This window comes from Coloeus monedula (genome assembly GCF_965178545.1).
Source record: "Coloeus monedula genome assembly, chromosome: 11".
NCBI lineage: Eukaryota > Metazoa > Chordata > Aves > Passeriformes > Corvidae > Coloeus > Coloeus monedula.
This window is the reverse complement of record NC_138791.1, coordinates 4,324,215-4,437,521: the sequence shown is the minus strand read 5'-3', so window position 1 is coordinate 4,437,521 and position 113,307 is coordinate 4,324,215. Positions and strand designations below refer to the sequence as shown.

The 113,307-nt window shown below is 45.1% G+C and overlaps 2 protein-coding genes across 3 annotated transcripts; one reads left to right on the top strand and one right to left on the bottom strand.

Moving 5' to 3' along the window:
* Positions 1–37,589: 37,589 nt before the first annotated feature.
* On the bottom strand, positions 37,590–46,309 carry CISH (cytokine inducible SH2 containing protein). The gene is made up of 3 exons (XM_082288534.1): positions 45,827–46,309; positions 41,024–41,247; positions 37,590–40,539 (listed from the first exon to the last, which is right to left on the bottom strand). Exons 1-3 carry the CDS (start codon positions 45,871–45,873, stop codon positions 40,037–40,039), a joined length of 774 nt encoding a protein of 257 aa, XP_082144660.1. The 5' UTR covers positions 45,874–46,309; the 3' UTR covers positions 37,590–40,036.
* Positions 46,310–53,899: 7,590 nt separating this feature from the next.
* On the top strand, positions 53,900–107,744 carry MAPKAPK3 (MAPK activated protein kinase 3). 2 transcript variants are annotated; one of them, XM_082289052.1, is made up of 11 exons: positions 53,900–53,949; positions 54,716–55,065; positions 93,404–93,543; positions 94,375–94,439; positions 96,546–96,625; positions 98,048–98,171; positions 99,624–99,699; positions 99,879–100,003; positions 101,843–101,928; positions 104,556–104,636; positions 106,042–107,744. In XM_082289052.1, exons 2-11 carry the CDS (start codon positions 54,841–54,843, stop codon positions 106,198–106,200), a joined length of 1,161 nt encoding a protein of 386 aa, XP_082145178.1. In that variant the 5' UTR covers positions 53,900–53,949; positions 54,716–54,840; the 3' UTR covers positions 106,201–107,744. The 2 variants fall into 2 exon arrangements, with proteins under 2 accessions (XP_082145178.1, XP_082145179.1); XM_082289053.1 differs by lacking the exon at positions 53,900–53,949 and adding an exon at positions 53,962–54,309.
* Positions 107,745–113,307: the final 5,563 nt, after the last annotated feature.

The window sequence follows — 113,307 nt, the reverse complement described above, 5'->3', positions numbered from 1 at the left end:
GTCTGTGAAGTGTTTAATGACTGATGTGGTAAATGGGGACACCTGTGGCCAATGGCCTTTTCCTGGCTGGTGAGGGCTGTTGAGTGCTTGCCCGTGGTGCAGGTGTTACTCAGGGGTAATGCCTGGGTGTAAATCAGGAGTTCCTCTCCTGCAGAGGGTGTGTGGAGCAGTTTGGGTACAGGTCTGGTTTGCAGAAGTGGTCCTTCATATCTCTCTGGCAGAGTAAAGATGTCTCAAAGCAAGTATTGATTAATTTCTCATCTGTTTGACCTTTTCTCCCTGACAGAGTGGTAGAGAGACACTGTGGGCAGGATTAGTGCTGCTCAGCACAGAGTGAGGATGAGGCTGCAGCAGTTTGCAGCAAAATGGTGCTGTATTGACTTTGTGTTGATTCATTCCAAATATTTATTCCTCGATAGCACTGTTTGTTCCTGTGCGAGCAGGGAAAGAAGAAGTGGAGAATTGTGCTTAATATTAATTTTCAGTGTTGTAGTTAATTGTAGAGTTCTCTGAAAAGTAAGTATGTTTATTCCTTTCTCTAGTGTTCCTTCCCCCATTAACCTAAGCATAGGTGAAAACTTTGGCTTCCCAAAATAACTGTATCAGTATAGGTTTGTTGTTCCTATTTTGTCTCTCAGTTCCATGTGTATTGAAAGGAAACAAATCCAGCCTTACCTGTGTATCTGAAACATGAGGGTTGGTCAGAAGAGAACAGAGCACTGAATTTCAGTGCGTTTCTCCTGGATGGAGGGTCAGGGTGCTGACCTGGAAAAACTTATCCACAAAGACACCTTTTTACTCTGGGCATCAGCACAGCACTCCCTGATCAGTGTCAATAGTGAGTCATTCCTGGAGACCTCTGTGACCTACAGCACCAGGCATGGCCAGTGAGGGGAAGGGAAGGTGTCTTGTGGGATTGTGGTGAAAGTGGCCCTTCACCCCTTACAGAGTGACAGCACTGTGAGTAAGGACACAGCATGGGTGAGGTGCCAGGCAGCTAAACTGACCTCAGTGGTGGCTGCTTGCTAAAGCCAGGCTGCCACCAGGGCCTCAGAGATGAGTGGGACTGCTTTTTGAGGCTTTGGGACAGATTTTTCTCAGATAAGAGGGGCTTAGTGAGACCCAAAGGACAGAAACCTGCCTGGTACCACAGCCCTGAGTACCACTGTTCCTGTCATTTGTAGCTAGAAGAATGTTTAGATGTCTTCATAGATGTGAGTATTGCCACGATTACCCAGCTCTGGCCTCTCCTCTGCAAGGCATTGATTGTGGGACCCTGCACTGCAATCACTGTGAAAGTGAAGCCAGCACACAGTAAGAGCTGCTTGTTAGGCACTGTGTCATGGAGGGAACATGTAGCAGCAGTTTCTCAGAACTCCTCCTGGCTTAAGTGGTATCAAAGAGGAATTCTGCCTGTGCTTGTAACTGTGCCAGGAGTTCCTAGATTTGTGCTGCTCTAGTGCACAGGCAGCAGGAACAGCCACCACAGGTATTGGTGACAGCTGTCATCAGTCCTGGAGTCAAGGACAGAGCTGCAAAGGGGCTGTTGCATACCTCGAGGAAGCTGTGCCTTCAGTGTCATTTGCTTCCTCCCATTGTTTGCTTTTCTGATCCTTGATGGGCCTAACAGCAGCCTGCTGGAGGTGTCTTGTGCAGTTGGGACTGGCCACCCTGAGGAGGTTTGTCTTTGTCTTTGCACAGGATGGTTCAGTGAAGGTGCCAGGAGGGAACAGTTTGACCAAACACTTCATCAGAGACTGAGAGCAATAATTTCTTGTTGGGTGGCATGAGATACCCATGGTCCTAGGACTTAAAAGCTTATCAGGAAGTGCTGTTGTTCATGTGGTCCTTTTCCATTCTTATTCTCTCCTCTTGCCTCCACCTAGAAGGGTTCTGTGCCAAAAGACACCCAAGAAGATATTTGTACTCCTTTCACTGATGATCCCTTTCCTTGCCTTTCCTTTTGTTCTTGCTGGAGTCCCCTGAGGCAGTGGGGTCTCAATCCCCAGCTGCCAGCCTGCATCAGGGTCAGCACTGTACAGAATTCAGGCTCTTACTTCGTTCCTCTGCAATTTCCCAGCCATAATATTTTAATTCCCTTCCTTCAGCCCCATTTTGGGAGCACCAGTGAGAGCAGTGGGAGGATGCTCTGCATGCAAAGGAGAGCAGAAATGTCCTCACCCAGTGCTGGGGGTGAAGGTACATGTTAGTCCCTGGTGCCACATTGACTCAGTGACAACTGGAGTCCAGGAATGTGCATCCTGAGAAGATAAATATGTGGTGGTTGGTTACACAAATCAGCAGGTGCAGCTTCTCGGAGTGGAAGGATTGATGTGCTGTGTGAACTTCCAAGAAATCAGTAAATAGTGTTTTAACAGACCCAGCACATCTGGGAGCAAAGGATTGCAGAGCTGGATTGGAAGCTGGTAGTGAGTGCATGACTGTGACCTTGTTAAAGGTAAACCTAAATAAAAAGACTCTCCCAGCTAATACCATAACATATAACTTAAGCAAAGTTAAAAGACTTCTTGAGTTAAACTTGGCAAGTGTTTTGTAAGAAAACAATATTAGAATTAGGTAGTTTTTAAAAACAGTGAAAAAAAGTGTGATTTGCCCTCAGGAAAGAGTTATCTTCACAAAAGCTAATCATTGTTCAGTGGTGAAGACAGCATTAGGAACAAAAAAGTGAAAGCAAAGTGGAAGGGGAGGGCAAGCTGGGCACAGCTAATATAAATTAGAAATGAAGTGCAGAAAACTAGAAATGAAAAGGAAAATGTAAAATTATCCTTGGCTGCTATCTTCAAGGGCACTAAAGAATTGAAACATTCTGCTTGAAACAGAAAAAGGAATTGTGTAAGGTCTCTTTGAAATGGAAATGATGCAATTGTTAATGATGATGAAAATAAGTAGAAGTATTTAGTAAGTACTTCTGATCCATGTTTGGATGACAGCAGAATAATACACTAGACTCACAGGAGGACAATGAATTAATTTCTCAATTATTAGGCACCAGGAAAAAAAAGTATTATAAAAGACTAACTAGCAATAAGCATTTTAGAAAGTACATGTTCAGATAACGTGCAGGCAAGAGCCCCAGCAGAGGTGTTGAGAGGACAGGTGATCTGCATGTGGCAGTTCTTAATACTGGGGAAATCCAGGACACTGAGGTTTTAATGTGCCAGAAGGAAAACTGGATTAGTCAAGCAAAACAATCATGCAGAGAGTTCAGAGTAAAGGGCTCCTTCCCTGTCTCCCTCTTTCTCTGTGGGTTTAGGGAGAAGCCCTGAGGGAGATGATCCCTTTGTGTAGTTGCTGGATTTAAGGCCTCTCATGACTCTTACAGGACAGAATGACAAGTCAGCTTCTTTAGGAACAGGTTGTTTGGAGGCATCGAATCAAATAAATTTTAAAAAGGCTCTGGATCAAAAAAAGCCCCAAAGTGCTGCTGACTTGAGAAAGAAGTGGGCTGGCTGAGGTTCCAGGCCACCATTCCCCAAAGCAATATGGATTTTGGATTCACTGGTAGTGGGGGTGGTCCCTTGCTGCTTATTCTTGGATATTCTGTCCACCAGTGAGTTAAGTTCCTGCTTACATAGGAGCTCATTTCCTGGGGAAATGTTCTGAATGATGATGAAGATGCTGAAAACAATAATTCCTTCTCTGATGGGCGAGGAAGGGGGCATGGAGTCTGTACAGCTTGGAGCCTCCCTCTGAAGAAAAGGTCTGCTTGCAGGTCAGCTTTTGGGATTGCCATGAGGCTGTCCAGCTGCAGGGCTTGGCTGCTCTGTAGAGCAGCCTGTGAACTGAGGGAGTTTTCCCACTTTTGCACCTGCTCCAGGACAGGATTTCCAAGATCACCTCCAGGAAGGTTGTTCTGTGTGCTGGCTGTGTCTCCACTGGGACACTACCAGGGGCTTACCTGCTGTGGGCTCGAGGCCTGGGTGAGATCTGGCAGCCCAGACTGCTCCTGCATAACTGGAGCATAAAAGGGGTGAGATGCTGCCCAAGGAAGCTTCAAAGATACTACACTGACATGCCTGGGTGCTGCTTCAAGCCAAGGCCTTTGAGCTCCTCACTGCAAAAGGGTGGAGCAGGAGAAGGGAACCTCATCAAAGGAGCAGCCTTTGCCTGCTTGTCTCCCTTGCCAAGAGGGCAAGGCTAAGGGTGAAGCATTACACTATTCACGTGCTCATTCTGCTTTGAATTGTATGATAAAAGGTATTTATTGTCTTTTTATTTTATATATATATATATATATATATATATATATATACACATCTATCTATCTATCTATACACACACATATACACAGTCCCCCACCTCCCCATCAGCTTTGTCTTGCAGCTTCTCCTACGCCTCTGCTTGGATGAGTTCACCACAGAGGCAGAGGTGGTAATTCCACTTTGTCCTTAATGCTGCCTTGCTAGGAAGGTAATTTGGCTTTTCTTAAAATTCTGGAGTGCTTTTCCCCGAATTGTTATTTAACATGTATTTTTCAGATGTACTGACATCTCCAGTGAGTGTTTCATAATTTAAGGGTAAATTATTTCTTCTCAGTTTTCTAGGAAATGCCAGTACCTGTGAATATCAGATAGAGAGGCCTTTGTGTGTTCAGTTAGCTCCGAGATAGAGGCATTCAGTTTCTGCACTCTTGCACTTTGCACCTGATATTATTCATCTCCATTCATTACAAATGAGCTTCTCAGCCTAATCTTTTGTTCCTATTATCAGGCTAGTATCTGTAATGATGATGGAAAAGCAATATTAATTATTGGATGAATGGTAGGAACTAGAAATTGAATTACAAATGGAATTATTAATATTTATGGAAGCTTAATTATACTGTAATGTTTTGTAGACTTGCATTGGAAAAAATCTGCACCACACAAGGAATGCTTTCCCTGGTGCAGCTTTACATAATCAATTCTCAGTATCTGGAGCTTTCAGTGGGTGATTTTTAGATACAGCTTTAGAGCCCAGTGCTGCTTTTCCTGTGCAGGATGAGGGAGGGAAGTGAGCTTGGGGCCCTGCTTGTCCTTCAGGGGGTGGGAGGGCAGTAAATGAAGCCAGTTCAGGGAAACTCTTAATCTTTCTACATTATCTGTCTGATCTAGTAGAGATCCCATGTTATGCAGGAAAAATTTTCCAGGAATCATTAGCTTCTACATCTGGGAAGTAACTTCAATGCTAAAACTTCTTTGGCAAAAGCTGCTTGGAGGATGTTTTTAGGGGCATACAATGAGCATGACAGGCTGTTCCATCTGTTTGCAGAACAGTTGCAGGCTGTGAGCAGAAGAGATGGGGAGGTACAACTGACCTCTTCAAGGGCATTGCCAAAGCTGGAAAACACAGCTCAGAAATACATTTTTAAATTTTAAAATACCTTCTTAGGTTTTAGCTCTGCATCAGCCTTTGCTTGTCCTAACTGGCACTGTGAGGCTTGGGGTGCTGCTACTGCAGAAATCCATAAAAATGAAGCTCCAGATGTCAGCCACAAGCTTTGTAGTTTCTGAAGCATTTCAGCACTTCTTAAATGTCTGACTGTGTTTCTGCTTACAGAATATTTTCTTTGTCTTCTTCTTGTAGCAGTTGTTAGGTTAGAATGTGAAGAGGCTGTTTTTCCTAATAATCACATGAAAACTGGTAACAGAAAATAATTCTTTTAAAATGTAATTCTCCTATTTAGCACCCCCCTGCACCAAAAAAAATATTATGCTCTTAAGAAGAAAAGGCCAGAAAATGAAGTATTCTAGTTTGTCTTCTAAGACCTGTTATTAGTGAATCTGAACGAGGGCCATGCTGCAGGCATTTTTTTCTGCTGCAGTGTGATTGCTGCCTGGTTTATGCATTTTGCAGTTTGCACACTGGGTTTGTCTTTCAGTCATTCCTCTCTTTACCTGTTGCTGTTCTCAAACTGGCAGGACTGACAGATTAGCACTGCTGTAGAGGTACCTGTTATTGCAGAGGTACCTCGAGCTGTTGTTTCCTTCATCCATTACAGCTGGGGGCTCCAAGGACATTCTTATTGTTCAGTGACTCACAGACCATGGTTTGTATCTGCTCACCAATTCCCTGTATGTGGGCTGTGCATTCTCAAGTGGTTCATGCAGTGTGACCCTGGCCTGGGTCACTGTAAAGCCACATTTAATTTAAACAAGGGTACATTCAGCTGGCCAGAGTGTGTGTTTGGCGTTTAAACTCATGGTGGTTTCCTCCTCCCTCCATGGGGCTGATTACCACACATTCCTTTCTTTTAATTTCAGCCCTCTGCAGTTCTAGGAAAAGGTCCTTGATTAAGTACTGAGAAACCAGTCTATTTGTGGGTCTCATTTTATTGCTTCAATTACATTACTGTATGCTAAATATAGGAAGGCACCAAGCAAATCCCAGATCCAGGGCAGAACAGGGTGTTCAAGAGCACTGTTCAAGTTTAAATGGCGTGGTTTGGGCCTCTGTTTAATTCTAGCTAATGAACCAATTTGTCTCAGAGCATAAATGAGCACATCTACATTGATTTATAGGCAAGGAGCTGGGTCATCAGTTTGGCACAGCTAAAAATGAGCCCAGTGCCCAATTCTCTGCTTCCTGCCCCTAATTGAAGGGAGCAGAGATAAATGGCGTGTCATGCTGTGGAGTTCAGAAGTCCTGGAAGGACAGCAGGGTGCTTCAATCTCTAAGCTGGTGCTTGAGAACCTGAAAATTAGAGAGGGGAAAATGTTCAACAGCCTCTAAACTGGTCTTGTGATTTGCTGCTCACTCTGCATTGCTTTCTGTGCTATTCCCTGGGTGGGTTTTTCAGTATCCCTAAAATCCATGTAAGATAGCAATGAAGCCTGCTTGTCTCCCAAACCTTGGCAATGGCAGGGACCCTCAGCACTGCGTGTAACCAGGCAGAGTGGAACTTTCTGTCTCTCCAGCAGCTTAAAGAAACACCCAGCAGACAAAAAACCAGAGCATGGAGCACTTGCAGTAGGTGAGAGACTGATTGCAGTGAAGACAGAGCCTTATCTGTGAGCTGGGCAGCTCCTGTATCTCGCAGAGCAGCTCCTGGGGCAGCCCCTGATGGCAGCGGGCCAGGGATGGGCAGCGTCGCTGGAGCCACTGCCGGGCACGTTCACTGCCACCCCCGGGAGGCTGGCTCAGGGAACCGGGCTGCTGGGTGCCCAGCTGAGGCCCACAGACAGGCACACGGGTGTCACACCTCCCAGCACAGCTGACACGGGATTTCTTGTATTTTCCACCAAGGCCAGGCATGAATTTTATAAAAGCTGTGTGAATTCTCACCCAGCTGCGCCACTGACTGCAAACTTCGCAGCAGGATTTCTCCCTCTCTTCATAGCTCTGTGCTGCTGCCTTGTATTTCTAGGGCAGTTTGTGGGGAACCCTGAAACAAACTCATTCTGGTTCCTCTTTTCCTTTTTTATGTTCCTCAAGGCTATTGTCACATTCCTCACAGTTGGTCAGTGCTCCATTTCCCTGAGTCTCATTCAGAGTGCTGTACCTACCAGCCATATACTTGTCATCTCTAAAAGATGTTTGTTTCCACAGAAGAATAGCAATGAGGTTACTGTCTGCTCCCTTCACAGTCAGCCAGGCTGGGAGAAGTCCAAATATCCAATCATCCCTTGGAATTCATAATGCTTGAAGATAAAGCAGCCAACAATAATTTCTATGAGCTGGATGGCTCTATAACTTTCTGTGTTTATCTAACAGGAAAATGTTAAGAAGTACAGTAGGTCGTGCACTAAACTGAGCAAGATCATGGAGCATGTGGGAGCTCATGGAGATGAGCTTATTTGTTATTTGTATGATTAACTTCACCCCTCTCTGCTTGAGAACTGCCTTCTTGCATTGCTCTTGTGTTTGTTTGATGATAAAAGGAAAACCAACCCAGCTGTATGGTGAGGCATTAAGAGATGCTGAAAAGAATCCTTTGGGGAGAGGAGTGGGGAGAGAGGACAGTTTGCACAGCTCTGCCAGAGCCTTATTTTTTCCTGCCTTCCAAGAACAGACTGTGTTCCATCCCCTGCCGCCCCCTCAGCTGGTGCTGGGAAGAGCAGCTGAGTTTAGCTCACTGTTCCTGGAAGTCACTGAGACAACGAGCATCGAGAAACCAGCATTTTCTGTAGCACTCTCTGTTTCACTGGAAAAGATGAGCAGATCTTGATCCTGCTTGTTCACTAGCCAGGATTAACCCTCACTGCACCAAGACAGACTACAAAATGTGCCCTTTCAGAAAGGGGCCATGTGTCTGGAAGCCACTCTGAAATGCAATGTCACGTCATCAGCACACCTATCCCTGATGTAACTCAGGCTGTCCACGTTTATGCTGGGACCCCTTTTATTGTTTTCTTTGCCCATTAGAGTTGAAGCAGAGCAACTGTTCAGCCAGGCTGTGCCAGTGGCCATGCCCTCCTTTGTGTTCAGTGCCTTTTGCAGAGCAGAGAACTCAGCCAGAGACTTCCCCAGAACTGCCCTAGTTAAGAAAAACCTTGAGAGGGCAATTCCAGCTTGGTGCTGTGCACTGATGCACAGAATGTTTGATTATTTGCTTTTAGAGCCATATAACAACCATGCCATCGGGTAAATTCCAGTCCATTAAATGGAATTACTTTTATGAGGGTTACAGATTGGGAGGAGGAATTTATAGTTAATGATCCTGTAATTTGGATTCTGTTTCTTGCTGCATGGTGGGTTCTCCAGTGCCTCCGTTTCCCTGTGTAGTGTAGGCTATATTGTTACTGTGGTTCAGCTGGGCATCCTGAGTATTTATCAATGCCTCTGGGGTCCCCAGGCAGAGAGATGTCCAGAAACACAATCTATTACCAGGCCACTGGAAATGCACTGGTTCATTTGCTTCTTTACTTAGACTGATTCAAAGCTTGTTATTGCCCAGCTGTGAATGTCACAGACATAGCCCCAGTGCCAAATTTAGCTGAGTCTGATGAGATCAAGGAACAGCTTAAAGTGACCAGAACAGGCAGATGTAGGCATGTCTAGTGTTATTTCCATGGATGCAATTAATCGAAGTAGTCCAAAGGCTTTTTTCTTTCAGTGTTTTTGGTTTTCTTTATTCAAGGGATAAAGAAAATCCATTTCTTTCCCTCTGTGCTTAAAATCGGTTTAGACTTCTTAACTGACACAGGTTATCATTGACACTACTTTCTCAGTGGAGCTCTGATGAGAGCTGGTCCCTGATTTCAGCTCTTCTTTGCAGTAACCTGGGAAAGAAAACAAACTCACCAGGACTGCCAGCATGGGCATCTGTCACAGGGCACACAGAGGAGAGAAAGTATTGGGGTAACCTGGGGTGCCAAAACCACCCTTTGTGGTGGGTGGCATTGGTAGCTGCATGTAATGAGACAACTTCTCGAGATGATTTTTGTGCCTGTGCAGAGTTCATGGAAGTGACTGATAATTTTTTTTTTTTTCTGTCATGGAGGGTGAAGGGCTGAAGCACTGTATCCTACAAGACTCTGTCCCATCCTGTCCCCTAAAGGGATGGTACTGCTATTCAGTTGAGTTTCAGGCTTCAGAGTCAGCATCCCATAGCACCGCGAGGCAGGGAAGGGGCTGTGCTGTGTGATCCCTGTGCGAGGGTCTGGCCTCTTGGGAAGGAGCTGAGTGATCAAGCCCATCTGCAGCCTGCCTCCATCACTGCTGTGGTTTGGGCAGCTGCCTGGATCAGCAGTGCTGGGGAGAGCTTTCTCCTGGAGCGTGTGTTCCAGGGAAGGAGGGGCGCGGTGCTGGAGCTGTGTGTGCAGAGGCGCTGGAGGTGCTGGCAGGTCCCTGGGTGCAGTGCTCAGCCCTTCTGTTGCGTGTGGTCTTCTTTTGGTTTGTGCTCATTCTTGTTACAGCATGGGAAGTTGCCAGAGCAGCGATGCTCATGCTGCTGATCAGCCTGTGAGGGTTTCTTTGTTTGACTGTCTCAGTTCTTGGAATTGATCTAGGCCAGGCAGCATCTTGAAAAACACTAACTAGAAAAATAGCTTCCACCTGATATTTTTCTTTTAGCACAGTTTCAAAGGGAAAAACAGAACTGCTGCAAAAGACTGCAGGCATCCTGTGCGGTGAGGAGGTGTCAGCAGCTGAGTCAGGCTCACAAAACATCATTTAAGCAGAAATCTGTGTGGATCTGCTTGTCTGGACACAGCTCTGTCCCTGTGCTGTGCTCACAAGAATAAAATACAATCATCCCATTTCTGAGTAACAGGCTGATTGCAATGAAATAAGGAATGAACCCATGATAACACTCACAAATTTCCAACAAATTTGTTTTCCAGCAGCCTTGAATTTTCATGGGTGAATAATGAGAATTTTCTTTGATTTGTATTTTATGATAAAAATGTTCCTCTTTTGTTACCAGAAGTTTCAGGGTCAGTTGCTCCCCTGAACACAGGTCCTATCCATAGTTCTCCCCAGGCTTGCTAGTCCTGGGATGTTTGGTCATACAAGCTGTGACAATTGTCCTAGAAATATGAGGCTTGAAACCTGAAGTGCTCGTTATCATTTCCATTACAGACCCATTCAGCAGTTTGCAGTCTGGGATGCATCTAATGTTACAGGAAGCTTGTATTTGATACCAGTGAGGCAAAGAAAGGGGAGAAAGGGGGCTGGAAGCCCAGGATGCACAAGTGGTTTGTCTCAGGATAGCTGGCAGGTCTGGGCAGAAAGGGAAATAGGCTTTAGGTCTTCTGAGTCTCAGCCAGGAGCTTTGCTGCCCCTCACCTGGGGGTAAAAGCCACTGAAATGGATGGTTTGATCACTGTTGGCCCCTGCTTCCTTCTCTCTTCATTCATATTCAGTAGCTTGTTTGCCAAACAACTTTGTAGGGTCTCCAGAAAGCAGAGGGTTGGAGTTTGAGAGTTCAGCTGACATCAGGCTCCCAAAGGTGCCTGGGAGCTTTACTTGTGCAGCAGAAATTTCCAGAAGCCTACTGGTGTCGTAGACCCTTTGCACCAGGTGCTGTACTGGCACAGCTTGGGAGTGCTGGCACTGCTTGTCCCAGGAGGAAAGAGGGAGGATCCTGTATGGCTGGAAAAGGTTTGTATCATGTTCCATCCCCCAGCTTTAGGGCTTTAGTTGTTTTTCAGCAACTTAGAGGTGAGCAGAGACCCAGAAATGCAAACTCTGGCTCTGGTGTGTGCTGAGAACTCAGAAGGGATGGAGGCCTCCTTCCCTCAGTGTAGGGTTTCTTTGCTCTCTCCATCCCAGGGGTATTTCGTTATCACTGCACTTTCCTCATCACTCCTAAGTGACTCTCCCTGTGATCTTATCTCCATCCTCCCTGCCCTCCTCTCTTCCTTTGCTTGGCCTGCACTTTTGGCCTCTTTCCTCCATTATCTTGTGCTCCTGACTGTCCCCTCCCCAGTCCTGAGCAGCACAGACTGCCTCCTCCCCTCCTGTGTCGACCGCATTTGTCCTCTTCTTTCTTAAGTTCTCTATTTCTTATCCTTCCCTCCACTTCATAGTTGGTTCCTCTGTGGCTGTCAGGTACTCCTGCCCCTACACCACATGTTGGAGAAGAACAGACAGACCAAACAAGGTTTGCCAGGCCTTTGCTGTGCTCTCGATAAATTCGGTGTTTCTGTTGCTCCTGGTTCTTCTGAGAGCGCAGGCAGGGAGCCCAGCGCCCCCTCCCACACGATGAGCTCACAGGGAGCTGTCACAGTTTATTCTAAGAAATCAGCTAATGTACAGTACTCGGCAGAAGCACCCCTCCCCTGGGAGGATCAGCAGAATTAGGATGTGCAGCAAGTTATCTTGGGGATTACACAATCTTATCACCTCCTCCAGGGCACCAGGGAGAGGCGAGCTCCTCTCCGAGCGCTCTGAGTCACACTTCCCCTGAAACGTGGTACAGGTTTCCTGACTCACTTCCTCCCAGGACTTTTGTTTCCTTAGGTCTTTTCAGCAACATCACAAGCAAAAAAAGAAAAGTGACAGAGAAAGGGAAGTCAAGGCAGCCATGGCCTCTGAGCCATGGGAGTGCCTGCCCCGTGCTCCTTGTCTGTTCTGAGTTGGGGTGGGAAGGCAGTTCTGCTCAGCAGGCAGTGCATGGAGAGCCACTCGCTGCTCAGGAGGTGGTAAGGATTTTGTTTGGCTCCCTGAGACAGCTGGGATGTAGCTGAGCACTTTCAGTTACATGGCTGGTTTCTGTTACTTAATTTGGAAACACCCCATCATATATCTGCAAATTAAATGCACCAGTGATCATCCTCCTGTGACTGGCAGCTTATTCTTGCATCATCTGAGTCTGGAGTGGAGAGAAGGGGTAGGAGCTGGGAGTGGGCAGAGCTGCTGTGGCACACATCCTGCCCAGAAGCCTGTTGGTTACTAAAACCAGATATTCTAAGCAATGATGGTGGGCTTGCCTTGCTGCTGGCTCTTAGTTTGGGCTGGTGCCAGCTCTCAGTCTCCAGCATCAGGGGATTCTCTCTGCGTAGTTGCCATTTTTCTTCAAGCCTCTGGGTTTATAAGTCTCTCTCATCATGAGATAGTCTAGCATATGATTTCTTTTTACTTTTATTTTTTTAAGCAGATTCTCAGCCCTTGTAGTGACAGAGAGAGCTTGGAAAATATGACTCTCTGAGAGATCAGCAGCCTGAAGGCCAATAACCATCCCATGCAGCTGTTCCACCCTGACACTCCAGCTATGAGCATTCGTTCCATTGTGTTCTTGAGAGCCGACTCCTGCATGGAGAGCACTTGGAATAAGCCTTGCGCGCTTGCTCACCTCCTTCAGTGGAGTGCAAGGGGATTGCTGAGTTACTGAAATAGCTGCCTCTTCAGCACCTGGAAATATTCTCTCTCTGCATCCCAGCCTAGTTCTAGAGTGCACTTTGTGACATGAATAAGTTCAGGTTGCCAGTCATCCCCAGGGCTCAATTTTGTCAAGCCTTTATGATAGAGAAAGGAACCATATGAGCTCTGAAAGTGCTTCTTATCTCCACTGTGACCTGCCTGCCCACGTTAACAGAAAGTCAGAGCCTGGTTTGGTGTAGCATTGCCCTGCAGTGCTCTGGGTCACGCTGTAGCTGCTGCTGAACTTCTGACATCTGCCCCCAATACCACCTGTGTGTGTGTCAGTAGTAGGAAGTCACCCTCCTGACCTCCAGCTTGTGTCTCCCCGCTAGTAGAGGGCAAGTGGAAATGAGCAGGCCTTTCCATTCTGTGTAGGATGACTTCTCTGAAAGCACTGGAAGGAGCTGAAAAGAGAATAAATGTGACACCCGGTTCCTGTGTTTATTTGTGTGCTTGTAGCTTGTCAGGGGACAGGAGAGACAGGGGAGGGAAGTGTGACTGTGTGAAGCTCCACTCAGGACTCCCTCCTCCTACCCAGGATGTGTCTTGTTGAATGAAGACTTACTCACACTAGTCAGTGAGGAGTTTGTCCCAGGGAACTGGATGTGGGTTAGTTCTTTGGGAAGTTTGGCTTTCTGTGCAGGTCAGAAGGACAATATGGACAACCAGACTCTGTTGAGATGCCAGGGACTTGCATTCTGCCTCCCCAAACAACCCCTTACAAGGGGTGAAACATTTTGGTCTGGGTTGAGCATAGAATTTTCTGTTGTTCTGACAGCAGAGATCATTGTTTTGGGGTTTTTTTGATGGTTTGGTTTTGTTTCATTTTTTTGTTCATTAGCAGGAGCATATGCTACTCATCTTCTTAGCTACTAATAGCCCAGGAATGCTGCATCCCAGCAGTGCTGGCCCAGTGCCTGAGCCAGGGATAATAGTCGTTTTCCCCTCAATTACAGGTGTACAAAGCCAGCAACAGTACTCCTGCAGGAATCACAAAGTACTAGCTGGAGTGTCTTACAAGATCCAGACATACCAAAGGTTTCCCAGCTTTCAGAAGGGGGAACAAGGAGAGCCTATGAGCACATCTGTGTTTGGAAAACAGGAGTAAGAGCTTTGGCCTCTGCTTTTGGTGGAGGGGGATGGTCTGGAGAAGCTCAGTGGCAGGGGAATAGGAGAGCTGTGTTGTGGAATATCTCAGTCAATGTCAGGTTCATTGCTGTCGAAAGGAGGGATTAGAGATGTGGTCAGATCTTAACTGTGAGCATGTGAGGTGACTGGCATCTCCTCTTGGAAATCCATAGCAGGTGATTACTGTGCCCATTTCTGTGTGCATTATATGACTGCTCCTTTTCTTTCTGTCCCCTGTTTATTGACCTTTAAAAAAAAAAGCTATAGGTTGTAATAGAGTGTCAAATTTATATTAGGAATGGTATCATCTTACAGTGAGTGCTATAGTGTATCTTAAAGGGCCTCTTTAGCAGGGAAAGCCTGACCTAACACAGCAAGTTCTCCTGCAGGTCCCTTTTCCCCTATGCTCCCACTGGGTAGCTTGGTTTTGGGGGTAGGGAGTCAGGTGGATGAAAAGGACAAGGAATAGTTTGTGTGTGTCCTGGTCACTATGATTAGTGGAGGAGAGGCTCCTCTGCTAACTTTGGAAAACTAGTTTGGCTCTAGCTGTTCCAAGTTTGGAGGGATGGAAGGATTTTGTAACAGAACCTGGTCTCATTCTTTCTTCCCCCTCTGACGTCCCTGAACACTCTCCTGGAACACTGGGAGTTTATCCCCCATGTCTATAAGGTTTTCTCCTAATACATCTGATAGCTAAGGAAGTAGTTCTACAGCCTTGTCTTACACTTATGGTAAAAGTCCTTGCTTGGCAGCACTTGCAATCTAAATAATGCAAGATAAAACCACAGCTGATAAAACCCAGGGCACAAATCGAACGAAAGGTTAGCGAAAGGGCGGCTCAGACGTAAAACAAATTAGACATACTGAACTATTTCAGGGTTTTTTTCACTGGAATGGTTGACATTAGTAATGTGGGGAGGGGACTTTCCTTGAAGGCTTGTGTTGAGTTTGCAGATCTGGTCAGAATGGAGCTCTCTGCCCATCTGCTCCTGTGTCTCGGTCTGCTAAACCTGCACAAGGGGAAAGTCTGTGCAGCAAACAAAAGGCAGCTTTGACGTCAATACCTGGGACTGTTGCCCTGACACTGGGAGGTGGAGCCCAGAAAAGAATCTGCAGCTAATAGGCTCTGGACTGGAGTGCACTTTGGCAGAGGGACAGCTACTATCCCTTCTTTCCAGGAATAATATTGTTTATTTCTATCTCACTCTCTGGCTAGAGTTACCCTACTCAGGTTTCACTTCACCTGTCTCTACCACAAAGTCATCAGAGCCCAGGAAAAATTGAATCTGCAGACTCCCTGTTCTCCAGATCCTCTCCCTGAGGAGGGATTCACTAATACTGCATATTTGCTTTATTTCTTTGCTTTGCTGAGTTCGTGACTGCAACTTTCTCTTCCTGAAGCTTTTGCTGGTACAATTCAACGAACACCTGCACATGTGGTTGCTCTGTTTGTGTGTGGCCGCACCCATGTAGAGATAGATACTCGAGCAAGTACCATTCCTGCCTACTGAGGAGCGCTGGCTCTGTGTGTGTGTGCAGGATTCACTGTGGGACAGCAGTGTGTGTGTGTGTGTGCAGGATTCACTGTGGGACAGCAGTGTGTGTGTGTGTGTGCAGGATTCACTGTGGGACAGCAGTGTGTGTGTGTGTGTGTGCAGGATTCACTGTGGGACAGCAGTGTGTGTGTGTGTGTGCAGGATTCACTGTGGGACAGCAGTGTGTGTGTGTGTGCAGGATTCACTGTGGGACAGCAGTGTGTGTGTGTGTGTGCAGGATTCACTGTGGGACAGCAGTGGCTCTGTGTGTGTGCAGGATTCACTGTGGGACAGCAGTGTGTGTATGTGTGTGCAGGATTCACTGTGGGACAGCAGTGGCTCTGTGTGTGTGCAGGATTCACTGTGGGACAGCAGTGTGTGTGTGTGTGTGCAGGATTCACTGTGGGACAGCAGTGTGTGTGTGCAGGATTCACTGTGGGACAGCAGTGTGTGTGTGTGTGTGCAGGATTCACTGTGGGACAGCAGTGGCTCTGTGTGTGCAGGATTCACTGTGGGACAGCAGTGGCTCTGTGTGTGCAGGATTCACTGTGGGACAGCAGTGGCTCTGTGTGTGTGCAGGATTCACTGTGGGACAGCAGTGTGTGTGTGTGTGTGCAGGATTCACTGTGGGACAGCAGTGTGTGTGTGTGTGTGCAGGATTCACTGTGGGACAGCAGTGGCTCTGTGTGTGTATGTGTGTGCAGGATTCACTGTGGGACAGCAGTGTGTGTATGTGTGTGTGCAGGATTCACTGTGGGACAGCAGTGTGTGTATGTGTGTGCAGGATTCACTGTGGGACAGCAGTGTGTGTGTGTGTGTGCAGGATTCACTGTGGGACAGCAGTGTGTGTGTGTGTGCAGGATTCACTGTGGGACAGCAGTGTGTGTGTGTGTGTGCAGGATTCACTGTGGGACAGCAGTGGCTCTGTGTGTGCAGGATTCACTGTGGGACAGCAGTGGCTCTGTGTGTGTGCAGGATTCACTGTGGGACAGCAGTGGCTCTGTGTGTGCAGGATTCACTGTGGGACAGCAGTGGGTGTTTCTGCTTTGTGCAAGTGGCTCTGTCCTGGAGATAAAAGCTTTGTTCTGGGAAGTTCCAAAATGTTGCAACACAGCGCAGTGACAACCCGAAGTTCAGTGGATTTGTTACAGAAGTTTGATTGGCTCTGGAATTACTAAAAACCACTCTATTTTTACATTAGTTTCAGGTTGCCAACCTTTCCTGGGCAGACTGTACAAACTGTTGAGTCATAGATCAAACCTACAGTAAACTGTTCCATATTTTCTGTTTTATTCATCTTTCTCTGCAGCTCCGGTCAGTGTGTGTTTGCCCCCTGTGCCCTTGGGGACACTGTGCGGCCTCTGAAAGTTTAGGAGCTGAATCCCAGCCTCTGGACAGGATGGCAAAGGCACTCTCAGGTGTAGCTGTATTTGGCTGCATATGATCCAGGGGGAGGTGAAGGGGAATTTTATGACCAGTTTTGGAAAGCTTCACTCAATAAATCGAATCAAGTTTGCCAGAGTCCTGTGAGCTGTATTCCCTAACCACTTGTTCTTTAGGTTGGCTGCAGGGAGCAACCTGTAAATAAGCATTCCCTCTGCTGCACAAGGCAGAACTGCTACCCAGACTATAGAATTAGAGACTTTTTCTCCAGCTCTTGTTTAATCCTTCCAAGATTTAAGCTCACAAAAGTGCATTGCCCCTCTTTTTATGTACACATACCATATGGATGAGAAGTACTGAGAATAAGCCTATGAGATATTAATGGCATAAGAGTCTGTCTGGTTTTGACATATTTTTAATTAAAGTCACCCCTTTAGAATACATTAGTTAATTTTTTCCTTTCAGGATCAGTTACTCAGGACTGTCCCTGGTGAGACGTGACTTGCTTTGCTATGTTGGCGGCCATTTGCTTCCTCCTCCCACCTCAAATTCAGGCATGGGGATCGTCTGTGTCAAAAAAACCCCAACAGTTTAAACTAAGTTTTCAGCAGCTCCTCAAGTAGGAACATTTAACAGAGGTTGTTTTTTCCTTCTAGTTCCTAGCACAAGCCTGTTGAGGATCTGCAAGTTGTCAAGCTTGGGGCAGAGCTGTCTCCGCTTCTCTCTGTACTTCCCTAATCTGAATTCCTCACTGTGTATGTTGTAAGAGTTTCTTTGTGTGTCATTCTACACAGAAGCCAGATCCCAAGAAACAGTGAAAAGTTTCTTTCTTAAACAGTGAGTTTCATGTTACAATCTCTTGCCCCACAGTCTGATTGGGTAGTTGGCATGAGGGATTCGACTCTTCCCTGATTTCCTGGAAGAGCCTGGCTGCTGGCTGAAGTGACTGCAGCAAGGAGGATGGGAGGGACTGCCTTGCAGAAAAGGTGGTGATGGATGAGTGTTAATGGAGAAGAAAGAGTTCTTGGACCTGGTTTAATTTCCTCAGCCTTCCTATGAAAGGGAAGAGAATGAATGCATCTCTCCAACGCTGCACTGTTCCAGCTGCCTCCTACCCTTCCAGATAGGCACTAGCTCCATGTTTCTATGTTGAGCAACAGATGATGCTCCAGTCTGGACCTAAAGCATCTTAATGCTTATACCATGGTTTCTCATTCTGTTTTCCACTGCATTTTAATTACAGCCTGTTCCTTAGAGCCCTCATTGTCTCTATAAAGTGCACTGTGAGAAGAGAAGGTGCTGCCCAGATGTTTCAGCAGGGGAGGAAGGAAAGGTGGGGTACTTGGAGACACAGGAGAGGGCTGGTAAGATGAGCACACTGGCTGGGTGCTGCTGATAAACTGATTGGCAGTGAAGTAATTAGCACTGGCACACTGCCTTCACTGAGCATTGATACAATTTGCTTGGATGAGGCTTTCAAGGTTTTTTGCCCAACTCTTGGTTCCAGAAACCCCAGCAGGGAACTGCAGTTCATCACAGGAGAGGGGTGATAAACTGGTGTGATAAATCTCATGGCTGCCCAGCTATGATAGGTGTAGCTGGGGGATGAAAGGTGGAGAATTTCTGAGTATCGATAAAGTCAGATCCTGGCAATCCAAACCCTGTTTGGAAACCAGCTCTGTGGGGAATAAATCTACATTTTATGCTATGTGGGCAGAAAGACCTGCTGGGGATGTGTATAGAATTAAAGTCCTGTGAGGTGAGCCTGGGACACAAGTGGTTTGCTGGAAAAATTCAGTAGTTACCTGAGTGCTGGCTGAAGGAGTTCTCTCAGAAATGGGCTTTCACTGTTTGGACAGACTTAGAGTTGGTGTTGTGCTTAAACTCTGAGAACCCAAAAGGACGAGAGAGGGCTGCTGTGGAGAACAGCTCTTCTCTCCTAGATGCTTCCTTTCTTATACTCCCATCCCATGGGGTACAAGGCAGGTGTCTGATGCTGTAGGATTGATGAGCAACTTAAATCACCACCTTGAAGAGTAAATATTATTTATAGTTGTGTCTTGATGGCTTCAGAAAGAGTACATCCAAAATGAAGAAGTAAAGAAGGAACATCTTGTTCAGCTGATTTGAGTTGTTCTCTGAGAAAAGGTGGAAGCTCTGAGGTCCTGTCAAAGGCAAGACAAAGCAGCAGCACAAAGTTGTGGAGAAAGAACTAAGGACAATGATTTATCTGGCTTGAGTATGCTGTGTGTACAAATTGGCAGCAGTGATGTTACACACTGTATTAAGAAGTTAATATGTAAAGGCAGGGTTATGTACTCAATTTGTGCAGTTTTACATTGCTTGAAGGGTGGAATTGGATATGGGATTGTTTTTCTGGAATTCAAAGTTTCACTGTCTTAGCTAGCAGAATTGGAGTCAAGAGTATGGCAAAACAATGGCTGGTTTTGTAAATAGAAAGAAAAAGGATGGTGCTTTTATTTTTTGGAGTCCTTCCTGCATCTTTTTTTCTCCCACATCAGTAAAATCACCTCACGTGCTCTGCCTGAGTGAGAGTTAAAGTTGCTGTGTTGTCTGTAACTTCATAGCAGTTTGAGTTACAGCGGCTGTAACTTTAATAGATCTAAGACATTTTCTATGTAACTGTCTATTACATGTACATATACACCATACATTAATACCTAACAGGTGGGTTTCTCCTAGGTTCCTCATAGAGCAGATGAGGCCCAACTCCCACCTCCAAAGAATTTTCCTTAAAGCTGTTTCCCAGCTCATCTGATGCTGCCATTCTGCCACTCGCAAAGGGGGTTCTGCTTTACATGATGTTGGTGCAGAGGGGGTTACAAGCATGGTTAACCTTTTCACATATCTGGGATGAATCTGTAACCTATTTCACATTTCTGGAACTCCTGTACTGTAGTCTCAGTTTTAGAGACGACTACCCAAGGAAGCTGCCTAGAATTTAAGAGGAGGAGCTAAATTAGGAAGGAGTGAATATAACTCAGTGTATGAGTGGAGGAAGGGGAGCATCACCTGTCAGCTCTCACCCAAAACATTCAAAGACTCAGGGAAACTGTTTGCCACTCATCACCAGGGGACTGGTTGTCAGCACGTTCAACATAAGTAACTCAAGACTTGCCACCAGAAAGTTCTCCTGACAGTAGGCATCCTCTAGTTAGTCATCTTTTATGAATAGCAACAATAATCCGTGGAAACCCCCTTGTCCTAAGGGCTGCAGCTTGAAAACCACTGGCTAAGACAGCTTAATGGTGCCTCTGGTGATGTTGGTGTGTATTTTATCACGTGTTTTTTTCTTCTCTTTCTGTGTCAGAAAGGCTTGGATCTGAGGGAAGTCAGGCTCTGCATTCCCATGGGGTCACTGTACACATCGTGCTGCTGGGTCAAAGCCAGCACAGGTTTGTCCAGAGTCAGTGTGGGTGGGTTTTCAGCAAGAGCTCCTGGCCTTCTGTATTTGGCACGTTCTGACCTCTTGAGGTGTCTCAGGAATGTGAATTTTTGTTGTTTGTTCTCCACTTGTGCAGCAAGGGATGGTTTCCTTTGCAGTTGTTCCTTCTGGAAAAGTGAGACCAAGTTGTGGACCGGTGTCAGGCTCATGATCCTCTTGATTTCTGGCTGTTTCCTTGGCTACTGCAAGGAGGAAAAGGACTGTCACCAGATAGACCGTGGAGACCACGGGGCTGTGAAGAGTTGGCCAGGGTGCCTTTTGAGCACTGTGTGTGCTTAATGGTCTGATTTTACAGACCACATCTCAAGGTACACAAGTACATGAAGTTCCAGCCTGTTGAGGTTTCCAAGGAAAGTAAGCTGATGAGCCAAGCTAGTGTGTCTTTGGATCCTATGGAGAAGGCAGTATTGCACATCACTTGCTTACTGCAGCTCCTGCCTGCCCATTTAAACTGGTGTGTGAGCACAGAGGACCCAGGTACCTGCTCTCTAACAACAGTGCTTATTGCTGGAATTCTTCCACACAGACCAGTGCCTCACTTGACTGTGATTCATGGCTTGAAAAGATCAGCAGTGTTTTCTGGGATCATTGTACAGTCTAAATCTTGACATTTTTTTCTTTTTCCTCTTGTGTGTAATAAATAATATTTAAGGAAGCTGTTGAGAAGGATGTGGGATTGAAAGCCCTCTTTCTTCCAAAAGTCCCCCCACCCAATATGTGTAGACAGCTGTAAATATTTTTCATTGCAGTTGTCACGCTTGGTTTAAGATCACAAAGGTAAAAGTCCAGAGTAAACTTTCTGTTTTACCCAAATATGCTTCCTTGACTTTATGAAAAACCAAATAAACACACAGTATTGTAGCCTTAGGGACAGGCCAGGAAAAGCTCTGTAAATGGAGCAATATCATCACCTTTCATGGCAGTGCAGATGATTGAAGGAAAAGTATGTGCTGTCAGCAGCAGGGAAATCCATTTAGTTTATTTACTTTCCTTCAGCTCCTGATTTTCATCCACCACATTCTGGGTTTTTCTGGCTGTTACTTGTCAGCCAGGTGCTCAGAGAGCTTCCTTCTGTAAACCCTAAAGCTGTCTGCAGCTAAATGCTGTGCTGGGGGAACCCAGACTGTGGCCAGGCTCTTTCTCCATTGGCTTGGCGCAGTTTTCTTGAGCCAGAGAAATTGCATGGGATTAGCTAAGAACTTGGTCCCAGCTATGTCTGGCTCATGCTGTAGACATCTATTTATCTAGAAATAAATTTTATAGCTAGGTGTGTGCTGGGCTGTGCACACAGCTGCTTGGAGCAGAGTTAGGAGCTGAGATAGCTCCTGAAAAAGCCTGAGGTAGAAAAGGTGCTCTATAAAATGAGGGCACAGGACCACCCTGGTGTGTGGTCCTTGTGCACAACTGCCATAATGGTACTGGAGATCGTGCCCAGCCTGGATTGCCTGTGTTAGGCTCAGCCTAGTTTAAATCTTGCTGTTGTATGGCAGATTTCCATCTTGGTGATCTTTATTATTGCTGATGTTTCCTGGTATAGTGTGTGCAGACGCTGGAAAGGATTTTCAGTGTGATATCCAGGTGTGGCTGCTGCCTTCGACAGAGTCGTTTTCAGTTGCAGGGGCTGGAATTACTGAAACCAAAGCTGGGATATGGCAGGAGCAGGGAAGGCAGCGCCGGGCAGAGGAGCTGGGAGAGAGGTGGGAGCTGCTGCTGCCAGTGCAGACAGGCTGCAGCTGGGCTCATCCCACACCGCCAGCACTGAGAAGGTCAAAACAATCCTTCTGGGACTGACATGAAGAAGGAGAGGGGAATGTCTGGAGAGCTGAAGGGTCCGTGCAGTGTGGCCTCTTTGCTGCCATCCTTCCCCCGCTGCCGTGCCCTGGCCCCCCCGGTCCCCCATTCCCGGGGGGAGCGCAGCCCCAGCGGTTCTAGGAATAGCTCGGTCCGAGTCAGCAGCCGCCAGTTCCGGGAACCGCGGCCCCGGGCCCTGCGGGACGCTTCAGGGAATTCTCGCTGCCATTCCAAGCATGGCAAAAGAGCTCGTCCAGTGACCTGGGGCTCCCCCGTGGCCGGGGGCAAAAGTCTGGAGTCAGGCCACGGGACTGGGAAGATTACCAGAGACTGGAGGGGCTGGAGATTTATGCCCCACTCAGCTCTTTACTATAGAATGTTGTTTGGCTTCTCGAGGGATCGAGAGAAGGAATTTGCTACATAAGAGACAGCAGTAGTGACCACAGGAATTTAGAAAAGGGATATGGAGTTAAAAGGTCGAAATTTCCCACCATCAGTCATCATTTCCATGGTAGGAGTCAAAGAGCATGCCAGGAGCTCAGACAGAGACTTTGGGACCCTGAAACCTCCCACAACCACATGACCTTGTATAAATGAAGCAAGACAGATTGGGTAGCACTGCCTAGTGCTGCTGTCCCACACTTTGTGCTTCCCAGTACCACAACTCATCAGTCCTTTGCCTGTCCTGGGTTTAGGCCTCTGCTGCACGTTCCTTCATTCCAAAGCAGAAGATGATGGGAACTTTTCTCTCAAGCCCTGCAGAGCTTCTAAGGAAAATACTCAGCATGACACTGACAAATTAATGTTATTCTTACTGCCCAGTTAGAATTATTTCACATGTTGCTGGCAGCCTGGGAGGAGTGAATTTCTCACAGCACTTGGCTTTACACACAACTTTTATATGCAGTTATTGAGTTGCTCTGGGTTGACTTCAAAATAGCAGGGAATTGAGGAAGTGTGTAAGTTGGATATTGGCTTTCAAGGTACTTTTTTCAGTCACTGTAGCAGTGCTGCAGACAGTGCCTGCTTTCTCAGTTTTTGGGTAGGGCACATGTGGAGGGGGTTGCTCTCCTGGGAGAGGTGGACTAACCTACCATGAGTTGCTCCAAAACAGAAGGGGAAGAAGTCACATTTTCTGGCCTTCTGCCAGACCAGATGAGTTCCCTAGGCCTTGACATAATCAGTGCTGTGAATTTCATTTGGATGTTACCATTTTGCACACTATTTCCAGTCTAGTCGTAAGCTTTGAGAAGATCTGTGAACTCTGTTCCAACTCTGACCCTGAATTTTGCTGCTCTTTTTTCACTTGAGCTGACAACCACAGCTCTGTCACATTGTGCTCCAGCTAGCAAGTGTGCTGTCCTCTGGGGCTGTTTGTTTAATGTCATCAGCTTTTCCCTAGACTTTAGGGCAGATTGTTTCTTTACTTTCACATTTAATGCCTTTCTCTGGTACCAGTCAGCCCCCAAACCTCTTTCTCCCCATGTATTTATTGGGATTCTGCTTCTAATGTTTGATCAGACTTTCTGATACTGCTTTTGAGTCTTTCCTGCTCTTCATTCTTTCTTATTTCCCCTGTATTTTTCCACTGTGGAGAAACTTTAATAAAATGAGAGCCAGCAAAATCTTTTCAGCTCCCATATGCCCTGGGCTTGGTAAGAAGCATATGTGTTTGTGGGGGAGGCAGCTGTTCCTGCTCTTCATGTAAAAGACCTTAATGCATTCACAGGATTATGCTGTTTCATCAAAGCCATAGCAACTTCCTTGTTGCCTTTCATTTTCTTAGTCTATTATATGTGTTTGGTTTCTATGAACAACTAATTAAAATGCAGAAGAGTAGCTCTTTATTAAGGTTTTATTAACATTTAATTTGCTTTTCAGTTTTTGGTAGGAGATCAAAAGGCTTAGCTCTTTCCTAGAAAGATAACAAAAGAGTTGCAGTGCTGTGCTAGGATAATGTCCCTCTAACAACTTCATGTGCTCAGCAGGGAGGTGGGCAGAGACCCCTTGCCATCAGGGGTACGTGGAAGGAGGGCACAGTGGGGTGTTCACCAGAACTTGGGAGTCTCTCAGTTATCAGCTGCTGCTTATGTGGATAGACCCTGCATTTCAGCTGTTGCTGACTGCCAAGAAAGAAGGGTGATTTGATGACAGAAACTTCTTGCTGCTGTTGTAGATCAGCAGCAGAGAAGTAGAGCAATTATCTTGTTTGTTTGTGAAGTCTTGAGGGACTTTTGATCCATCCATTGTTGCATTTTCTATTGACTTTCCTTCTAGCAAAGGTTTGCTTTGAAGTTTGCACGTAACTCATTTGTTATGTGCATCTGCAAAGGGTGAAACAAGTCTCAACTTTTCTGGCTGCTCGCTTTCAAACAAGCTATGCAATGATTCCTCAAAGGAGCTGTCAAGGAGTTAACTCTTTATGAATTTGTTACCTAATCTGAAGGATAAGGAAGATGCTCAGCTTGCTTTTCGTATGGGAAACTGGAATCCTAAAGCAAACAGATCCTTCCCCTCCCTAAACACACACATTTATTGCTATAATACTTCCTTTGTCCTGTAAGAGAACCCCCTTTCTTTCAGATATTAAATGCAGAGGTAGTTCCTGCCTGAGCAAATTTCCTTGTGAGTTATGAGCAATGCCTGGGATTGGGAAACTGGGCATGGCTGTGTCCCCTGCAGCTTGGACTGGCTGTCCATGGCCCTTTGGCTAACTGGGTTGTGCCGTGGGCTGTTTTGTCTCCTAGAGTAAGGCAGCTTTTGCCCTTCCTCCTCTGGGGTGTTCTCTGTGCCACGTTGTCATGGCAAGAGTTGCAGTGGAAAATCCCACTTGCTGGACTCCATGGAACTGCCGCCTGACAGCAGGGCTGGCACAGCAAAGAGTGTGGAGCAGCTGGAGAGAAGTGGGAAGAGTTACAGTGTCATTTTTAAAGACTGTCCTGGTCTCTTTGTGGTGTCCTAAAGAAGGTGCAGAAGGCATGAGAATCCCTGCCTCGTTAGCCAGGGGAGACATCTATTCAACCTGAAACTGAACGTCCTTGGAAGAGGGTTTTCCCTGTGAACTGGCTCCTGGGTGGGGACTGGGGAAGGCCTGTGCAGATTCTTGCTCAGCAGTGGATAGGAAGCTTCCAAAGGTGTTCACAGCACCATATGGCTGCAACGTGATGTAGTGCCAGACTACTAATGCCCTCCTGAGACTGCGTCTCTCTCCCTCTTATTTTGCCTTCTCATTTGTTAGTTTATTGTCCTGTTGCACGAGACTGTCTTGGAGAAGGTTGAAGGGAGCAGAGGCAGGTGAAATGTTGAGAAACAACACAATTTCCTGGAATAAGGCATTAGCAGTTGCCTTTATCGATGCTTCTCAGTCCCAAGGGGATGTTTAAGCAGCTCAAAGGCTGCACAAACCATCTGTAGTAACAGTAAAAGGCAATGCAGGGGCTGATGCCCTGCTGGCACAGCCCTCCCTGACCCCACAGCTGGAAACACTGAGCCCCTAAAGCTGCCAGGATGCAAATGGGGGATGTTTGCATGATTTGCTCCCCCCAGTTTGGCAGGCAGACCCACTGGTGCTGCAGTGCCACAGCTCAGGGCCATCTGCTCCTGCAGCCCAGAGCAGGAGAGCACACACCACTGGAGCTCCACAAATAAAGGCTGTGTGCTCGGTGTCCTTGGCCTTACTTCCCCCACTTCATTGTGTCATCACTGGGGATGGCTTTGCACAGTGAGCAGCAATTCCTGTCACAGGGTGAATTCTGAGTGGATTTTTGCCCCACAGTCCTCACTAAAGGTGTGCATGAGGCTTCCATCTTACCTCTTTCCTAGGCATTGCTTCCCAAACTGAGACCCCCTTGTCAGTGTAAGGTGCAGGCCAGATATGGGTCTTATGTTCCTTCCACACTCCAGAGAGAGTTCATTTTCAGCTTTGTGTGCTTCCCTAGGCAACATTTCCAGCAGATCCATCTTCCTTTCTGTGTTTTCTGTGTTTCATAGAATTTGCTCAGAGTAAAGCAGTGGATTTTGGGTTTTGTTTTTTTTTCTTTGCGATTAAGCTGTTCAATTACCCTCCACAGAAATCCCTCCCTCGGTGCGCTGATTGGGCGTGTGGCAGAGGAGGGACTGCTGTCAGCATGGCTCAGTTCCTGGAAGAGCTGAAGCGCAATGGAAATGACCCCAGGGAGCAATGGGCTTTCCACAGAAACCTGATGGGGGAAGGGCTGCCTGAGGCTGGATGGCTTTAAGAGCTCATTTAGTTTCCTTTCTGCAGCCTGACAGGGAAAGGGAGGGAGTGAGAGTGTTGCACACAGCTTCAATCACATCACAGGGTGTTACTGCAGCATCCTGCACAGTAAAGACATCGGGCCATCCTTTTGTGGTTCTGTGCCCCAGGGCACCCTGTGGGTGCCGTCAGCATCCTTCTCATCTCCAGAGACCTAAAGGCTCAATGGATAAATTTGTCCGCTTCTTCCTTACACTATAGATTTGTAATTCTACATCATATTCCCATTTGGATGATGTTTTCCTTCACCTTCCACAATTTTACTTGCACTGTTTCTGCTTTTAAAGGAACAAACAGAAATTGCAAATTTCATAGCTGTGATTTAACCTTTTTCCTCTCTTGTATTTCTGGGCTGGGTTGGTGATAGGGCCTGGACTGATCTTTTTGGATCAGTCATCCTACAGATGTTTTGATATTTACAGAATCACTTGTATTTTCTTTTATCGCTTTTATCTTCTTCAGATATCTGGACCAAATATCTGTTGCCTAGCACTTGGGGGCAACCAGGGAAGAAGGGAAAAATACCACCTCAGTCCTTATGGCAGAGGCCTAAGGGAGTTAACATTAAATGAAAAATCTGCCTGTGCCACAGTCTGGAAATAAGACAGCAGTGGAAGGATCTGGAAGTTTCTCCCTACCCCAGCTTGCTTTGTGTGCAGTGTCCTGTGGTGCAGCCTGAGGTGTGAGCAGGCACGGGAAGGTGCTGCTGCCTTGGTGCTGTCAGACTCAACTTGCCATGTTGGAAAATGCTGCTTTGCATGAGAGCATTCCTGAAGACTGCGAACCTTTGGAGCCTATGGCTTCAGCTGCCCTGAGCTCAGGAGCTTGTCTGTGTCAGGAAGTCAGAGTGAACTAAGGCAGTGCCTGGATTTAAAGTGCTTGTGTTTTGTGGGCTCAGTGTCTTCCGAGAGGTCGATTTTCTGTAGCTTACTGAAATGACTTAATTACCTTGTGTCTGAAACAGACCAGAACATGGGGGATCTGGGGTGCTCTGAGGTGCAGGGTTACGTGACCCTCCTGCAGGTTCTGCTGGGCTCTCAGCAGGACAGACTCTTGCTCTGAGAAGTTATCCACTCGGGATTGATTCTTACTCCTGTAGTGTGGGGTGAGCCTCATCTCAGACTTCAGGTGCCACTGGCACTAAGATTTAAAGTTTTCTTGCCTGCACAGGTGGCCCTTCAGAGTTTTAGTAGAAGAAAGAGATACTGCTATTGATGTCACACTTGATGAATGGATGGATCCTGCTCAACCAGCAGCAAATACAACCCTGCTTCTTGGCTGGTGAAAGGTCAGAAAAGACTCTGCTTTTCTTTCCTACCCCCACTGGCTCCTCCATTCCCACATCAAAGCCTTTTGTTAGGCTGTCTGCAGCCACTGCTGCATAGAGTGGTTGTGACCTGCCCTTTCCTACACACTTGGGTGACTTAGCTGGGAGCTGCGCCACATTTTCCAAAATATGGGAGGAATTCCTCATACAATACAAAGTATAAGTGCACCATAGGGAAGAAGCAAAATGTACTTTTCCAAGCAGAGGGGTTGAGTACAATTAAAAATTTATTTTTCCAAGCTCCTTTAGTCTGCACTGGAGATTCAAAAAAACTAAGGATATGTATATCTGCGTGTATATATTTATATACATATTTTTATATATATTTATATATAAAAGGGCTTGACATTTAACAGCACGGGGAAGTGAAACTAATCAGATACATTGTATGAAGACAGCATGAGGAAATGATGGTTTGTAATTGGTTCCTTTCCAGGCAAATCCTCTTAACTATCTTCTGTCAAGTAAACACAGGGTGGAAGAGGTGTTTGTCACGAGAAGGGCGTAGCTAGATGTAATTAGTAACAGAATCCAACTTACCATGAAAAGCTTATTAGCTTATTAGTGAGGAGTCAGACCTGTTCAGGTACTCCAGTGCTGCACTGTTCCTGCTCCGTCAGGGTGAGCTCCCACGGAGCAGCAGCGATTCCTTGGTCAGCGGAGCTGCCTCCACCATGGTGGGGAGGCAGCTGGGCAGTGCTGAGCACAGCACTGGGCTTTGTGCAAGAGCAACAGAGCTCAGGGTGCGAGCTCTGGCATCAGAGGTCAAGCCAGAGAGTTCGCAGTTTGAGAGGGAAAGGACCAAGGGAAGACTTTGTATGGTGAGAACACAGGACAACTTTGCCTCCCGAGCATATAAAGCCAGGATCAAGAAATGTGGCATTGACTGCCCTAGGGACAAGGGAAGCCGCTGGTGCTTTCCTTTATGGTCCTACCCCTCTGCTGCACTTGTCTCCCCTGGCAGTGCAGGGAAGAAGGGAGGCTGGGTCACTTACAAATTGCTCTTGCTCAGATTTGAGGCAGCATTGCAAGGGCAAGAGTCACTTTTGCACAGAGTAACTTTGGGCCTGACTTGCTTTATGTCAAGGTTGCTGATGTGAGGCTGAGCTCAGCGGAGGCGGCGGCGCGGAGAACCAACCCCTTAGCGTGCTGCCATAAGCATTTCTCTGGGATTGCTGTCGGGCTCATTTGGAAGCTGCCCTGGGTGAGACTCTTCAGGCCTGGGTCGAGCCCTGCTTGTTCTGGCACCGGGCACTTTGCCCACTGTCTGTAAAGGCCGTTCCCGCTGCGGCGTCGCCAGCTGGGCGCCAATGAGGTTCTGGTTCAGAGGAGGCAGCCTGGGGGACTTGAGCTCAGTTTGGTCCCTACCATCTGTAAATCCACTGACCAAACATGAGGTGTTCATGTAGCCCTGTGTCATCCCTGGGGATAAAGGAATGATTCCAGCTCTGTTCTTGGGTGGTTCAAAGGATTTTTGACAAGGTGCACTGGATTGCTTTTAGTGTAAGACAGCAGTAGGAGGTGCCTGGTATAGGCAGAATAACTGGTTTGAGTGAACGCAGCTACGGTCGGTCTGCTTTGACTTTGATGTAGAAGAAATGACCCACTTTTGGCAGGGACAGCTGTCCTTCGAAAACAGAAGTTAAATTGTTACTTGGTAACTGTGTAGGATTGGAAGTGCCTTTAACATCCCAGTTTGTCCTCAGCTGCTGAACCCGTGGTTGCCTTTGTGTGTCTCAAAGTCAGGCTGGTCACCACTGATAATTTTGTATCACTCAGGTATTTTCTGATGATGTGGAAGATCACCAGCACAGGGAGCAGAAATGAGCAATACCATGAGAACTCCACCCATTCAGGCACTTCTGTCAAGTACCATGCAGGAAATGTACACTGAGTCCTTGTGTCCTCAGCCTTTTTGTTCCTGCTTCCCAGCTGGAGGTCATGGGGAGGACACACAAAGGCCCAGCATCTCTCTGCAAAGCAAAAAGAGGAACCAAAGAGGAAATTTCCTCCATTTGCCAGTTTTCCTTATGTTCCCTGAACATGCACATAGTTCAAGTGGGAAAGGAGGAGAAAAAGAAGAAAGTAGATGTTGCTGAGGTTCATAGATCTAAACAACCAAAAAATAAAAAAAAATCCAGAGACTTTTCAGTGCAGATTGTCAGTGTCTGACACTTTGCTGTAGTGATACTCATTGCTTTAACTGTTCACAGGTTTGCTTGTATTCTTGTACCACCCTCCTTTTCCTTGTTGCTGTTGGAAGGTATCCCAGCCATGGTTCTTTCAGGGTAAAGGTCAAGTTAAGAGGTTTGTGCCCATGGGGCAGGACTTCAGAACACATTTCATGTTGATCTTTAATGTAGTCATCTTGGCATATATACTGGTCCCAAGGTTTAAAACTGGGGCTGGAGGTGAAGCTGAAGAGAGTCTGTGTGAACCATCTTTGCTCACTGGCATTCTTCACACAGGTGGAGTTTTGGGGTGTCTTCCACAGTAATGAGTTGGGCTCTTTCTTTGGCAGTAATTCCAGCTGGAATGAATACCTAATGGCAGAGAGGCTGAAGGGCCTGGGCTTTCCCCTCTTCCTTTTGTTGGCAGCAAAACATGTAAATCTCATTTGACTTATTTCCCTTTGCATCAAAAAGCAATCTCTGCAAGGCAAAAGAGACGTGAAAAGTCTGTGTTTCCCTGACAGAACTTGAAGTGCTTCCTTTTGTAGGCATTAATCATCAGCTGCCTCCAAACAAGCACTGCTGCACTGATTTTATCAGCCTTAGGAAGGCTTGAGGGAAAGGGTAAAAAAATAATTCCTTTATACTTTGATTCCTGTGACATCATCATTTGAAATGCCCGTCTTGGAAAGCAAACACCCTGGAACAGCCAAGTACTGGGAATATTTATATCTCTGGAGCTGGGAGAGGTAAACCCCATGAGGAGTGTGACCTCAGCTGGCTGCGTCACCCGGTGTTTGTTGGGCTGTTCTGTGAGATCCAGGGCTACCTGGAACCACCAGTGCCTGTAACATGTTCCCTTTGCATTAGGTTGTTTGTTTTGTCAATAACTGGGAATTTTGAGAGCTTTCTGTTTCTGCTCCAGTAAGAATTGATGGTGCTAGTTATAGCAATTACTATAGGATATACAGTATTTCCTGTAAGCCTTTGGGGTTTTAACTCCGCTAAGTAATAGGCTGAAGAGGAATGCTGCTGGTGGGGAATGGGAAGAGTGAAAAACCAGCTTCTTTGACGGTTTCCTATTTCACTTAACTCAAGCATAAGAAGAGAATGTTTCTTTTGACTCACAGGACAAAGATTGTCCTTGGTTTAAGAAGTTATTTGAGAGGAGTGTTGTTCTTCCATCAGCTAATTCCTCTAAGAAGAGCTGAGATAAAGGAGGTGATTATTTGAGTAATAACAGGCCAAAAATACAAAAAATTACAAAAAATAAACTGCAAAATAAACATCCAGAATCCTGCTTGTTGCCTCCTACAAACTGGGTGGAGAAGCTTAAGCAGGATAATATATTATTTTTATTGTTTATTAGTCAAGTAGGTGTGGATTGATAATATGCAATGGGGTTGTCTGGTTGTGTTATGGAGTGGACTTTTCTGAACCCACCTCTCTTCCCATCCAAGATGGGTGGAGTATTTCCACTTCCAGTAGCTGTGCTGAACCATCCCTTTGGAATGATGGTTGGTATAACCACTAATACCAACGTGATGATCAATGCATATTTTCTGTTAATGCCAATGCACTTCTATGTTAGGAAACAGCAGAAGCCAGCATGTGACATCTTCACTTACTGCCCCAGTCAGTGTCACACTGTCACTTGACACTGGCACAAGTTATTTTGTTTTTAGCTGTGTGCCTGACTTGTTCTGGCTTATGTAGTGAAGCTTCCTCTTTCAGGCTGTGCTATACAGTCAGGCAGGAGAGAGCTAAGGGATGTAAAACCTGCCTTCAGGTGCCTTCTTCAAGTGGCACTTGGAACAGGAGGGACTCACACCAGGGCGGGTGTGGATCAGGCCTCCTCCCCGCCTGCCATGGGTTGGCAAGGCACAGGGAAATGCCTCCCTTAACCCAGAGCCAAGCTAGAAGGTTGTATCAGCCTGGGGTGCATGACTGTGTCAGATGGAAACTGCTGTGCACGAAGAGAGATGAGTGGAAGGAGTCGTGGGGATCATAGGAGTGGGAGACCAGTCTGGTTTGTGTCATTGGAGGGTTCTGCAGTGGGAGTGGAGAGTGCTGCTGTTCCCTGTCTAACACGATGCATTCCTTCTGCACCAAGCTCCATGGCAAACTTGCTCCCAGCTGGTTTTCAGTATCCTGGGGCATGGAGGGCGTTACAACACCTGCACACTCTGGCTTGGAATGGCTGTTTGTGGATAGCCCTGAGTCAGCTGCCTGGCAGGTCACAGTAACCCTGCTCCAAAGGCTTTCATCAGCAACAAAAGGTTCTGCATGCACAGAGAAGGCTTCAATCTCTGTATTCTTGGAAAGAAAAGAGTCATATGGAGTCTCCATGTCAGCCCATACCCGGATTGTTCTGCCCCTGCTGATCCATCCCCAGCCTTGCAGTGCTGTTTTGTCCCTGTTCTTCCCAAAATGCTGCCCAGTGCCTCTCAGCCAAGATGATTTTCATAGCACAGGACTGGAAGGAACAGAACTAAAAAGGGGTGAATTACAAAGAGGCTTAAAAGAATGTAAGGAGTATTCCAAAACCAAGGAAGAGAGTGAGGTATTTTCAAAAAGTTACAGAGATTTCCCAAAAAGTTCCCTGGAAATAATGTTAATAAATAACACTAGGTCATGCTTTAGGCTATTTCAGATTTATGTTTTAATCATAACGACACCTTTTATTAGTGCTGAGCACTTTCAGACAAGTGCAAACATATAGCATGTGCACTGGGCAACATATTTCTTCATTACATTTCCAGGCTTGGAGGTAGAGTTTTGAACTCTGCAGCATTTGGCAATGACTATGATGACACTTGCATGATGGGAAGAATCCTTGCCAAATTGGGTAACTTCTGACAAGTATAAACATGGCTCTGCCCTCTGTAAGCTAGATTTCAAACCATATTGCTGTTCTAGGGGGGAAACAGCCCTGACATTAAAGATTCTGCAGTCTCTGATCAGCTATTAAATCTCTGCTCCTTTGCGCTGAGTGAGCCCACAAGGAACAGGCAGCGAGGAACAGCTGGCAGGGAAGAGTGTCCCAGGAGATGAGCAGTGGGTCTTACTATCTCTTCATACCAGATAGAACCCAGATCTGTTGTTTTTAGGAGTTGTCATCACAGAAAGTTCTGTCCTAGCCAAGGTGAAACGAGTTTGCTGAGATCAATCCAAGCTTGGCTGCTCAGTTTTCCACGGGCTGATGTTTACATCCCGAAGTGGCATCACACATGTTCTCACTGGAGTATTTGTAGGTGAATTCAAGAAAGCCAGAACTTAATTGCATACTGCTCCATGGGCTTTCCTTCTGCTTTTAAAAGAAAAACCTCAGTGCTGGGTTTGTGCATGCTGGGGACAGTGTGTGAGGGAAGGGGTTTTTTGTGTTAAATCAGCAGGACTTCAGTGTTACAATTTCCCTTGAAGACAAATTCTTGTCAGAATTTCACCAGGGATAAAATTCTTGTCTGTAAAACTAGGAATATGAAGTGGACCAAATTCAGCCCTGAAGTAAATGAATTCCCATCCCACTCCATGGGAAAGGAACCTGGATTTGGCCCGGTGGGTTTTACAGGTTTCCATGGCAGAGCTCTTCCAGCAAGGGCAGCATTTCTCCAAGAGTCACAGTTGGAAAAGTTGCAGCGTATCTTCCAGACCAAGGCAGTCACATGATGGAGTTACTGGCCAGGCCAGAGTCCAAGGAACTCCAGTCCTGGCTGAGCTCTGCCACTGAGTCTTGGTTGACCACCTCTTCCTTTGCCCTTCCATCTGGCATATTTATATCAGGTTTTTGAGAAATACCAAGTCTCTGATGATCTGTTTGGGCAATCTAATGCTGCAGTAACCAGTATTATTGCAAGCTCTTATTATCACTGTAGTACCATGGGGGGACATTAAAACAAATGCCTTTCCCAGCTAGATAGAGTGTTAAAATATTTATTTTGACAAAAACTAACATTGCATTCGGTTTTTGCATCTCAAATCTGAGCTGCTGCAAAGTGCATTTACTCAGCATTTAGGAAGTAATGGCATTGAGGGGAAAGCCCTGCCAGTGAGGTCTGAGGAAGAGGAGCAAAAGGGGGAAGGTAGTTCTTGTTCCTGAAAAGAAACCCTTCTCTGCAGATCTAGGTTGGTATGTCAGGCTGGAGCAGCTCTGACTGAACCCTTTCCTCTGCTGGGCCAGGCTGCTTCCCCCAGGTCTGTTCTTTTCTATATTTAAATTAATCAAATTATGATTTTGCAATGGGGGGACCGATGGGCCAACAGCCTGTCTCCAGCTGTGACCACTGCCACAACTGCTCACATGGGAATTGAAGGGCTAAGCCAGCAGTGGTTTGCAGTAAAACTTCCTTTTTTGTTCTCATCTCTAGTGAATATTAGCTGGAGTTCTGAAGCTTTGTTGTTTTCCCTGCCCTTTCAAAATCCAAAAAAACACTCCGAATTGTTATGTTAAGGTTGTTATTATGTGAAGCCCAAATTCTATTTTACTTTCCATAGTTTTCTTTTGAATTTTAATGCCCAGGCTTACAGTGAAACCCTTAAAATTACTTTTCTTCTCTCTGGTCAACATGTTGCCTACTAATAGCCTTTTCTTCTGAACAATATATTATTTTTCAAATAGAAGAAATTACTAGTTCTTGCTAAAGTTTGGAAGAGTGTGTTTGTGTAGACTCCTTAGTCCACATAATTGAACACTGAAAGACTCTATAATTTTATTGCTAGGGTCACTTTGTCATTTTCCCCTGAGCTTGTTTTTTGCTGCGTAGCAGAGGTGATGACAGATGTCTGATGGGTGCTGCAGGGTTGTGCCTGCTCCCGAGGGCCACTTGCTGCACTTGTTTGTGCAGTGAGCAGCAAGAGCCACAGGATGGTTGTGTTTCTCGGGAAGCAGCAGTGGGAGATCAACACGAGGTTCATTCAAGGCAGCGTTAGCCTCCAGATAAAGCCATGCCTCCACGTGTTCCTGTTCCCTGGGCTCTGGCACCCAGCACTATAAAAAACCCACAGAAGCAGCCTGGGTGTGGGCAGAGAGCAGACATGTCTGAGTCTGAACGTGTTATCAACGCTCTGAGCAGCAGTGGGGCCTCCTTGCTGTTGGGCAATGCTGGCAGCACCGCCTTCCCTCAGACTCCTTCTTCCACATTCAAAGCTAGCTTGCTGTGACCAGAGGATGAATGTTTCTGCCCAAGGACAGGACAGATCTCTAAGTAATACCTTATTTTTATCTCTGGCTTGTTTCTTAAGGAGCTGCCCAGACTGATGGGTTTTTCTCCCATTTCCCCTGTGAACGATGGGTGGGGGTCACTGACAATGTGATGTGAATGCTGTGACAATGCTGCTCGGAACTGAGGGAGCTGGAGGATGTTACTTGGCATCCAAAGTTGTTCTGGCACATCTTCACTGGATATTGCTTTACCCTCTGCTCCAGACCTTTGGACTGCTGATGATGTCTAGGCTGGGGAAGGGGATACTGCAATTCCATTGGGATTGCAAGGGTCTCAGCAGCCATTAGGGAGAGATAGGAGAGGGCTCTGATATTTGGCTTCTGACAGATTTGAACATGAGAACACGTTTGGCAGAAGAGCCACACATACAGTGTCCAGTTAATTTTGGGTTTAATTCCCTTAATATCATAGATAGCAGGTAAGACTGACAATGGAATTTTGACTAGAAATGACATGTAATAGGTCAATAACTGGAAATACCTGACCATGTCTGTCCTAAGAGAATTAAATACACTCTGCTGATTCACTTGATTTGATGCGGGTTTCCCTGGCTTGGACGGGGGGACGTTGGGCACTTGAAAGGATGTGGGGAAAGGACTAAGATTTCAGTAAGTTAGAAAGGATAGGGATACGTGCATGTAAATGGGTTGTTTTATGCTTGCATGTGTTGCTTTTTCAAAAGGCTGATGATTTAAGACAGAAAATGATACCATATGTGCCTGACAAACTGCAGGGGAGTTCTGCTGTGGCAGTGGGCCATGGGAGTGTGGTTTCACTCATGGACTGGGATTTCTACTCCCAATCCTATCAGTCTGCTTTTCAGACTCCGTGAGGGCTCCACACCCATGTTTCTGTAGACAGAAACTAAACCAAGAGAAAATCCAAGTGCATTGGCTCTACAAGCCATACAGGTGCCACTGGGAGAGGAGTTGCAGCTGTACTTGGGTGCTGATAAAGGCCAGTCTGCATTGCCACAAATGCTCCTGGTTCCAGAGATGTGGAACTCAACTGTAAAAATCAGTTCAGTCTGCACAGAGGTTTGGCACAGGAGTTTTCAGAGCATGAACCTGTTTTCTTTGACAAAATGTGCTGAAGGTGCAGGAGTGGGAGTTGTTAAGGTAACAGCCAATGCAGTAAAACTGTGTGTGACTGCAGCTCTGGACCAGCCTGGCTCATGCCAATCATCTCCACCTTTAGCCTGTGGAAAGGGAACAGCAGGGTTTCCTATGTGTACTCAGAGGAAGAGTTTAGCCCAGCTAAGAAATTAAGAAATCACTCAAAAAGGTGTCAGAAATGCTGCTTTTTTTTTCCCAGATTTTGCAAATTTCTTTTTAAAGATGGATGCAGCTTTTCCTTCCTTTTGTTTTTGGGTTTCCACTTACTTTGTGTTTTGCTTCTACCCTGTGTAGTTCTCTTTCCATTATTTTCTGTTAAACCAAGAGGGATGTGATTGTTTTTGTTTAACAACTTGATCTGGAACGGATTATGGCATTGCCAATATTTCCTGGTTGGTGTGCAATGGAAATCTACCCATGGACTCAGGTTGATGAGATTGTGGAAACGATATTTGCTAGGGAATGCCACTTCCATGGCTGGCATAGGAAGCACAGCATTGCTTCAGGAGTACTTCAAAGCAGTATTTTGAACTTTGAAGCCAATGGATTCACAGAGGAAGAAGGATGGGAGAGAAGCTAGTTCAGTTTGTTGGGAAGGGTTTTTTTCTGAGCATGTTTTCCATTGCCCAGTGGTTGGGAGCACGTTATGCTTGCTTTGGGCAGGATGGAGGGACATGTCTTGGGCATCTCTCCTTGAAGAGGAGCATGGAGGGGCCACAGTGCAGTCACCTCCCAGTAGTGGCATTGGCTCAGTGTGTTCCCTGTGTTTCTGGACAGATGGGGTGTCCTCTGTCTCCCTCTGACATCATAGGGCAGATCCATTCCCCACCTGCTGTCTGGTGTCTCAGGTGATGTGGGGGGAAAGGCTGCAGGGCCAGGCCACAGGTATGGGGACACTGTGGCCCAATGGCACCAGAAAAGGGGAAAATGGATCTGCCCTGGATTTCCCACCCTAAGCATCATCTGCCCATTTATGTTCTGTCTTCTTTCCCCTGCATTTTATTGGTTTTCTGTGGCATACAGAAACAATACAAGAATCATTCCTGTGTTCTTCCACATTACTGAAAAATGTTCCTTCAGTCCTTAGTAACTTGGGACTTGGGATCTGCCACTGCTCATCTGTGTGCAGTAGAAACCAGGCCCACACTGAGGAGGATTTTGGTATAAATTCTTCCAGTATCTGAAGGGCCATTTTTTTGTTAAAAGGCTTTTTGTCTTGTTTGAAAAGAATGGTCAAGAGTTTACCCTGTGTTCTTGGGGAGGATTTCTCTAAATAGAAAATGAATTCATCCATTTGGACTTTACCAAAGACTTTTACATTGAGTGGCTTTAAAGTACATTTAAAATGTTTATTTAAAATCCAGCGTCAAATGATTTTTAACAAACTGTCTCAAGATAGAAGAAACTGACTTTTTGGAGTAACTGTATTGTTTATTTGTTGTATTGCAGTAGCACCTAGAGATCCCTACTGTGCTAAATGCAGAACAAACACAGAACAGAGCTGGTCCCTGCCCGTGGGAGCTCACAGCCTTCAGCTTGGGGTCAACCACAAGCTCCCGGGCTCTTGTGGGTCAGTGAGTCAAACCCACAACTTGACCTCCCCATCACCCCCAACAAAGAATAGATCAAGTAGGAGGCAAGTTTCAGAGAGCTGAACAACCTGCCCTTTCCTGCTATACACTTCTCCAACTGATTTTTCCCAAGCTGTAGTTACCAGGCCTGTGGCTGAGCTGTGTGGGCTTCCTGAGATCACTGCTGCTCCTTGGAGAGCCGTGGTTTCCTTGTTCCCAGTGTCCTCAGGCAGATAGAGGTGTTTGGATAAAAGGAAGCCTTTTCAGTGGTTTATCATTTATATTATTAAAAAAAAGTTTCCTTTTTGCCTTCTAAATTTCCATTCTCATTCAGTACCTTCCCATGGTTGCTGCCATAGGGGGCAAGGGGGAAGGATATACCAAAAAGCAAACCTGACATCACACATGCACACTGTCAATCATCAAAGTATCAAAAACAAAGCTTGCAACAGCACAAACTTGTATAAATGTGGAGAGAAAAAAAAAAGGACACCGACTAAGCACATCAGGCCAGCTTGTCCCTTTCGGCAGCTTTAAGATAGGGTGGAAGAAACCCATTTTTTGAGCTTGTCTCCTGGGTCACCATCTCATCCTTTTCCATCTTCTCTTCCAACACTCAGCTATAGCTGGGGGTTTGTCCACTCTGATTTACAGAGCCTTAGAGAGAGTCCCAGGGAGGGATGAACAAGGAATCCTTAATGTTCATTCATGCTAGAACAAGTTAGGGGGTCTTAGGGGCAAAATAAGCCAAATGGTAATTTCTGTAGATCTGTTTGTTCCCTCCTCTACTCTCACTCGATGGCAAGGCTGGGAAGGTCATGGGATTCAGCAAATGCACAGGAAGGGGCAACTTGTCTGTGCTGGTTTGGGGCAGATCCCATCGTGTCTGTAAAAGAGCAGGGGAAAGAGCCATTGTGCATCATCTGCAGGGGGTGAAGGGGATGGGGCACAAGAAGGAAACCTAGAGCCAAAAGCCTAATTATGAATAACAAACACACAAGGCAGAGCAGGGGAGAGGAGAGGTCTGGCCCTTGGCAAACAGAAATGTTGGATTGTGTGCTCCAGGCTGGAGCTGGCAGAAGCCATGTGGCCGGTGACTAATGCTGGCAGGAGCAGAGCACGCGGCAGTCTGGCACTGTGTGAGCAGGGAGGAAGGACAGCTCGTTCTGCTGAGGTGCCTCCAAGTGTTACCCCCAGAAATAAATAAATAAATATCCTGAAGCTGTGCGTGTCACTGGTGCAGCCCAGCAGAGCTGTCTCTGAGCCCCTGCTCAAGGAGAGCCTGGTCTTGCCCTGTGTCTCAGGGAAGGGCAAGGTCAGGAAACAGCACTTTGAAAACACAAGCCAAACACGGGGTGCTCTGAAACCAAATCCTTCTGCCTGCATCTGAGAAAATTTGGTTTCGAATTACTTGTTTCTAAATGATGCATCACAAACTTCCTTTGGAGATGGAGAAGATGGGAAAAGAATGGGATGAGTGCTCCCTGGCCCAACCTCACTATCCAGATCTCTGGTTAGAGCTCTCAAGGAAGAAGAGCTTCCTCAAAAAGTCTCCGGTCCACAATGTGTGATGCAGCACACGTCTCTGGGAGCTCCCACTGTGCTCTGAGGTTGTGATACCCTCTGTAGCTAAGGAAGAAAAATCAAATAGTCTTTTACCTCTGTAGAGGTGGGTCTAGATACAGTCATCTGAGTCTCACATACCCCAGAAGCCTGGGAGAGCTTGGATGTTGATTCCTGTAACCTGTCACAGGGACAGGCTCAAACAGAAGCTGTTTGGATGTGAATCCAAATTCCCACAGAGCTTTGGCTGCCAGTTGGCTGGGAGCCTTTATGCTATCTCTAATTCCACAAAAGAAACAAAACAACAATAAAGTAAAAGGTGCTTTAAAAATACCATGAAGAGAGAAACTGCCATGGAAATAAATAGCAAAAATAACAACATTAACATGTCCGGTGTCACAGCAACTCTGACGTTCAAGTAGTGTGGCCATGCCCACAGAGCTTCTCACAGCCACTGCCGGTACGGCCCAAGGGTCAGAGCTCAGCTGGTGCCCCGCTGCTCACTGAAGCAACCCACTCCTCCCTGGGGCTGGAATGGATGTGAAGAGAAGGGGAGAGGAAAGATGGATGCAGTCTCTGCTGATAATCAGGTTGTCACTGTGCCCACCTTTAGCGGGATGGAGACACAAAGTTCTCGTGGTTGTGTCTCTCTGTCGTTTGTGCCTGAGCGAGAACAGCCACGCCTCAGAGCTGGAAAGGATATTGCTTCAGGTAGTCCCCCATGCGCCGGGGCAGGGGCAGCTGCTCCACGTCGGCCGTGCACTTGTTGATGCGCAGGCGGCACAGGTGCTGCAGGCTGGGAATGCTGTCCTTGCGGCCCAGCGGCCGGATCAGCTTCAAGTGTACCGCGGCTGCTGCCATCTCTTTCTGCAGGGGAGGTAGAGGAGACGGAGGCGGGTAAGGAGCCTCGGTCTTGCTTTCCGTTGTGCAGGACGTGACATAGTGCTGGATAAGACTGACCACATCGGGGAAGGCCAGGATGCGAGGTTTGGACAGGTAGTTGGAGTCCAGGCGGAACCTGCTGTCAGTGTATTCGATACGCACGTTGGTGGGCCCTCGGTTTGTCTTGACGGACAGTGTGAACAGGTAGCTGGGGTGGGTGCTGTCCCGCACCAGGAAGGTGCCCTCGGGCATCTTTTGCAGATGCTGCTTGGCCTCACTGGCGGTGATGGAACCCCAGTACCAACCTGGAAAAACATCAGAGAAAGAATTTGTTAAGCAAAGAACATATTACAGGACTGGCAGTATATTTAGGGAAGCCTTGAAGACAACCACATTCAGGGCCTGGGAAGCAACCAGAGCCAGAGTTGGCAAGAGCTTCAGAAATTAAGACCAAGTTCTAAGGGTTTCCTGCCTATGCTTGTCCTTACTGTGCTGGGGCTTGGGATGAGGCTGGCAGCTGCTGCAGCAGCTGCAGTTTACAGAGAAAAAGCAATTTGCTTTTTATAATTCCTTCTCCCAATTCAGTTACAAAAGATAAAGCAATAAATTAGTTCATAATATAAGTTTGTAGAGACTGCAGATACACTTGGTGTGTGCACAAGAGTCAGATGTGGCTGTGACAGAAGCAGGTTCCTATCTGAAGTGGGATCAGGAGATTCTTCCTGGTGCTCAGGTTGTGGAGTTGCGTCCCTGCACCCTTCTGCCCGTGACTTTGCAATTGAGTCTTACCAGATTCTCGCAGGTAGGAGAAGGTTTTCGCAATGCAAAGAAGGTCTTCTTCAGGGTCCCGTGTCTGAGGTGGGTTGCTGTCTGGAACTGGAGCTGCAAGGGCAGGTGCAGACTCCTCCTGGAAGGCCATAACTGGGAGAGGTTGCATGATGGGCTCTGACAATTCCTCAATGCCCCTGAGTGACAGTCTCCTGATCTTTTCCTCCGCCAGCAAAGGATGAGGTCTGAAATGAAAGGCACACTCTGCTATTTCTCCTTGCCTTGAGATCAGTTGCAGAGTCTGTTCAGTGCATGCTACATTGTACTACAACGTGTTATGTTTTACAAACAGATCCTCAGCACAATTGTTTGAGAGAGGCAAGGGAGGAGGGAGGAACACAGCTAAAGATGAGCCCTTAGGGAGCGAGTCAGCCCCTTTGGACTTATAAAAGGTTGTCCGTCTTGCCATTTAGGAAAATTTTATCTGATATTTTTAGATGTTGCCTTTTAATACATAGTTTCAGGGACAGTAAGGTTTATAGCAGCATTACAGCTTCATTTACATGATTACAATGTTGGAGCATTTCTGTTTCTGCCAGTGGGATTGTCATTTACTGCAATATAATTAGAAGCAGAACTGGGAATAGCTTGGGTTTTGTCCTACCCACTTTCTGCTCAAGGATGACCTGATCCTAAATGAATCTGTCAGAACTCAGAGTGAGCCGATCGTGTAGGAGGACAATGGGAATTCTTGTTTTAGCCAAGCCTGTGCACTACACCCACCCCACCGTTCAACAGCTCGATGGAGAAGTCAGTGTGGCTGTAATCCCTGCAGGACTGCAGCAGGAGGAGGCTCTGCCATGGCCACACTGCTAGAACATGTATTCCCCTGTGGCCTAAAGTGGTGTAGCTACTCAGCATCTAAATGCATTTTCACAGAGCCTGGAGCTCTCATGGGTCATGGGTGCTCCTCCTCTGCAGCATGGAGATTCCTAAAAGAAAGCAGAGCTCCAGGGGAGGATGGATGCCAGAGGCCAGGGAAGCCTTCATTCTCAGGCGAGCTCCTGAGCAAAAATTAGTGTCTGTCCCAGTGTGTGTAGGCTCTTTGCCTCTGTGTCCCCTGTCCTGCTGCATGTCCTGTGTTACATCCCCCCCATCATCCCCAACACACCTCAGATGTTCTTTCAGACACTTTAAAGAAAAGATGGCTGAGAGAAATACACTCAGTCCTCAGTGTGACACTGCCATAGCACCGCTGGAGCTGACGGTGATGGCACAGGGTGCAGCCACCTCCCCACATCACTGAAGAGAAGCAGAAGGAGACTGAAGTCATAAGAGCTTCCCTTCGGATCTGCCTCCTTCCCTGTGCTCTATGTGAACAGGGACACTTCAGGTACATAAATAAATGTGCTGTAAACTGATCTGCACCTGATCATAGCTGCACTCCACCACCTCAAACTACTGAGACTCAAGTCCAGAGAACAAGAAGAAGGGATGTGGGAGGAAAGTACATTAGAGAGAACCTGAGATCACCTTCACACCTTTTAAGTGAGAGCCATGATCAGTTCCACAGCTCTGCCTTTCTAAACAAAATGTGGAGGTTTGAGTAAAGTTTTGTAAAACCACTGGTAAATTGAAATCTACAGAGAGAGATTTCTTGCCCTTGCAATACATAGGAAACCCCCTGCTATTCTGTTGGTATTTAGGAAAGAACATTCTCTCTTTTTCAATGTGGCAAATCACATTTCAGAAGCAGGATAGCTGCTTGGCTTTCATGGCATCTAATCTATGTTTCTTAATTTCTATTAATGGTAGGAAGCCAGGCTGAATAAAAGTGATGGCTGGCCCTTGTCCTCACCAGGGACCCTTGGTCGCAGGACCTGCATTTTCAGGGGCTTTGACAGAACTGTGCATCTGGATATATTTTTATACCCAGAGATCATTGCTGGGAAAGCTCCAAGTTCTCTTTTAAATCCTCCTTGAGATACATTTATAGGTTTTGAGGGCTGCATTTTTCAAGATTTTTGGATGTCTCCCTCTTAATGTCATGGTCTTCACAACTGCCCAGCTACCTGTCTCCTTGGGGAAAGGAGATTCCTGATTCTCCATTACCCCCCTTTTTGCACAAGGAGGACCATAAACCAGCTCAGCTGCTTGGAGCATGGTGCAAATAACACCAAGGTCATGGATTTGATCCTCATATGGGTCATTCAGAGTTAGACTCAACCATCCTTGTGGGTCCCTTTCAACTCAGAATGTTCTGTGATTCTGATCTTTCCCTGTGCTGAACCTAATTAACAATTAGTGCTGTGCAAAGAGGGTGTTCCAGGCCTGCTGGCAGAGCAGTGTCTCCCTTATACCAACTGTTCCCTGAGCTGAAAATGACTGTGGCTGATAGTAAGGAAGATCAGTCCTGCACCATTCACTCCCTGGAACTCGAATACTGCAGTCCAAGTGCCAAATGTCTCTGAACTTATTTTCTGCTGGAAAAATTTTCTGGCCTACCCTTCCAAAAAGGTTTGGAACATCAAGAAAATTTTTCACAGCATGGAACTTCTTTTCTTTTTATATACCAACTTCAGAGAGGAAATTAGGAATTGGCTGAGAGACGGGGAAGGAAGGGATAGTAGCAAAGATACACAGGGAAATGTCTGCCATAAATCAGGAGGAAAGTTTTACTTTCAAGGGCTGTAGCAGCTCCCAGTTCGGTCCTCCAAAACCCACATCAACTATGTGAATTTGTCAGTAGGTTTCTTTTACAGAGCCCATGTGCTTGAGATGAGGTTTCCCACTGTACTCGTGCTCTGCCACCTTACACTTTGTGCCACATGAGGCTGGAGGAGTCCAGACCCCGTGCAGGCAGTGTGGGGATCCTTCCACCAAAGCCAGAGAAGGGCCGGGCTCACACATTTCCTATTTTCCTTCTATACACCAGCCTTATGCCCCTACAAACCTCCCAGTGCATCTGCAGGCTCAAAGGAACATGGTGGAAGAGAGGAGAAGGATTCAAAATTTTGACAGACTGGGAGGTGCTGGTGTCTTAAACAAGTGTACACACGTTGAAGAAAGAAGAGCTGCTGCTGGGAGCAAACAGAGCAGCACAGGAAAGGGAGAGCAGAGGGATCAGCAAGTAATGGCACACTACAACTTTTAATGCAAAAACATTTGCAAGAGTGGTTAAGAAGAGTTTTCTGGGATAAGGAGAGGCTGAAAAAGATTTGCTGACATGAAAAATTCAATCCTTTAGTGGGGCAAAGAAAGGATTTGCAAAAGAAAGAAAGAAAAGGAAAGTAGAGGAAAGATGTGGAGAATCAGGACTGAGTAGAGCAAAGTGTTTGTACAGCAGCTGTGAGGAGGAAGCAAACAATCATATGAAACTTGGCATGTCTAGCTGGGAGTCTGGGTGCACTCTCAAGAAACAGCAAATTAACTTCCCTGTGCTTTGGCAGTTAGTGTTTCAAAAAGCCTTGGAATGGCAAGAAAGTTCAGGAGAATCAGATATGTCTGACAGCATTTAGTGTTGGCTTTGTAGTTACTGTGCTGGATAAGTTAAACTTCATAACACAGCATAAACACTACAAGAAAAAGTGTGGAGCTGCTCTCCCTTCAGCCACATCCCAACGCTCCAGTGGGAGCTTGGTCTGAATAGGACAGAGAGTATGGAGTCCAGGATACATGAAATCCTAGAGGACAATGAAAATGGAGCAATAAATAGTCTTCAAAATAGACATTAAAAGAAAAACATCTACATATCTGGCTCCATAACAAGTTCTTGGTGGGTAAGGGAAGCAGGAGTTCTGGTATGTTGACCCTGGAGAAAAGCTTCGGATACAGGTTTCCCAAAGGCCAAGCTGAAAACTGAATTCCCTTCACCGTGGCTATAGGAACTACAGCTGCAGACTGAAAATAAGAGTGAAAACAAGCCCCCTTGTGTAGTAGGAAATTAGTGGTAAGCACGAGCTCTCCTTGTCTGTGGAACAGATTCTGGGGGGAAAATGGCAGAAAAATCCCCGTGCTTCGGTCATTACAAGCAGACAAGGAAGATTTTCCTCTGAGGAAAATCCACCGTACACCAGAGCAATAGGAAATACTGACGTGATGGCTCAGACTGAAACAAATGCTCACAATTTCCAAGCATGCAGCATGTGTAAAAATAGCAGGAGATTCCTGCACACCAGGTATTCCTCAGTTGATGAACTGAGCTGGTCACAGGGACACTCAAGTGCCAGCACATCAGTACTGATACCACAGAAGGCACTTGGATGTCACCTGTTCTCCTGAATGCAGCTGTGGAACTATCCATGTGCCCCCTGTGGCTCGCCACAGAATGCTGTGTATGTGTACATACACTTAAGCTTACACAAAATTGAAATTATTTTAGCATAAATATCTTCTTAGAAATAGACCAAAGCACCTAAACTCCAGGGAAGTTTTTCCCTGTAAGCAGTTCGTTTCCAAGAGGACTTTAGAGAGCACCTATGGTGTTGGGTTGGTGTCCACACTGGCACTGCATCCCCCACACTGAACAACACACTCCAGGTTGTTTTTACTCTCTCAAAAACTTTGAATACCATGTAGTGTTTCAGCAATAGAAAGCATGGAAATCAGGAATACTTTATAGTTACATGATTTTGGCCTTGGAATCTAAAACACAGACACATAGGACAGCCACACAGAACTCAGCACTCGGCCAGCCGAAGTCATTCCCATTCCATTACAAGTCACACATGGCAACACACACGAGCTGAAAAACTGTCCCAGAGAACCTTCCTAATTACAATTATCAAAGCATAGCTTTTCACAGAAGGCTGCAAAGCATCTTACCCCTGAACACAGAGGATCATGTCACTCCCGGACCAAGGGAAAAGCATTAAGTCTTCAAGAAGGTGGGAAATGATTTCTCCTCTTCTTGCTTTCTTTGCTTCCCCGAAGCAGCGAGTTGAGCCTCTAGTTGGGGTTCACGGTGAGAGAAGGCTGGCGAGTCCCAGCAAACCCCTTCTGCAGGTTGTTTCAGACACAGGAAAAGCCAAGCAGAACACGAGCTGTCCGACAAAGACTTCAGTAACTTTGGCCAAGAAAAAGCGTACGCTCTCAGTGCTTTAGAAAAAATAATGTATTCTTGTTCTGCTTTTCAGAAAACAGCAGCAACAAAAAAAAAGTTTAAAAAAATAACCAGAGAAGAAGGAAATTAAATGTATTTAAAGAGGAACTAATCTTCCTTCAGAGCACTCTGAAAGAGTAATAAATAGGTACCAATAAATAAAATCTCCCCGAGTGCTGCAGGAAGAGCCGGAGCAGCGACCTGTCTCAGCGCTGGCTACGGAGAAGTGAAGCTCTGTGGAAGGAAAAAAAAAAAAAAGCAAACCTCCTTAGTAATCTTTTGTGTGTCCCTTTTGATCTGTTCCAGGAAGTGAGGGATTCCTGGAATCGTATTGTGTTCGCATCACTCTTCCTATATCAGCCACGAGGGGAGGGGGGGGGAAAAAAGAGAGAAGGTATAAATAGCTGTGTCCAGCACGGCCACGTCCATGCTGCCATGGCCGGGGGAGAGAGGGAGGGAAGGGGAGCGGAGCCCTCCCGGCGGGCGGGTGGGCGGGCAGGCGGGGGAGGGAGGGAGGGGAGCCGTGCGGGGCCGGGGCCGCCGCGCGTGTTCGCGGAAACGCCTTTGATCCATTTCCAAGAACTTTCCAGGAACGCGGGGCCGGCGCGCCCGGCGCTGCCAATGGGCGCCGCCGCCGCATGCGCGGGGCCCGCCCGGGGCGGGGCCGGCAGCGCCCACCTCCTCCTGCCCGGGCTTGTGCACGGCTCCCTTTGATTTACTCGCAGTTATGTGCCATTTTCCTCCTGTTTATTTTTAAGCATTTGTAGTTTCGCGGTGTCATTTTATGCCTCCCTTCCCCGGCAGTTTAGCATCCTCTCCGGGTCGCTTGAGCACCGGTGCAGCGGGTGCTCGGGGAGGGGCCAGGCCGTGGGGCCGGAGGGGCAAACAGGGAATGGGGCAATTTCCAGTGAAACCTGGGGAGTAGGATGTGCTGTAGCGTCTGCTACTCTGGGCAGCGACTGTGTGGCTGGCACGTTGCATAGGTTGTGTTAAAGGGGTTGTCTTGGTCACCTGGGAGTCCTTTGAGAATCAGGTATCAGCTCAGCAGTCTCCTGGAAAAGCCTACGCCACCACCGTTTTGTCCTGCATTTATATATAGATCATTGTCAAGTTAAAATTTGGCAATCCAGGAAGAAATATTTCAGTTTCTTTTAGGGTTATTGAGCCTTTTATTTTTGAACACTTTATAACAAAAGCTTTTGTCTTTTCCTGACACGAATTGCCACCTCTTCACTTGTCAGAGATAGGAAAGAATGAGAGTGGTCTGTCTGCCACCTCCATTGGAGTCGATTGAATACTTAAAAATATTAGTAATCATTGTGCCATTCAGAAGTGGAGGGGGCCGGGAGCAGAGGGGAAGGCAGGATGCTGATAAGGGTGAGGTTAGAAGGGTGTTCCCGTGGGCATGAGTCTGAGAGCAGGCAGGCTGTGTTCGGCTCCTGACTCAGCCTTTTCACTCCCTGCAGTTTCATTTGGCAGCTGCTCAGCCTCCTGCACACTTCCATCCGTTTTCTGTCCTGAATCAGGGGCAGTGCAGTAATGAGTGCTGCTAATAATACCCGGCTATGCGAAGAGAGATGTGCTGAGGGCCATCTAAGTATCCCGAGTATACCCCATCCATCTGAGAACTCTGAGGGCCATCTAAAGGGGATGGGAATGTCAGCCTGCAGGCACTCCTTGACCTCAGAAGCTCAGTTTGCTTCTGAGCCTAAGACAGACTTCAGCTCACGCTTTATCTGAATATGTGTAAATTCACAGGGCAGGCGAGTGGCTGGCAGAGGAATTTCAATTTTCACCTTTCCCGTGGCACAACAAGCACAACATTCAGACGGCCATTCGGAGGCCCCGTTGTAGTCCTGGCTCAGGGTTGCAGGGGACACCTGCGTGCCTGGCCCCTTCACATCTAAATCCGAGGTTGTTTAAACCTTCTGTCGGTGATAGAGCAGCACGATGGATTTGAACAGATCTAGGCTAGAGAGGTGGGAGCAGCTCTTGTCTCCTGCAAACCACAGTGAACCTGCACATTCAGAAGGTATTTAACTCGTCGTCAGCCTCGGAGGGGACGCTGAGATCCCAGCTTGGTGTGCCGGCAGGAGCGCTGCAGCCTGGCTCCGGCAGTGAGGATATGTCTGCATCTTTTTTTTCACTTAGAATTGGGCTCCATCTAGTGATCCTCGCCTGGAGGAGGCTTTTTGTGCAGACGCTGTGCTGGGGGCCGAGCAGCCATTTGTACCTCCGGCACAGGGAAGCCACGCTCAGAACTGTGCAGAGGAAACATCCCCCGCAGAAGCGGGGTCTGCGCCGGCAGCTCTGCGCTCTGAGCGGCAGCGGCTGCTCCCAGTGCATGTCCCGCTCTCCTGCCGTGGTTTCCAGCCGCAGTGACCGGACCCGAGCCGCTCTGCTCACGGGTCCTACCGGACCCGGAGAGATGAGCATTGACTCGAAGTAGCTAATGCGTGTGAGCATCAATGAAAGGAGCTTGCATTTGCATTGGAAACTTCTTTAGGGGACCACCTCAGAAACATATCCGGGCTAATGCCTGGGCTGTTTTATCTACAAAGTCACTGATCGGTTCGAAGTCAGGAGCACTTAGCAGTGCTTCATCATTCTACATGAACGTTGTGCTGGTCTTTGGCACTCCTCGGGCACACGACAATGCCCCAAGAGGGAACAGCACAGTGTGCCCGATGTGGTGGTGTCCCAGGCCTTGCACAGTCAATATAAATTGCTGCCATTCACACAAAGGAGTTGTTTAAACCCAGTTTATATTCCTATAAACGGCTCTCCAGAGTTCTGTCTTGAAGAATTAGAACATTACAGAGGCAGTAGCAAGAAATAGTGTTGAGTGATATCATTGAGTGCTAGGCTTTAGTTATGAAAGGTGTGAAAGAAAGCTCAAAGCTCGCAGTAAAGTCAGGGAAGAAAATCCAGAAATTATGAGGCAGTTAGTCCCTCCGGAAAGTTCACCGACACAACAGCACCATCTGCTGCTAAATGTGTGCTTGGGAAGACCGGTGGCCAGAGTCCCTTCCCGCTGCGGGTGCCACGCGGCTTCCGCTGTGCAGTTGGACATTCCTGTGATCTTGTAGAGTTGGTGTAAATGAAAAGTGACATCCAGAATCGTAACTTCCGAGAGGGGTCTGTGTGCCTGGGGACTGGATTTACCTTCACCAATAGGTTGAAGGACTGAAAGTCACCCCTTTGGTTACTTTGGCCCTTACCCTGAGCTGTACTGTAAGGAATCGCAGACCCAGCGTTACCAATAACAAGCAGCAGTTCCTTGTTTAGAGGGGCCAGCTCGTTATTCGAGCAGGACACACCAATTTCTGTAACCAACAACAGGTGGTGAACTTACTGTTGTGGTTTTGATTTCCCAGCCTCGTGAGGAACAATGGAGGAGTCTCTAGGGTGTGGGTGAGTTGTGCCATGGATACAGGGACATCTGAGCTGGCTTTATGAGAAGTAGGATGTGCAGAAAGAAATGGGTTTTATTTCAAGCTGTGAAAAATGCCCTGGGTTATTGTAAGGAACTCAGCATATTTGTTGTCCCAAGGCTTGTGGCATGTGGTGACCTAGAAGGTGATGGCAGTGTGGTGTCTCTTAGGGGTTTTGCTGCTTGATTTGGATGCTGTGTCTCTGCAAAAATTGTATTTCTGAGTGGCCTGGAAGGCCACCCCAGGACTACCAGGCAATGTTGTCATACCCATTAGTTGCAGGATGTTTCAGTGAAAGAGATTAATTTCTTCTGCTCCACTGCAGCATAAAATGAAGCACCATCTCCTGTAGACAGAATAGAAGGGGTTTTTTTGCTTTTGATTTATGATTCTTCTGTGAAAAAATTTATCTTTTTTTCCCCTCTCTGCTGAAATGGAAATGCCCAACTGGTGTCTCTCTGACTCCCCCATCAATAAGCTATGGAGGAACATGGATGGAGCCTCCCCAAACCTTCTCAATGACCAAGACAAGGTACCTGTAATAGGGTGTCTGAGGCCAGGCATAAAAAAACAGCATTTCTATCCTCATCTGTATTTCTATAGGAAAATACCTACTATGTGCTAACATGGAGGAATTAATTTTGAGGAACAAACTCAGGTACTGGGACAGGCTCTCCAGATGGTGAGAGTGGTGTTCGTGAGACTTCGCTTTCCTTAACTAGAAGCTGCTTCATAGCCAGAATTTAAATTCCTCCTGGAAACCATGTTATAATCCCAGGTTAGGACAGAGGGTGTTGAGAATTGAAGAGATGTTGTTCTAGCAACAAAGTATCAGTAAAGATCATTGCCTGTGAAAGAGCTTTATAAACTTGGTTTTGTGTCAGCCAGGAGAGAAAAGAGCTAGGCTGTTTGCTGATGAGCTTTTTGAGTTTGGCTTTTTTCATGCCTTTTTGATAAATCTGAGACAGACACCTCCAGAGCAGAGCCAAAAGACAGGCAGAAAAACATGCATATAGTTTGTGTTTCAGACCACTGTGTACATGACAGACTAAAGTAAAGATCCTACAAGAGGCTGCTTTTGTTCTCCTTCATATCAAAATATTACTCTGTAGAGCTGCCCTTTCTGTCTTCTAATATCACAGATGCAGTTTCTGAAGAACTTCCTGGGGGATTTAATAAGGTTGTTGCAACCTCCCAACCAGACAAAGCTGTGTCCTCACTTCAACCTAACAGTACAGAGGATTTTCTCTTTGGTGACATCTATATAATAGCATTGATAGCTCATAACAGCAGAAAAAAATAGAGAGCTGTTACTCAGAGGAAGCAAAGTTTCAGAAAAACAAGTGACTAGTTTTCAGCTGATAATCTCTTTATCATAGCTGATGGGATTTCCATGGGACATTGCTATCAAAGGGCTGACTTCCAAGCAAATCATAAATATTTTGTATATATTGTATATATATATTTTATATATTGTGTATAAGGAAACTGAGGTCCCTGTAGCATTCAGGTATCACTCCTCAAGATATGGCATCCCTCAGAGAACATTTGATGACATCAGCTTTCCTAGCTCTCCAGATGACAGCAAACTCAGTTATTTCATTTCGTTTTTATTAAGAAATGAGACATTTGAAAGTCTGAAATGTCTTTGATCCCAGTTATTGAATTGCTAGAGCATGGCAAAGAGGCAGCGAAAATACCCAGTGGAATAGCCAAAATTAACCTTCTCTGTTTAAACAGAGTGGTGCTGTCTGTCTGTAAAGCAGCTATCTGTGATATCTAAGACATGATAAAACCAGGGAGAACATGTCCAAACTGTGTGCTGGCTAAAATAAGAAGCTTCACCAGGTGAAGACACTGGTTAGAGGAAAAGGGCTGCTGCTCCAAAGCTTATTGAAAGAACAGGGCCTTAATATTTGCTGTTTTCTCCTATAAGCTGTATAAAGCAGGCATAGCTGAGCTACCAAATTCTCTTTTGAAATTTAAGTTGTTTTGTGTTGTTGCTGTTGGGGACTTCTGGTAAAAATAGGATTAATGTTTAATTTACAGTTTTAGGGATTTTTGTGAAGATGAAAGAACTTTTGCTGTAGTGGGCTTTTAGCCTGTAATAGTACTGTTTTGGGGTTTTTTTTAAACTTCAAAAAGCAAACATCAATGAATAAATAAAAATATCTGTTTGAATGAAAAATGTCCCCTGGCTCAACAAACTGCAGTGAGCCTGTCAGTGTATTCCCCATCAGCATCTCCAGAGGATGCTAATGGAGCTCCACCTGCCACAAGCACAAAGAGAAGCTTCAGGAGCTGTTTTTTATTTTTGGGGCCATCCTTGTGTAGAGTGAGGCTGTCTGATACTTGGGCTGGTGCTAGAAAGGCTTTTTAGGAGTTTATGGTGGTTGAAATTAGCAGAGGGTTGATGTAAGGCCTTATTAACAATGATTCACACTGGGTTTTTAAGGTGTTTGCCCTGTTTAAACTTATTACTGGCTACTGGTAAAATGATGAACTTTGCCAAGAGCATGTCCAGGCAGTATCAGGTGATGAACCCAAACAAGCTTTTCATCCAGTGAGATACCCAGGGACTTGAAAAATGTGTTTTGTATGCTCCCAGTTTTACTCTTTTCATCAGCAGACTGCTCATAACTGACACATGTAGAACCAACTAATTTCACACATCCTGTCTTATTCCCTCATCTTTCCTCCTTGCTTTCCATGCACAGCTTGTTTTTTTAGAAACTCATTCTTGTAATAGTTAGAGTCAGTTTCTTAATGAAATTCCTTACTTCTGACACACTGTAAAAAATAGCAGCCCCTTATGTAGACAGCTGCTTGGAATTTTTGCAACGTTTAATATTTCCTAGAATAGAGTCATAAATTGCCTTTCTACCAACTTCAATGAGCTAGTCAGTGTAACTCCTACTTGCTTTGGGCAGCCATAGGCTTTTGGGTGAGAGTAACATGGAAAGATCCAAAGTGGGGCCAGTAATGGGAGCTACAGATGGATGTGAGCAGGTATGTTTTTCAAATTAAAAAATGCAGAAGAGAGCAGAGAGATCTAGAAGTTTTCTGAAGGGTCTGGCTCCCAGTGACTGAGTACTGAGAAGAGGACTAATAGTTACTTGTTGCAAAGAGAAAGAAATTACCATCTAGGACAAACAGATCAGCAAACACAGGCAGAAGCCATGGGAAGGAAAATCAGAGCAAGCTGGTGACTGGAGAACCATGTTATTGAAGTTTTGCAACCTGGGAGCTCAGAGTTACATATACATTCTCTCAGACTACCACAGTGGGAGGTGATGCAAAGATTAAGAAGGCTGGCAGCTAAACCTGAAAAAGTTGGAAATAGCTGTTTTCCTCAGGGATTTGATTAGCCCAGAATAGGTGAACTGAATCAGGGAACCAGGCCCTCCAGCAGCTGAACTGCTGAAAGCCTGGAAGGGAAACCTGAGGCAGAATAGCTGTAGCGTCACATCACATGGTGATGTACTGCGGATCTGCATCCTGCTAAGTTGAACTACTTTTTATTCCCTGGAGAAAAGGCTCATTAGCCCTTTTAATTATTTTCCTAACCGCTAGAACTCCAGATGCCATTATGTTACGTAAAATGACAAATGTATTTTTAACTTGTAAAGCATGTGAACTTTAAGCTCCTTCCAGTGATACGAATACAGCTCCATTTCAATGCATGACTCATCTTCACATGTAGGGAAAAAAGCTCAGCATTTCACATCCCTGGAACCACACTCTGTGCACCAGGGATGAGCGACAGTTGCTGTGGGAACCATCACTTTTAGTATCCTGACTGTGCATCTGAAAGTGCCGGGAAACACTGGCCGCGTCTTCGGTCGTGTTTAGTGACTGCATATAGTGAGAGCACCCTTTCGGTAGCCAAGCGCCTGAAGGCTCATTGCCCGCTGTCGAGTCTCATTGCAACAGCCTGTTTAACAAAGGGCTTGGAGCGAACGTGGCGGTTCTTCCCAGAGGAGGCACCGGGGGAAGGGCCGGCGGTGCCACCGCGCGGGCGCGCTGCGGTACCAGCCCGGAGCTGCCGCCACTGAAGCCTTATTTGCCCCCTCTATCAGGGCCGTTTACCCCGATAAATTAATATCGTGCTTAAAGTCACCGCCCTAAATCACCTTAAAAATCACCGCGGGGGTTGTTCCCCACCAGGGTTGTTCAGGTGAACCCGAACAGTGGAACCTGAACACGAGGCAGCTCCCGCTCCCCGCTCGGGCCCGGCCCAGTCCCCGCCGGTTGTCGGGGGCTCGGGCCGGTCCCGCCGCCGGCAGCCCGGCGCGGCTCGGGGCGGGAAGGCGGCGCGCACCTGCCCGGGGCGGCGGGGCGGACCCAGGCAGAGCCCGCCTTCCCCGAGCCGCTCCGGGAAGCCTCGGCTGGGGCCGCGCCGCCACAGGCAGGTAATCGAGCTCCGGCGTGGAGCTGCCCCCGCCCGGCTCCCGCCGCCGACACCCCCCGCTCTCCCGGCTTCGCCTCAGAGCTTTCCCGCCCTCCGCCGCCGCCTCAGCGCGGGGGGCTGAGCGAGCGGCCCTTCTGCTCGTGGTAACGGGGCTGCTGGCACCGGGACCCGCCCCGGGGATCCCCCTCAAGTCCCCAGCGGGACCCGCTCGGCTTTGGGAGCCACGCCATGGCATCTCCACGGACTCCAGTTTTTGGGTGGTTTGGTGGTCCCTGCCCCTCTCCTGTGGACCCAGGCAATTAAAGCACTGCCCCAGGGTTCGGTGCCTACCCAGGCAGTGCCGTTCTGGGGTTCAGTCCAGGTATTCCTGGTTCTCTTGCGTAATTCGGGAGTGTCGGGATGAGGCAGGGGACCATCGTGAGGATTTCTACATAAAACATTGAGGCAACAAGTGGTTGATGCGGGTTTATAAGCTTGAAGCTCTGTTCTATTTTACAGAGCTTAGCTGTAGTGTTATTCCAAGACTCAGCAGTTACTCAGTTACTTTTTGTTACAGTAAAAGCAGTGATTTATACCTGCAGACTGAGAGCTGTGTCTTGGAACTGGGGTGACTGGTTTGTAAAGGCAAAGTGTGCTTTCCTGAGGTGACCTTCCGCTTCTGTTCTCTCTAGCGCCTGGTCATCTTGTTAAAAACAAGAGAAAAGCAGTGAGGTGGGACAACAGTTAGTTGACATCAATTACTAACACTTATTTACATTTTTACTCAGGACTCAATGGCGATCAAATGGACTGTTTGAAGCACTGGGTTTGATTGCTTAAGAGAAGGGACTCTGCTGAGGATACCCCACAGGAATCTGTCGGGTATCTCTGTCATCCCAGACTCTTCCCTGATATGGAACAAAGTGAAGGTGAACAGCAATCCCAGGCAGAGAGTCATGTGGAGAGCAAGAGCAGTGTGAAATCCTTGCCTGGGGGAACAGCCCATGTCAAACTAGAGATAAAAAAACATGCAGTTACAGATGACTACAAACTCTCCAAACGTGTGCTAGGGCTAGGAATCAATGGCAAAGTACTGGAGTGTTTCAACAAGGAGACAGGCCAGAAATGTGCTTTGAAGGTATGTGTGTTTTGTCTTTTTTTCCTTATTTATGGTTTGGAGGCCAGAGTTCGCTCCCAGAACGCTGTAAAAGCTACTTGTTCTGTTGCTTACCTTTCACAAAGCGGTGAAGAATCTGAATATGTGGAAACATTTGCTATTGCAACACTGGAGTCTCAACTTGAGCCTTTTCCAGAATATTCTGTGTAGTTTCCAGAATAACGTTATCAGCTGTGAAATTCTCATGTTCATGTTTAAAAGACAAAAAAGCGGGGGAGAGAACAGTGTCTTGGTGTGTTCTGGGAGAAAACTTGCTAGATTTTGAATGAACATATTATGCAATACTCATGAAGGAAACTATTTTGGATCTTGTGCAAAGAATAGGCCTAAGCTGTGAAATATTTAAATGTTCATTGATCTTCAGTCTTTCCTCTGTTTGAAGACTTTTCTTAAGAAACATTTCTAGTTGTTCGTTTATTTTCCTACTTTATTTTTGCAATCCGTTTACCAAAGGATGTTTCCTGTGAAAACACTGATTACACCAGTAGGGCAAGTGAGTTTAGTAGATATTTATGGTGATAAGTACCACTTAAATAAATGGAGCAATAAGCGTTCATTAGAGAACATAAAGCTTACTTGCCTTTTGTTCTACAGCTTTTAAACTTGAAAATTTCCCTGATGCTCTTAAACCACATTGTTAGGGGAAAAAAAGCAGCCTAAATGAGAGCCAGGTGGTTCAGTAGGAGAGAAAGAGAACCAGCTGAAGTAATTGCCATGAGAATTACTTAAGGATGTTACAGATGCCTTGCTGATGTTAATCTGATGGGTCAAGGAGGCTCTCAGGTATCCTTCTTTTTCTTAAACACACTGCATGTGTATTGGGATCAGGGTGGATCTGCTACTGGTCACCTGTAGGGCTGCCAAGGCCTGGAGATGGTCTCTACCAAACAGAACTGCTGTCCCCACCAAAGCTTTTGCATTTTGGTAGAGAAGCCTGGAAATACCTGGTAGCTTTGGGTATTAAAAAAAATTTAATAGAGGAACTAGAAAAGCTTACAATACAATAATTTGCTGATTAATTCACGTGTTTCCAACACTCTCGTGTACTTTATCACACTCTTTTGTATTAGCTCCACGTAGCTGACTCACAGAAGTTTATCATGGGGAAACTGGAGGTTTTGACATCAGACTGCAAGTACTGGGGTTTTGCACCTGCCTAGGGGAGTGTCAAGTTTTTGCAGCTCTGAGGTGATCCATTAATCAGGTCCTTCTGGAGTGCTAGTAGCATTAATTTCTAAACTTAGCATACTGTGATAAAGGATAATAGTTAATGCTGAAGCTGATCTGCTGTTTCTGAAGACTTCATGGCTTTGTTGCTGGTTAGAGATCATTCATACTTCAAAGGTTTTGTAGTCAGAAAGGCTGGAAGCATTTTAAATCAGAAGCTGCCATCCCAGAGGACAATCCAGTAGCAACAAGTATGTTCCAGAGCAAATTTGGTAGCTTTGGAATGAAGTAGGAAATAGATTCCAATGGATATTAGCATGTGGAAAATATTTTTTTATTTTAGCCCTCAGAGATGGGGAGAGGGGAAGAGAATGGAAACTGCTGTGCCCTGACAGAATGTCTTCTGCTTGATGGGTTGGAGGAACCTATGGTGGAGTCTCTAATACCTGTTTCTGTTTAGCACTGATTGAGTTGGCTGTTTTTTTCCAGAACTTTTAATATAAGTTAAGGACCAAAGTTCCACTTCCCCAGTCATTACAGGTCAGCAGTGGCTGATACATCACTGAGCTTACCCTGTACATGTGTTTGTCATCCCCTTTCCCTTCCAACTGTGGAATGTGTGCAGTTTTCTTCTGAAAGGGACAGAAGTATGGCAGCAATATTAAGATGTTTATGAGTTCTCTAGGGAGTCTGAACGGCAGGTAATAGTTTGCTGCTTGCATGTGTGTATTTCTCATTGTTATGGGTTTAAGTGCTGAATAAAAAGTTAAACATGCAATTAAGTAAAACTGCCAGCAGCCCAGAGAGAATCCGCTGCTCTCTGCAAAGATGGGCTAGTGAGAAGATTACCCAACAAGGAGGGATAAAAACTGCTTGGTTAATTGGCAAGAATAGAAAGATCTTTTCCCAGCCCTGAAGATATTTCCAAGGATGAAAATATTCAGAAGAAGTTTTTTCTTTGTTTCTTGTGGAACCTGAACTGGGCCACACAAGTCCCAAACCTGCTCCAGATGACACTTCAGAGCAAATCATCCAGTCAAAGCAGTTACATAAAAGGGACAAGAAACTTGGAAAAAAATATTCAGAAACGGCTTCAGAGCAGAATTCTCTGTGTCAGGACAACAGGGCCTTGCCACTGCTCATTCTTCTCAGGTGTGATGGCAGGGTTATCATTCACTTACAGGAATAGAAAGTGGAGGCTGATGAAGCTGTCACAGAACAAACCCAACTGGTATGACAGGTAAAGAGAAATGGAAGACTGAACTGCAAGTTGAACATGAAAAAAAAGGCATGCTGGATGGATTTTTTTCTGGAGGTTGCTTGCACATATTCATTGAGATTTATGTATATTTGTGGACAAATACTTCAGGCATGAGAGTGCTTGCTGTAACCTGCTCCTGGGAAAGGAAGAACATCACTCCTGCTGCTGAAGATAAAGTGTAATAGGCTGTTCCCCTTCACATCAAACTTGCCCATTAAAGCAGCTCCTGACTGGGCAGATGGCACTGCTTTCTGCCTGCAGGTTTTCTTTTAAATGGGAACAGAGCCAGCACTGCCAGGATCTGGATAGAAATTACTCAATGGAAGGAATTTTAACAGAGGTACTCAAGAGGAAAGGGCTTGAACAGGCAAAAATATTCATCCCCAGAGCCATATGTCAGTCAAGCACTCCATGCTGTAATTGGGAGGTCCCTGTTGTTGCTGTTAGTCTACATCCATAATTGGAACTGGTTAGAATTTCACTAATCATTTTAGAGTGGGAAAACACAATACATCCTTTTGAAAATACTGCAGGGCTTTGGTTATTTTCCTAAAATACTGTGTGGCTTCGTTTACTCTGCTTGGCATTGTGATTTGCTGCCCAGTTTTACAATGTGCTGTCAGCTTTGTTTCTGTTAAATTGAAATGCCACATGCATTGCTGTCCTACTCCAGAAAATCTCATCTGGTTTCTCACTTAGACACATAATGACATTTTGGCTGAACATCACTGTTTCCAAATAGTGAGAACATGGGGATTTAGAAAAGTAGAAGCATAAACAAAACTGCTGTGCAGGACTGTAGCCTTCTAGAAGGCAACTATGTTTTGGTCTCTGTCTCCCTTACAAATAGAAGACCTTCTCAGATCTCTTTCCATAGTTGATCCAGAAATAGCTGTCAAGTGAAGTCTAGTCACTTCTATTTTTATCTCCTCTCTGCCAGCCTGCCCCCTTCCGTTCACTTTACCTTTTGGAGCTTTAAGGCAAATTTAACCTCCACGTCTTTAACGCTGACATCAGCCCGAGTGTTCTCTGCTGGTGTTTGCACTCCTCACTGTTTTTAGAGAGAGGAGACCAAAATAGCTGGTTACCTGTGAGGATAAATGTGAACTCCTGGGACTTGCCTTCCATTAAAAAAAAGCCCCAACCCACAGCTCCTTGTTCTTTCTTTTCTTCTCCCTCATTTCCTTTTTGGCACAAATTCCTGCTAAGTGGTGTCAAAGTAATACTTCAATGTATTTGATGATCTCCTTTATTTTTGTGGAAAATGGTAGGAAGGGCTCAGAGCTGGGATTAAGAAATAATAAGAATAGAGAGAGCAGAGAGGTAGAGAGTCTTCTGCAGGGTATTGGGGCTTCTTTGCATCTGCAGCTTCAGGATTTTGGTGGATGTTTCAGGATGTAAAAACAGTGTTACATGTTAATGTTTATCTTCAGTAAACAGATGGTGCTTCTTTCCAGAAGGAAAGGAAGGACAGTTCAGGCATAGCCACAAAACAAAGACCTTTGGAACTTCAGGAAAGCCAAGTCCATTGGTTATGGGTGCATTGGTACTTTTAGGATGAGTAACTCCTGAGTAGCAGAGGTAAAATGCTTCTCCCCTAAGCATTGGACACATTCCCTGTATACTGCAGGTGCCTCCAGCCACCTGACACTTCCAGGTTAAGGTGGAGTGTATGAATGGACCTGCTACTTCATGGAATTGTTCAGCTTGGAAAAGACCTTAAAGATCATCAAGTCCAACCGTTAAGCCAGCACTGCCAAGTCCACCACTGAACCATGTCTCCAAGTGCCACATCTACACATAGACCTTATCCTCTAGAATAAATAGTGAGTTAAGCCATCCTGTGCCTCATGGAAAATGTGTTGTGCTGCTGAGTGCCAGCAGAAAAGTGACTGTAACTTGCTGATTTGAAGACAAATAGGCTTAGCCCAAATGTTAAATAAAGCAAAAAGCAAACAAAATTGAACACCCTCTTTGCCTTTTAGGTTTAAAGAATTTTTAGTGAATGATAGAAATGATAATTGTAGAGTAGGAGTCTCTGCTGTTACGCATAACAGTATTAGCATAACTTTCTTCTCAGAAGGAAAGAAAACAGGTAATAGAGAAACAAATTTTGCAAAAAAAATCCTTCCTGAAGTGATTCTTGGGACCCACACATAAGACTATCTAGAGAATGTTGTTCTGCTTTCCATAGGTGAGTTGCTGTGGGCAAAGGCATTCTGCCTCAGTTCCATTTAGTCTCGAGCTATGTTTCTGCCTCTCACTCAATTTTAATGTTTCTTATTACATTAAATAATTCTGCATGGCAAAAGCTAATAGTGGGACAGTCTGTTTTCAGTTAGTTTACCCTGAAGCCAGGTCATGATTGCTCACAAACAGGAGACTGTATAGTGCAAAGTATTTGTTTTGCAAGTTATCTAAATAGCTGGTGCTTGTAAAATGCCCTTCTTGCTGCATGAAGTAAGATGATGACCAAGGAAAATGATGCAGCAGTGGAGAAAGCACTGCACACTGTGAAAGTGAAGGTTATTTTAGGCTGATGATTGCCTGTAGAATAGGAAATGGTAACAATCTTCTTAGATGCTGCAGATTGCATTTTTAGAAGAGAATTATGCCAGATTAGGAATGAAACATTTCAACATTTTTGGCATAAGGAAGAATAATGGTGTGCTAAGCTTAGAACTGTGATGGGAATTTGGGGAACCAAGTGTAATAGTTGGTTAGGTTTTATCCAGGGTGAAGCAGCTCTTCTGGAATGATTGTGTGTTTCTGAAGGAAACTAACACTTTCTAGTGAAGTATTCTGTCGTTCCTTCTTACCTACCATGTTTCCTGCAGCCTGTTTATGCTGGTTTAGCTCATGCTGCAGTAAGTTCAGTGTCAGTAACACAGCTTAAGTCTGAGTAACAAAGTCTGGGAGCCGTGTTGTAGATCAAAACTGGATACAACATAGAATGAATATGAGTTCAGAAGAGTTCTAGTTAAGTGGCAGCCCTGTCTACAGAGGAGTACCTAAAATATGGATAGCATCAGACTGGTCCTTGAATTTTATCCTTCAGTGCCAATCTTGGTGACTATTACGTAAATATGCATAAAATACCTAAAATAACTTCCAGTCGATTAAAAAGTGGGTCGTTTCTACTGCTACAAGAATTGTTTTTAAACCAGTGAGTCATTCAAGACCAGAGTCTTTGAGTGCTTTGTACTTATTGGGGCCAGACTGGCACCTTTCAGAGTGTCAGTTGGACTAGTTAATTCTTGAAAAATGAGGACTTATCAATTTACTTTGAAGATCTGACATTCTTGGCTGGTGTGCTCTTTATTTGAAATACAGTAAATAGTTTAAAAAATAAAAAGATGGGCTTGGTCTGAAATAATGAAACCATATGTAATAAATTTTTACTTTTTTGAATGGCAGTTCATTAAGCCTAAAAAGCAGAAACAGAAAGCCAAATGCTGTAAACCATTAAGTCATCTTGAAAAAGCAAAACCGCATTGATGCTACTTTGCAGCTTCTGCGTTCTCCCCCAGTCTCTCAGCAAGCTGGCACAAGTTATACCCTGACTTGAGTGGCAACAAAGCTGGGAAGATCAAGGCGTGTTCCCCGTTTTGCCAAGTTCAAAGACCTGATAATGTTACAGATAAGTGTCTTAGGCCAGCTGTGGGGAGGGTGCTGAAAGCAGAGCGCGTGTGTGCCTCGGTCAGACGCCACTGACCGCCTGACACCCTCCTCGGACTAGAAGGCTCTTCTCTATGTCTCTCCCTCCTCCCTTTAGAGTATAAATCCTCCTATGCCATTTAACCAAAGGTAAACCTCGCTGATTTCTGCTAGTGGGAGTCTCGTTACAGGTAACTGGATTTTGTAAATCAGCTTAAGTACAAAGGAGCAAATATGCAAGAATTTTAAACTTAATTTACAACACGAGTGTACTTCAGCTGCATTTACTTATGGTAATAGCATGTAGAGAGAGATGCCCAGATTGGAAAAAAGCTGATCACGTTTGGGAAGAATCAGGTGCACACCTGAATGTCACAGCTCACACACATCCCTTTTTCCTTAGTGTATTTTTCTCTGACTGTGGTAGCACCCTGTGTAAGAGTGGCCTGGCCTAAGAATAAAGGGCTTCTTGTTGTCGTTTGTGCCAGCTCAGTTTCAGCTGAAAACAGATTATGTTCATGCTGTGATAAATTCACGGGAAGCATAGAGAAGGAAGGTGTCACCATTATTGGGAGCAAGAGTCAATGTGAATTTGAGAAAGTTAATGGATTGATATCTTTCCTGTGAAGACTGTTCTGCTTTAATCCCTTCACTGTACACAGTGATTTATCTTTTTCTTTAAAAAAAGATACAATCGTTGATTTATTTACACCGTCATGCAGCATTTTGCATCCCTAAAGGTTTTTGCAGTTGCTATTTGCTTGACCCTGAAGAAGTTCCCGTTTCACATATGACCTGAATACATTTCCCTGTTTTGGAGGTTTTCCATGATAAATGTGTCTTTAGAACAGCAAACTTTGGGATGGTGTGCAATATTCTGTTAGCAACAGTCCAGCTGTCTGCAGAGCTGTCTTTTTTGTCTTTGCGTCCTGCAGAGTTGTTTGAAGTCCGTGTGGCACAGCGACATCGATGGGAAGGGAAGTGGCAGGGATGTGGCCAGTGCTGGAGTTGGAGAGTAGATGACCTGTTTAATTAATTGGAAAACCGTGAGAACATCTTTCCAATCAGCAGCAGTGAAAGCTGGTGGTGTGGTCTGTCTGGATTAGGGTGTATAAACTGCAGGGATTGTGGTATTTTACACAGACTTCCTAAGTACTTAAGATGATTCAAAGCTCTGTAAATGAGATTAAGCTGTAACGCTGCAGCATTTTAATACCTCGGGAGTGAAGGGGGAGAGGATTCTTGCTCAGCATGTAAATCACGAGTGGCCTCCGAGTTCCTGAATCTTTGTGATACCTGGCATTTTGCACTGGAGCTTTCATGGCCTGTATTAAGAGAAAGCCCAAATATTAAATTTGTGTAAAAATTAAGTTTTCCTCCAGAGAAGTTGGCTTGCTGATTTTTTTTTTTTTTTTTTTTGAACCCCAAAAACCAAACAAACCACCCTGAGTGTGCCATCCTTATGAGTAATTTCAGATGATCTGGATAAGGAGCCAGTCTTACTAAAGTTGCACTGTGCACAGATCTTAAGTCTTGCCAGTTCAAACTCTGGCTCTTCTCCATGGGCTTTTTCCCAGGATTTTTTTTTCTTGAATACTCTCCTAGGGATGCTGGCATTCCAAGTAACAGACCCTAAAGCAGCTCTTGGGATCTGAGTCAACAAGGGCTGAGGACAGATTTATTAAGCCCTTTGTAAGGGGAGAAATCAGAAAAAAATTGATTGTTTATGGGTTTTTTGGATGGCATTTCTGAGATACAGAAACTGTTTGGGAATGGCAGGGTGTGGAGCACTCATGATCTCCATGGCTAGGACTTTGTTGTGTGCTGATGTTTTGGCTGGGTGAGTGTTTTGCCCAGGTGTGAGTCAGTCTGGGCCTTGTGAAAGCCCTGCAGTGCTGAGTTGTACCACCCTTAGCTTCTTTTGTACTGTGGGGTGGGGCTGGGTGTAATTTTGTTTTCAAAGGAGAGCAGTTACAAAATGGATAGAGAGCAGCACACTCACCTGTGTTCTGTGCTGGACTCCTGTGTACTCCTTAGCTCTGAATCTACCATATATTTCAGGGATGAAGTGTCCTTAAAATCCATTTGCAGTGCCACGAGGCCTGGCATTTGGCAGTGTTCTCCTGGCCTGTTGTTCCAACACTGAGAAATACTCTCCTTTACGTGCTTAATTTTTAACCAAAATTATATTTATTTTTCGTGTAAAGGATTAATTTCTCTCAGGGCCTTATTCCATTTTCCCACATGTTGCTTTTAGTCAATGTGGCTTTGTCAGAAGCAGTCTGGTTTCCACAGCAACGAGTTGTTAGCACCAAAGATGTCAGAGCTCCAAGGTAGGGAGGGGAGGGGGCCGCATTTTCTGGCTCAGCTGCTGTGCCACGGTACCGGCCTTGCTGCAGCCACGCTACAGCACAACGTCCCCATTGTCTTCGTGAAGAGTAAAAGCCTTTCATTTTGTACTACTCTTCCCTTTCCAATCAATTTTCAGTCAAAATTTGACACTTGGGAGGTAGATAGGGCTTGATGGTTCCTTGATGCTTTGAAGCTTCCTGTTCTTTCAAGCCCTCTCTCTGTTCTAAGGGCACTGCTGTGTCCTCTGCTTTTTAAAGAGTTTTTCTGTGGACAAAATAGGGCTTTTGCATACATACAAACCCTGTGGCAGTAAGTTTGTGATAAAGGGGAGCAGAGCACTATTCTTTCTGACCCATGTTCAATGTCTGCCTGTGAATGATAACACAAAAAATTGTCAGTCCTTTCACCTTGCCCAGTTATGTGAAACCTGCTCCAATTAAACCTGCTCAGTTGGGTTTTCCAAGGCACCCATTTCCTTAGGGTGGGAACTAAGCCTCGCTGCTATTGACCTTGGAAAATTGCATTATTTAAAACGATTTTCTAAAACACAGTTGACCTGTGAAATTCATTGCCCCAGGAGCTGAGAGGTTGTGATGCTGTGAAGATCTTGAAAGAAAACAGAGCTTCTCTGAGCATTTCAAATGTGAAGAAAACCCCCTGGGGTTTCAATATACTGTACAAATTTGGCTGTGATCTTCTAGATCCTGTTGTTACAACTGATAAATACAAAACTGTCAGGATAAATAATGAAACTTTGAGCTTCAGAAGGCATATTGTTGTTTCTCTTGTGTTAAGTGTACTGGTGCTGCAGGGGTAAAATATCTTCCTGTCTAAGGAGAGGGAAGTGGAGCTTTGGCCTCAGCTCTGCTGGTGGCTGTGCCTCTGGGTAATGTCCATCCCTTGCACAATAGTTTCATGTAAGGGTGTGTCTTCCTAGGTTAGTTGTACTTGTCTAAACTTGGGTGTAAACATAAGGTGAAATAGGGTTTTTTTGCAACAGCTATTCATATTTAGACTTTTTTTTTTTTCCCTCTTTTGAAGGGCAGGGCAGGAAGGCACTTTATGTGGAAATACAAACAGTGTAATGTCATTGAAACTTCTTTTCAGGCACATTCTGCTCCTCATTTTCACCTTTAATATGAATTAAGGTAAAACTCAACTGCTAAAAACAGTTAAAACCAGAAGCTGAAACTTTAGAGACTTGGGTAGTTAATACTTAATGGCTTAAATATATGATGAAATCATGCACTCCAATGCAGGTACGAAGAAATTCAATTTCTGGAAGTCTGCTGTTGACTTTTAAAGGCTAAGCTTTGTATCTGGAACTTGGAATAGAATTGCAAACCTCTTTGGTAGCTGGTTGTATTCTTACTCTTTATTTCACTCACTTTCTTAACAAGTCTCTAGCTCTGCATCAGAGTATGTGGTGCATAAATCATGCTTACAAAGGGCAAAATATCTGCATAGCTGCCTTCTGTACTGGAATTAGGTGGTTTTCCAGATTTATCATGTTTAGTTAGGAGGGCTTTCAGTTGATTTTTTTTTTTAATGTTTGAAAACGTACAAAGTAGCATCTCCCAAGATTGCTGGCACCAGAGTGCAGGGAAGCAGACTGCCAAAGAGAGAGTGGTTGAATGGGGAAAGGTCAATTAATTTAGAAACAGTCCCAGTTCTGGGGGATTGGTATCAAGCAGAATTTTTCTCCAGCCTCTTAGCCTTGTAATAACTTCTTCCTGGTGCTGAGATGCTGTTGCAAAAGGCCTCTTGAAGGCAGAGGGAGTGTGAGAGTGACTTTCATTTCCATCTGGATTTCAGAAACCCTGCTTGCTAGGGTGTCTCTGTTGTGATGGGTGTCTGGCTGTCTTGACTGCCTTTGCTTGGGCTGGGCCTCTGTGTCTGTTACTGTTGAACAGTGGGACAAGTCACGCAAGATCTGCAAAAAATGGACCTCTTGCTGCACTTGGGAAGAGGAGAAAACAGCAGTATACATTATTGATAAAACACTTTATACAAGAGCAGTTCGTTCTGAGCCTTCCCCACCTCTCTGCTGTCTGAATCAGTTGTGGAGGTGTGAGGGAGGGTGAATGCTGTGTTGTGTTTGTGCACAAAAGCCAAGTCTGCCAGGGAAAATAAGGAAAAAAGTTCTCACAAGTGTTGGCTCAATAAAACATCCAACACAGCAATAGTGATTTATTGTTAAATGGTTCTTGCTGTTTGTGGTAGTCTTCATTTTTGGCAATATGAGGTAATAACTGTGTAGGACAGCTTGGGTTTAAAACCAAAGCAGGATTTTTCCTCCATCCTACAAGAAGGGAGCAGGTTTCACTGGAGGGCAGTTGTGGAGGAGGAGAATGGTTTGAGCTTTGAGCCTGAGCAGTCAGTGTGAGAAAGGGCTGTGTGACAAAAACCTCTGTGGATAGCATGGGAAAGCATCCATGATACTGCTCAGCGTGGAGCTTCTCCCATGTCTTCGTTCCTATCTATCCCAAGCATCAAAGCTCATGAGGAGAGTGTTCTCTGGTTTTGTTTATGTGAACCTTCTAAGCTCAAACACTTGAGGCCACTCAGTGTGCTGTGTTTGTACTGTGTGCCCAATACTGTTTTCTAATTCAGTCATGCAAGTTCCAGATATTTATTTATTTCTGCTTCTTGAGGATGCTCTGACTGGGCAGACCAAAAGGGAAGTTTCTGTCTTTTAAACCTGATCTTCTGATCTGCATTTGAGCAAGTTAAAATAGGGGTGGCTTGGTAGAGGGAGGTGTTGTTAATATTACCACTGGTCACCAGCTTCTCGTGTACACAGCACACCACCTTCATCACCAAGGAGCATTGCTCTGTTTTATATAAAAAACGAATAACATTAATGTGTCCCATCTTCCCTTGGTTTCCTGCTGCGTAGGGGATTACCAGGAGACTACTGCTTGTCATTCCCCCTTTATGTGCACAAGAGCATTAAATGCTCTTTGGCTGAGATTAACACTCTTAATATTATTAATATAAATTAAGGTTCTGGTTTATGTTGCTTCTTATTACTAAGGACTCCTCACCTTCTCTGAAGATCAGTATGCTTCTAAGCTCCCAAGTCTACCGGGTTTGGGGTTTTTTGCAAAAAAGAGCTCACCAGGATAGAACTCCCTCAGTTTCAACTTTTAAACTTCATAGGAGGAACAACTTTTCTAATGCAGTGACCCTACTGAGAAATTACATTGCACTGTCTGTTCAAGCCTTCAAATGATACTTAAACTTTAATTAAAAAATAAATTAACTTTAATGAGATAATTTACGCTTTCATACCGTATTTAATCTAAATCTGCAAATTATTCATCAAAATACCTTCTACCTGTGGATTGTAGCAATCTTTAGATTCCTGTGCACATTTTATTGCATGATAATACAGAAATCTTCACTGGTGCTTTGTATCTGCACAGAGCAGTCAGTGGCCCTGCTTCAAAACTTGGGGATTGTGGGGATTTTCTAATTTTCTATTTACTTTTAGAAAATGGGTTAATTACATTTATAAAGCACTTCCCTAACCAGACAAAGAGAATCCTGTGCATGTTGTGAGCTGTCAGCGTGTATTGGTCACTGATTACTGCCACTGAGACATCAGGAGCAATGATCTCTTCCCACTTTGGTGTGACTGATGGCCATTAATGGTCCAGAGTTGACTGCTTGTGTTGTAGGGGGTATTTCCAGGGAGCTCAAAATCAGTATTCCTGGGACCTCTGACATCCTCCTTGTTTGGAAGAACTTCATCTGCAAATACTCGTGGTTTGGTGCTTTCATTGAGTTTGTTTCACGCTTTTTAATTTTTATCTTCTGTGTAATCAGAGCAGAAGTTGATTTCCTTCTCTTCCACCCCCACCTTTTTCTGCTATTCATTCTCTGGAAGGATTACATTTTAACTACTAAATGTCAGTAAATGTCAACTTTTGCTTCCACCCCAAAACTTCAATTTTTTAACTAAAAATTATATGAGGGCAAAGTAATCTGTGAGACATCACTCTTCCCATTTTTTCCCTTTTTTAAAATCTCAAATTCACTTAGCATTCAATAAATAGAAACTGTACTTCTGAAGTATGATTAAATTTGTTGCTATTTTTTTCCCCAACTACTGAATTTGGTGTTTTCAATATGTATTTTTTTTAAATAAGGCACCAAAGAAGACAAAAAGTAAAATTGCTTCAAAAATAAAACAAAAATTTACACTTGCACTTTTTCTGAGGCAAGGTAGAACTGTATTATCTCTGCTTTATCTTTACAGTTGATATGCTTCCCACTCCCCATTTAGTGAGGTCTTTTCCCCTCGTTTTATTTTTATTAGTTATATAGAAACATAAGCTCTGGTATATTATTTGCGTGTTTCTTGTTTTCTGAAATCATGGAGCTTGTTAGCTCAAAATAAAATACATTGGTTTGCCCTTTTTTTCATGTTTATGTATCTGTGTGTAAGAGCATGAGAGCCAAAATTTGTATTATTGAGAGAAAAGGGAACAAATAAGCATTAATTACTGGGAACTGTAGCCCACTAGAGGCTTGTTAGTAACTGCAAATATACAACAAAACCAAACTTGTAGGATGAGTTTTCTGCCTTTTTCCTGAAAAGCCTGTTGGAGTTTGGCTTGAATTGGGAGCTCAGTTTTGAAGCTCTATTTGTTTGCTCACTGACTGTGAAAGTAGAAGTCAGGAAGCACTGCCATTTTTGGGAATACTCCAGCTTCCGTACATTCTGTAAATCAAGGATATAGGAAAGAGAAGTCCCAAAGCAGATGCTGCTGCTGCTGCTCAGTGTGACTGTGCTGTCTTTGTGCCTCTGACCCTTCAGTAACCCGAGGTTCTCTTATTTAACACTGTCCCCATGAGGTCTGTGTTCCATCTTCAACATTTACATTTCCCTGTTTATCCACACAGGATTATATTTTACATCTTAAAATTTGCCAAACATGTGAGTAGAAAAATTTGGATATACGAGGCTTTTACTCAGCAGAATATGCCAAAGTTTACCTTGGTACTTTGTTTGGATGCTCCCATGGAAGACTTGGAGGAGCTGTGAGGCACATTTAGTATTTCTGCTGTTTGGCCAAAGTACTTTCTACACGCAGTTGTAACTGTTCCATGCAGTGTTAGAAGGCTGGGGGAGCAGTGGGAAGTGTTCCCTGTGCTGTTTCCTGCAGGCTGGGCTGTGAGTTGTGCTGCTCTGGGCAGTGGCTGCTGCCTATGGAGCTGCTCTCCAGCACAATCAGTGCCCCACAATGACTCCATGCAAAGGACAGGCTTTGATTACACGAGGACAAGGAGTATTCTGGGATGATTTCTGTTCTTGAAATGCATGTGCTCTCCACTCAGGTCATTCTTGCAGGATGGTATCTACTGTACAACCTCCCAAATGGTTCCTCTGCTGAGGTGATCGAGGTACAAAGCTGAGAGCAGCTGAGTTGATCAGGATGATGACCCCAGAGATGATGAGGATGTGCCCAACCCAGTTTCTCAGTGTGAGTGTTCCTCATGAGGGGAAGCCTTATGAGGAGCAGCTGAGGGCACTTGGTTTGTTCAGCCTGGAGGAGACTGAGGGGACACCTCACTGGAGCCTTCAGCATCCTCCCAATGGGCAGCAGAGGGGAGGGTACCAATCTCTGCTCTCTGTGACCAGGGACAGCAGGGAATTTCTGGAGCTGTGTCACAGGAGGTTTAAGCTGGATATCAGGAAATACCATCAAGTCATCAGAGCTTTCTAATATAGACCAATTTTTAGTGGGATGTACTGTGAAGAGAAACAAAACTGTTATCACTCTACTCTGAACTTTCTTTCGAAGAGAGGAAAGAACATTCTGTGGATCTTCCCTCACTTTGAAACAAATCTAAATCTAATTTGCTGAAAACTAGGAGAGTTTTGACTATGGCAGCAAATGGCTTCCCCTTCCCTGACATTGTAATTGAATTGGGGTCTCTCTGCTGGAGCAAGAGGCATGAGTATTATAAAAGCCATAGAATTGGCCCAATAGTCTCGGACTTCTTTAGTTTGATTACATTTATTTAAAATTCTCTACTTAAAATATAATGTATTATTCCTTACTCCACAAGTCAGGAAGCGTGAAATAAGTATCTTCTAACTTCACCTATTTTATTGATAGCTTGAAATGGGAGAAAAAGAGGCAGGAAATTACTTACCTGTAGACTTTGTAAGACAAAAAAGGTAAGGTACATAAATGATTTGGTATACCTCAGTAGAACTGAGGAAAGTAAACCAGCTAATAAGTATAGTGAGGCTGAAAGACATGGAGTTAATGACCTTTACTGAAAGAAGAGAGCAATCAGATAAATGAGTCTAAGAATTATTGATTTTATGATTTTAGTTAAAATAAAAAAAAATCAGAGTGGTAGAAAATTACATATTTTTTTAAAGGCAGTGTAGTGGCACAATTTTGTGTCATATAATGCTGAAATGAAGATAATTCCTAGTTTTGATCATTGGATCAATCAGGCATTAATAAAGGTAGCAAGTCTTTTATTCAAGTCTTTGGTTCTTTACTACACCAGAAAAATTAGGCTGTATTTGAGCAAAGCAAATGAAGAATTTGCAGTAAAAGATGCTGAGGGTTGTATTAAGTCATCGATTCCTCTGTTTTTGTAAATGATTTTCAAGCAGAAGTATGAGGTACAGATTAATAACAGTAAGGTCATCAATACAGTGTTACAAAATCAAAACAAAGTGGAAGACATGGACTTCTCCAGAAGATGAGAGAAATAGGCAGAAGTAAAATATTGAGCCTAATGCAGGCTGATGCTTGAATTTATCCCTTCTGGGGATTAATAACTGACAGCACAGTGGCATTAAAGAAGTTAAAGAACTTTCTATAGAGACCCTCAGTTAAATTTGGTGCATCAGGGTTGATCTGATTTGCTACAGTAGTGCTGGAACCATTTAATGTGTGGATGGAACTGCCTTTGCAGCCTTCGAATCTCAGCATCAAGTGACAGATACTGCCTATCAAGGAAACATCAAGCATCTGAATTGTTCCAAGAGCAGATCGTTCTGGATAAGGGGTGTTTGAAGGGAGAGTGGTGATGAAAGCTGAATAGATGTGGTTTGAAGACAGCATCAGGAAAAGGCATCTCAGAATACTGATTACTTTCCTGATGTAATTAGCCTCTAGGGCAGTATCAGAGTTCATTGTGGAAAGAAACAAAAAGAACCACCAAAGTCATTGTCCTTGCTCAGGCAAAATATCTGTAACTTGAGAGAGTGGTTTATCTTGGTGAAGACATCAGATCTGTGACTAATGTGATAAATCTCATGTAAAAAGAAAAAAAATAGATGTCAGGAAAATGATGCTATTGTGAGGTCAATGCTGTGAGTGCTCTTTCCAGGGAGCTCCACTGTGCCTCTGGAAAGAGGCAGAATTGGGCTGGACCAAGCACTTTGCTTCCTGGTGGGATTGCCTTGGTCTGCATGGCCTCATGCATCTTAGTATTCTGACAGATTTGAAGGGTGGTTTTTCCTGTGCTGAACTGAAATAGTTTTGCAAGAGTTGTTTGGGCAGAAATTTTTCAACCTTTTCCAGTAATAAGACCAGAGGAAAAAGTTGTTTTGGCTACATAAAATACAAATTTAGGGTCCAGTGATTTGCCTGTTACTTGGATTTGAGGTTTATTGAGGGGCGAATTTTGTTCCAGGCGTGTCTTGCCCTGTCACCCTTAAAATCATCCCAAGTTCAGCCAAGTTCCAAATCTGTAGTGATCAGTCTGCTCTCACATGCACAAAGCTCCCTCATAAACAGCAGTTTTGTGTTGGTAAACTGAGCATTCAGATGTAGGAGATGTCAGGATCCATGCTGTGTTTGTACTTCTGACTGTCTTGCACTCTGTATTTTCTATCTCACTTAAGGATTTTTCAGCACACAGACAAAAATATTAGAGTGGCAAGTGATTGATTCCAATAGCTGGTTTCATCATCATTGTTCAGTGTAAGGGTTTCTTTATTTCAGGTTAGCTTAGATCTGCTCTGAAAACAGGTTTTGGGTTTGTTTTGTTCATTTCCTCTGGTTGTGCTTTGAGGTGTTTTCACTCTAATGGCTGGATCACTGTTATTTTCACAACATGGCTTTAAGGTATGTTTGCATTGTCTCTGTGTATGTGGAGAAGATGAATAGGTTAAAGTTGTGAAATTCCTCTGAATTTTGTGAGCTGTATATGAAATATCTCAGATGAGGGTGGCTTGGTTTTGGTTCCCCCCACTGTTACAGATTGCGCTTGAACTCAATCAAGCTTTTTAGATCCAAGCTGTGCCCCAGCTGGGAGTGCCCAGGACTTTGGCAAATCAGGCCACAGTCCATGCTCTGGGAAATGAGGAATAGGCAGTTAGAGACTACCTGTGTGGCTCAGCTGACTTCCTGAGCATTGCATGAGACACCAGGAAGAACAAGAGGAGAATCCGGATTTCTGAGAGGCACATTCAGCTGTGGTTAAACCACAAGACGCTTCTTTCTTATACTGCACTTTCCACTATCTGTGTAAAATGCAGAGGAGATGGGAGAGGCTCCAGATGGCAGTTCCTGTCACTCTGCACCCCAGCTTGCCTCCTGGCTGGGTTCAGGTTGTACTTTTCCGTAAGGATAAAATTAAGGAGGGAGGAATAGTGTAATAATACTGTGCTTAATACATACAAAGGGAGCAATATTCAGGTTACTCAAGCACCTTAATCCTGAAGTTCACTAATGTTAGAAGGGCAATTTAAATCATATTATAAAACCTGTATTTTTGGTAATTATCACAAAGGCGTGTTGTTAGCAAGTAGAAGGTAGACTAATGGTTCTTTTTTTTCTGCAACATTTTATTTATTATGTATTTATTGAAAGGGTATTAAATGGTTCAGAGAAAACAATTTATAGAAAGAGCAGAACTGATGGAATTGCTCAGTTCTGCTGTGTGCACAGAATTTATATTATTAGGATTTGTTACAGTTTCTGTCATCTCTGTTGAAGATTGCTAAATAATTTATGCCAGAGCACCCCACTGCAGCAGAACATGAGGAAGTGACATCCAGAAACAGGTTTTGTCCCAAAAGAAGTCTGTGACCAAGAAAAGGATCTGAGATTCCTCGGTCCAGTCTCCTAATAGCAAGAGCTTAGGCTCTTGACCAAGCCAAAGCAGTCCATGGGTTGCATGTATGTAAATAAATTATTCTGTCAGAAAAATCCACGGTGAAATCTTACAGGCAATCCCAGGGCCATGAGCTGCAGGAGCCTTGGAGTCAATGCCACACAGAGAGAGTGTGTCACACAACAGCCCAAAAGGAACGCTGCTCAGGACGTCAGTGTTGCTCAGGTTATTGCTGATGCTGCCATCAGTCACTTCTGATAAATCCTCACTGTTCTTCCTTTGTTTTACTGAAGCCTTTCCAGTAAAACCTGCAACCTGGGCCTTGTCTGCTTTGCTGCTAAATGATTTATTTTTTAGTTATGAACATGCAAAGAAGATGATTCAGTTTTTATTTCTTCATTTTTCTTTACAAAAGTTACCTCATTTCCCTAGACTGGATCAAAAGTTCAGGGTTTTGAGCTGCCAAAGCTTCTTTTACAGGTGCTTCTGTGTGTGCACACTGCAAATGGCCCTGGTGGGAAAATAAACTGTATAAGCTGGGTTTTCCTTTCTAATTTTTATTGGTCTGGCATTAACAGCTCAACTAGATAAAAGAATATTAATGCATCTGAAAAATTTAAACACTGCTTGAGTTTTGGAACCGGCAGCTCTGAGCAATGAAAAGGATCCTTTTTTGGGGTATTGCAGGAGAGATGGGAGGCTCCAGGGCTGGGACAGAGGGAGGAGGGCATGGGATTGTGGATGTGATGCCTGCTCTCTTTCATGGGTTAAATTGGTAGGGCTACCACAGTAAATTCTATACTAACTTTGCCCAAATCATAAAAACTTGGAAACAAGATGTCTGAGCAAGAGGTACAGTAAATAATAAATCCATACTGAATATCAATAGATTATTGATTATAAAATCTATGGCAACAGCATTAACAGACAAAGAGGAGGTGGGAAAGATAGAATGAGGAATGTGACTATTGACTGGGTGCCCTGGATTTTAGGACAGGCAAGAGCAAATGTGTTTTGGAAGGTTTACATAGTCAAAGATGATAATGTTATCAGATGTGGCCTAGATGAAATCTGGACTGAGAAATATTGCAAGAATGTACAGCACTACAGACTATTTATAAATCTGTAATCTTTACATTTGACGGTATCTTTGCAGAATGCAACCTTTAAATTTCACCTTTAAAGTGCTAGAGAGCACTGGGATTTAAATATCTTTCTATCTTTTTCTTCTGTCAGATATCTGTTTGGCTTTGTACCTTTTGCAAGGTATGTAAGACAACTGTATGGCTGTATCCAGGAGAACAAAGTTATTGCACACATTGCAAAACAGCCAGGGATTCAAGGCCAAGGCCTGCAGAGTTGAACACAGCTCAATGGTGGGGAGAATTTACAAGTTTCCCAAGACATGGGCACTGTGCAGCTTTGAAAGTTGCAGCCAAGCCTTTTATGGGCAGAGGAGGAGGTGGGGTTGTGGTAAATGCTAAAATTTAAAGTTTCCAGACCTGTCAAAAGGAGGATGGCAGGCTCTGTGGCTCACTTCATTTGATTCACATTCTTGGATTGGTTTCTGTTTCATTTATAGTTTCTCTAAATAATTGCTTAATTTGAATATTAAACTTTATTCCTTATAACATTATTTTTTTGGTTTGTAGGTTTGGTGCTATTCTAGGGTAGCCAGAATTTGGGTCATGAAAAATAGTCACTTAGTCATTTGAGTTAAGCGTCCAGACTTCAGTCCTGTTCCTGCAGCCAAATCTTATTCCAAATCTTTCTCAACAGGCAAGAAAATTTTTCTTTCTGATTCAGAGGCTGGATTACCCTTTATTAGAAATTGCCTCAGTAAGCATGTTACAGAGAGGCTTCACTTTCACATTCCACGTCTCACGTTCTCGTGGTCTTTTCACGGAAGGTTCCCCAGGATACGTGAGTGAAACAGGTATTGCTGTAACAGTCCTTTGGGAAATAGCAGCAGTGTTTTTCCAGTAGTTCTTGCTGTGGCACTGTATAATTTAGAAAGTGAATGCAGCTCTGGCCTGGCATCCCCTGAGAGTCTGGGTGCAGCTCTCTGGTTCTGCCACTCTCATGAAACTTGCCTTAGGGATGTCTTCCTTTTTCAGGCTCTTTTCTGAATTCCCCTCACCCTGTAATGAATCTGTGTATCCCTGAGGAGGTTTTCTTGATAAGACTCACCTTTTCTTTTGTTGGGTGATAACTGGTTTTGGAAATACCTCTCTTAAAACTAAGCAGGAAATGGTATTGTGACTGCATGAAAGCTTTATCCAATACAACAATTTGTATTCCCCACTCTTAGAAACACCCAGGAGCTTTTAAAATTCCTCACAAGAAGTGAGAATAGCCATACCCTTCCCAAAACAGACAGTGGTTCTGGGCTCTGAGGAATTCAGGGCTGTGTCCCTATTTTGCCAGCTCGTGTTTCAGGGGTGAAAACTGGGAGAAACTGCACACTGTAGGCATGCAAACAGTTCTGTATAAGAGCTGGAAGGACTCAGGTAGTGAAGTGGAAGACCCTCATCTAATTGAGGCAGAGCAAGGATCTGGAGGTAGATTTCTGCAGCCAGACTTAATAGGAATTTGGTTGTTGGTTATTTGATCTGGAAATCCTGGGTCTCTTGGTACTTTTCCGTGGTGGTTCTGTCCAGGACCTGTGAATGCTTTTCTACCAATCTGCTGTATATTTGCATGTGGAAACTTCTAGTTTTGACTAAAATAGTTCTAATCTTGCAGTTGGAAATACAGATAGTGATAGATAATTATGAATTCTGGCAGAGCACCCCCCCTCCCGTGTTCAAAATATCACAGCCTCTTAGTTTAGCATAGTCACTGCTAAGAAGAAACTGAGACTTCAGGAGTTTTGAGGTTTAATGCATTAAGGTTTGAAAAATGTCTCCAGATCCTGCAAGAGTTGGTATCATCATTTAGTATTACCAGGTGTTTTGAAAGGGATCGCATTTGCTGACCTGGTTGAGCTCGTCCTGCATAGTTGTGTGATGAGAACAATGTGTCACTGTCTTGATGTTCTTCTCCTGGACCTTCAGGGATTCTCCTCCCTCACCCAAAACAGAGCACTGGGAGTGGAGAAGCCTGGGGTGGCAGGGTTGCTGGGATGCTCTTCAGAGCTGGTCTCCTGCTGGTTGTGAGCAGCCCTTTTAACTTCCATTAGTGACTAATGGGGGGCAGGAGGGTCAAATGTGTGTCAGGGAATTTACAAACAAATAATCCCCTCTCTTGGTTATGAAAAGGTGAAGACGGATCAAGAGAGGTTTCTAAAGGTCTTCAAAGCAGCCCCTGCTTGGGAAAGTGTTATATGGCCATATATAAATAAACATAAAGCTTTTTTGGTGATGGGAGAAGGATTAGCCCATGGATGTTTAAATTTCCACCACCTGACAGGTCTTGGACAAAATCCTACATATTAAGCAGGTGTCATCCGGATCTTCTGGGGTGTGGCAGGATGTTCAAAATCTGTGAATTCCCATTACCTTTCCAGTCTCCAGCTGGGGATCTGTCTTCCCAACCAGAGGGAAGAGCATCATGGCTGAGTGCCTTCTCCCCTTGCTGCTGCCTGCCGTGAAGTGCTGGAGCAGTTCTGTGGAGGGACCAGCAGCTGCACGCTTGGACAATCTGTTTCCCTGTTAACATGGCTTTAGTGCAGGAATGTTTTGCTGTTTCCTTGATGTGACACATCCAGGAGAATGAGACTGGATGAACACACATTGGTTCTGTGAAATTATCACCTCAGGAGTCAGGAACACGCTCATGGGGCAGCTGTTTCCAGAGTACTGATGTTAGTTGGAAGCAGGCAGGTGGCTTCTGAGTCCCTTTTCTGTTGCCCCAGCTTTCTCACTCCCTCCTCCCCCTGCCTCAAGCCAGACTCTCTCTCAGACATGCTGACTTGTGGAAGTGAGCCAACATTGCAGTGTACCACAGGCAGCTACTACTGCAGGGAGAGGAGGGGAAGGACAGTGCCTTAAGAAAGGGAAACTGATATGCTTCAGCTTGGAAAGATGAAAAGGATCTAATTCCTGGAATGATTTTTGTTTTTAATCAGTGCTTTTGCTACATCTCTTTTTCCTGACCCCTGTGCAGTCCTCTCAGCATGGTGTTACTTTAAACGAGACATCAAAACATCAGACTTCCAAATATTCTTGAGATCCTCCTCCTCTTCCTTTTTCATGTACAGTCATGAGGCAGCCAACACAAGGCAGGGGGAGATAGGAAATTATTCAGGAATGTGAAGGAAATGCTCTTGATTTTGGCAAAAATACACCCTTCCATTTAAGCTGCTCTGTTCTACCTTTGTGGTGCCTGACTGCTTCCTGTCAGCTGGTTGCAGGGAATGAGAACCATTCCTCTCCAAACTCTGTCAAAGAAATGGAACATGGATGTTGGGGGAAGGAGCCCTCTGCTCACACCTCTCACTCCACAGCATATCCTGGTATAGGGAAAATCTTTAGAGTGAGGCAAGGTGGCTAAAAACTGAAATAAAGTGGGCAGCAAAATGGAAAGATGTTCCCTGCCCTCAGGATCACTGGGGAAATAAAGTCTGCTTGCCTGGAATAGCTGGGAGCTGTGACTCACCAGGAACAGGAGTTCTCAGCTGTTGCAGGAGAGTCTCCAGGGCTCGGGTGCTCGGACAGGCAGGGTGTGGGAGCCTGGATGGGCTGGGCAGATGCCAGGTTTGGATGAAGAAGAGGAGATGTGGTCAGGAGGCTGTGGGTTAGAAGGATGGAGCATTTACTTGGTGAGGGGATCTTCATTAAAGGTGGCTGGTAGGGCATTTAAGGTTTCTGAAAGGAAGTGTAAAGGAGTGTCTGGCTGTGTATGAACTGGCAGATCCCAGCTGCATTCTAAGAAGTGTTTTCCATCGTTGTGGATATTAAAGAGCACTTAATCAAGTAATGAGTTCTGTAAGGCATTAGCTGCTCCAGGGGTGTGCTGTGGGGCTTGAGAGGAGGGTTGTGCATCTGGTTGCTGGATTCTGCTGCCATTGTGGCAAAGCAGAGCTGTAACCCGGGGCGGCTGAGCCAGTGCACCCAGCAAAAGCCATCAATGAGAATTGTAACATAAATAACAGTTCTACTGCAGTGTCACTTGCCTGTGTTGATTCCATCTGTTGAATTCCCCTCCCCCCAGAGTATTTTTCTTTTCTTTCCTTGCCTTTCCTGTGTAATGGTTTAGTTAGCTTTAGAACATATATTCAGATGAAATAAGGACAAGAAGTCTTGGGAGAACAATCTACTTTTTCTCTTCATGGCTTCTTTTGCATTTCTAGCTCTGCTGAGTGCCGCATAGTTTTGTTTCTGTGCACAGTCACACTATTCTTTATCATGTTATTGCTGTACACAGTAAGCAGTTCCAGGGATCTTTATGCCTGGAGGACTATTAAGCTTCCATCCCCAGAGCTATCTACTGAGTTGTGACTTAGATACAGATCTTTGCTTGACGATGCCGACAGCAGAGCTTGCACAGACATGAATGTGAAAACACACAGCAGTGATTTGAAGCACTAGAGAAATCTTACAGATGGCCTTGCTGAAGGCTTTAGGGCTTTGTTTTATTCTTGCAGACAAGTCAGGTGGCCACAGGTGACAGCTTTTAGGATTGAATGTTTGATGTTTCACTGGCCAGAGTCACTTCAGTCAAATTCCCAAGAACTGGGTCAAATCTCAGTATCTCTGCTGTGAGAGACATGAGGTAGAGTTGCTGTCAGTGCCACTGTTGTCAGGGATTTAGCCAGTTTCCCCCTAAGGTAATGCTTAAATGAAGTAGATGAGCCCCATGGAATGGGAGAAGGAAGATTTGAGAGTTCTTTGTTTATTTCTGGGTTCTTGGATGATTTAGGAATACTTAAAACAGACGATGCAGCAGGAGAGAGACACTGCTTGGTCGTTCGACAGAATGCACAAATGTGGGTGTAGAGGAAGGAGATGTCAAGGAAGAACAGCTCTGTTTGAGAAAGAGCTGGCCTGGAGTGGCATATTGCCAAGCTTTGCATGCATGGATGGCAACCTGAAATTCATGTGGAAAGGGATGGGAAGTCAGCTAAAAGGGAGTTCAGGTGTGTGGGCAGTGGTATGACAGGACAGTATCTTCGTTCTGAATTTCTGTGCCAGATGGTGGGGATGTGGAGGAGAACAGAGCTGCAGGTATGAGGGGAAGCTCATTAAGGTGTCAACTGTCCAAAAATGGGGCTGGGGGGCAGAGAAGGGTGAAAAGACAGACACATGGCAAATGGCTACAGCAGGAATCCAGCAGGCACCCTGAAGAGCCTCTGTCAAAGCCTTCCTGGGAGTTCTTGGGTGATTTAATCTTCTTGACTGTAGTCACACATGCAAAAAATACAGAGAAAGGCTGGGGGACAGCTTGGGTTTCTCTCAGAGCTACTGTTATCTGTGGTTAATGAGATTAAACATGTTCCTAATTTCTTCTTCTACCTTGCTCAGTATTATCACATCTGTGTTAATTTCCATACTGCTGATTGGTGTGAAGGCTGGGAAAGAGAACATTGGACTTAGATCTTCTCGGTGCCTTCTGCCACATCCTGCTCCAGCAAAGCTGTGCCATGGCTTGCTAATGTTGATATCATTGTTCTGCTGTCCCACACAGCAGTACAGGTGATTTTCATGGCAGTTTCCACTGAAATGGGCATTAGAGCACTCGGAATAATATCTATATTTGCTCTTTCCCTTTCCTTCTGTGGAAAATGTGTAGAATGTTACTACTAGTTAGGTATGCTATTGAGGAGTTCTGGTTTTATTAAAGAAAAACAGGTGTAAGACAAAATATAACAAAATATAAGAAAAACGGTATGGTATAATATATTGGGAGGAGGGAGGATTAGGGGCAGTTAAAATGGAACTTAGGAACTGTGTCTGTCAGTATTGGGAAGTGTGTGAGAGGGTCACATCCTGGCAGAACCACATTCCAGCCCATTTCCTGGTCATGAAAAGTGCTGCTGTGTATTCCAGAGGTGTTGCTGCATCACATTGCACAGAAGAACGTCGAAGGTAAGGAAATACAACTGGCACTTCAGAAAATACAAAGAGCTTTTTAGGATGGCCATAGTTCTTGTGGAAAGCTGTGTCTCAGTTTCAGACTGGCCCCAAGACAACTCTGACTCTGGACAGGAAAGATGTGTCCTCATTGTGGGAGATTTCACTCTGGCAGGTATCAAAACTCTTGGCCATAGTGTACATCTCAAAGTTTTGAGTGATCCTTTATTTGCTTTGTTTCAAAGCTTAAGGATCTTGGACACCTAGAAGATCAAGATTGTAGTCTTGAATTTATTTTAGTGTTCTGTTAGTAGGTAAAGTCAAAGCAGAGGGAAAGTTTGATTGGCTGAAGATATGAGGAAGTGCCACTGTATTTTGTACTGCTGGAATTTTCTTACACAGCAAAGTTTCACAAGCAAGGTGCATTCATTTTGCTCAGCCAAGGATTGAGTTGTATAAATTACTGAAGCTAAGTCAGCTGACTCCTTGTTACCAGAATTTATGAACTCCTGGCTGTCAGGAGTGAAGTTTGTGTTGAGGGTTGTTTTTTCTTTTTTTTTCTTTTTTTCTTTCCCCTTTTAAAGGCAAACCTCAGATCAGACACTTGAATGAAATTACAAGCTAAGAAGTGTCATAATTTTCAGCTGGGATTTTAGATTTCCTTTTAATCAATTTGGGCATTTAAGAAGAGTAAAAATAGTGGCAGAGCTAGAGATTATTTTATTTTAATCACAGATTAGCATGTCTGGCTTTTGGAAAGGGCTTTACAGCAGGTCTCCCCAGCTGCTGAATATTGACTGCAGGTGTTGAATGCAGTTGTCAGTGCTGGCTAAACAGCATTTTGTGGTAGAAATTGTCATCAGGAGAAGGTAGAGAGAGCAGCTGATTTCTTTTAGTATAAACAAGTGTTTGAGGATGTTCTTGTCTAGTAGCAGCATGTTAGTAGCTGTTGGTGATTTATTTTTCTTTTAAAATCCATTTGCAGTGTTTTGAATACAACAGAAGCCACATGCAGCTGGTTTGTAGCCTGTCACAGCTGAGAATAGCTGGAATCTTACAGTGCCAGTAGGAATTATTTTCTCATCCACACAGAATAAGCACAGTATTAAAATACAAAGTAATATTATGGTTCGCACAGCATGCTTTTTATTTCAATCTACATACACCCCATGGTATTGAATGTACAGTTGCTTGTGTTTGGCACTGCAGTTCAAATACATTCGTGTAAGATTATCAGAGTATCCGGAAAGTCACTTTTCTTTGGGGGCATTTTGTCTCCTTTTTGTACTTCCTTTTATGCCAACCTCACGTGTGCAAGGGGATACCTTTGAAATGTATCCTGGCCCTCAGTTTTGCCATTTCAGTTGCATTCCCTGTATCTCCACTAACATTTATGAGCAAAGACAGCTGACCTTTGCAGAGTGAATGGCTAGTTGCATGTGTAATTAGAGCATTAATAGTGCTATGTCTCATTTATTTACCTCAGGTTGTAGAGTCATGGCGAGTGCCTGGTGGTGACTCGAGTATTGCTACAATAAATAAAATTCAGAAACCACACCAAAGTTATTTTTGAGAGACCTGGTTGATTCACTGCAGGGGAGAGGCTTGGAGCAAAATAATCTTTATGTGGTGTGTGCTCTCTAGGGATGGAGAAGCAGGAGTAGCAAAGTTCTTCAGCAGATTTGCTGTACGTCCAGTGCTCAGACTTTTAGAAAAAAAACCCCATCTCTCTGTTAACCTGTTCTTTTTATCTTTGTCTATTCTACTCTTTTCTCCTGTTTTCCCTTTAAAACACGTGCTGAAGGAATTTGAAGCCGTGTGTGTCAGCAGGGAGCTGGTTTCAGCATGGCTCTGACTCCACGTGCAAGGAATCCTCCCTGAGTCCTTTGCACATTCACTTGTGCTGGCAAGGTCCCAATGATCTGCTGTAGCTTCTGCCATTCCCAGGGATTAGCTGAGTAGAGACTGGAAGAGTGGAGGGAAGAGGTGGATAGAGAAGGGTCCCTTTGGTTCAGGCAGTACAACCCTGACACTCAGTAGGGTGAGCAAAAGGATTCAATACCACAGGCAGGAGTGTTGGAAAATTGTGCTACTTGACTGTTGTTCCTATTATTAGCTTGGAGAAGCCCACCTTTGGGACTGGCTGTCTGTCTGAGCCCCCATGGAGGGGCCAGGGAATTCCAGCTGTGTTGCAGCTTGGACAGCTCTGCAGGAATTGGGATGACAGTTTGTTTCAATGAAGCCTCTGAGCAGGTTTAATTTTGAACAGCCTAAGCTGCATTTGAAATAACAGCAGAAAAGTGGAAGGTTGGTTTACAGATGACCCTCTACCTGTGCCTGCCCTGGTTTATCCCTTAGATGTAGACTGCTGGTTCAGTACTAAATAATTCAAGCAGAAGTGTGTTGTATAGTTTTCATTTTAAAGAATAAAATCGGTGCTTTCTTGGAGATTTGCAGGAGTGGATTCCCCACTCGCTGGGCTGCCATTGCAGGCACACACGTGGTTGGTGCTGCAGCTCGACTGACGGGCAGTGCTGATGCCTGAGGAAGGAAACCTTGATCATTTCAATTCCTTGAGTGTTCTAACACAAAGGATGGCTTTATCCTTCATGAAGAGACCTGGAAACAGATAAAGATTGTTAACATTGAATTAATAGATGTAGTGGAAATAATCAGGATGTAATAAAGGACAAAATGTCCAAAGCCATAAGATCTTTTTTGGGTTGTTTTTTTTTTTTTTTTTTTTCCCTTTTCTTTTAGTAGCATAGGGGAGGGAGGGGATGAAAGAAACCTTATCCAGGCCTCTTTTGCCATCAACCCCTCTTGAATAAAGAGCGACTGGAAGAACTGCCCTGCTGCAAGTGGTGTCAGGTTCTGTGCATCAGCGTGAATTCAGTTCCCAAGGCTTATTTGTAGGATTCAGCATTTTTGTAACAGCCACACACAAAGAGGAAAGAAAGCAAAAAGGCCCACATTTAGCCCCTTACACCTTTTATTTCCCAGCTGGAAGCATAAATAAGCTAGATATAAGTGCCTATCTGTCAATATTGCATGCTAAGGACCCCTAGGACTGAAAGTTTCTGCAGGTTCCATTTCTGTTTTAATAGTGGGAAGCCTTCCTGTAAGGAAGATAGCGTAGAGATTGTAAAACTGATTGCCTAGGGAAGGAGAGTTCAGATTCTGGAACTGGTGCATATAAGAAGGAGATGGTTGCAGTGTCAGATGCTGCTTTATTGTAGCACATGGAGTAGATGAGAACTTGAGCTTGTAACACCTCTAATCCAAGCACAGCACCTGTTTGGAACTAGGAAGAACTGCTGAAGTTTAAAATAAATAAAGAAGCATATGTGGAGGTCTTAATCTCCTATGTAGGGAGCAGATAGCAGGTCTGACAGGAATCTGTGTAATCTGGCAGTGCATATTAAAGAAAAGTCACTGAGAAGTGGTTGTTTCTTGTCCTCAGCCTGTTGCCTACCCATGCCCATGGATATCTTCTCTCTCAGTTACAGTTTCAGAGTCCAGAAGATCACTTGCCACTCCCTGGAGTCCTGAGGTTATTTCCTGTATAGATCAGACCGTTAAGGTATGAGGGTTCCTGCTGTCCTTCCCTGTGTACACCACACTGAATCAATGGAAAAGCTATTAGAAGATACTGAGTCACTTTTTAGCCTTTTTTTTTTTTTTTTCTTTTTTCTTTCCATCAAGAAATTCTGCACAGGGAGAAATTCCACAGAGACAGCCTTCCAAGCTGCAGTTTAGAATTTGTTTGGCAGGTGCTCTGTCCTGGGTTGCAGTGTATTCTATTACCATCCCCATCAGCCGTTGAAATCAGGTGGGGCAGTGTTTCCTTGCCTCCTTCCCCCAGACTATCTTGCTGTTAATGGCCCATCATTGTCCTGCCGCATGACTCATAGATAACTCCCTCTGGACTATCATCTGTTAATGAGCCCAATCAACACCTGGCCTTATGACTCATTACCCCATTGTGAGATGCTCCACCCAGAGGGAGGAACCAAGCATCCCAGCGTGGATATAAGCTGAGGTTGAAAACCAGAGAGGAGACCTTTCCACTGGATTTCCAGAGGACAGGAGCTACACAGTCACCATTGGACCTTCTGAGGAGGAGCAGACCCTTCCTTTTCCTACAGGATTGCCACTTCGGGAGGACTGCAGCCACCATTCTACCAGACCACCACCACCACCCTGACTAACAGGGTGCCAGGTTGTATCTTAACTCTGTCAGTTTAACCCAGTGTTATCCGCTTCTATTGGGTTTTTTTGTTTTTCTTTCCCCCTCCTTTTATTTCCCTATTAAATTGTTATTCTGACTTGGTGTCTCCCACTAGTTTGTTTTCAAACTAGTACATAATTTGGCGCCCAACGTGGGGCTGGCTGCTGAGAAAAGTCAGAATTACAATTTCGTATTGTAGAAGCCACCTATTCACTATGATGTTCAACATTCTTACATGGGTCTTGTACCTGGCTCTCTATATTTTTCCGCACATGGGGAGCTATCTGCCGATTGCAATGCTCCTGTGTAGACCAGGGTATGGTATAAAATTTGCTTTATTAGTCTATTATGCCTACTGCATGATAACCTCCGAGACAATGAACATAATTCGGAATATATACTCAACTTTATCTGCTTGTCCTACTTTAGGCTGCTACATCTGGGGCTTCAACAATCATACCCAGCCCCTGGGGGGAGGATTAAAGAATGCTTTTTTCCAGCCTTTCAGACCGGACACAGCAGTTTTTGAAAATATTGAGTTCCCTGTGGATGTTAAGGATGGCATAATCTTCTTGTCAGTTCTCTTCTCTTTTTTCTCTATGACCTGCACTGTGTACACCATGCTTAGGATCAGAGCTATGGCACAGCATCCCCAGGATGAGAGGAAAAAAAAGAGCCGAGCAACAAGCACAATGTCTACACAGATTGTCGCAAAGAAGAAAGGAACCAAAAGCATAGTGACAGCATCCATCCCTACGCAGACTGACGCAGAGGAGAAAGAACCCAGACGCAAGACTGCAGCATCCATGTCTACGCAGACTGACGCAGAGGAGAAAGAACCCAGACACAAGACCACAGCGTCCATGTCCACGCAGACTGATGCAGAGGAGAAAGAACCCAGACGCAAGACTGCAGCGTCTATGTCCACGCAGACTGACGCAGAGGAGGAAAAAACCAAAGGCGCTGTCAGCATCTCCACACAAACTGTTACTGAACCAGAACAGCCTAAACCGATTGCAGTTGCCCCCGTTCAGAAGAAGAAATCAAAAAGCAAATCAGTCCGCATAGTGACTGACGAGGATGCAGCAGGACCTTCGCACCCAGCAGAAGAGGCAGAGCCAGAGATCATCACTCGGTCGCTATCCCTGGGTGAGCTGCGAGACCTGCGGAGGGAATTCACCCGCCAGACAAACGAGTCTATCCTGACCTGGCTGCTCCGCATCTGGGATGCTGCAGCCAATGACACCATTCTGGACGGAAGTGAGGCCAGGCAGCTGGGATCTCTGTCCCGGGATGTGGTCATTGACCAGGGGATCGGGAGAACCCAAGAAACTCTCAGCCTCTGGCGGCGACTGCTTACAAGTGTAAGGGACAGGTACCTTTGTAAAGAAGACCTCCAGGTGCACCAAGGGAAATGGAGCACAATGGAACAAGGTATCCGGTGCCTGAGGGAATTGGCTGTGCTGGAGATAATTTTCTCAGAAGATGAGAGATTTCCGAAGAGCCCAGATGGTGTCCAGTGCACATCACAGATGTGGTTGAGGTTCGCACGCCTTGGACCAGAGATATACTCCCGTTACCTGGCAACGCTGCAATGGAGGGAAGGCGAGGACAGGGTGGGCGTCTTGGTGAACAAACTGAGGATTTACGAGGACACCGTCACAGCCCCATTTCGCACTCATGTCTCATCTGTGGAAACAAGGCTGGCTGAGCAAGTCCGGAGCTTGATCGAAGAAGGCCATCAGAAACTGAAAAAGGAACTTAAGGAAGAGATGTACCCGATCTCGCCAGAACCAACAAGAGTCTCTGCCATTAGGAGCCGGCGTCCCCCAACCAGGGAGAGAGGATACACCCCACGAGGTAACCTCTGGTTTTTCCTTCAGGAACATGGAGAAGACATGAGTAAGTGGGATGGAAAACCCACCTCCTCCTTAGCAGCTCGGGTACGTGAACTAAAAAGAGGGACAACTACCACAAGAAGCGCATCTAGAGTCAATATTGCTCCGGTCTCTCGCACACAGAACTCCAGACGGTACTGGAATGATAATATGACCGATCCTCTTGAAGGGACCTCAGGAACGTATTCACCGGAAGGGAGCAACATGCAACACGACCAGGAATAGAGGGGCCCTGCCTCTAGCCAGGTAGAGGAAAGGGAGAATCGGGTCTTTTGGACTGTGTGGGTCCGATGGCCTGGCACATCTGACCCACAAAAATACACGGCTTTGGTTGACACCGGTGCTCAATGTACTCTGATGCCATCAAGGTATGTGGGAGCAGAACCCATTTCTATTTCCGGAGTGACAGGAGGATCCCAGCAGCTGACTGTACTGGAAGCTGAAGTGAGTTTAACTGGGAACGAGTGGCAGAAACACCCCATCGTGACTGGCCCGGAGGCCCCGTGCATTCTTGGCATAGACTATCTCAGAAATGGGTATTTCAAGGACCCAAAAGGACATCGTTGGGCTTTTGGGATAGCCGCTGTGGAGACAGAAGATATCAGACAACTGAGTACACTGCCTGGCCTCTCAGATGACCCCTCTGCTGTGGGACTGCTGAGAGTTGAAGAACAACAGGTGCCAATCGCCACAGCAACAGTGCACCGCCGGCAATACCGCACCGACAGAGACTCTGTGGTTCCCATCCATGAGATGATTCGCAAACTGGAGAGCCAAGGGGTGGTCAGCAAGGCCCATTCACCTTTCAACAGCCCTATATGGCCAGTGCGTAAGTCCAGTGGAGAATGGAGGCTGACGGTGGACTACCGTGGCCTGAATGAGGTCACGCCACCATTGAGCGCCGCTGTGCCGGACATGTTGGAACTTCAGTACGAGCTGGAGTCCAAAGCAGCGAAGTGGTACTCTACTATTGACATTGCCAATGCCTTCTTCTCCATTCCTTTGGCAGCAGAATGCAGGCCCCAGTTTGCTTTTACCTGGAAGGGTGTGCAATACACCTGGAATCGACTGCCCCAGGGGTGGAAGCACAGTCCCACCATTTGCCACGGACTGATCCAGACTGCATTGGAAAAGGGTGAGGCTCCAGAACATCTGCAATACATCGATGACATCATTGTGTGGGGAAACACAGCAAAGGAAGTGTTTGAGAAAGGAGAGAAAATCATCCAGATTCTCCTGGAAGCTGGCTTTGCCATCAAAAGGAGCAAAGTCAAGGGACCTGCTCAAGAGATCCAGTTCCTGGGAGTAAAGTGGCAAGATGGACGGCGTCAGATTCCCACTGAGGTCATCAATAAGATCACAGCAATGTCTCCACCGACCAACAAGAAGGAAACACAAGCTTTCCTAGGCGCCATAGGTTTCTGGAGGATGCACATTCCCGAGTACAGCCAGATCGTGAGTCCTCTCTACCTGGTTACCCGCAAGAAGAACGATTTCCACTGGGGCCCTGAACAGCAGCAAGCCTTCGCCCAGATCAAGCAGGAAATCGCTCATGCGGTAGCCCTTGGCCCAGTCAGAACAGGACCAGAGGTGAAGAACGTGCTCTACTCTGCAGCCGGGAACAATGGTCTGTCCTGGAGCCTCTGGCAGAAGGTGCCTGGTGAGACTCGTGGCCGACCACTGGGATTCTGGAGCCGAAGCTACAGAGGGTCTGAAGCCAACTACACTCCCACAGAGAAGGAAATCTTGGCAGCCTATGAAGGAGTCCAAGCTGCCTCTGAGGTAATTGGCACTGAAGCACAGTTGCTTCTGGCACCCCGACTACCGGTGCTGGGTTGGATGTTCAAGGGAAAGGTTCCTTCCACGCATCACGCCACCGACACCACATGGAGCAAATGGATCGCCCTCATCACACAGCGTGCCCGTATTGGAAACCCGAATCGCCCTGGGATTCTAGAAATTATAACAAACTGGCCTGAAGGTGAGACTTTTGGATTATCTTCTGAAGAAGAGGAAGAGCAAGTGACTCGTGCTGAGGAAGCCCCACCATATAATGAGCTACCGGAGACTGAAAGACGTTATGCCCTCTTCACTGATGGTTCCTGCCGAATTGTAGGCGCTAACCGAAAGTGGAAAGCTGCAGTATGGAGCCCCACACGACGAGTTGCACAAGCTACCGAGGGACAAGGTGGATCGAGTCAGGTTGCAGAGCTTAAAGCCGTCCAGCTGGCTTTGGATATTGCTGAACGAGAGAAGTGGCCGAGGCTCTATCTCTACACCGACTCGTGGATGGTAGCTAATGCTCTGTGGGGATGGCTGGATCGCTGGAGAAAGGCCAACTGGCAGCGCAGAGGGAAACCCATCTGGGCCGCTGAGATTTGGCAGGACATCGCCACCCGAGTAGAGAAGCTGACCGTGAAGGTTCGACACGTGGATGCGCACGTACCCAAGAGTCGGGCTAATGAAGAGCATCGCAACAACGAGCAGGTGGACCGAGCTGCTAAGGTGAAAGTATCTCAGGTGGATCTGGACTGGCAGCACAAGGGAGAATTATTCCTAGCTCGTTGGGCCCATGATGCCTCTGGTCATCAGGGGAGAGATGCAACATACCGATGGGCCCGTGACCGAGGGGTGGACCTTTCCATGGACAGCATCTCACAGGTCATCCACAGTTGTGAGACCTGTGCTGCAATCAAACAGGCCAAGCGGGTGAAGCCTCTGTGGTACGGTGGACGATGGTCAAAGTACAGGTATGGGGAAGCCTGGCAGGTTGATTACATCACCCTTCCCCAAACCCGCCAAGGCAAGCGCTACGTGTTGACCATGGTTGAAGCGACAACTGGATGGCTGGAGACCTACCCTGTGCCTCATGCTACAGCCCGGAACACCATCCTGGGCCTGGAAAAGCAAGTCCTGTGGAGACATGGCACCCCTGACAGGATCGAGTCGGACAACGGGACTCATTTTAAGAACAGCCTCATCAACACCTGGGCCAGAGAACACGGTATTGAATGGATATATCATATTCCTTATCATGCACCAGCTGCCGGAAAAGTTGAACGCTGCAATGGACTACTTAAAACCACCCTAAAGGCACTTGGTGGGGGGACCTTCAAAAATTGGGAAGTGAACTTAGCAAAGGCCACCTGGATGGTCAATACCCGAGGGTCCATCAATCGAGCTGGTCCCGCCGAGTCTGAACCCTTGCACACAGTGGATGGAGATAGAGTCCCTGCGGTACACCTGAGGGGTATTTTAGGAAAGACTGTTTGGATCAATCCCACCTCAGGCAAAGGCAAACCCATCCGTGGGATTGTCTTTGCTCAAGGACCTGGTTGCACTTGGTGGGTAATGCAAAAAGATGGGGAAACCCATTGTGTACCGCAAGGAGACCTAATCTTAGGTGAGAACGGTGCGTAGGGTTTCATTGTGTGTATATATATATATATACATATGTGTGTGTAGAGTTTAAAGAAGGTATTGATTTGGGATGATGTAGATGGTAATAGAATAAGGGGTGGATAATGTCCTGGGTTGCAGTGTATTCTATTACCATCCCCATCAGCCGTTGAAATCAGGTGGGGCAGTGTTTCCTTGCCTCCTTCCCCCAGACTATCTTGCTGTTAATGGCCCATCATTGTCCTGCCGCATGACTCATAGATAACTCCCTCTGGACTATCATCTGTTAATGAGCCCAATCAACACCTGGCCTTATGACTCATTACCCCATTGTGAGATGCTCCACCCAGAGGGAGGAACCAAGCATCCCAGCGTGGATATAAGCTGAGGTTGAAAACCAGAGAGGAGACCTTTCCACTGGATTTCCAGAGGACAGGAGCTACACAGTCACCATTGGACCTTCTGAGGAGGAGCAGACCCTTCCTTTTCCTACAGGATTGCCACTTCGGGAGGACTGCAGCCACCATTCTACCAGACCACCACCACCACCACCCTGACTAACAGGGTGCCAGGTTGTATCTTAACTCTGTCAGTTTAACCCAGTGTTATCCGCTTCTATTGGGTTTTTTTGTTTTTCTTTCCCCCTCCTTTTATTTCCCTATTAAATTGTTATTCTGACTTGGTGTCTCCCACTAGTTTGTTTTCAAACTAGTACATGCTCCCCAACCCAAGCCAGGCCAATGCCCCAGAATAAGAGTTCAGGCCTCCCTGCACTGCCCAGGCCCTGAACTGGCAGCACATCCTGGAGTGTCTGCTGGCATCTGCCCTGTTGTTCCTCAGGAACAGGCTGAGCACTCCCACTGTGCTGCTCTTTTCCCTCTTCAGCTTTTTCAGATATTGAGGAGAGTTGTGTGAATCACATCCTGTACTTTCTTGCCTTCCATCCATCACCCCTGTTTTTGGTGACCTCCCTTTTTCATCTGCTGCTTTTAGGCAGTGGTTCAGTGATGCTGAGCTCCAGCAATACTCCAGTTTTGTACTGAGCAGCAAACTGTGTTCTCTGACCACACACATGGGCATCCCCTCATAGTTGTGCAAAGGCTGCTGTGCTTTGTGCCATCTGGTCTCATGAGAACCTGGGAGATGGAGCACATCTCTTGGGGTTTGTGTGGTTTTGAAATTGGGCCGGTTCATGATCCTGCCCACAGCCTATTGTGACTCAGCTGAACCTTGAGGGAACTTTAGGGGAGTGACTGGGGGCTCCTGTTCCCAAAGCTGCTCCTCCCTCAAACCAGCAGCACTGGAAAACTGATCTGAAATTCTGGGTTTGTTCACAACTGCCTCTGCACTTCTGTACAGTATCAGGGAACCTGGTTGAAGTCTTATCAAAGCTATTGCAGCAATAGAAGCACATTTGCTCTTTGGGCTCAGGAAGATGGCAAAATGTCAATTTAGATTCTTTGCAAGTTTGTGATATTTAGCCACAAGTCTAAAATTTTAGTCTGTGTTTCTAAATAATCACTTAAATTTTGCAGAAATTGGTGCTTTCAGCCCTGCCTGGCTTACATTTTACGAGTATCTGTGTCTCTAAAATGTCTTAAAAGGTACAGTTCTGCCTTCCAGTTTTAGACATAAAGAGAAGATTTATTTTATTTTTGAAGTTCAGAAGGAGAAATCCAAAGGTTAACGGTTGGTATATCAGATGTTACTTGGTATGTGTATCTGCTCTTTATTTTTGAATTTCCTTTTCTCTGCTCCTCCAGGTGTCATCTTGACATGAGTACATTCAATCTTGGCACGAAGGAGTGTACAAAACTTACTTGAAGGATGGAGAAAAGAAACTGCAGCATCCTTGTATGCATCAAAATGCCTTGTAAAAGCTCTTCAGAGTGAGAATTCAATTCTCTGAAACAATTTTCATAAGCACTTGGTACAAACATGAAAAACAGCATCTCTGTGTGCACTGTGCAAGCACAAGAGACACAGATGATAGTGTAGTTACATTAATATAGAGAATGGGAATGTCTGATCAGTAGCAGAGAATAGAGAAGAAGCTTTTTGAGGTGTCCTGCTCAGAAGTGGCATTAATCCAGTAATATCCAAGCAATAAACACTGTAAGGCCTGGTTAGTCCTGAGGGTGTTTGGGCTTTATTGTGGCACATGTAATTGAACTTTTGAAGAGACCTCAAGCCAAACTCAGAAGGGCAGAGGGGAAAATGCTGATGGACAGTCCTACTGAGCTAGAACACAGTGGCTGTGAAGGAAAGGCTGCTGAATGGGCTGACAGCTGAAAGAAGTAAAGCAACCGCACTTGGACTCACTAGTGGGCTCTTTGTCCAAGTTGGAGCCATCTCTTTCTCTAGGAAGCTATTTGTGTTGGAAATGAGGCCATAGCCAGGCTGGAGCAGGAAGGAAGAGGCGGACAGTGATCTCAAAGGGGTGTGCTCTGGGTGCAGAATGACAGCCGTGCAGAAGTAGGTTGGCTGCGAGGGCAATGAACTTGGCCAGAAAGCTCCTGCAGCTCCTTGCTCTGCTGAAAATCTGGTGCCGTGTGCGAGCTTTGGAGCCCGGCTGAGGGGCCCAGGGTGGTCACAGTGTGGGGCTCCTGCACATTCAGCTACAGAGCCACAGAGCTGCCCTCCTGAGCCCACTTGGCCCCTCCTGCAGACTCCCTGTGCTTCACAGAAAAACAAAAATGTGCACTCAGCAGAGGAGTTGTCACCCTTTTCCTGTTCTCGGCATGGAAGAGAAGCCATTTACCTTCTCTCCAGTCGTTCCTGAGCACTTCCCCAGCATTGTACGAAGTGCTACAGACCTTTCCTGCTGTGTTACTGTGTCTGCCCTGCTGAAAGGGATGTTGAAGCAGCAAAGAGGTGTAAGCCTTTATTCTCAGTGATGTAAATTGTATTGAAGTCAATAAAGAAAACAGAATTTGTGTCTTACTTCCTGTGACCTTTAAAAAATGTGTTTGCCTGTATTGAAGGTGCCTGTGACACCATTCGTGGCTTGACTATTGGATGGAAACAATTTCAGTTTCCTGTTCTGATTCATAGGTCCCTAATGACAGGTTGGTTACATGTTAATTCTTGTTTTCAGCAATTATCATGCAGTTGTGCTTTCACTGGGACCTGACAGCATACATGAGTGGAAAGAACTTCAGGTTAAGGTCTAATAGTGCAGCAACAATACTGTTTATTTGCCTGTCTGCTAACAGTTCCCCCACAGTTCTTGTGAGCCATTTCTAACACAAATATATCAGAGGTGATTGGTTTTTTGCTTGTTTTTTATTCTGTTTCACTACATTTAACAATGCTTTATATAGCATCGGTTTTGTTGCTGCTCCATCATCACCATGATTATTACCATAGGGCATAAAGTATCAAACTCAGATCACAGCTGTATTGTGCAGGAGCTGTATAAATGTGCAGTAAAGGGAGGCTCTGTCACAAAGTGTTAGTGGTGTCTGGAGAGACGAGGCAGAGAGGAACAGGCACGATTCAGCAATGTGCCCCTACTGCACAAAAGCTCAGTTGTGGTGTCGGGTACAGAGCAGTGCTTCAGACAGGAAGGGACACACTTCTTGTGCACGAGGTTGCAGGATCAGGAAGGATGAGCTCTTACTGCCCTTCTAGAGATCAGTGCCTTTAAAATAAACTGGCCTTACATGTGACAGGAAAAAGTTCAAGCATCTAGATAGCTAAAGGTCCCTCTCGTACTCTGGTGAGGTCAGAAATATGTGTAGTATTTAAATAGCGCATTCAGAGTCACTGTGAAAGTCCTCATTGTTTCAAATCTCCCTGAACTTCTTCAGGGATTTGCACTGCACCCACCTGGAAGTCTCATCTCCCAGGGGGAGATGGGAGGGTTATTGTCCTTAGCAGGGGGATTCTCTGTTTAAAAGTATTGCAAACAAGTAAGAAAAATTTGCTGTTTCCCATCCGGAAGTGGGTAAGATAGATCTGTCTCCATCTCTGATTCAAAATCTCTCCTCACTGTCACTCAAGGCCCTTCCAGTTCCAAGGGACCAATTGTTTCTGTATTCCTCAATCTAACAAGTTGGACAGCCCAGAGAAGGTGAATGTGTTGTGATGGATTCTCATCCTTTGACTGGAGAAGGTTTTCTCCTCTGGAGCTCATCTTTGAGCCCCAGTGCATACTGGTGCCAGTTCATAGCAGGATGATGGTGCCTCGCTGACTTTGCTCTCTCCTTTTTCTCCACAGCTCCTGTACGACAACCCCAAAGCCCGTCAGGAGGTCGAGTATCACTGGCGAGCCTCAGGATGTCCTCACATTGTCCATGTCCTGGATGTGTATGAGAATATCCATCATGGAAAGAGATGCCTGCTCATCGTCATGGAATGGTAGGGACCAGCAGCAGCCCCTCACCAGGCACTGCCTTTGGAGGGATGGAGGGAGTGGGAGAATGTGTTGGCTTAGGCGGCAGTTGGGGGATTTCTCAGCAGCAGGATTTTGGTTTGCACAGGAAATCTTTTGTTCCCTTTATGGAACCGGTAAGGAAGTGTGCAGCTATTCCAGCCATCCTATGTGATGGAAGAATGAGGAACCTTAACCAGAAAACAAATTTGCATTGTGTTCCATAGCAATTGTCCTCATTAAAGTGTTGACTGATTAATACACTCTTGAAAGATGCATCTTTACAAATGCATTCTGGTTTGGTTGTGATCGGCTTCCAACTTCAGATGTAAATCCAATGATCCAACGTGATCTGTCTTGTAACTATTTTGACTCTAACTTTCCCTATTCTCTCCCTGGTCTGCAATACCACAGTTATTGTCCTCTTCACTGAGGACAAATAATTCTTCTAGGTGTCTTTGCTTCTTTCTTTTTCTTCCTCTGCACCCCTCACATGAAACAAGATTATTGTCAGCCTCCCAGTGCCAGCATATCTGACTTCCCAGTGTTGTGTGTCATGCTCCCTGTGACAGGGTACATTAAACAGAAAGCATCAAAACTCTCTGGTCTTATTTTGTTTTCTGTTTATGCCGTACCAGAATGGCTTTTTGCATTGATGCAAGTGAGTGTGATGTTTAGGGAGCATTGGCATAGGAGGCAGCCTGTAATCTTTATTTGTTCCTGCCGTGGTTCTGTGAGATTATATGATGCACAGTCCAGGTGTTAATTTTGCCCTTTCTGCTAATACAAGGTGGGGTTTTTTGTGTTCTTTGTTTCAGCATGGAGGGAGGAGAGCTGTTCAGCAGGATCCAGGAGAGAGGAGACCAAGCTTTCACTGAGAGAGGTGAAATATTGCAAGTTTAATTTTAAAGTTCGTGAAAGATTTTTTCTTTCTTCTCCATTTCTCAGTTCCCTGGCTTGGTTTCCTTTTAGGAGTTTTTTTCTGATTTCATTTATGGTTGTTGTTGTTATTGTTATTTCTCCCACTGTGTGTTAAGAGTGATTTTGAAAGTTCCTGAGAACCAGGAATTATAAGAACTGGCCAAGTTCAGGCAAAACGTGGAAGGTTTAGAGAAAAATCTTTATACAAATCTGCTCAGCTTCTTCATTTCTGTACCACGAGAGTGTCTGTTCCTCTGATCCCTGGTCTCGTGCCAGACCACCTCTGACATGATCAGTGTAGCTCCTGCTGCGATCTCTCTTTGGCTGTCCCTCAAGCAGCGTCACTGCACAGCCACACTGTTGGGTCGTGAGTGTAATGAGCAAATCACATCTGATGGAACATCTCCTGTCCAAGGGTTTTAAAGCACTACTTGAAAGGAAGTGTCATTAGCCAGAATGCAAAGAAACCTGCTTGTCTATAGGAGGGGCTGAGCAAGTGTAAAGCCCTGCCCTGAGACAGGGACAGAGTTTGCACTGGACTAGTCTTGCCCTTTTTATTGTCTTTGCTATTTATTATTGACAGAGAACCACAGGTCTGCTTGACCACAGTTCTCCCTGCCCCCTTACAGCAGATGAGCTTATTTCTGCTCAGAGTAAAACCATTAATGTTTGTAAGGTGTTAGTGTTTGCAACTATTGGCCTGAAAAAAGTGTTTAGAAGCAGAAAAATACACACATGAGCTTGTAAATTATTGTGACTTATTTTGCAGGTCTGGTGTAGAGGCCAGTCTGTTTTCTTCTTCTGTGTTTCCTAGCCCAGGGTGAATCCTTTTTAGTCCTATAAGAGACTTGCGCAGGGAAAATGAGCATTTTTAGAAACTTTATTTGTTCTTCTCTAAAATACGAATTCCAGGGAGAAAACTGGTTCCATGAACATTAGTGACTGCACTCTACTAAAAACATTATTTTTCTACATTATATGGCATTGTATAACATTATAAATACTTACTCAGAAATCACCTGGGAGTGTTAAACAAAAAACCACCTTCATTGTTTCCTGAGATAAATGAGCCCTGTGCCACTGGATTCCCCAGGTTCACTGCCTGTTTAGGTAGCCACAGCTTCCCATTAGGCTTAGGAAGGAAGAGGCTGTGCAAGGTTTTCCCCAAAGAATAGGAATGTTACTGCATTCTGATTGTCCTTGTCTGAGATTGTATAGTTTCAATCTCAAGCCATGTGAAAATGGATTCCAGGTTACAGTACAAGTTGCCTATGCAGAACCCAGAGGATCAGGTTGAAGTTTCTATTGTTTCCCTGTCAGTGGAGATGTGATATAATGCTCATATGGGAATGTCATTCCTCCTTGCTCTGAAACCCCTCCCTGTGTAACTGAACCCTTCCAGACTCCCAGAGCACTGCTGTTGCAAGGCAGCTCTCCACCAGTAGAATTTCTCGCTGGGGCTCTGTTAAGTTTTTGAAACATACTATTTCAGAGGTGGTAGTTTGGGCTTTGCTGAACAGAACTGTTGATTTTGTTCCTCCTGATGAAAAACTTCTAAAGACAGTGAAGAATTAAGATGTGACCTATCCTAAAATTACTATATTGTTATGTTGCTCTATTTTTAGAAAATCTGTTAAATCCTCCTCCTACCCCTGAACTAGAAACTGAAAGTTAAATTTCTGTCTCAAACAACCAAGGACATGTCCTGGACAATTACAGATATATTCTGGATGGAGCTCCTTTCTTAACAGTTGCTGCTTGTGTACCTGCTCTGCTCTTGCTGCTTTTTTTGGTGAGCAAATTAAAGCACGAATTTCCAAGTTCCTGAGGAGTCTGAGCTGTTGGGCTGCAGCGCCTGCTCAGGAGGAGGGCTGAGCAGCCGGGCAGTCGGGGGCTTGGTGCCTGCAAACCCAAAACACAGCTGTTAGGGCTAATTTTAGGGTTTCTCCAGTCTTGATGCTTGCCCTGTGTTCTAGCAAGCTGTTTGTTAGCCATGAGCATTCCCAAGCCTGTCCCTGAGTTACAGTGGGAATATTAATGTGACCTTTCTCTAAAATTGTATTTATAGAGGCCGCTGAAATAATGAGAGACATTGGGACAGCCATCCAGTACCTGCACTCCATGAACATCGCACACAGAGATGTCAAGGTGAGGCTCCAAGGTGTGTGGGCAGGGGAATAGAACTCATGGCAGGAAAAAACCTGGGCAGCAGTGATTTTAACAGAACTGGGAGTGCAATCAGAGTGTTCCTGTTCCTCTGCCGGTGCGAGAAAGGATTTGCTCACTAGTTTGCAACTAGTCCAAGGTTGGAATATTCATGTGTGCTAATGCCTTCCAGTTGTGTATGGAATGCAGAAAAATCTCATGATAGTCAGATGCGTAGCTAAAGAGGTACTGCCCACTTGCAATCCATTAATTAGCAAGAAAATAACACTGCTCCAAGTGAAGTTATACTAGATGCCTCTATGTACAGTCTTTGCCAGTTACTAGTTGTTTTCAGCATTATGCTTGCATTAAAAAAAAAAAGAACCAAAAAAAACCCCACAGAACCCCCAAACAGCAAAACCTTCTTCAGAAAAAGGAGACACTTTTGGGAGGAATAATACCAATTTCATGCATCTAACCCACTTCAATAAGTGCGTGAATATTTGGGAAAATAGGGAGATCTCAGTTACTGCCAGCATTTAATGAGGTAAAGTTTGAACCCCTATCTTGTTGCAGAGGTTTGACAGAGCTTGTAGTGTTGTATTTTGTGTTCATGCTGTGAAGTGCACAGCACAAGCAAAACCAAGCTCGCTGCACCCCCGGCATTTCCAGTGCAGGGCCACGGCATGGGATGGAATGTACTGGAGAGCAGGACATGTAATGATAGGCTGAGGGAGCAGATTCATTCCGCAGCTCTGAGCTGATGGATTTTCTACAGATGTTTCTGTGTGTTTAGCTGGAGGGAGAACTGACGCATCATGGTGTCACTAGGGGGTAAACTGGGAAAGGAGTTGGATCTAGTTGTAGATAATGGAAATACCCTGTTGTCCCTGTTCTTGGACACAAGAGCTTGTATTTCCCTCTGTGCTACTTCTGCCTCTATGGAGTGTGGAGCTGGAGTGGAATTGACTCCGGCTTCAGGAGACAGAGGAGGGGAAAGCAGCAACAGGACTGTGTCTACATCATTTAATTTTGATGGAGTTGTGTCAGTTGCTCATGGAGGCTTTGGCTGAAGATTTCCCTTGTCCTACCCCTCGGTTGCTTGAGGCACAGTGTGGTGTCAGATCAGCTGCTGTCATCACACAGATCAGTCCCAGGAAGTGCAGAGAACTGGGAGAGGTTCAAGAAGCCAGACTGGTTACCCATTGGATGGGATCTTGTGGTTTGCTCTCCCAGATACCTTGCTAAGAAGGGTGTTGATACTTAGTCTGAGCAAAAATGCTGCATGGTGGGAGGAAATTTTTTGTGTGTTTGGCGGGGATGTGATAGAAGTAAGAAGACCTAAATGTTGGTGGTGGGTTTGACCTCAGCTCATTAGAGACATCTCTTCATTGTCCTCTTTATCCTCTTTTGGTGGCCTTCCAGCCTGAAAACCTGCTTTACACGTCTAAAGACAAAGATACTGTGCTCAAACTCACGGACTTCGGCTTTGCCAAAGAAACTACTGTAAATGCACTGCAGACCCCCTGTTACACTCCTTATTATGTGGGTGAGTTATCCAAGGCACATTTCTTTTGTATTTCAGTCATTCATTCCCTTACAGCGGTGGGAAATCTTCTATTGGGGCTGTAATGTGAAGTGTTAGCCTGCAGGATTTAAACTGGGATCCAGCCCAAACCTAGTCTGGTTCCAGTACAGTTCACTGCTCCTGCTTTCTGTCTTGGTTGCAGAGGAAACAGCCTTCACAGGAGATACAAATGAGGGTTTACAAGGAGAGAGAGAGAATTTCTTCTGATTACACTTGAAGTAATCCTGATGTTTCCTCTGAATGATGCAATATGAGCCATAATTTGAATTGAGCTTCATGATATTTGGGTGTTTCCTTGCAAAACTTTCCTTAGCTTAAACTAATGCAATAAGAGAGAAGAGTATTGCCTCAGCTATAAAACTTGTTAAGCTGGCAGATTGAGGAATTAGTAATAAAGAACCAACGTGACTTAATTGCAGCAGAGTTTTTCCTTCATTTTGTCCAAAGTTGAAGCACTATGTAATGAATACCACAGCAGTCTATTCCTTTATGCACTCGTTTTAGTCTTAATAGTCGTTCATCATATGGTATCACTGGGGCAGTCCGTGCTTGGAATTTCTTTGCTGGAAAAAGGACTTAATTTGTTCAAAAATTACTTCTCTGATTAAAGCTTGTCTAGTTTTCTGTATTGAAAGGTACTGTTATTCACTGGCAGCAGATAACCACATTAGCAATACTCTTTTTCTCATGTCTCCTTCTATATTTTTGTAAGCTGGGTTTGGTGATAAAATGTTAAGGAGTTCACACACGTATGTTTTTATACCTTTATATTTGTGTATAAACAAGCTGACATTTTCCTTCTCAACACCTTTTTATAAACCAGCATGATTGCTCATATGTTTAAAGAATCATTTTCCTTACAAAATCAAGCTCCCTGCCAGTTTACCTGCCCCAGGGGACAAAAAAAAATCCCCTCTAAATGTATCTCTGTCTAATTTTGTTACTTAGTGGAAAAAATATAGTACTCTGGAGGCCAAAGAAAAGTACAGTGCCCTGTAGCTGCAGGAGCTAAACATACCACCTAGGTATCATTCAAAATTTTATCACAGCTCCAGTAGGGCCTTTCTATTCTGATTGCTGGAACATATGCTCCTGCCTCTTTGAGTGCAGTGTCTCCCTGCACGCATTTAGCTGTAGCTCCTTCTGCTTTTTGTTAATCTTAGTACTCTCTTGAGCAGAGAGACACCAAGGTGAGGAGTAGGGCATCTTTCCAGCTCTGTTCCTCCTTTTTAAAGCTACTTTAGATGCTTTTAGGAACTTGTCAGTCGAAAATGCTACCCAGTTCTTGCAGTGAGTTGCATTTTTTTTAATGCCTCTGATACCTGTTATTGAAGGGTGCTGCTACTGACAAGGTGATGGAGATGAAGAGGAATATCTGGTACTCTGTTAATTTGTGGTTTTAATCTTCCCCAGCCCCAGAAGTCCTTGGTCCTGAGAAGTATGACAAATCATGTGACATGTGGTCATTGGGTGTCATCACATATATTCTGTAAGTATCTGGGAAGAAACCTGGTGAACAGAAAGAGAACACAACTTGTTAAATCTGCACTCACAGGTAGTTGTGCACTGGGATTGTGCAGCCTGCAGTAGAATATGAGTTTGAATAAAACTTTTTAAGAGGTAAGAGGACTTTCCTAGTTATGAAAATTCCTTTGTCCACTCTTACAGCCTGTGTGGGTTCCCTCCATTCTACTCAAACACTGGTCAAGCCATTTCTCCAGGGATGAAGAGAAGAATTCGGATGGGGCAATACGGATTTCCCAATCCAGAGTGGGCTGAAGTATCAGAGGAAGGTAAGAATGCTTCCTGGTGCTGATGAGTGTGGGCATGGTTGTGTGCAGTGCTGCAGTGCTTACAAAGAGACTATTTCTAAAAATCTGTCTGAGCTTTTCTTTCCCTTTCTTTTACAATTTAAATCAATTTTTTGTTAGGTGATACAGAGAACAACTGGGAACTCAGATACCAGCCAGCAACCTCAGTGCTACAAAAAGTAAATGACTACTGAAAACCTTCTTTGAAAATCCAGCTAGTGCTAGTGAATGCTGAGATTAAACCCTCTGGAAACAGAAGATTCTGATCCTTAGAAAGGAGACAGCCAGGACAGCTCCAATGCAGGCTGAGCTGGAAGAAAAGCAAACTGTTTTAAGAACTCATTCAGTCTTTGCCCTCCTTGGAGATCCAGCCAGCAAGGATGGCAAGTTTTCATGCTAGCTTTTTGGGGTGTGGGAATTTGCCAGCCACCACTTCAATCGAGGTCAACAATTTCTTGTATATAAATCATTGATCAAAAGCTGCTGGGCTCAAATCAGTGTCCTGAAAGTGGGTATTTTTGATTCCCTCTTATCCTGACAGTCTCATAAGCTGGAAGTCTCACCTGTCTGTCATATTAAAGAGAAGGGTCAGTAATGTCTGGGCTTACCTGGTGTTTTGTACAAGCCCTTTACATTGCTGTGTCCTGTTTTTATCTGCTGTTTAGCAGTAACAATTATCCTTGGATCCTGTTGTGCTCTGGGGCATCTTCACCCCTCACTGGATCTTGTGGCTCTGTGTGCAGCACAGCCTGCTGAACATTGTTGAGGGAGATGTTTTAGTCATGGGTTTCTGGCTAAATATTTCCTCTGCTTTGGGTCTTGTTCATATTCCAGCAGTTAAAAACGTGCTAGAGGAGCTCAATGAGAGAACATGTACTTGGACTGTGTGTAGGGTTTCTGTATGCTTGCATGGATGGAGATAGGGAGCCACTATCTTTGCTCCTGTTAAGAGCATCTCATTTGTGGGTGTTCTTCAGGCTGATAAGGCACCTTCAGCAGGCTGCTGCTTTTTTCCCTGCTTGGTGCTGTTCTTGTCCTTTGCAGCCTCTCTCAACAAACTAAACTTGTACCTCTGGCAACTTCTTACAAGCATTTAGTCATCTTGCATGTGATGTTCCTAAAAGAGAGTTCTTATTTAGAACTTTTTCTAGGTTTCCCAAGGAAGTTTTGTGTAAGTCCCTCTGAATAACTTCTTTGGATGCAGTATTTCCAGTCTATCCACCCACATTAATGAAACTCTTGTCTAGACTCTTGCCATCTCGTATCTTACTTATTAGTGCTCTTGCTTTGGCAGATCCCATGTTCACAGAAAACTGCTGCAAAGCCTATTTGTGTAATCCATTCATTTGATTTTTTTGTCTTTTTAGTGGCCTCTCAGTTGTCAAAGTTCATTGTCCCTTTATTCCACAGCCTGTGCTATTTGTTGTCTTCCATCGTTTCTCAAAACATCAGCTTATGTATTCATTCAGCTCATAATGCTCATAATGAGGCAGGCAGCTTAGCAGCTTTCTGTTCCTGTGCTTCTCTTTTCCTCCAGCTGTTGCTCTCAAAGCAGTTGGTGTGGTGACGTAGAGAGCATAGCTGGAATCCCCAGGCCTTTTCTTCTTGCCTCTTGTTTTGGATGTTTTGTTTGTTTGGATGCCCCTTTAAACACAGTGACCTGCCCCACTGTACATGGCTTCTTAACATGGTCACAGCAACAGGGAGGTGTTTTCAGTTCTGCAAAATTGTGTTTCTTCATTCAGCAGGTCCTTGTGTTCCCAAGGTTATTTGGAAATGCAGTCCTAGGCTACACCATGCCCTGTTGGTTCTGTTTTTCAGCCAAACAACTCATTCGCCATTTACTGAAGACTGACCCAACAGAGAGGATGACAGTCTCTCAGTTCATGAATCACCCTTGGATTAATGTGAGTCTTATATCTTTTTACACCATGAATTGATTCTTACATGCAGAACTTAGGTGTAGCTCCACACAGCACAGCAAGAGGAGGATGGTTATTACTGCTGCTCCCTTAATTAACCTCCTGTGCCCTCCACAGAGGGTCACCTGCCCATAAAGCCACAATTGCTCCTGGTGTTACCAGAGGACACACAAGGGGAGACACCCACAGTCGTGTCCTTGGAAGCAACAGCCCAAGATGTCTCAGTATTCTGTGAGCAGGCAGTCACTGTTGACTCTGCAGCATATGCATGTGTTACTCTCTTTAAAAATATAAAAATAAACTCTATGGGCTTACTTCATCGGTGCAGGATTTGAAGAGCTATTATTAGTGGTCTCAGGCACCATTGTGCATAGCTGTGTTAGTGTGAACACGTTCCTGTGCTCAGTGGGAATTCTCATCCTTGGCAGAGTTTGGAAATGCATGGGGGAGGAGCAAGGGTCTCTTATTGCCCTGGTAGGGTGGTACACAGAGCTATTAATGGTCCCAGTTCAGGTTTCATTGTATGACTTGGTTGAATTTACTTTTCCTTAGAAAATTTTTTGGGGGTAAAAAAGAAAAAAGTACTTGTGTTAATACAATACAGACTATTTCAAATGAGAGACACGAATCCCAGAAGTTACAAGACTGAGTTTCATGATACCATCTCTGCTCTGTAGGTGTCCCTCAAAATAGTAGGTTATGCTTCTCACATTTGTGTCTAAAAAGATACCAGTCTTGTTCTTGCTGCCCAAAAAAATCATCAGCTAGGAACAGAATCACTTCTGCTGTAGAATGCTCTTTGTTCCCCTGGTGTTAGCGTGTCTTTGCTGATCCTCAGAAGACAGGCAGAAGCAGAGGTGTGGCTGATAGTCCCCATTCCTCCAATGCCTGCTGCAGGATCTGAAAGCCCTTGGAATCAAATGAAATGTATCTGTAGGGCATCCTGATGAAGTAGAAAGGTGTTGTCATTCAGAGTTGTGAAAGCTGAGAAACTGAGGTTGTAAAGACTCTGTAGAACAGACCCCAGACAATGTTTCGGAGTCCTTTTTAACCAAATAAAAGTGTAATCACTGATCGGAATAAATACCTCCAGATTTAAGTGTTTGAAGCCCCAAGAAGGTGTTTCAGAAGTCAGCAGGTGAGGAATTTCATGGAGTGAGTGCCTAATAGCTAAGGAAGCTGCCACCTACAGCGACACTTGGTACTTGGAATATGCAAAGAGCCAATTAATGAGGAGGAGATTAGAGACAAGGTCTGCAGACTCTGCTGCACCAGAGCCCTGCTCTCATACCCTTCCTGGAAGAAAGCTGCAGGTTGGCTTTCTTTTCTGCTGAACCTATTGCTCACAGGGGGCAGAGGGAGGGAGAGGGAAAGACCAATACAATGAATGTGTGTGTTCTCCCTTTTCCTAAATCCCAAAGTAGAAACATGTCTGGGGAGTTGCACAAGCAGCAGAGGAGGGTGCTTGTGTCTCTTTTTTTTTCCTTTCCCCTCTTTTTTTAAATGAGATGGATGGCAGAAGTATTCTACTGTGAACTAGGCAAAAATTGTCAGTTTAGGTGGAGCACAGAATCCTCTAGTTCCTTGTGTATAAGATTTTCTTTTTAACAAGCAACAGCTCACAGCAGAAAGGAGAGCACCTTCCACAGGGACAGGGACATCGCTGAAGCCAGTCTGCTTGTTTTCCGTTTCTCTTGTCCCAGCTCTGTTTTATCAAACTGTACCCTGGCCAGCTTGGGTCCTTTTCCAGAGGATGCAGGAGTCAGGATTTCTGCTTTGCTTCTGTGACTGCTGCACTGTTGCTCTGAGCTCGGGGGAGCATAAGCGCTGCTTCCAGTGTAGGGTTTGTTTTACAGGGATGTACAGAGATCTCCTCAGGCATTGTTGACATGCAGCTATAGGATGCTACAGCAGCAGACAGCAAGTTTGGGTAGAAAGCATAAAGAAAATAGAGTATCCAAATGAAATTATAGTTTGGGTTATGGACTGGCAAGAATTGCCATGATTCTTGTTGAGTTTAGCCAGGGAGCAGTGCTTCATGCTTTAGAAATTGTCCCTTATTCTAATGTGAAATATCTCCTGATCTTTCATGGCAGGTGAGCATAGATCCCAGTTTCATGTGGATGCACTGCCTTCTGAGCTGTGCCTTGCTGAGAAGAATTGTGTCATTTCCTCTTTGGGGCTCACTTAGTCCGATGAAGTGGTAATCTCAGTTAATGCATACATGCAGGAAAATGTCTCCTACAACAAATCCTAGGAGATGAAGGTGAAATTAACCACTTTAAGAGATTGACTAATGAATAGTGAAACGACAGTTAAAATCTAAAACGTACCTAAAAGTTTAGGTTGGACTGGAAGTGAGCAGAGTGAAAGAAGCTCAGCACTGATTTCTGTTTCCTTTTGTTCTTTCAAGACACTATTGTGTGGGGAACTGTAGTCCTTTTCTACCACACACACGAGTTCGTTTGTGGAGTGATTGGAAGCAGGAATAATGAGGGTCGTTGGAGGACGTTAGATCAACTTTTATGCCCTTCATACACATAGAAGAGCAAGAAGTCACTTCCCAAGTGTTGCTTTTCAGAACTTCTTTTGGTATTTTTCTCTTTTCACAGAGATCAATGTCAGTGCCACCAACTCCTCTTCACACTGCACGGGTCCTGCAAGAGGATAAAGACCACTGGGATGAAGTTAAAGTGAGTCAATCCAAGTTCACATTTCTTTAAGTCAAGTCTGATAGGAGATGAAATGTGCTGCCTCCTCTGGCAATGTGCATTTCCTTGGATACTGTGGCTATTTTGAATACAATCATGTCAAACAAGGGAGGCATAAACAGTCTTGGTTAGAACAGTAGAGTATATGATAACTGTTTAAAAAAAGAAGGAATGCTATTTGAGCTTTATCTGGCAGCCTTACAGCTGCCCCAGCTGTCAACAAAGATGGTGTTTATGATCAAAGGCATTAATGATGCTCCTGCTGAGCCACTGTGGGTACCCAGGGAGGAGAAGGACAGTGCTGAGGCAGTTTGAACTTCATTACAGTGAAGAATGTGATGAAAATGTAGGGGGACAGGTGGGAGGGCTGAGCTGCATTCTGGTTTTCTGCAGTGCTCTTGAATTGTGGAACAACACTGAATAACCTTAGTCTTGTCTTGTTAGGACATTTGGTGGGGGGAATAAGAGAGAAAAAAAAATTGTCTGTTCCTTAATCTAAGCAGGTGCCTCACCTACTGTTTGTACTGATGACTGCTGAATGCCTCCTGCAAAGTGAAACTGTAGGGCACACTGAAAGTCTTAGCTCTTTCCTGCTGGCCTTTAACAGGTTGGCGTGCTTTTACAATTAAGGCTGAATTTTCCGCACTTAAAATTTTTAGCATTTTGACAATTGCAGCATTCCTGTAGTGTATTTTATTGATTACTGTTTTTATTTAAATCACTGATGTGTAGTCTCAGCTGTTGAGCTATGTAATGGTAACATTTTCTGGGACCTAGGCAACATTTGCCTTCTGAGTGAGAGATCAAGCAGTTATTTTCACTTAGCTGCCTTTTTTACCATGTTTCTGAGAATTTCTTATGCTTGTGCTTTTGTATAGGTCCCAGAGGTATTCCCTCGAGCTACCGACATTCCCGTGATACTGAATTGTTTTTCCTTTCCTGAACCAAATGCTTAGGCATTCATTTACTTTAACAGATTTTTTTTTTTTACAACCTTATTAAGGAGTTTAAAATGTGCCTGTACTTAAGCATTAATTCAGACTAAGGAGGTGTGTGAATTTGAAGCACATACTTTTAAAGATCTTTGTGTGGAGGCGCAGAGCCAGCCAGGGAGAAGCGCTGGGCATCGGGACACGGTGGAGTTTAAGCCAGCAGAGCGTGGTCCTGTGTGCTCCCATGTGAAATGCTGTGTGAACAGTTCCTGCTGGCTGAGCCCCTGGTAGGAGGAAGCCTTTGGTCCTGGTGCAGTGCCACAGAGAGGGCTCAGCTCTTGCTGCTTGGGGGGTGACAGAGGGCTCCTTGTGTCCCTTCCTCTCCAGGCTGTAGTGTGGGGTGGCTGTGCTCTTACTGCCTCAGGGGCTTCAATCCATTGCTTGCTCGCTTTCAGGAGGAGATGACCAGTGCTCTGGCTACCATGAGGGTGGACTATGATCAGGTGAAAATCAAAGACTTGAAAACGTCCAACAACCGCCTCCTGAACAAACGCCGCAAGAAGCAGAAGCAGGCGGGCGCCTCCTCTGCGGCCCCGGGCTGCAACAACCAGTGAGGGCAGAAGCCAAGGACCTGTGGGTGGAGCGTAAAAGTTAAACAGAGCAATTTAAAATCATATGATCACCTCGGTCCACTCCACAAAGACACAAATGAGATCGTGAAGATGCTATCCTGCAAAGAGGGAACAGTGTGATAAGGTTTTGATAACTTGAATCAGGGCTTTGCTTTTAAAGACTAATGGATCTGACAGGATTCTGTTGCATATTGCAAGGGAAGGTACAGTAACGCCAGAAATGTTACAGGTTTTGGTTTGGCTTTAACTGCGTAGGACAAGAGGAGAGAACAGGAGGCAGTCTCAGCATACTAATGCACTGAGGCTTTAACAGCCATCTACAAGAGTAACTTCTGCTGCTGTTTTAAACTGGGGAATAGAAAAGTGCCAAGTGTTCTGCTAAGAGTGTTTTCGTAGTTTAGAAGAATTGCTAATAGTCTGTATTTCCAAACTTACCTCCTATAGTTACAGAATATCACCTAAACTGTAAACAGTTATTCTTGTTACAGGAAAAAGCATCCATACATTTCCACTGTCATAAAGTCTTCATGTAGTCTCATGTAAAGATTTGAGTTTGTCATGGATTCACATTTGATAACATGTAAGTTTTCTGAACTGTAGCCACTATGTTGTGTCTCTGCCACTGTCAGACCCTTCTTTTGTAATGTTTTCAGTTTAACTGATACTTTGATGTGAAGAGTTTCAGTAAGGATTTAAGTAGTTTAAAGTATCCTGCAGAGAACATTGCTGTTCCCTTGGATCCACAACCTCCAGGGCATGCAGCTGGACATGCAAGGGACTGCTGTAGAAGAGAGACTTCTGAAATTCGGGAAGAAGTGGCAAATGCATGTTCTCTGAATGGCCCCTGGTGTCTGCCAGCATCCCTTCTGGTAATTATCTCCAGATCCTGTGCCTAAGATGTGCTGATCACAGCAAATTGTGGGATGTTGGGGTTGGTTTGTTTCCTGGGGTCAGGAGGGGGGAGGATGCTACTCTCTTTATGGTGATGTGGTGGCATTTCAGGATCCAAAGATTTTCACCACTTAAGGAAGATTACTTCTAGGTACATCCACCCATTGTTGTTTTCCTATTTTAATTCTTCTTATTTCATGGGAACCTGGCCTTAGGTTTGCTGGTATGTTTTATTTTGTGATCAGAATATTTTCTCTCACTGTATTTTGGGCTTTGGCTTTGTTTTTTTTTAGTTTAGGTGAAGCAAATATTTGTGAAAGTGTTATCAGAGTCTGGGATGAAAATGATGTGCTTCCAGTGATGCAGACAAATACAACTTTGTGGTAGGCACACAGAGTACTGGTGTGTTAATAGGCTTGGGAGAATGTAAAAAGACAAAAAGGAAAACAGGGCTCCAGAGTGGATCTGAATTGTCAGATGAGAGTGACACACAGCAAATCTCAGCTCGAGGCTTTGAACCTCATCTGGGGAGCCCAGTTCCCATCTTCAGAGTGTTGAATGAGACCTCAATTCTCCTATGTGAACTGGTCGTAGAGTTTTGTAACATGATTTATTAAAATCAGTTTTTAACATTCCTTCCTCCTGTCATCCCTGTTTTTGTTGAGTTGTTGCAGATTTTGCATTGCTTTGCAAGATACATCTGTGTTGAAGGTGACAGGAAAGGGGAGAAGGAAAGTGTTCCATGATGTACACATCCAAAGGCTGCCCAACTCTGAACGTTTTGTTAGATCACAAGGTTTTGGTTTTAAATATCAATCTCTGTAAAGTTGTATTTTTAAATTATTTCATGTTTCAGGTATCTGTGATTGTAGCATGTTCTGTATGTATTTGTTTTGCCATTTTACTCCAATGAATTATGCAGATATTATTCACTACCTGTAAATGAATACTACAAATGAAGAGTTGTGATGTGTTCAGGGTGCAACAGTTGGAATTAGAGCCAGGTCCAAGTTTCTGTCCCTTTATCCAGTTTTTTTGAGGGTGGTATGTACATTATTGCTGCCATTGCATTCTCTGTGCCCCATCAGGGTGATGGATGTTCCCAAGGCAAGCTGTGTATAATGAGATGTCCTGGCTGCTCTGGGGACAGTGCCACTGAAACTGTTGCAACCCAACTTTTTGCCTCTGCCTTGGCCAAGGTTTGAGCAGGAGCTCCCATTTGCCACCTGGTGCCTCCTGGTTTGTCAGTTCAGCCTGGAGCTCAAAGATGTCTGTTCCTGGGTAGTTTTCCATAGGGAGCTGTAGAACACACCTGGGCCTGGTTCCTTCCTGTGGGGTTCCAGCCTTTACTGCAGGTCAGAAGCTGGAACTGAGGCACCTGGCACAGCACCTTCAGCTTTGTCTCTCTGCAGCAGAGACATTAAACTTGGACTAACAGTTCTTGCCTTCTACCCTACAGCGACAGCACCCAGGAGCACTGTAAAGCCCTGCAGGAACCAGAGGAGGGCCTCAAAATGGCAGACATGGAAGTGTATGCAAGTACTGGGCAGAAGGGTTTGTGTTTGTTGTCCATAGGGAAGGAGGAGACTCCTTGGGAGCTGAGAAGCAGCTGCCCTGCGATGTTTGGAGCCTCAAACTACTGCCCTGCTCCGGGCACCGCTGCCTTCTGCAGCCCAGTGGAGCAGAACAGCTCGTGTTTTATCTGGGTCTCTGTCACCTGGAGCTGGGAGGGGCTGCCAGGGAGCAGGTTTGGGGTGCAGGCATTCCCCCAGCAGGGTCTGTGTGCTCCATGGAGATGTAGGGATGTACGGAATGTTCGATGGATTTGGCTCTGCCCAGCCCCGCCGCACCACCTGCGCCACAGGAGAGCTCCCCAAATATGAACCTGCCATCAGCTCCCCAAAACCAACCTGCCATCAGCTCCCTAAACCCGGCAGCATTGCAGGCCTTGCTCTGGGCCTGTGGCTCTGCAGAAGGTGTTGCCCCTCTGGCTGCTGGCTCAGCTCTGGGTAGGACCCTCTTCCTCCCTGCATTCACACATGTTATAAAGAGCTCTGGTGAGCTGGTGGTGGTGTTTGGGTCTTGCCTTTACCCTCAGACATGTCATACAATAGGCTTTTTGGAACTTGCTGCTCAGGATCCAAATTTATAGCCTGTTTTTAGAAAGGATAGGCTATTACAGACCTGATTATGCATTTGCATATTCATCAGCCATATAGAGGAGGTAAAGAGCTGGGAAGGGAAAGAAGAAATGAATGGTCAATAGAGAAGGCTTCAAGGAGAACACAGATTAAAAGGTCTATTTATTTTTTACAGCAGAAGCTGAAAAAGGACTGTGCACAATTCCCCACCCCCATCCCTTTTCACAGCAATTGCTCATGGGCTGCTGCCTCCCCTTGTGTTTCTCTGCACTGTGCTTCTCACACACGTGGTTCATGTGCTCTCACCAGTGCTCTTGCTCTGATCCACACACAAATGTGTGCCCAGGCATGCAGGAAATTCCCTCCCTCTCTTTCCCAGCCTTTGCACTACACACTTTCTTACCTCTTTGATCACGTGCCACATGGTGAACCTGGCTTCGACATGGTACAATTAAAAACGCACATTAATGATAAGCTCTTGGCCTAATTCTGTGGTTTTCTATTTGTCAAAACCCAGCATGCAGTCCTGGGATTGCTTTTCTGTCTTAACACTTCACTGCCTTGAGTCTGGAGGCCCAATTACATAAGTGCTTCTGACTTGTCTGACATGAGGGATAATGAGAATGCTACATACTCAGTTTGATCTAATTTCCCTGTCCTCTTTTCAATTCACACTTTATTTGGCCCATGTTTAGACAAAGGTGCTTTTGAGAAGAGGAAGGTTTAGTGAGGAGGAGAGAGCCAAAGGTTTTAATTACTTGCAGGGAATCATGCCCACATGTACTGTTTTAAACCTGTGGTCCAGGTGGGGAGGAGGTGTTAATGTGTGCTCAGCTGCTCTGATGAGTTCTGCTCAGCCTAAGGATGGAGCCAGCTCAGCTAACAAACCTCAGGGAGGAAGGGAGGGAAGGCAAGCAGGGAATGACTTCACATGCAGGAGAACTCCCTTTTTTTCTAAGAGTAAATGTTTTGGGGAGCTTTATTGTGGAAATATCAGAATTTTCTTTTTCCTAGGTTCCAGTATTTCCCCTTTTCACCCAGCTGTTCTCAGTAGTGGAGCTGGCGTAGCTGGGAATGGACATAGTTAATTCTCTTTCAGAGAGCCTAAAAAGGATGAAGACAATGAAGGAGACAGAGAACACATACTCAAAATCTCAAAACAAAAATCTTGTTAAAAATTCTTGCAAGCTAACAGGCCAGTCTTCAGCTCCGTACTTAAATGTATCTCACGTGGAAAATTGAGGTTAGAACAAGCCTAAGTAATAACATTTGCTGAAGAAATGCATCCCTGAAATCTTTACACCAGGTAAGAAACTTCTTTTTGAGAATTAAGTCTAGCTTTAAAATAGGATTTTTTTTTTCAGTTTGTGTGGTTAGAGGAATTTAATGGAGCAAAGGGAGCAGAAATGGGGGATGATATGTCATGCTGAAGAATAAGATAAGAAATGTCTGCTGTTGCATTCTATTTGAACTTACTTTTTTACTGCAAGTGCTACCTCTGTACAGACATAGAAAGATACATTCAACTCTTTTTTAGCACTGCAGAAGGAGGATGTTGCTGCACTCTAGGGAAATGTGGAAGATAACCCTGTGACTGTAGATGAACATCTATTCTGGTAAATCTGTAAATGATGCTTAGCATTACATTTATTTCAAAATTTCCTGCCTCATGAATCTGCCAGATGCCAAAGTCTCACAGGTCTGCTCTAACTACATGAAGGCACAGAGGCATCACTGTCACTGGGTTTCCTCCTGCTATTTGGGACCACAAAAAGAAGCAGTTGCTGAAAGGTACCGCAGTGGTTTTAGTTTCCAGGAGCCAAAAGAGGAAAAAGGTGTCTTTAAAAGAGCTGGAGATGACAGAAAGGACCAGGCTCTCTTTTATCTGTGGAGGGGTATCTTGACCTTTAGTTCAGCTCCCAGAGCTGCTCGTAACAAACATGTTTTAGCTGTGTGGGGGCTGCAGGCCCAAGGCACTGGAGAAATCTCTGCTGCTTTGACACCGTGCTGGTGCTTTCCCACTGTGAGCCAGGGAAATGCACTCACTGGGGCCATGGTTGCAAACCGCTGGGCATTTTTGGTCCTGGGGCTACAGTGAAGCTGAATAATGCCGAAAAGGAGAGCTGCATTGTTTTCTTCCATGTTAGGCTTCTGAGTGTATCTGTTGAATTTTCCTGCCTCCAGGGTCTGTCCTGGTACTGCAGGTAGCAGCTGTTTCTTCATTTGTTAACAGGGAGCACACATGCTTCTTTTGGGGACTGCATCTCTTTCTCTACATTTCAAAGCTGGAAGGAAACTCTTGAACAGCATGGTCATTTTGCCTAATACATTCTCCCCAAACTTCCAGGCATTTGGGAAACATGGAAGATGTTCCCAAGAGACTTCTTATTGCTTAGCTACTGAAACACCTGCTAAAACTGAGCTCTTTTAAAAACTGAAAATTATTTAAATGTGAAAAAGAGTGGGTTGATCTGGAAAAGAAACTTCTCAAAAGACTAAAATTAGAATGGAATGTGTTAAAAGAGAAATACTGGTGGGGGAGGAGGACTAAGGGGTTTTTTTAAGTAAAAATGCTACTGCTTGAGTAATGATCAAGGAAATTCTGGTTAGGATATTAGCTGCTGCTCCAACCCAGAGCAGTTCCTGGGTTCAGAAATAATTATGTTTTCCTAAAGATAGATCTGCAATACAGACTCCAGGGTTTTTTTCTGAGTTAATCTAAAGCAAGGATAAGCTTGATGTTTATAAATGAAACTTTTGAGTAAATGCTGTTAGTGAACCAAATGAATAGCGCCCTTTTTTTTTTTTTGAGCAACTAATAACTGAATAAATAAGCTTTGCAGATTAACTTCTGCTCTCCTAAGGTTGCCTGACTGAGCTGCTTGCAGAAATCTTGTAAGGCGAAGTTAACTTTCATTTTTGCTTTTGGAATTCTGCATTTGCACTTTACCACTGCATGCTTGACTTTTGTCTTGAATAAAAATCTAATTAGTTGTCCCAAGGCTACCATTACATGATGCAAGGTTTTTTCTCTTTTCTTGGCTCAATTGCAGTTGTACCACTTCTTCTTTTATTTATGAACTCCTTGTGGTGTAAAGTATTGGAAGAGTTTCAAGGAATCCCACTACCTGGCAGGAAGCAAAAAACTTCATTGTAAAATGGTAAGGAGGAAAGTTCCAAGCAATGGCTAATAGAAGGAAAAACACCCCTCTGAGGAAAAGAGAAGGTCTCTGCAAAGAAATGCACCCAGCTACAAAGAGTAAAATGAGGTGGTCTGGTTATCTTCCTTTTAAATCCTTTAATTTTCTTCTCCTCCTTGCTTTCAGTAGTTTGATGTATTTTATACTCCTTGGAAGTCGTAAGTACTTCCTTTCGAGAGACTTGACTGCAGTATTTCAGTTTCCTCCCTAAACATAAAAAAAAATTCCTATAGAAGCTTTATGCTGTAGGATATTTTAAATCTGAGGAGTAGGAAGGAATTGAATTTCCTGATTTAAAGTGACTCAGCTCGGTCTGCCTCCTTGTTTCGTAATAGATTCTCTGCATCCAGCTCTAACCTTGGCTGGCACTCGGGAGAGCTGTCAGATGTTTTCTCCAATGATTTGTCATTCCTGCACAAAGTCAGTTTTTAAGCTGTTCCTTGAGGATCCTGGAACAACCATTTAGTAAGCAGTGATTAGCTCAGAAGGTGCATGCCTGTGGCACAAGGCATCTGGTGCTGTTCCTTGGAGCTTCCATCAGCTCCTGTTGGACAATGGTGTGCCTGGCCAACAGGAACTCTGCAATCATCAGCCATTCCTTTAATAATATTGCTTGGTTTATAGTATCTTCCACACATCAAACCTTCTTCCCATAACCACAGTCCAATACGAAGTGCTACTTTTATCTGTGTGAAACCTTCATGGTGGTCATGTTCTGTATCAAGTAAATTAATTTCAAAGCAATTTCTTTTAAGCCTGATACTTTTTTTGTAGGATTTGTGAGATGTTGTGTTTTCCTTTGGAGCAGATGTTGTTGCCACCTCTGGAAAATTACTTCCAGTGGGAATTTGAAAGGA

Excerpts from the sequence above, each read along its gene's own strand:
- MAPKAPK3 (XM_082289052.1), top strand. The coding sequence starts at position 54,841 with ATGGAACAAAGTGAAGGTGAACAGCAATCCCAGGCAGAGAGTCATGTG. Across the intron at positions 99,700-99,878 it reads GGTGTCATCACATATATTCT|CCTGTGTGGGTTCCCTCCAT; the intron begins GTAAGTATCTGG and ends CCACTCTTACAG. Across the intron at positions 104,637-106,041 it reads ACCACTGGGATGAAGTTAAA|GAGGAGATGACCAGTGCTCT; the intron begins GTGAGTCAATCC and ends GCTCGCTTTCAG.
- CISH (XM_082288534.1), bottom strand. The coding sequence starts at position 45,873 with ATGCTTTTCCCTTGGTCCGGGAGTGACATGATCCTCTGTGTTCAGGG. Across the intron at positions 41,248-45,826 it reads ATGATCCTCTGTGTTCAGGG|ACCTCATCCTTTGCTGGCGG; the intron begins GTAAGATGCTTT and ends CTTTCATTTCAG. Across the intron at positions 40,540-41,023 it reads CTCCTACCTGCGAGAATCTG|GTTGGTACTGGGGTTCCATC; the intron begins GTAAGACTCAAT and ends ATGTTTTTCCAG.